Source organism: Pteropus medius, unplaced genomic scaffold, assembly GCF_902729225.1.
Source record: "Pteropus medius unplaced genomic scaffold, Ma_sr-lr_union100, whole genome shotgun sequence".
In the NCBI taxonomy this organism is placed as follows: domain Eukaryota; kingdom Metazoa; phylum Chordata; class Mammalia; order Chiroptera; family Pteropodidae; genus Pteropus; species Pteropus medius.
This window is the reverse complement of record NW_024345601.1, coordinates 11,123,304-11,267,482: the sequence shown is the minus strand read 5'-3', so window position 1 is coordinate 11,267,482 and position 144,179 is coordinate 11,123,304. Positions and strand designations below refer to the sequence as shown.

Sequence of the window (144,179 nt, the reverse complement as noted above, 5' to 3'; positions counted from 1 at the left end):
GGTGAAGAGATTCTCCATCAATCAAGAAACAGAGGTGTCAAAATATTGTCTAAAGTGAAGTGGTAACGAACAGAAAAAATGGTGCTGGAAGGGGGGTAGCTTTTGTTTTATTCCCTTCTGTACCATTTGATATTTTAAATATGTGCATGTATTACTCTTATATTTAAAAAACTATTTAGTAAAAATTAAAGAAAAAGTAGAAGTTTCAATCCATGCCTTAAATACAGGCTAAATACAAAGCCACTGTGGTAGTACACTAAAAAGATTTCAACTTGGAAAATCGCTACTAACCCCGGGACGCTATTGTTTGAAGAACACCAAAGCTTCCTGAACCATTTAGAAAAATGGTGAAGGACAAAGACCAAAAAATTCAAGTGCCGTAGCTCAGAACATTGTCACTGTTCTGAAAGCAAACACTGCACAAGAAAGGCTCATTTTAAAAATGTGGGTTTACTAGAAATTGACATCCAGAATTAACAGCTGCAGTTGCCTGAAACTACAAAATCCCTTTACCAGGAAATCAATAACCACTTACTACACCAAGCCCAAATAGCATGGAATGGTATGCAAGGCCACAGCCAAACACACATTTGAGGACTATAAAGTGTAAGCCTTACCAAAGTACTTAAGTAACAGCAGTTTTCCTGAGAGAGGAAAGGGATAAATGTTCCTTACATGAAAATGGAGATATTCCATGCCCAAATAATCTGGATGATTTACTAAAGCAACCCGGAAGAGAAGGGAAGGGAGTGGAGGGGAGGAGAGGAGAAGGAAAGGGAGAAAAGAGAAGAGAGGAGGAGAGGGAAGAGATAAGACAAGAAAAATAGGAAGATTCTAAGAATAACACAGCAGCCTTCATATTTCTGAAATAAAGGTAGATAAGGTAGATAATGGAAAAGCTGATGTAAGCTAGCACCTGTGATTTATCTAAACCAATGTTTAGGTGAAACGTGATACAATTCTGTATCTGCATTAAAGTACCACCTGTAAGAGAAAAATAACCTGCCAATAGACATCTTCTGGGGAAAAGTAGCATTAAAATAAATGGGAACATTTGAGTTAGTAAGTTGTTCAGAAACCAATAAATCCCTTTCTCAATTAAGTGTTCCTAACTCCATTTGTCTTTTTCTACACAACCCAGAAATAAAATCTGAAGCCTTTTCAAAAACTATCCCCCAAATCTGACATGCAAGCTGAATGAGTTCATTATCTTGGTAGTATTAAATAAAGACAAAGAATTTTGGAAATTTTAATATGGAAAAGAATTTATATAGCCAATTAGCCTAACAGTGCCTCCAGAAGCCCACCTGGAAGGCATGGGTCATGGCTATTGCGAGAGACCTCCTAGCCCTTGCCACTAACAGTGTGGTCTGGGGACCAGCAGCAGCATCACCACCTGAGATCTTGTTAGAAATGCACAATCTCAGACTCCAACCAACCCCAACTTGCTGAATCAGAATTTGCATTTAACAAGAGCCCTAGTGAGTCATATGTTCCTTAAAGTTTGAGAAGCACTATTACTGACTCACAATCATGGAGTCAATCTTGACTCCAGAGTCACCTGGTGGTGCTTATATAAAATACAGATTTCCAAACACCATCTCAGACTTGCTGAATCTCCAGGGATCAACTATGTAGATACATTAAGCAAGCACTTTAGGTAATCTTCCAAATCAGGCATGGATGCTAGACTTATACATCAAGGAAAAAGAAATGAGAGCCCAGGGAAAAAAAACAGACCTTTAGGGTTGATTCATTTTTTGTCTTAAAATTTGTATCCTTTGACATATCTTTAAATTTTTTTTATTAAGGCATGACTGACATACAAAAACAAAAAAGCTGTATGTAGTTAATGTATACATCTTGATGATTTTGAAGTATTCACCCCTGAAACCATCACCATATACACTGCTATAACCATTACCTCTAAGTTTCCTGTCTCTTGTTTCTGAAAATAACATTTGACATAATATCTACCCTCTTAAATTCTTATGTATATAATACAGTATTATTAACTCTATGTCTTATGCTGTACAGATCCCTAGAACTTACTCCTCTTGCATACATGAAACTATGTACCCTTTGACCGACACTTCCCCGAATCCCCCTCCCCCTTAGCCTCTGATAACCAATATTCTAATCTCTGCTTCTATGAGCTTCACTATTTAGATTTATGATACAAGCGGGATCATGTAGTATTTGTTATTCTGTCTGGCTTATTTCACTTAGCATAATATCCTCCAAATTCATCTATGTTGTAGCAAATGGCAGGATTTCCATCTTTTTTAAGGTGGAATAATATTCCATTGTATGTATGTACCATTTTTTCTTTATTCATCATCTGTTGATGGACATTTAGGTTGTTTCCATGTCTTTGCTACTGTGAATAATGCTGCAATTAACACAGGGGTATAGACCTCTCTTTGAGATCCTGTTTTCAATTTTTTTGAGTACATACCCAAAAAGGTGCTGAGGCAGTTCAATGGGAGAAAGAAGAGCATTTTCAACAAATGGAGCTAGACAACTAGATATCCACATGCAAAAGAATGAACTATTTTACTCCTTACCGCCTTTTGCCATATACAAAATTTAACTAGAAATAGATCAAAGACCTGAATTTAAGAGCTAAAAATTATACTCTTAGAAGAATATGTACAGAGTAAATCTGCATAACCTCAGATTATTTGGCAATAGTTTCTTAGGTATGACATCTAAAGCACAAGCAACTGAAGAAACACATAGATAGAAATGTGAGTTCATAAAAATTAAAAAATTCTGTGCAAAGGACACTGTAAGAGAATAAAAAGACAATGCATAGAATGAGAGAAAATATTTGCAAATCATATATCTGATAATGGTCTAGCATCTACAATATAAAAAGAACTCATCACTCAGTAATTTTAATTTTGCTTTTTATTATTGAGTTGTAAGAGTTCCCAAGTAGCCTAATTTAAGAGTAGATATTTTTCCAAAGAAAATATACAAATGGTCAGTAAGCACATGAAAAGATGCTCATTAGTCATCAGTGAGATGGAAATAAAAAACATGAGACACCATGTCACACCCACTAGGACGGCTAGAATCAAGCAGATCATAAGAAGAAGTGACAAGGATGTGAAGAAATTGGAGCTGTGGTGGGAATGTAAAATGGTACAGTGACTTTGGAAAACAGTCGGGGAATTCTTCAAAAAGTTAAACATGGACTGACCAAATGACCTAACAATTCCGCTTGTAGGTATGTACCCAACAGAATTGAAAACCTATGTTCACATAAAAATTTGTACTCGGGTGTTCACAGAAGAAGCATTACTCACTATAGCTCAAAAGTAGAAGCAATCTAAATGTCCATCAACTAATACATGAATAAACAAAATGTAGTATTAGCCATACAATAGAATATTATTTGGTCACAAAAAGAAATGAAATACTAATAGATGCTATAACATGGATGAGCCTTAAAAGCATTTTGCTAAGTAAAAAGGCTAGTCACAAAGGACCACAGATTGTATGATCCTATTTAGATGAAATTTCCAAAACAGGTAAATCCATAGAGACAGAAAATAAACTGGTGGTTGCCTAAGAGTTTGGTGGGGTGGGGAAAAAGGGAATGACTGCTGATGATTAGTAGGTTTCTTTTTAGGGTGATGAGAATGCTCTAAAACTGTGGTGATGGTTGCACAACTCTAAATACCATTGTATGAAATATTAATTATATCTCAATAAAGCTGTTAATTTAAAAATGAGAGGAGTGATTATCTCTAGGAGAGAGAAGGCAATGCGACTTGGGGATAAGTACATAGAAGGACTTCAACTAAATTAATAATATATTATTTTTTATGCTGAGTGGTGGGTATTTGGGCATTCATTCTATTATTCTTTCTACCTTGTGACTAAATTATTTATAATAATTTTGCTTAAAAGATGCTCCCAGAAGGGAGATGTATGCCCTCTCTGCTGTAGGAAACCTCATCACCACCAGTTCCTGATTCTCAACCTATGTGCTAAACCTTACGTACGCACCATACCAGATCTATCAAATCAGAGACTCTGAGAAGGTAAACTGACTATGAAAACTGACCAAGTAATTTTGCTTAACATTCCAATTAGAGAACAACTGATACTACTGCAAAAACATACGATTTTGGATTACCTCAACAAAAAGTTGCAAACTTCATAACGATGACTCAGATTCTAGATTTAGGGGATAACCCTGTATTTAACAAAATAAAAAGTGACAATAAGAACATGAGGTCACAAATATCTGCTTATAGAAAGGAAAGTAATAGCTGAGACAACTAAATGACTTGCAGGCAAATAACTGTTTTCTTCCCAACAGGAATTTAATTGGGTGTGTAGTTAGATTGTATCTTTGTCTAACCCACATTGGACTCATTCTAGTTCGCAGAAAAATCAGACTTGAATAGTTTTGACTTGAGTAGTTTTTATTTTTCCGTCATCTGTACCTTCTACCATTTGCCTCTTTAGAAGTAGGTTAATCCTTTCCTGGTTTTTCTTTCCACTGAGAACATCATTTCTTTAAGCTCTTTATTTGTTGTCTATTTTTGAAACCTAGTCTACTCCCAGTCTTTAGACCAACTTAAATTGTTCCTAAAGGTCCATGGCATGACTTTGACACTGTTTTATGGTCCCTCCACATTTGAAAACCTGAGCTTGGGAGCTCTTCATGCTGTCATTTTATTTTTTTAACATGCATGGTTTACTGGACCAATGTTTCTCATACATCTCAAAATGTATTGACATCCCACATTCGTTATTTCTGCCATATGCCACCTGTATAATTATTAATTTATCATTTTAGTTAAACCAATTTTAAATTGACTTTTTTTAAGTTATTCTCACCTATTGAAAATAAATTCGTGAAATCACAGGTTTAATGTGCTTCTTATATGTTTAGTACATATTAAATAATTGCATAGTTGCTAACAATTTTTAGAAGTTTACCTGTCAACTACCTAACATCATAATGTATACCACACGTGGCACATGAACCACATTTTGGAGAACACCGCTTGAAAGGTCGCAAGGTCAGAATTTTATTGAGGAAGCCTCTTCGTCCTGTTGAGTTGGCAAACTTTGGGAAGCCTCTGGCCATAGAATCCTATTTACCTTTCTTCTAACTTTCCATACTGTAAGCATTTTCTTAACACCAAAGCTCTATCTGCCAATGCTAAAATGACAGACACTTCCTCCCAAGACTCATTGGTTTCATTTTACGACCTTACCCTTCTTGGGCAGAGTCCATGGTCAGAGATGACCCTTCATTGCTTCCTCTACCTTTTGGTCAGTGGTCCTCAACTTCCTCTGTACTTGGGGGGCTTTCAAAAATCCTGATATCCTAGCCCTAAACCAGAATCACTTGGAATGGGGTCCAGACATCTAGAACATTTAAAGTTCCCCAAATGACTCCAGCATTTGTCAAAGTTGATAGCTGCTCCTTTAAAAAAGCACAAATATCAGCAAGGCAAACTAAGGATCTATCAAAGGCAGTATTTAACTAGACTTAATTTAGCAGATATTTACTTTTTTGACATCTCCAGACACTACGATTTATAATTCCAACTCTGATAACAAATTTGAACTAATACTTTGACCAGTGGCTGTTAAAATTATCTTCTTACAAAATCTATTCTACCTGCTACTACCCCAAGAGAGAATCCGTTTCTTAACACAGACTAATAAAAATTTGTAAAGTCAGCTTTACAAATTTCTTGACATAGATGAATAAAAGATTTGTAAAGTTTCGCTATATACACACATACATTTACATATACATACATATACACACAGTTGGAGACATTCAGGAAGTAAATCTTCAAATAACTCTAGTGATATGGAAAACACTATGGAAGTCAGCTCACAAAAGAGACATCTGGTAGCTACATCAGCAGCGGTCTAACAGTTTATATAGATTGCATGATTTGCTGCAGATTTTCATATACTCTGTGCTACCTAAGCACTACTTGAATATCTTTTTAATGACTGTGGAATATTTAATGACTGTGGAATATATATCGAATGAGCACTAGATTATTTACAAAGTGCTGACCAATGATCCCCTCTTTATAAATTAAACTATATTTCTATGTCTACCTAAATATACCTATATATCTCTATCCACTTAGATATACATATTTACACAAATGCTCTTTCTCTCCTCTCTTTCTTTCTACATCCCCCTCCCCCCCAAAAAGAAATGTGTTGCTAGAATTCAGCGGGTAAAATGAAAGGAAGAAAGGAAGGAAGGATAGAAGGAAAGAAAGAAGAAAAGCTTTATTTGGTTCATTATACCAATAAAAAATGGTCCAGGACGAACATTAACAGGCAGGAAAGTCAAATGCTGGCACAGTGAAAACCATTTGTCACATCTGAGTATCAGGTCTAACAACATGAAGTGACAGAGAAGGAAGTGGTGGCACTAGGACAAGTGGCTGACCACTTTCACTCTGGTACAGGCTGCATAACTGTGTGAGGCTGGATGACCCACAAAACGTAACAATCGTGGCTACCAGTCATGCAAGCTGATCTCTACAACTAGAAACTCAGCCAGTCTTGCAGCTATATGTCTATATCTTTAAATTATCCAGCCCAACATCTAATTACAGGTAATTCTTTTAAAATATCATCTTTAAGAATTTTTCAAAAGGATAAAAGTTAACATGTTCACGCAGCCTGTGAAGCACTGCAAAATTGGGTAATGGAAAAAGTTACTAGGCTCTCTTCATCCATGTGCACATCGCATCCTCCGTGGTCAATAGCATCGGAAAGCTTTGTTCAAACACTGGCTTCACCAGTTTCCCTCTTTGGTGACTTTGAACAAGGTGATTTCATCTCCATCAGCCTCAGTTTCCTTATTTTCATAATACTGATTAATTATAGCAATTATAGCACCTATCTCACTTTTTTTTTTTTTTAAAGTTTATGAATGGGAAATGCTTAGACCAGGGCCTGGCACATAGTAACCAATCAGAACATGTTAACTATTAGTATTGTTCTTTTATATCGGTAATTCCTTCAAGGAAATATATTACATTATATAATATACTTCATTATATTATACATGCCTATATGTGTAATGTATATTGATTAAGATTAGTGGATCTAGGGTTGGTAAAACCTTGTTTAAATTTCAGGGGACCACCTTTCACTAAATCTGCTTTTCAAGAAACAATTTTTGAGCATCACCATGTACTAATAACCACTGTTCTAGTTCCTGATGAGACCGCATTAAAACAAAATACACTGTTTTAAGAATGAAATGTCAAGCCACAGTCTGGAAGAAAATATTTGTAAAATATATATCTAACAAAAGCTTTGTTTCTAGAATATATTTGTAAAAACATCTTAATTTCAACAAGAAAACAAGCCAATTTTAAAAATGAACCAAAAATTTGAACAGCCACTTTACCAAAGATATACAAATGTCAAACAATACATAAAAAGATGCTCAGCATCACTAGTCATTATGGAAATGTAAATTAAATGAGATATCTACCATTCCCACTAGATTAACAAAAATAAACAAAACAAAACTGATCAATGTATTGGGAAGGATATGGAGCAACTGGAACTAACACAGAAAACAGACTGATAGCTTCAAACGGTGTTAGACATACCATAAGACACAGCTCTTCCGCTCCTAGAAACATACCCAAGGGAAGTAAAAGCACATGCATGAAAGCTCATACATTAATATTCATAGCATTGTCTGTAATAAAAACTAGACTCAATTCGTATGTCCATCGAAAGATGAATGGATAAACAAATTGTAGTAAGCAGTCCCTCGCCTTATTCGCAGTTTTGCTTTGTGCAGTTTGTTTCCCACAGTCAACCGCAGTCTAAAAATACTAAAAGGAAGATTCCAGAAATGATTCATAAATTTAAAATTGTGCCCCATTGTGAGCATCGTGATTAAATCTCAAGCTGTCCTACGCTATCCCTCCCAGGATGTGAAACATCCCTTCGTCCTGTGTCTCCACACTGTATATGCTCACCGCCCATTAGTTACTTAGCAGCCATCCAGGTTATCTACCTGATGAACTGTTGTAGTTCTGCACCCCTCATTTAATAACGGCCCCAAAGGCATTCACATAACTTTTATTACAGTATATTGTTATAACTGTTCTCATTTATTTTTGGTTATTTTTGTCAATCTCTTACTATGCCTAATTTACAAATTACACTTTATCATAAGTATGTATGTATAGAAAAAAACATAGTGTATATAGAGTTTAGTACCATCCATGGTTTTGGGCATTCACCAGGGTCTTGCAATGTACCCCCACAGATAAGGGGGGACTATTGTAATAAAGTGACATAATGCATATAAAAGGCCTAATACAGTACTTAGCATACCTTCAAAAATTGCTTGTGGTAACATTACCATATTTCACTGAATTTAAGACACCAGAAATTGCAAGGTACACCATTATTTTATAAATCATTGAAGAAAAAAAATTGCCAACAAAATCATGACACTATTCTTTTTTTCAAAATTTTAATTTACCTTGTAAAGGATTCTTTTGGATTTATATTGTTATTAGGCATATTAAAAAAATAAAAATATGAGTTCTTACTAAATGTCTTCCATTCAGAATCTTGCTCTTCTGAGTCATTTTTGGACTTAGAATCTCCCCAAACTCCATATTTTGAGCATTTGTGTAGGCATCAGCAATGGTGTGAGAGTGGCCACTTGGAATCATATGATATTTTGCTATCTATACTGTTAGCCATATAAATCTGGTTTAATATCTGCATTGAAAACAAGAAGATGAATACCTGCCACCGCTCCCCAGGAATACAAGGAGTGACAACTAAAATGCATTTGTGGAGTATTTGGGAGTTTCCTGGGAAGAAAGGCACTGTTAGGGTCCAGATGAGGTTACTGGGCCATCCCAGTAACTGGAGCAGCTCTTCAAATTTATGTACTCAGGTTTAGACAATACTCAATGCCCTGTCCCCAAAACCAGACCCTTCCCAGCTCCTACATGGAACAGGAGTTACTATCACAGATCAAATTGCTGTTCAGGTATAATTTTTGTAATGGTCCTGTTACAATTTTTTTGTGTTCTGAATTATGTTCTTACTGCGGCCCCTAATGATTCAAAAATAAATCCTTATTACAATTAAAAGTCTACTGTACCAATGCTTTTTGTTTCCACTATTTTAAAAATTTCCTTTCTTCTATTAACTGAAATAGTAATTAAAGATGAAGAGAGTAAAGGGGGTCAAATTTATGATGACAAAGGAAGACTAGACTTTGGGTGGTGAGCACACAATGCAATATACAGATGATGTACTCTTGAAACTTATGCAATGTTATTAACCAATGTCACCCCAATAAACTTAATAAAAGAAAATTTACTACCACCAAACTATTCAGGAGAAAATAAAAGCCGATATGCTTCTATTTCACATGCCAGACGACAGCCTCTGCCTGACCCTCAAACTAACAAGCTGCTTCTCTGGTTTTCCCTTCCTTGAGGCTACACGGCTTCTTGAAGCACACTGTGAAGATTGCTCTTACAAGGTAGAAAGTACATGCACCATTCAAAGAGCTCAAAAATCACACTCCAGTGGCACTCCCAGGTTCTGACTAATTGGACTGTGAAGGTCAGTCTGATTTAATGAAAGTTCTGAATTACAGGAAGTGGGAAGTCTGGGGTCAGTACTGCTTAGTGGTTATGAGGGCAGGCTCCAGAGAGAGACTGCTGAGCTCAGAAGTGACAGTGGGATCTTGGGTAATAACTTTCCTAAAGCTTCAGTTTCATCCTCAGAAATATGGGGATTACCACGGTACTAACCTCATGGGGTTATTGTGAGCATGGTATTGCCCATATTAAGAGTGAAATAAAAGTGAACCACCATTACTATTATTAGTTTTTTTTATTCTGTTATAATGGACATGCAGTATAGGGAGAATGACAGAAGACAGGACACCTGCACTCTTATTTTGTATCTGCTACTAACTGCTTGTGACTGAACACATCTCTTGATTTCACCCGTATTTCTTTTACTGAAGCAAAATCATGGCTTAATATGAGTTTAAGAATATACAAATAAGGGCATTCAACATAATCACAGTTTGTAGAAGTGGGATCTCAAAACCACTACAAGTTCAAACTAAGTTTCCATGATTTTATATCTGTACAGTAAAAAATCATATCTAGATGAAAGATGACTTTCTAGACATAGAAGAGCCTCTAGACATAATGTGTGTTTACTGAGTGCCTATGAAGTGCTATGTTCTGTGCTAAGCATGGTTTATTCATTCATTCCTTCATTCGATACACATTTACTGATCCTGTAATATGCACCAGGCCTTCCTCCAGGCTGGGGAGATAGAGGGCTGAACAAAATAGACAAGGACCTTGTTCTTATGGGGAAGATGTTTTATTGATGAAGGAGACAGATAATAAAAAATAAACGGATAAATGAACAAGATAATTTCAGATGGTGAAAAAAATGTGTAGAAAGTAAACCAGAGTCACATTTTGAATCAGGGATAGTGGTAACCCACAGCATACCTAATGAGGAACATAATAGTATTATTTTAACACTTAAAAAAAAAAAAATCAATGCTCTGGGTAACTAATAAACTTGATCTATTTGCACAGCTAGTAATGTTCTGGACAGGGATCAGAACTCATGTGTCCCGAGTTCAGAATCCAACATCTTACCAACTCTGCAAATTGGCCTTTGTAATACTGAAATCTTGAGTAGTTAATTCATGGCTAGTACACAGTTATACACCAAGTTAGCCTCAATGACTTATATTAAATTCCAAAGCTGTCAATTCTGAATTAATGAGGCCAAATCAGGATCAGGTGAGGGCCAGGCACAACCAGACTCCAGTAGCAGCGAAACCTTTCCCACTGGGTCACACAGCAGCTGGGGTCATCAGGTACCTTTGTCACATAAAATTCAACCACCATTTCCAAAACAAATATTTAACTGCTTCTGTTGTAAAAATTAAGGCTGAGTTTCTTTTAAAAAAGATGAAGAAGAAGAAATGCAAATTTAGAATGAACACTGTCTTCAAATACATTTCACTGTTCTTTCTGCCTTTTAGTTTGAAGGAAAATTCTTCCAAGGGAAACATTTTTTTTTTCTGCAAGGAGAGGAAAACTTAAAACTTCTCTTTTGTGTAGAAGGAAGTAGAGGAATATAAAGATTTTTCAAGAAAGAAACCCCAACTAAGTTAAAGAAAGGGAGAGAGATCTGTGACTGTCAGTCCATCAACATGGGAACAGCACCTCACGGCACCAAGTTTGTAGAGAAGGCTGAGTATCTGCAAGAACCAATAACCCAAACCATGTTGGGCAAGCAAACAAACCTGAACATAGACCCTGCTGTTTCTAAGGCCATTAATATTTAATTTCTTAATAAACAGATAAAATTATCATAAAGTGTATATCTGATAATATTCCATGAAAAGCTGAAAACATGATGGTTTCAGAGGAGCTGAAGGCAATCATTAGATAGGATTCTAAGTTTGCCACTTTCTCAAGAATGCATGAACATCCAAAACCAAACAAAACGGTAGGTGTACACTTTTCAAACAGAACACAGACCAGAAGATGGGACTGTAGAAATAACACAAACAAGGGTACTGGACATCATTTCAACCAAATAATAGGACATGATACCAGATCACTTAATCACTGAGAAAAAATATACTTTTCAGTATAAAGGCAAAGAAAGGAAGTACCAGGAGAAGTTGAGGGACTGGGTACATACATTTCATGTTAGTTTAGTATGATAATATGTCCTCACTAACCCACAGAAGTTCATTCCCTGAGAACATTTAGGTTGCAATTATCACTGATTTTCCTCCCATTAAGTGAGGTTCTTAATATGCAAATGACTTTTCATTTTAATTTCATACTAAATCAGTATATCCACACAAATCTATTTCTTACCAAGTTTCCAAAATAGAAGCTGCTGTACAATGGCAAAATTAGGACACAAAGAGGAAAAGCAAAGATCACAAGAGGATGAGGAAAAAGAATCTATGAGTAGTGTCTTTGGAAGCTAATAATTCATTTCCAGGAAAAATAGATATTTTCAAATATAATAAGTCCAATGAGTTAGGGCTGCCAAAACTATGAGACCAAAACAATTTCACTGGACCAGAAAACTTTGTAGAGAATATAATTATATTGGGTAATTTTACTTCTATCTAGTCTAAGGAAAAAAAATTTTTTCACGACCACATCCACTGGTCCTGCTTCTGATAATGGCATCCTGATAATTCTTACGAATCCTCTCTACCCTCACTGTTAGTCAAGGTGGTTTGGGAGAAAGTCACTCCACTCTGACTTCTGACTCCAAGGCAGGGTTTGGACTTAGTGGGGACAAAAAAGCTACAAACACATTCCCCACGCTACACTGAGACCAGGAATGGGCACTGTCATGCAACCCCCAAAGTAATACCCAAACCACCGAAATTCATTCCTAAGACTTTTGTGGGAATTCTTGGGTCCTTGAGCATTTTCTGCTGGACTTTGAAATTAGTAGGGTCTAAATCTAAAGGGGTGCAAGGGTTGGGGGTGAGGAAGAATCTTGCCAGGAAAATGGGAGAACCTGCCTATGAATAAAGTCCATGCAGAATATGCAGAGCTGAGAGATGGGAAAGAAATGGCACCAAGATAATATTTTTGAGCTCCTGATCCAGCTGTATTTCTGGACGTTTTAGCTCTACAGGTCAATAATTTCCTAGTTTGCTTGGTACACTTCAAGTTGGATCTCTCTGAGTTTAGTCTCTTTCAAGTAAAGGAACCCTGTTGAAGATACCCACTCTCCATCTGCCATAGCATCTGGCTGCAAATACACTTTAGTCTATAGTGGGGATACACTTAGTATTCCCTTCTGCTAATAGCAACTTTCATGGTAGAAATCCAAAGAAGCTTAATTTCTTTAAATGCATTTGATAAAATTCAAATTTCCCCCATGTGCAGGCCTCTCTTATCTTAGATTCTAGTTAAATTGGGCCAAACTTCTTTTTACTAGTAGATACAAAGAAAATGTGTACTTAAGAGTTTTAATTTGCAGCCATGGTTTCATTAACACAAACTGATGGAAGTACATGGAAATGCTAGGGTCTCTGATTGACTAATGCAGTCTCTCTGAATTTCTGCTGAGACTATTTCATACCTTCTTCACTGTCCTTAAAACTGCCATCACCATTGCCATGACAACCACAATGTTCCTCCTCATACTGAATAACTTTGCCTCCTTCTTCAAAGGCAAAAAGAAAAGGCTACAGGTGGGAATTTCCAGCTTCCCACCACCAAGTCTCCCTGAATCTGTCTCATCCTCCCCTTTACCCCTGTTCTGGGAGGACAGATCTCCTGTCTATTCCTCCATGTGTTCGTCCTGTGGGTTCGTCTCTGAAAGATGTAAATTATCAGTTCTCTCAACTACACCTTCAATCCTCCAACTTACGACTAAATCCTTCCCATCAACATTTAAACATGCTGAAGTCCATCCATCTTTATATAAAATACTCTCCCTCAACCCAACGTCCTATTTCAGTTATATCTATTCTTAACTCTTTCAGTCCTTCACATCAAAATTTTTGAAAGAATTGTCTTCACTCACTGTTCCCTCTATTTACCTGCTGCTCACCATCTCAACATCCTCAAAGGAGAACGAAGGCAAAGTATTCCCCCTAGGGTCACTGTTTGGATAAAGAACATAAACAGGTAAAATATTTCATACAGAGTCTAACACAGTCAAGTCTCAACAAATCCCAGCACTATCATTCACTCATGTATTTATAAAGATTTATTGAGGAACTCTATGTGAATGAAGGGTGTCATATGAGATGTTTTATTAAAAATACATAAAATCTAGCTTCTTCCCTCAAGCCTCTTACAGTCCAGAGGAGAGGGAGGAGAACAGAAAACACATATAATTACACGGCAAGGCATTCCATTTCACAAAATTTAGGCCAAATCAATGACAATACAAGCAGAATTACAGCAGGAGGCCATTCAGGCTGTGGACTACAACACGCCGGCATGTACCATTCATATGGACCAGATGTGAACAGTGCTCCCTGAAGTTTTACAACACTGAGTCCGCAATACAGAGGAACTGAATGGTGAGCCATGAAGTTCTGACTAGGAAGAGCAAAACTGTAACACTCCGGTTTAACAAGTAGAGCAACCAAAGAGGTAAAGAAGGGCTCTGTGTTGATGGTTCAAAGCCACTCAAGACTACTCTTCTGGCTGATAGCTTTCCCCAGATTTCTTCTCTTCATTTCTTTAGGAACACCAGAAATTATGAATATCCTACAGGCAATACTGCTATGACCTCGTCAACTTTGGATCCCCTTCTTGCTTCACAATTCTTGGAAGCAGATGGCCAATTTTAAAACACTTTCCCTACTATCCTAAACAACCTCAATTCATACATTCTCATCAAGGGAACCATCTGGGTTATTTTTGAAATCCCACTACAGCTTGCCCAACATCCATTCCTCATATCCTGCTGATCAAGTATATTTCAACACCCAGGTAAAATTCACTAACAGTTACTGTATACACATATATGAATTTGACTAAGACTAGTCTCTCTGCCCTCAGCATACACTCTCTTCTTTATCCATTTGAAAACTATTTTAGTTTGGGTTTTCTAGCAAGACTTAGACTCATTAAAATCGTTTTTATTGTCCATGCCAATAGATATAATTTTTATTATATTTTCTACAACTTTCCCTACTTTCATAGTATCTGTCCCTTAAAATGATCATGGCATGAACCACATTACAGTAAGTCCTCACTTAACATCATCGATAGGTTCTTGGAAACTGCGACTTTAAGTATGATAGGAAATTAAACCAATTTTATAATAGGCTAATTGATATAAACAAAAATTAAGTTCCTATGGCATATTTTCTGGTCACAAAAACCTCACCATACTTCTAAATAAATACCCCCAAACACTTCCAATTTAAACACTGAAATAAATATGAACTATACAAACATTTAAGAAAGATTAATAAAAACAAGTGAGGATTATTTTCCAACCTGCTGATTCCAGTTCAGGGTAGCAGGGTGGCCAGTGGCTGGAGCATATCACGGCAGCTCAGGGCATGAGGAAGGACCCAGACCTGAGCAGGACATCCTTCCCATCACAGGGCACACTCACACGCCCCCCAACACACACACTCAGAGACATGAACTTGTACCCCAATTACCTCACCTGCACATCTTTGGGATGTGAGAGGAAACCAGGGTATCCAGAGAAAACCCAAACAGACATTGACCCCAGACAGAAATCTATTTTTTTTTTCCCTCATCAACGTTATAACAAAACAATGATATTATTCAAAGACCTGCTGTATTTGAAACAGAGTTCCATTAATGCCTTGGAGGAGATATGGCTTACCAACTGGTCTACCAGTGCTCTAAAAGAATGCAATTGCATTACATGGGTAAATGATTTACTCCTGGGGAATATTTTATCCTTTGCTTCATCACAAGGTCAATTATAGCCTTACTTCTGTCCCATTTTTCAACATGGGATGCATTTAACAGCTGCATGCTTAATTATCTAAGACTCCAATTCGGCACCTATGATTATGTTATCTCATTCATTTGGAAATGACTTTGAGTGCTACTTACTCAGGCTCCATGCCCTTTTACCCATTGTACATAAGGTGTCCTTGTCTGCACTAATAGATGGTCCAATTAATACACTCACAGTTGGCTAGGAAAAAAAGGTTTTTTACAACTTCTGAAGATAAGGGGAAAACAAGTATGGATAGAGCAAGCCCTATTAATGTCCACCCAGATGCCTACTGACTTCCAACTGGCATTACACAGATACTCAACAACTCCACTGGAAGTAGACCTCCAGTGGGATATCTAATGTCCAAAACTAAACTTCTGATTTTTCCTCTATAAACTAACTCCTTCCTGTCTTCCTTTTCTTAGCTGAAAGCAATTCCATTCTTCTAGTTGATCAGGCAAAAACCTTGGAGTCATCCTTGACCCCTCTCTTTCTCTCCTTACCCATACCTAATTCTGAGGAAACACTACTTTTGAAATATATGAAAATTGGGTCACTACTCACCACTTTCACCGCTACAAGCCTGGTCAAAACATCATCATCTCTCATCTGAATTATTGTATTATCCTCCTGGTCAGTCTCCCTGCTTTCACACCTTCCCTCTCTCAACGGACAAGCCAAAGTGACTCTTATAAACTATGTCAAATCTTGTCCTCTGCTCAAATCTCTCCAACAGTTCCCCATCTTGGTCAAAGGCCACAGGGTTTATCCCTCACCTCCCTGACCTTGTCTCTTTTTGATGTCCCCCTCATTCACTTTGTTCCAACCAAGTTGGCTTCCTTGCACTTCCTCAAACAAGCCAGGTATTCTACCTTGAAGCCTTTCCACGGGGTTCTCTCTGCCTGTGATGCTCTCTCATATCTATTCCAGGGTAGTTCTACACAGGTAGTTCCCTCCACTCCTTCAAATGTCACGTTCTCAAGGAGGCATGTTCTAACCTCATTTAAAACTTCACCCTTTCCTGGCACCATTTCGGCACTTCTGATCCCCCTTATCAATCGCTCTATTTTTTCAAAGCACAGATTATCTTCTGACATTCTATACATGTATTTATGTTTACTGTTTACTGTCTGTCCCCGCTTAAGAGGGATTTTTAGCTATGTTCACTGATGTGCCTCCATGTACTGAAGTACCACCCCAAATAAACATAGTGCACAATGAATGCCTGTTGAATGAATGAATGACTAGTTGCGAATGGTCACTGTAAAATCTGTTTCCTATTTTTTATCTAGTCTGTCAAAGGACAAAGCAGAAGCAAGCAGATACCATACTAACAGACAGCAGATCCAGTTATCTCTGTTTACTTTAATCTTACTAGTTAAGCGAATAACTTAGAATCAAGAGTTCTTCTGTTTTACAGTGACATCTACAGTCATTGCATACCTGGTTGATACAGAAAAGAACACTGCATTCAATGGGTAGGCAGTGCTCTGTGTTTAAAATAAAATTGAGGTCTGAAAAAAGGGAGGGGAGTGAATCACTCCTAAAATATCTCACTCTTCCAGCTCAATCAAATAAAAATGCCAGGGACAACTCTGGAATTTTCTATCTCATTTGTTCTTTACTACCTTTTAGTAAGGTACAGGGATAGCATTATTCTCAGTTACCCTGGGTGATTCTAATATTGATTTTCAGCTTTTCCTAGCCATTCTATAAAATGCTTATCATTTATAAGGTTCTTCTTCACTTCTGTGGGCATATGTGCATTCTGAATATTTTATACTTTCCAGATAATATCATATGAAATATGATAACATTCTTTTGAGTTCTCACCTGTGGTTTCTTTTTCTTTTTTGGTTTAATTCAAATGAAACACAAGAGGAAATTCTTCATAATCATCTATTGTTCAAAAAAATATTTAAAAAGTTATTTGCTGAAGCCTAACTACGCAAATATTCCCACCAAATATCCCTAAACTCTCATTTTAAACAAACTTCATACCAGCATAGGAAGTTTAATGTTAGCTTTTTTTTTTTCGAGGATGTAAGTTTAAAAATGCATCTTTCTAAAATAACATTTGCCTTATATTAAATTATTAAGTAAACTGGCTCATATTTTCAGGAAATGAGAAAAACGAACAACACATAAGGATAAAATGATCCAAAACTGTAGAGCAATCCTGTCCTCTAATCCAAAGATTACAAATTCAAAGGCTTCAAGGACCAAGAGAGTAATATAAACATGTAAAATGGTCTGATGAGCGGCGGGGTGTGGTGAGGACTGTGGCAAAGTGAAGACTCCATTATCTGCCTATGGTGGAGGCAGCTGCTACTCAGCCAAAGTGGAAACACGGTCAGTGTTGCTAAATTTTGTATTTGTGTATATACAATTTTTAAAGAGAAGCCATAAATCTGGATTTTTAGAGGGATATTTCACACTACGTATGCCAAACAGAACACAATTAGGCCGTAAGTCGTAAGTCTGGAAACTCGGCATTGTCAAATGTTAGTACCTGCTAGAATTCAGTGTTCTATAGCTTCCAGTTTTGAAAGGACAGCTCAACTAGATTTCACAGACAGTAAAAGTCTCCAGTTGTGGTTCTCCGATTCCTAGTTGTTAGTGCGCTCTAAGTGGCAAGTGTTTCTTTCAACCAGTGTAGGCTGCTAATATGCCAACACAGGCACCACCACAGGAATCCAGGCTAAAGTAAACACAGTGACTCCTTTTGTAGAGTATCTATACATTACCTTTAAAATCCCTTCTGATTATCACCCTAAATGCTTGTCTGAGAATCCTGCCACAAATACATGTGACCAAAAGCTTGAAGAGACCCTGGGTCCCACACTGAGGAACGCCTTGCTTGGACCACTTAGTCATTTCCCTCCCGAGCCTTCCAGTTTTTCTCATTTTTAGGGCATCTGTTACTATGGAAACAAGTGGTGCCAAAGATCTGGGCAGAACTGAATAAAACCCCAGCTTTCAGTATAAAAATCAACTGATGTTCAAGCACGGGTCACATCACTAACCGAGTATATTCATACCAGGTCTGGGACAACAAAGTAGTAGTTGTAAGTTGCATCGAGTAATCAAATAATTATTCTTAATGTTTTCCAAGAAGCTCAGTTTATTTACTTTATTGCTGGAAAACTTGCTTTTGGCTTATCGTTTGCTCCATTACTTTCTCTCTTTTGAGAATATTGTTTACGTTCCTATCCAATACTAAAATTTTTGTCTCTAACCAGAAAGAGTATTAATCTTTCTTACACTAGAATTCAGTGTCTTTCATTTGTAGAAAGTTCAAAATGAACATTAGGGTGAAATTTTTTTTGTTTTTAAGAAAATGGATTAGATCATTGCTAGGTTCCATTCCAGAATTTTAAATCATGGCATTACCCTTTTGCATCTGGACTCGGTTTTTAGCTTCGGTAACATCCAGTCACCCACAAACATTAAAGACCTGACATACGTATGCAGAAATCCAGGTGCTACAGAGGGATACAGAGACGAAGAGACCAGATACCTACTTTAGAAGAGTTCTCAGTCTATGTACAAGGGAGTCAAGTGAAAAAAACATCTAAAGAACTGTGATGAATGTGTTAAGAGGGATAACCCAGACCATATGGGAGAATTTTTTTGGTGGGGCGGGGATAGGGAAGGAATGGTAGCTGCGTAGAAGTTTTCAATGAGAAGGTGATTATCAGATGTTCACCCGAAGGTGAGAATGAAGACAAAGAACAAATAAAAGGTTGACACACGGTCTAATTGAGAAATGTCAAGAGGAGTGGCAGTGGGGACAAGGAAGGGCAAAAACAAGAAAGTTTTAAGTTGATGAGATTTAGGGACTCCTTGCTATGAAGAGAAGGGAGAGTGGAGTTACTTGGAGTAGTAAGAAGATGGGACACAACTTGGAGGCACTGGTAATATTAAAAACTCTTGTAAAGGGTAAATAAATTACTCTTCAACTCGAGTCATGAATAGCTGTTATTGAAATATTATTGGAAAATTTCTTTTGTTTGTTTCCATCTCTCTAAAACCTAGAGAAGAGAAAACACTGTCCTAAAAACCACACAGATGAGGAAAGCTCTCCACTCAGATTCTGTAAAATTCTGTTTTCCTTTAATCCCTCCTCCTTCCTCGGTATTTATATTTTTAGAGGTTAAATCATATCCACGTAGTAACTGTTCTTACTATGGAGGAAGAATCTTTTAAACAAATGAAGTAAAAGTTTTCTACTCTTCCATTCCAGGAAGTTCTCTTCCTAGGTCAGTAAATTGCACTAGAGCTAAATTAGGCAAGAGAGCAACTCAAGATGACAGTTAAAAACAATTAGCTAGAAAATCAGTGTTTTACACATACATTCATTTACATAACTCAAATGATCACGCTTAGAAGCAGAGATCAATTTCCATCCAGAAAACAGCTAAAGGGTTTCTTAAATTGTAACGTCAACCTTAAATCTGAATCTTAATTGAAAAGAGAAGCTAACAATTGTTGACTCTATCATAGATCTTATACTTAGGACTGAAAGTGTGAGTGAGTGAGCCCTAGCCCATATCCCTGTACTTTGTTATTAAAAGTGATGGAACCAAAAATGTTTGGATAAAATCATCTCGACTCAGTTGGACAGTGGGGTAATGGAGGTTTGGGGGTGAACCAGCGCTTTAAGGAAAAACAAATTCACTCTTCATTGCCAATTTACCTTCATCACCAATGACATAGATGGTAATTCCCTTGAAAATTGGCAGAGGGAATCCTATAACTGATATCTGTTTTAAAATTTAAGTTAAATTTGTTTCTTATACAAAAAAATGAATATTGATCTTTGGCTTTGATCATTTAAGTAATCATAATACTGAACACAGCCAGACAGTCAATGCATTTACTTTCCCTTTTCAGGAAGAAATTTGCGTGAACAGAAATGCTGAATCAAAGGATTTGAGAGTCAAAGTGGGTTGATTAACCCAGAGATTTTCAAATTAGTGAAGGTTCTAGGACTCTGAACAAAACTTCTTACATACTGAGTTGCCATATGCCACAGTATTGATGGACAATTGGTTTCAGATAAGCCGGGGTTTGACTGCTTTTCGCTACCCTATGTACCTACATAACACTTTGCTTTGAATTACCTATTTTATAGAGCTCTATGATGATCAATTAAGATACACAGGTAAAATACTTGGATGAGGGCTTAATACATCTTGTGCAATCTACTTTTCTTATAATCTATATTGCTGTTGCACAAGCAGCTAATGTGTATGTATATGCATGTGTGTCTGTCTGGGTGAACAATTGTTACCTTTCTTTCTAAAACAGCTACTCGAGCAGGCCTGATCCTAACATTTGAGGGGGCAAAAGCACAAATGAAGCACAAATGGAGTCTTGATTATTATATATCTAAACATTTAAATATGATAAATCAAGCTAAAATTATCAAATATGTTCTATGTGACTAGCTTGGCAAACATGCCTTCCTAACAATCTAGAAGTCGGGTTTAAATTTAAAATACTTGAATACTTGAAAACACAGGTCAGAACAGGAAGAACCAGCCCCCTGACCCTCCTCCCTGCTCTTTTCACCTTGGCCTCCATCACTATGTATAGACTACAACATCGCCGAGTCCAAACTCCATTCACATCTCCATTAAAGTCTTTCCAGACTGTCTTGGGCTCGGGAGCCTTATGAGAAGGAAGTCCAAGGTGTCAGGCATACAGAGCAGGACCCCAAGGCAGCGAAGGTGGCACATGAACCCTTTGATTGGTGCAGAAGGACTGTACAGGTGCACAGAGGTTTGAGGACATAGCAGCCAAGTTCTTTATGATGAAGTATCCAGGGCACGGGCCTCTCTTGGTTTTCAAGATTCTCTCTGTCCCATTTTTAGTGCAATTGAAGAATAATTACTTTTTTCCCTTCCATTTTTAAGTCTTCTCTCCTCAGGGAAAAGTTTATAAACAGTTATCAAAGTGACATGAACCTGAGCATTAAAATACCTGGTTAGCCACAGACATTTCCTATTTATGATGAGAACTGTAGGAAATATACAAAATGATCTATGGATGATTTTTAGTATTTTGTGCCAAAAGTTATTAGAACCAAGAGCCCAGCATTCACGGTGGACTAAACTCACACATCACTATAGGACTTGCTAAATGTAAAGTAATTCAGAACAAAAAGAAGCCTAGATTTGTGTTGGTACCTCATCTATTTCCAAACTATACTTCTTGCTTATGCTAAACAATTTCTTTCAGGTAATCCTTTCACCAGCTCTTGTCTCACCTGAGAATTGGCTCTCCCCTTCAGAAACCCTGCCCGTATATGAAGATCGAGTCTGAAAAGCTCCACTCTTCAGGACATATTACTGCTGACTCCAGAAGAAAAGAGCATCTCCTGTGTTCTGCACAATGGATCAGCCCTGAGCAGGCTGTTCTTGGCTGTTTCTCTAGTACCTTATGTCTAAATCCTGGAGCTATGTACCAGTTTGCTTCCAAGCCTGTTTTTTGGTGGTGGTTGCTGTCACTGTTTTTTTGTGCGCACACACGCCCTCATCTCTGGCAATTCTTTTAGCTATGTGATAATGGCCTAGCAAATTCTCTTTGCTCAAGTGAGAGTTTCTTTCATTTGCATGCAAACTAACAGTCACTGCTGATACACTTGGCAGAGCCCGACATGAGATAATCAATGAATATTTGTTACATAAATGAATAATTATAACCTAAATGTGTATCACTGCCATATTTATAAAATACGTTTTTTTTCTCTGTTGATGAAACAATACATTATCATTCACTAAATTTTGAAAAATCTGGGCAGCCATAAAAAATAAAATAAATGCCCTCCATATTTCTACCACTTAAGCGTTGCCTAACTTTTTGTTTTCGTTCTAGTTTTTACATATCCATATTTCCATTCCACAAAACATACATCATTGTAATGCAGTAGTGCTTTTGGTTATTTCCACTTAAAATTGTGGTGAAGGTTGTTCCATGTCATTACATAATCTTTGAAATAATCAATTTTAACATCTTTGTAATAGTCTATATTCTGGGGACCTTAAAATACCTTTAACCAGCCCCCCGTTTTTAGTTATATAGATTGCTTAATTTTTTTCTATTACAGAATATATAATAATCTTCTATATAAAATTTTGCCTGTATCTACTTTTTCAGCAAAGATTAAAATAAAAAGCCAGAGAAATAGTTCTCTCAAATAATTTGAACTTTTAAAGGCTTTTCACAAATATTTTCAAACTGTTCTCTAGGAAGATTGTATCACATTTCTTTCTTCCACCAGTAGTAATAATAATGCCTCACTGCATCCTTGTCATATATATACTGACTTTAATATATGTACATTTTGTTTGTTTGTTCACTACACGAAACATGACATCTCATTGTTTTAATTTGCATTTTAGTGATTAATAGTAAGAATATTTATTAAATATGTGTATTAACCTTCTTATTTCTTCCTTTTACTTATTCAGATATTTAGAAAATTATATCAGGGTGTTATTTTCTTCTTACTGATATGCAAGCACTCGGTGTCAATATTTTTCTCCATAATTATTTTCTGCTTTAAACTGTATTTTTTGCATATAAAAGTTTAAAAACATATTCAAATATATCTTTTGCTTTGTGAGTCTTTCCATCAATTTTATACTAGAAAGTCCTTGTCCTAAAATTGTTAAATATTTCCTTCTAGCTTGGTTTCTCACCAGGAAGATAAACTTTCTAACTTATTTGGAATTTAGTCTAGTGAGTCATGTAAACAGAAGTTCTAAGTTCCACGTTTTCTGCATCCTTAGCCAATTTCCTTGTCAAATGCTCCTCATTATTTCAAAATCCTTTATTACGTTTCTTTTTCCAAAACTACCCAAGCCTATTTCCAGGCTATTCTAGTCCATCGAGCTGTTTGACTCTTAGACCAGTATGACACTGCTATGATGATTGCAGTTTGATCATAAGATTTATTTTTTATTTCTGGAAGGAAAACCCACCCCCACATATATTCTTTTGAAAAATTTTCTTGACTATTGTTAAATATTTATTCTTCCAGATGGATGTCAGAATCATTTTGTCAAGTTTTCCCAATGCGATAAAACGAATTAATCATGGAAAAATAACCATTTCATAATATCCATCTTTCTACTCAAGAATAAGGTATGTTTTCATCTGTTCATTTTTTGCTTTATTTGTGTGAGTTAAATTTTATACCTTCCTAAGTTCTTAGATATATCTTATTATTCCCAAGTATTTTCTGTACCGTTACTATTTTTCCTAGGTAATTTATATTTTTGTGGATTCATGAACAGAATCGATTTCTACTGTTTTAGTCAGTAAATACTGACATTTTGGGTAGCCATTGATTTTTGAACATGTATCATTTAACCAACCACCTTACTGAAATCTCTTATTAGTTCTTTTAGGTTTTAGCTGACTTAATTTTGTATCTGTCACTTACAAACAAACTCAAGACACAATGTCTGATTTTTCATTACTTAGGTGAAAAGTTATACTTTTAACCATATGCATTAAATCAGCGGTCCCCGACCTTTTTGGCACCAGAGACCAGTGTTCCTGTGAGAATCTAATGCCTGATGATCTGAGGTGGAGCTGAGGGGGTGATTGTAGTGCTGGGGAGAGGCTGCAAATATAGATGAAGCTTCACTCACTGGCCCGCCTCCCATCTCCTGCTGTGTGGCACCCTTCCTAACAGGTCACAAACAGGTACTGGTCTACAGCCCGGAGGTTGGGGACCTCTGCATTAAATGATACTTTTATTTTAAAAAAATAATCTTTTATGCAAATAATAAAATGACATGACATTGAGGCCACCCCTGGAATCCAAAATGCAACCTGTGTTCCTCTGCTGAACTACATTCATTTCCCCAAGTTACTGGGTCTTGCTATTCAAAACTACCAAAAGGAGCTCTGAATGAGAGACTTTAAGTCACTTCTCACTTGGATTAAACAAGACAAATAAAACAATTCAGTTGGTGATTAACAATTCTGACAACTGTGGAAGAAACACACCAGGAACCTGTTCTCAAATAAAGAACAATTTGTCTCTTATTTTAACCCCAGAGACAATAGGCAGGATGATTTTTTAAATGGAACAAGGCCCACCTAGATACATTTAGAGAGCAATTGCATAGTCTTCTATATATGAGCAGATTCCCATTTCCCCAAATAAACACATTTTATACTTTAAAAGATCAGGATAATAGTATCTACTAATTATTTATTTATCAAATATTTGTTGTGCATCTATCTGATTTGGATTCTGTGTTGAGAAAAATTAAAGGACTATTTATAATAATAAGTAAAGATAGAAACTGATGAGAATCTGGCATATAAAGAAGCTCAATAATGTTATTAATTATTATTACACAAAATATGATTATTATTTCTTAATCTCTAGAAGTCTAAAAGTCTAGTTCACCATTGTCTTCCTAGGGCTTAGCATGGCAAATATAAATATCCAACAAATACTTCTGAAATATTTGTTGACTGACTCACATATTTTTACAAAATCCTCAGTTGTCAGAAAATATTTTGACTCTATTCTTAATGGCTTGCGTAAAACCAATTGTTAGAAAATACATTTGTTAAAGCCAAGAATACCCCTCTTTTGAAGTCAGAATCGGGTTCTAAATCGCTTTTTATACAAGTTAGTAAAAAAAAGTTTCTAAAAAATCAGATCCTCAAATTGGCATGGAAAAATTCTATAAGGGTATTCAATCCTTCACTCATTCACCAAACATTTATTGAGCATCTTTTCATTGCAAAACAAAATAAATGGCCACCACAGAGCTTATAGACATTAAATAAATAACCAAACAAATAAATAGGAAATACGTGCTATGGAAGAAGAGAAGGGTGATGAAAGATTTGGGTTTTGAGGAAGGAAGATCAAAGAGGCCCAAAGGATGAGTAAAGCTTGGACTGGCAAAGTATAGGGTGAAGTGCTTGGGATATTCAAGAAACAGATCAGTGTGATAGCAGCAAGAGGAAGAGATGCCCAAGATGAGGCAGGCCAAGTACCAAGGACTCCGAGAGTCTGTGGAATCTCTCCCAGGAATATATTTGCATTTTACGCAGGATACTGACATGATCTTATCTGTTGTGGATGAAGGATTAGAGAGGCCAAGCAAGGAACCAGGGGTCTTGTTAGAAAGTTATACTAATAATCAAGGTGAGAAATTTGAACTTGAAGTTTGATGTTGGTCATGGCAGGGGTGGAAAGTAGAATCTATCAAGATATATTTAGAGGTATGAGTAGAGGACAAATCTATAAGACTTTGTAATGATTCTGGATATGAAAGGCAAAGAGAATCTCTGGAGGTATCTAAGATGATTCTTGAGTTTCTGGCTAAAGCAACTCCATGGACACTGGTGCCATTTACCAGGATGAGAAAGATTAGAAATTAGAAAGGTGTTAAGATTGGGGTATTTTTGTTGCTGTTGTCATTTTTGTTTAGGTTTGGTTTTTTTTTTTCAGTTTTTTTAATTTTGCTTAGTGTGGTTTTCTGCTGTTTGTTTGGCATATTGGGCTGAACAGTGTTCCCCCAAAATTCATATCTAACTGGAACCTATCAATGTTGAGTTTATTTGGAAATAGGGTCTTTACAGATGTAATCAAGTTAAAATAAAGTCATACAGAATTGGGGTGGGCCCTAAATCCAATGAATGGTGTCCTCATAGAGAGAACTTTGCCATGTGAAGATGAAGGCAGAGATCCCGATTATGCTGTCACAAGTCAAGGAACACCTTATCTTCCCCTAGAGGCTTCAGAGGGAGCATGGCCTTGTCTATACCTTGATTATGGACTTCTAGCCTCCAGATCCGTGAAAGAATAATCTGTTGTTTTAAATTACCTAGTTTTTGGTAATTTGTTATAGCAGCCCTAGCAAACTAATACAGTTGGGAAGATTAAATGAGATCACATGTTTGAACCTGACTAGCATAAAACAGGGCACACAGTATACATTAAATAAACATCCATTTCCCTTCTTCTTATAATGGTCATCACCATTTTTTTGGTGGCTTACATTATGAGTAATCCAAACACCTTCCTATTTAGGTAAGTCTTACCTAAAGTTTTTCTAGGCTTGTTTTACAGATGAGGAAATTGAGGCTTGGGAAAGTTAAATAGCTTGCCCAAGAACACAAAGCTAAAATCAGAAGTCAGAGCTCAAAGTCAGCTGTCTTATTATCAAGATGATGCCATACCCTAGAACACCTGCCTTTCACACCTGCAGCGTTTTAGCAAACTCTGACAAAGATGCATTGCCAAACTATTTACAATGCCTGAAATTAAAACACATTTATTTACAAAGTAACAAATTGCAGGAGCCAATCTCTACACACTCACAGAAGAACAGAAAAATTTTATTCTAAGACCAATGCTCTCAATGAACTTGTCATCAACTTCTATTACTTCCATTAGCAGTGCTTCTGCTTTGCACATATGTATTCAAAGTCACGGCACTATTCAGATTGGACATTTATGACTTTAATTTACTTAAATGTATTTTCCTCAAGCATTCCCCATTTCATTTTGATGATACTGACTCATTTTTGCTACCTAAATAGACTATAAAATAAGTACTGTGTGTAGGGATGGTGGCATCTCTAAACTTTGCAGTCGCAGATGTCCACTCTTTAAATTATAAAGCAAAAAATAAAAGCATATCCTAAATTTACCTTTCCTCCCTAACTCAATAGAACAGATACACAAATATACAGTGACAGAACTGTTATTATGCGGTGTCAATTTCATAGAATTCTAGTGTAGGAAGGGCTTCTAAAGAGCATCTAGTCCATCTAGACTCATGTAAGAGAGAATGTCTACATGTCACCAGACCCCAGCAGAGAAAAAGATGAGCTGAGTTCTGTGAGTTAACTAAGACCCTATGACTATTTCTTGACATAACCCTGTGGAATGCCAGCTTTCCTGATTTCCCCAAAGTGTATTCAGCATTCTAAGCTGTCATCAACTATTAAAGATGACACTTTCCTCTGTGGCTTTGTGCCAATTTCTCTTTTTTCTTTATTAATTTGGCCTTAAAAACCCCACCACAGACAGCCCCACTGTTTCAAATTATCTTAATATCTAATGTTGAATTAACTTGCATCCCATGTTTAAAGCTCCAGATAGACACACATGAGTTCAAGAAGGGCTAACACGCTTCTCCAAACTGGGCACTCATCTCTGGACTTCTCAAGTTTACCCTCCAGGAGGCTGACATAGCATTCAATTTTGACAAGAGTTTGGAACTGAGATCCTCTTCCACACTCTACCCACACCCGTGCCCATGAGCAGAAGTTCTCTCTCTTCATTGCAACCCACCATGCACATACACACCAAGGCAAGTAACAAAGGAAAACACAGCCCTAAAAAGGTTCAGCTACTGCATCTTCCAGTGCACACCTGCCAATAGACAAAAACCATACGGGAATCCTGCCCCGGCAATATGTCCAACACTCCTCAGGAGATGTAGACACCGTGACACCCTCGGGCGTGCGCGGCTGTTATACACAAAGAACTGATGCTGGGATTGCTACTGGTCCGGGGGACCAGCGCACTCCCAAGACTGGTATTCGGGGTTCTCCCCCACGCCCTCCTGCCCGGAGGAAACGAACTATCCTTTATTTGACCCGTGGCGAGCCCAGGATGGATGGTAGCGCATGGGTGTGTGTGAGGGGGACGGGGGGGCGGTCCCCGGAGCCCTTCCCTCCAGCCAGCCGGTCCCCAGCCTTTGACATCTCCTAGGAGATGCACAATTGCGCGCTGTCACAGATGCCCGCTTTGCAGCCTCTCTCAGCAAAGCAAGATGCCCCGGGTCCCAGCCGTGCGCATCCCCGCAAGTGCCCCTCCCCGCGCCCATCTACCCAGGCAGCCCCGCCAAGCGCGCCTGCCTACCTGGTGGCTGGCTATCAGCGAAGCGGCGGCGCCTCATCCCCTTCGCCTCGGCTGCTACATCGCTAGAAGCGCCATGTTCCCAGTCTTGCCCAGCGCACGCGGGGCAACTACTATGGGCTCGGTAGGGGCAAAGAGGGCGGGGGCCGGCAGTAAAGGAGGTGGGGGAGGCAAAGCCAAAGCTTTCTACTCTCCACCCAAGCCTTCCCCAGCTACTGAGCATGCCCAGCTGCCCGGCGTCGCCCCTAGGACTTTCCGTGAGCGCACGCAGCTGTTCCGGGTTTTCGTGGCAACCGGCGGGAGGCTGGCGGTAGCAGCTGCGGGGGGTGGGGGTGGAGAGGTGTTGGGGGAGGGTCGGGGGAGTGTCTACACTCCGCAGAGCCCGAGCTGGAAGAAGCCTTCTTTCGCCCATCCAATCATACTTATCCTCTACCCTCCCCAGTGGGGGCAGCTCCTGCACGCTCCCTCCCCACATGCTCCAGCTTTGCAGAAATTTTGTGCGGGACTTGTGCAGGGCTGAGCTTTGCTTAAGAGAGCCAAGAGTAAGAGGGGGCGGGGCTGAGAGATAGATCCTTCGGCTAGCCTCATTGCCACCACCTGCACCCCGTGCTTCTCAAACTTCAAAGTGCCTGTGAATTAACATGCAGATTCGAATTCAGTTGGTCTGGCCTGAGGCCTGAGATTCTACTAGCCAAGTAAGCTCTCAGGCGATGTGATGCTGCTTGGTTCTGCCACCATACCTAGTGGCAAGGATCTAGAGAAACCCACTCTGTGATCTCCCAGCCCAGAAATGATTTCTGGTGTCCAGAGAGGGCTAACAAGTGAAGGTGTCCCTTGGGGGGGGAGGTCATCACACGCCCTAGGAGGAATCTCAAATTGGCTACTTTCTGACAGAATTCGAGGCTAGTGGGGAGATGGATTTCTTTATTTCTCCATGTTCGCCCTGCTAGTTTGCTAGCAAACTACTTGCTAGTTGAGCCTCTACTCAAATCTGAACCAGTCTGCCTTGGCTGTTCCCTGTTTTTCCTGAACCGGGACAAAAACTCAGACTGAGCATCAAAGTGTCAATTTGTTGTACGTGTAATGGTAAGACTGAGCGTGCCCATTTTAGAAGACTGATAAGAGTAGAGTGTTTATGTACCAACAGTTGACAAGGCTTTCTGATGAGTGATGCTTGAGCTGAAGCTTACCTTGAGATTTATCTTAAATATCTTGAGATTCATCTTAAATCCCCGTTGTCCACTCCCTTCCCAACCCCCAAAGGCTCCAGCATTGTCAAGAGTATTCGCTGTTTACAGTGAGAGACATTCACAAAACCAGTCATGAGTTTTCAACCTTGGAAATGAAAATGCACACCTTTGTCTGTCCTCAGATGCCTTAACAGTGCCCTTACCAGCCAGTGATATTATTGCAGAAATGTTGTAAAAATCAGACCCTGGAGAACCCAAGCAGCACTCCCCAGAGTTGGAGAACTCAGGTTTATTATGCCACAGGTGCCAAAGGAGCTCACGTGCCACTTTGCTTATATAGAGCTTATTTGGCATGAGCCGATTGGTTAATTTGTCCTCAGACTTTACAAAGTGTGAGAGTTGCTAGGGGGTACAGGCAGTTACATTCGTTGCTTAGACAGAACAAGCAAGAGGGAAGACGAGTCTTTAGTTAATTCTGAGTATGGTCAATGCAGCAAGCAATCTACAGAAGCAGAACAAAGAGCTGATTAGCCTTTTGAATGCAAATTCTTCTTCAATATGGTATCTGATCCCATGACTGGATAGCAGATTAAAAATAAGAGTTTGTATATACTGATACTCTATTATGCTCAATACTCTAAACAGTTTTCTAGTTAATGATACAATCTATATCACTTCCCTCTTGCTTGTTTTCCATTCACTCAGTACCCTCAACGTAGTAGATGCTGTATGAAAACAGAAACGGTATGATATATGGATGATTACTTTTCTCCCTCAATATTCCTATGTATAAAGGATAAATATGTCCTAGTACATCAAACCCTGTTTTGTTGTTTAAAGGAATAGGAATGTCTAAATCCATCTCTTAATTCTCTAAGCCACTCACACAGCCCTAATTACCAACCTACCACCCCCACCTTTATTTGCATAAGTATTTTCTATTTTCGAGTTTCTTTTGCACAGATGCAAAAACCAGAAAATATTGTATAGAGGTATTGTTTATTTGTGATTGATTGATATCAATTAAAATTTTGCTTTGAAATACTGAGCTTTAATCACTTAAAATAGCTTTGCTGTTATAGATAAAGCTCATGTTTGGGTGATTGTCTCTACTGGTTAAATACTATGATTATTGTTAGTTGCCTCAAATTCATTTAGGAGTTATGCAACATAAACATTATAAATGAGTAAACTACTATTTCTGTAAATATTACATTGCATTAAGTCCTAGGGGTTTTCTTTCTACATAACATAATTTCTTGAGAGTATAGCAGGCAGGATGTTGATTAAGAACCAACACCTGTGGGTAGGAGATACAGGAAGCAAGAGTGGGCAGCGGTAGAAGTTAAGCTATGATGTAGGCCAATGACAGTTTTGGCTACCAGCCCTCCAGGGAGCTCTGGAGCTAGGGTGACCCTTCAGAGTTGTCCTGAGTTGATTTGAGTTGTCCAGTCCTCTGTATATTCACAGTAATCATTGAGTGTGAGATGCCTTAAAAGGGGCATGAACTTGAGGCAGCTCTCTGAAGCTGAGGTAATACCTGAGGGAGAGAACAGCTAAAGGCCTTCCCTCAGCAGTAGTCCTTGCAAGCTGAGGTAACAGGTCCTTCACTTAAGAGGTTTCTAAGTAATATGTTACTTTGTCCACCATGCAAATACATTTATCGAGTACATCATTTTTGAATACACAAAGTAAAGCTGATTTGTCAGAGAGATTAAAAATTTTTATTTTTTTAAATAAATAATAGGCTTTCTCCATGGCCCTGAGATTTAAAAGTTGGAAAATTAACTGTAATCAGCAATTGGGAGGAGGTCACTGAGAGGACGTGACCCCCAGTTGATCCCTGAGCTGGACCAAGGCAATCGGAGGCACCTCATCTCTCCCATGTCCTTGAAATGTAAGCTCTGCGCACTGTTCCCACAGTAGGACCTGGTTTCAAGGACATAACTTTGATAGAGTAATGTGTTGTTGAAACCATCTGAACAGTATACATGACCAAACCCAGTTAAGGCCTTTATATAAACTTTTAAGATTCTGGAGGGTGACTGCAAAGATCTACTCATCTTGCGGCCCAGGACCAGGATAAGCCTCCTAAGTTCCCTTACTTATTAAAACTTCCATCTACCAATCTGGAGTGGTCTGCTTTTTTTTTAGGTCTCTCTTGGCCCTCCCTGTATTGGGGACCAGTTTCAGATTTCACCTGGAAGCTCCTGAGTTTGCTTCTCTTACTCAATCTCTCCTAGAAAATAGAAGAGGAGAGAGTACTGGCTAACTTATTTTATGAGGCCAGCATTACCCTGCTACTAAGAACAAACACAATAAGGGGAAAAATATATAGACAAATATGTCTTTTAAATTTCAAAAAATATTAACCAAACCAAATCTTAATGTACGAAAAGAACTATATATGATGATCAAGTGAAGTTTACCCCAGAAATGTAAGGCTGCTTTAGCATTTAAAAAATTAGTTGATGTAATCCACCATATTAATGAACTCAAAAATAAAAAATGTGATTATATCAATTGATGCAGAAAAAATATGATAAATTTAACACATATTCATGATTAAAACTCTCAGCAAATTGGGAATAGGGAGAAATTACCTCGACTTGATTTAAAAGGTCTAAAAAAACCCTCCAACTTACAACAAACTTAATGGTGAAAGACTGAATTCTTTTCCTCTAAGAAGTGGACCAAGGCTGATAAGTCTGTTTCCACCATCTTACTCAACATAGTACTAGAAATTCTAGCCACTGAAATGAGAAAAGAAAAATAAATAAAAGACATTAGGTTGGGAAGGAATAAATAAAATGATCTCTATTTTATAGATGACATGATTGTCCACATAGCAAATACCAAAAAGTCTACAGAAATAATTCCTAGAACTATAAAGTGAATTCAGCAAGGGTGCAGAATACAAGCCCTACATACAAAAGTCAATTACATTTTGGATTACATGGAGATAATGAAATTTAAAATACAATATCACTTACATTTGCTCCAAATGAAATAAAATACTTAGGTATACATTTACAACATGTACAGGGTCTGTATACTGAAAATTATAAGATACTAATTAAACAAATCAAAGAAGACCTGAATAAATAGAGAGACATAGAAAAAAATATATCCTAAAATTTAAGAATTAGAAGATTTAGTATAGTAAAGATATTAATTTCCCCCAAAATTTATCTAAAAGTTTACTTAAGTTCCTGTAAAAATTCCAGTATGATTTTGTAGATGTGGTCAAATTTATACTAGCATTTATATGGAAAGCCATGGGCTCTAGAATAGCAAAATAATTTGACAAAGAAGAATAAGGTGGCGAAAATCACTCTCTCCAATATTATGACTTTTTCTACAGCAAAAGTAGAAAAAGAACTATACATGATGGTCAAATGAAGTTTACCCCAGGAATGTAGGGCTACTTTAGCATTTAAAAAATTAGTTAATGTAATCCACCATATTAACGAACACAAAAAGAAAAATCTAGGTAGCATATTTGCAGAGAACCTAGAAATAGACTCACAAATATGACCAACTGATTTTTGACAAAAGTGAAAAAGCAATTCAATGGGCAAAGAATAGCTTTTTCAACCAATGGTACTGGAACAACTGAATATTCATAGGAAAAAAGTGAACCTCCCTACAACTAACATTATACCCAATGGTGAAAGACTGAAATCTTTTCTCCCAAGATCAGGAACAAGGCAAGGATGCCCACTTTTGCCACTCCTATTCTACATAGTATTGGAAGATCTACTCAGAACAAACAGACAAGAAAAAGAAATAAAAGAAATAAAATTGGAAAGGCAGAAGTAAAATTACCTCTTTGCAGAAAATGTGAACTTGTATGTAGAAAACCCTAAAGATTTCACACCCCTGAAAAAGTTAGAATAGATGAATTCAACAAAGTTTCAAGTACAAAATTAACACACAAAAATCCGTTTCATTTCTATATACTAACAATGAAAAATCTAAAAAGGAAATTCAGAAAACAATTTTATTTTCAATAGTATAAAAAATAATAACATACTTAGGAATTAATCTAACCAAGGAAGTGAAAGACTTGTACACTGAAAACTACAAAACACTGTTGAAAAGAAATTAAAGAAGACAAATATAAATGAAAAGACATCACATGTTCATGGATTGGAAGATTTAGTATTGTTAAGAAGTCAGTGCTAACGAATGCATTCCCTAGAAAAATCTCAATGATTTTTTTTTTGCAGAAATAGAAAAAAATATATCCTAAAATTTATATGAAATCATTAAGACCCAAATAGCCAAAACAATCTTGAAAAGGAAGAACAAAGCTGGAGGGCTCAAACTTTCTGATTTCAAAACTTACTACAGAGCTACAGTAATCAAAACCATATGGTACTGGATACAGATAGACTTAAAGACCAATGGAATAAAATAGAGAGCACAAAAATAAATCCTCACATATATGGTCAAAAGATTTTTGACAAGGGTTCCAAGACCATGTAATGGGGAAATAATAGTTTTTTCAACAAATGGTGTTGAGAAAACGAGTTATTTACTTACAAAGGAATTAAGTTGGCCTTTTACCTTAAACCATACATAAAAATTATTTTCAAATAGGTAAAATATCTGAACATAAGAACTAAAATTATGAAACTCTTGGAAGAAAACATAGGACAAAATCATCACGAGGTCGGATATGGCAATGGTTTCCTCTTTATGACACCAACAGCACCGAAAACAAAAGAAAAATTAGATAAATTAGACTACATCAAAATTAAAATCTTCCATACAAAGGACATAATCAACACAGTGAAAAGGCAACCCACAGAATGGGGTGAAATATTTGCAAATTATATATCTGATAAGGGATTAATATTCAGAACATATAAAGAACTAAAACTCAACAAACAACCCAATTTAAAAATGACCAAATCACTTGAATAAACATTTGTCCAAAGAAGATATACAGATGGGCAATAAGCACATGAAAAGATGGTCAATATCACTAGTTGAGGAAATGCAAATCAAATCCACAATGTGAGGATGCCACCTCACACCCATTGGGATGGAGATATACACATGGAAAAAAAAAAAAAACTCACAAAAATAAGTGTTGGCAAGGATGTGGAGGAATTGGAACCTCTGTGCACTGAGAATGTAAAATGGTACAGCCACCATGGTAAATAGTATGGTATAGGATCCAGAAATTCCACTTCTGGGTATATAACCAAAAGAATTGAAAGCAGGGAATTAAACTGATGTTTTGACATCAATAATCACAATAGTTTTGTTTACAATAGTAAAAAGGTAGAAACAACTCAAACGTTTACTGACGAATGAATAAACAAAATATGGTGTGTGTGTATAATAGAATATTACTTAACCTTAAAAAAGAATGTAATTCTGATACATGCTATAAAATGGATGAACTTTTAAAATATTTTGCTAAGTGAAGTAAGCCAAACACAAAAACACAAATATTGTTTGGTTGCACGTATATGAGGTATACAGAATAGGCAAATTCACATAGACAGTAAGTAGAATAGTGTTTACCAGGACCAGAGGGAAATGGGGAAGAGAAAGAGTTATTGTTTAATGGGGACAGAGTTTCAGTTTGGGATAAGAAAAAAGGTCTGGAGATGGATAGTGGTTATGGTTGCAAAAATAAGATGAGTGTTACAAAAATTAATTCAAAATGGATCATGGACCTGAATATAAAAGTATAAAACTCTTAGAAAAAAACAGGAAAAAATCTTCAAAATCTAGGTCTGGCAAAGAGTTCTTAGACTTGGCAGCAAAACCATAATCTATAAAAGGAAAAGTTGATAAGTTAAACCCCATGAAAATTAAAAACATATTATCCGCTAATGCCCACATGAAGAAGATGGACAGACAAGCTATAGACTGGGGAAAAATACTTGCAAACCACATATCTGATATCTAGGATATATAAAGAACTCTCAAAGCTCGACAGTTAAAAAATAAACAATTAGGAAAAAAAATCCAGTTAGAAAATGGTCAAGAAACAAAAATAGACATTTCACTGAGAAAGATATACCAATGGTAAATAAGCACATGAAAAAATGTTCAACATTATTAGATATTAGGAAAATTCAAACTGAAACCACAATAAAATGTTGCTCTATTGCTACATGAATATCAGACTGGCTAAAATACAAAATATAGACAACACAAAATGCTGGTGAAGATGAGGAGAAACTGGATAATTCACACATTGCTGGTGGGACTATACAATAGTACAGTCTCTCTGGAAAACAGTTTGGTAGTTTCTTATAAAACTAAGTATGCAATTACCGTATGCCCTGGCAATGGCACTCTTGCGCATTTATCAAAGAGAAATGAAGACTCATATTCACAGAGAAACGTGTACAAGAATAGTCATAGCAGATTAATTCGTAATAGCCAAAAGCTGGAAACAGCCTAGATATTCTTCAAGAGGTGTAAAGTTAAACAAACTCTGGCATATACATACCATGGAATACTACTCAGCAATAAAAAGAAACAAATTATTCAAACAAGTTAATTATGCATTAACTTGTATGAATATACAAGGAATTATATTGAATTGGGGGTGGGGAAGAATCCCAGAACGTTACATATTATATAATTCCATTTATATAACATTTTTGAAATGACAACATTTTAGAAATGCAGAATACTTTAGTGGTTCCAGTGGTTAGGGAGGGGGTGAGAGATATAAGAGGTAGTAGGTGTGGTTTTGAAAGGGGAACGAGAGGGATTCTTCTGGAGATGAAAGTATCTTGATTGAATTATCTTGACTATGGTGGTGAATGCATGAATATAAACATATGATTTAATTGGGAGGGTGTAGGAGAGAGAGAGAGAAAGAGAAAGAGAGAGAAAGAGAGAGAAATGAGTACCAGTAAAATTGGGGATATCCGATTAAGATCAGTGAATTGTACAAATGTCAATATTCTGGTCGTGATATTATATTATAGTTTTGCAAGATGTTGGGAAAAACTGGATAAAAATGTGGACTCATCAGTATTGTTTCTTATGACTACATGTGAATCTACAACTGCCTCAGTTAAAATTTCAATTAAGAAATAATTAATATATTTTTAACCTACCAACATTTACTGAGTGCTTTCTATTTTAGTGCTGTCCAACAGAACTTTCTGTGATGATGGAAATGTCCTGTACCTGCATTATTCAATAGAGTAGGCAGTAGCCACATAGGGCTACTAAGCACTTGAAATGTGGCTAGTGTGACTAAAGAACTGAATTTTTAATTTTATATAATTTAAATCTAATTTTCTACGTGAAGCCAATGGCTCCCATGTTGGGCAGCACAGTCCTATTTGTCAAGTACTGAGCTAGGCACTGGAGACCCTAAAATGAACCCTTGTCTTTCTGAAGCTCAAAGTCTATTTGAAGGAGACTAATAAAAATATTAATATTATAAACTGTATGCACAATATGCCAGATTGGTTTGCTCATAGGCATTTTGAAAGCAAGAACAAGGGCAACCTCATTTAACTATGATTAGAGAAGTCATGAGGAAAAGCTAGCAAAATGAAATAACCCTTAATTACCTCTTCGGGGTAATTAAGGTAGGCCAGAGTGGTTGAAGCAGAATTTGATGAGAAGTAATACTGTATCAAGTAGAAGGAACAGGATTTATAAAGGTTCACTGACATGAGAAGACATTCAGGAAAGGCAACTGTTTGATAAACTAGGGCAGAGTCCATATGCCTGGAGAGATAGGAAGGAGCTGGATGGCACAGGGCCTCAGACATCATGCCTTGGCACTTGAATTTTATCGTGGAGATCATGGAGAAACATTGAAGTAGTTTAAGGGTGACTAGTTAGGTTTGCATCCTTAAAATACCATTCTCCCAGTAATGCACTGGAATAGAGCAATACTCTAGCGGGGAGATATTGGTGTAGCCTCTGAGAAAAATAATCAAAGACTCAAATATGGCAGTGGAAATAAGGGTGGGAAGAAGAACATAGATTCAATAGGCATGAAAGAAGAATCGGGAGGATGTTGCATCCAAATGGATGTAGGTAATAAAGGAAAATAAATCATTGAGACAGTTTATGGGCAGTCAACTAGGATACCTTCATGGATGGTGGTGTTATTGGCAGAGACAGTTAATGAAAGAGAAAGAATGGGTTTGGAGTAGAAGATGTATGGCTTAACTTTTTTAATGTGTTGAGATTGAAGGGCCTGAGAAACACCCCAGGACTCAGAGATGTCAAGTAGTCAGTAAGAAGAATAAATCTAAAGCTCAACAAAGAAGGGTGGATTCATACCAGGTTGGGTTTCAACTGAAAATATTCTTTAGAAAACCATATCGCATGAGAATGGTCAAAGAATGGAATTCAGGCAAACACCAACATGAAAGTGGTGGATGGAGAGTAGATGACGTGACTACAAAGAAATAAAAGGTGGCTAGAGAGAAGAAAACCAGGAGCGGAGTTAGCAAAGGCGATAGGGCAATAGCCATGAAGAGGAGAGAGTTCACATTGACAAATGCTCACAGAGAACTTTTTTTTTCCAGCCTAAAGGAAACTGAAATTAAAACATTTTGGTATCAGCACATGAAATAAACAGACATCAACAGAACAGAGGAGTCCCAAATCTATATGGGAATATCATTTAGAATAATGGTGGCATTATGAGTCAGTGGCGAAGAAATGGATTTCTATTGGTGAAAAAGTACAGCTGAAGTTCTGTAGAATTGGGCTATAAGTGCCAGTAGCCTTAAGCAATAGTAAATTACTTTATCCAATTTAATGAGCTCTATCTTTTTTTCTGAAAGAGAAACCCATGTACATTTAAGGTCATGGATTTCAGTGAAGTTTGTATGAAATCCCCTTGAATGATTTAGGTTGAACTTCACTCCAGAACAAACTTAAGATTCTAAATGAGATGCCAGATTCTGGAAAATTAAAATACTAACTGCATACATATATATATTCAGCAAGTACAAGGCATGCCAGCCAAGCAAAGCAATTAAGGCCTTTGGCTTATATAAGTTGCTCATATACAAGTGTGTATAATTGCTCCTATCTTGCTGAAATCCCAGCATGCTGATGAATATCAGTGTCAGATTTTTTCTGTAAGAAGAAAAACATTATCAACAACGCTATGTAAAGACTATCCCTTAATGCATTTCCAATCCATTGTTTAATATTGAGATCTAAGAATGGAAAATAAAATACAACCTCATCCACCAGTACAGCAACTGAGTCATGGTCTCTGGGCCCTGCCCAAATGATGAAAAGTTATGACTCACTTATCACTTAGTAAAGCTGTCAGCATGGAGAGCAGCCTGGATGCTTTGGGAGAGATTATGGGCTACCTCTCTTTGCTTTGCGCAGACCTAGTGATTTAGACATGATCATAGAGTTGATTGAAGATTTGAAGAAGGTACCACATGCTCACACCAAAAACAAACAAACAAACAAACAAACAACAACAACAACAAAAGATTCTTTGCCCATTAAAACCACGCCATCTGCATTTTAACTTGCTTTTTTGTTTAAAACACATCCTCACTGACGCCACCTAAAGCCTCAGTTGCCTCTTCCAAGGGAATTTAATAGGATCTCCTTTTTCTTGAAAACTCAGCTCTGTCTTGTAAAGCTCTAGAGAGGATTTATTCAGAGAAAACAGTTGAGACAGTATTGCAGTTTCTTTTCAATATCTGGTATTGTGAGTTAAAGCAAAAGCTTCTGCCAGGATCAAAGCCAGTACCATGTGATCATGTATGCTAGATAGAATATGGTGGGAAGTCTATTATTACCACAACAGAGACACACTTTTATTTTTATAAAAAGAGCCACTAATAGAACATCTGAAAAGTTTCTAAGGATGATGGAGGCATTTATTTCACTTTAAGAATAGTATGACATATACAGTAGTAAATTTTAAATAAACGAGAGGGAGGGAGGAAGAGGCAGAGGGTGAAGGAGAAAAAGTGGGAGAAGGAGCAAGAATGGGCAAGTTTGAGCCTGAGTAATAATATTTAGCAGCTATATGACGTTGGGTATGTCATATATGCTTTCTAAGTTGATTTCCTTATCTGCAAAATACAGATGTCAGTTATGCTTTATTTTCATAGAGTTGTTGTGAGTATCAGAGGAAGGAATTTTGAGGCAGGAGGGCTGTCCTACCAGCAAAGGACATAGGCCTGGCCCAGAGACTTTACACAAGTGTTTTGAATGAATATCTAAAAGAATAGTTATCATCTAGGAAATTTATTTACAATAAAAGGGTCTGGCTTTATTTCATGTCTACCAATTCACAGTGAAATCTGAAGGCCCCTGAGTGATTACTAAAGCACAACTCTGATGTAGCGAATGCTGTGATGCATCACCGAGCTCCTGCTTCAAGGAAGAACTTGTTGCCCAGTTCCCGGGAGTGTAGTCAGCAGATGGCCTTCAGTTCTCATGCCACAGAGAGCTGCTCGGTACTAGGTCACAGCCCTTCCCAGGGTAGCTCACATACCATGACTGATTAATGTGGGGTATCAAGGTCGAGACATTTCAGCTCAATTTTGTACAATGCTGAAGGGCCACTCTAGATCTAGAACTCCTTGTGGAGCTAACCAAGACTGTTGTTGGGGCAGCATTACTCTCATTACTCTCATTTTCTCCCTCTGCCCGCTGCTGCTTTCATCCTTAGATGTCGTATCCCAAGGGCACACTTTAATACACATCCCAAACACTAAACTCTGTCTCCAAGTCTGCTTCTTGGGGAATCCAGTCTGTGACATTTAGGAAGCATGAATGTGAAACCAGAGCTAATTATGTTCTTTCTCTTGCTAAAGGCCTTCTTAGGTCCTCATTGCCCACAAATTCCACTTCATGGAAATCAAGACCCTTCATGATTTGGTACCAGTCTTTCCTTCCTGCCTCGTTTCTCCATATGCATTTCTTAATCCACAGGCCAGCAAGACCACACTGTTTTCTGTCAAATGGAGCATTTTCATGATGAAATCATTGCTTAGGTGTTCTCTTGACATTAACTTACTCTTAATTTTCCTATTGGAATCCTATTGGGTCATGGATTTTCCTTCTTGGGTGCTAACTAAACCTTGGGTTCTTCCTTGATTTCCTGTCTCACTCTGATCTCATTCCCTTGCTAAGAGCTGTGTTGCTTCTGTGCCTTGCTCACCAAACTGAGTACCTTGAAGACAGCTATCCTGTGTTTTTCAGTATTTTATTTCCCCACATCCCTAGCCTAGTGCCTTGGTCATAGTTGATACACAAGGTATTTGTTGGATTAGTCAGAGGTACTGAAGCTATAACTTACTGAACATAAACTTGCACTGCTGGAAGAACCCCATAGACTATATTATTGTAGCTATGGCTCCCCTTTTATTACACTGATGAGAAAATTGAAGGTTAAAGGACTTGCCTGAAGTCACATAATTAATAAATATTAAGTGGAACCATAATTCAGATCTATAGACTTTTTATTACACATATATTTTAATGCTCAATTTTAAAACAAAAAAAAATTTTAAAACTCGTTTTCAGTAACTTTTAACTTAGATTGTACAATCAATTAAATTCCCATAAAAAATTGTATCTGAATTACAAATTTCTTTGGAATTTAGTTATTCCGATCACTTCAAACACATTAAAGAATAGCCAAGACAGCCAAATAATTTTTTACAAAAATAATGCTACATGCCTACTTAAACATATTCTGAAACTCAACATCATGAATTTAATTCACTTTCTCATTCTCTTAAATTTAGAGTTACCACTGTTTTTGATACTTTCTAATGGTTTCCTAATGTTATTTTGATAACTTCCCAAGGTTGCAATAATCTTAAAAGAACGTGAGGGAAAGTATTTATTTTTTCAAAAGAGTCCTAATTAATGGCTCTGGATTGCTACCTGACTAATTTTTTTAAAAAAATTTGAAGCATAATATGCATATATAAACACAAAATAAACATACCCATGAAATCAGTACCCAGAGCAAGAATGGTAACATTACTAGTGAGCACCAGTGTCAAAGAAGCAGGTCTCTTTTACTCAGTTCTCATTTATCTCTGTAGCCATGATAATGACCCTTGTTCAACTTGGAGAACTAAACTACTGAAATGTTCACAGAGTGACTGGGTAAAGATATTAGTCTTTACCCAGTGCTAAAGCAGTGGGTCAAGATAAACCAGGTTGCCAGAATGTTAAAGTAAACATTAAGGTTCATGATGTATACCCAGGACTGGTTTGGAGTTCACACCATGGCTGGTCATGTGCTAGGATGTGACCAGCTCCACTGAGGAACATTAGAGCCCGAGATTCAAGCCACCTTTCCTGGGCATGACCATCTTGCACATGTCCCTGCACTTCACAGCTGGAGAAAAAGATGCATCCATGCATTCTTGCAGAGGAAGGACAAGAAAGCCTGCATTTGAACTCCCCAGTCTTTGCCTATTATTATCTTTTTTTCTGTTATTCCTGCACTCTATTCTTTGCTGTAATAAATCTTAACCATGAATAAAACTTCATGTTGAATTTGGTTAGTCCTTCCAGCAAATCCTCAAACTGGTGGGTGGTTATAGTACCACTGAAAACTAGCACCTCTGAAGTTCTCTTGCTCCCTTAAAATCAGTATGTCTCCCAGAAATCCTGACTTCTAACAGAATAATTTCGCCTATTTTTGAACTGTTTGTATTTGGAATCCTATGGTCTGTACTCTTTTGTGTCTGGCTTCTTCCACTCAAATATTATGCTTGTGAGAGTCATGCATGTTGTTTGGGCAGTTGTAGTTCATTTTCATTACTGTAGAATAATCCATTGACTACACTACAATTTATGTTTTCACACATCTGTAGATGGACTTTTGGGTTGTTCCAAGTTTGGGATTATTATCAATATTGTTGTCATCTGTATTTCGATCCAGGACTTTTGGTGAACATGTGTGAGTAGTTCAGTTGGTTATACACCCAGGAGTGGAATTGTTGCATCAAAGGAAATGTAAATGTTACCTTTAGTAATTATTACCAAAGAATTTTCCAAACTTGTTGCACCAATTTGTCCTTCCCCCAGAGGTATATGAGAGTCTCAGCTGCTCAATTCCTTTGCCAATACTCGGCATTCTCTCTCTTTTTATTTTAAACCAATGCAGTTAAAAAGAATGGTGTTGTATTATGGTTTTACTTTTCAATGCTCTGATGACTAATGAAGTTGAGCAGATTGCCAGATGTCTATTGGCCATTTAGATATAACATGTGAAGTTCTTTTGGACTGGTTTTTTTTTCCCTATGGGCTTGTGCTTTTATAATTGGTTTACAATTTTTTTTGCATATTCTGAATTAGTCATTTAGCAGATATGTATTGCTAATATCTTCTCCAATTCTATGGTTTGCCTTTCATCCCTCATAGTGTGTTTGATCAACCAATCCATTAACTTATCCAATTTCCTCTCTACAATACTTTTACTCAACAAACATTTATTAATTAACTGCTTATATCTGAGTACTTTTTAGATATTGGGGGAAAATAATAAGCACAATGATATCTGTTTGTACTCTTTCTGAGGAGATTAATGTACCTTGCTTTCACCCTGAGCCAATTCATCTTAATTACTTAAAGGATGTGGGAACATAGTCTTCCCAGTATCTTAGGATTGTATTTTCCCAGTACATTTACTAACCAATATTTTTGGGAGGATGTATTAAAGCCTTGCTCTGTTCTATCATTGAGGATGGAAAGAGAAAGAGAAAGTAAAGACATTCTTGACCCACTTTTCAATTACGTCATGTCATTGTTTATATCATTCCCTGGGCCATAATTTTTTACTGCCACTCATACAATATAATATGTAAATGTTACATCTTAGTTTCAGTGCCCCGGAAGCAAACACTGAGATAAGATTCACGGGCCATAGTTTATTTAGGAAGTAAACCTGGAAAACAATGATAGAAGAATGAGGAAGTAAGGCAAAGAAAAGCAGACAGCCAATAAAGGGTGTGTTATCAAGCTGGTTACCATTCTGGATAACTGGATCTTAATTCTAGCGGGGAACTCTGGGAACCAGTGTAGAACAAATGCCTTTGAGTTAACTCACTAGATAGGGCAAAGAAGCTAGCATATTTATAAATGATCTCTTTTCAGTCATTGGTTCAGGGGTGCGCTTGAGTTAGGGGTTGCATGCTAACTCCTCAACACCTCCAGCCTGCCCCATCCTCAGGAAGAACAGTTTCTATTGCTAGATCAAGTGCTCAGCGAAAAAATCACAGGCGCTGGCAGCTGGAAGTCAGATTTTTTTGGTGCTGAGTTATATATAAGTTCAGTTTCATTAAATGGAATACTTAAGAGGAACTTGAAAAAAATAAATTTTAAAAGATAAAATAATTATGCACAAAACTTCATTCGCTTCTGGTCTTTTTTTTCATGTAAAAAGATCTTGACTAATTATTTTTCTTAAAAATTTCCATTGCAATTATATGTATCGGTATTTAGATCTTAGTTGGAAATGGCATCTGCTAAAATCTTTTATTAGTAGGACACTATTCAATTAAATATATATATATATATATATATATATATATATATACACATATATATATATATAATAGGCTATGAGTTATAGAAAGTCTTCAAATAATAAGACTACAAAAATAGAAATTTATTTTGCTCTCACATTCAAGTAGTCTGATTCAAAAAATCAGTTAATCCAGGATTAAAATGGTGCTCTGTGGTGTAAGAGACCCAATCTATTGCTATCTTGCTGCTTTCATGGCTTCTATTCCCAAAGTTATATTATTGTCTACTCCATGCTCTCATTGCACCTAAAGGAATGAGGAAGTTTTGAAGAAGAGATGCTGCACACTTTTCAGAAGTTGCACATCCTACATCTACTTATATCCATTGCTCAGAACTTGCTCACATGACCAGACCTAGTGGCAAGGGAGGCTGGATAAAGGATCTTTATTCCAAGCGGCTCCATTCCCAACCAAACTGGAAGCTTTACTACTGAAGAAAAAGTGGAGAAAGAGATATTTGGCACAACTCTCATTCTTTTCATCACAAGTTCAAAACTATGCAATGTAAATTTTTAAGAGTTGAAACACAACCTCTAGCAGAGAGTTTTAGCGTATAACCAGTGATTATTTGAATTTAAGAGAAAACCAGTGTTTTCCTTAGACCCTTCCTGAATTCAGACTTTGGTCAGAAGCTTATCAACTTAAAAAAATTAAATCAAAATACAATATGGAAACAGCATGGACCTAGTCCAAGGATAGAGAGAGAGAGAGAGAGAGAGGGAGAGAGAGGCTGTGAATATGTAAAAATTAGGATATTACAGGGATTTCTTTCTATTTGATACCAACAACGTTATAGAGATGGTCATACAACTTTAAACGATATGAAAAAGAGGTGACATAAGTACTATGAGCATTTAGGGAAAATCCTCAAACATGAATTTTTTAATAGGTCTCATTTCTCATCAGAGTGGTTTTCCAATTCAAGCCATTTTATTTGACTCTTGAATCAGAGGTACTCTTAAAGCCATAATAATATAATGAGTATTTTAAAGTCTCATAATTACTGCAAGCATAAATAATTCTTCAGAAAACTGGGTAAAAGATATTGAGAAAGAATAGGAGAGACATTTTCAAGCTAGACTTTTCACCATAAGAAACAAATCCAAGAAAAAACCAGACCATTGTCATTGTTATTGCTCATAAATTCAGAAGCAGATTTCATGGTTAAAAATAAAATTATGAGTCTCTTGACAAGAACGATGGATAGAAACCAAAAAAATTATGATTCTCCTTAGGCGATGGTGATGGATAATCAAAGAAAGCTTTTTCATATTGATTGGTCTTGTCTTTCTAGAGACCAGAAATGGAATGCATCTGGACATTTGCTAAAGGACAGCAGATGATGTTATACCATGTGACAATGAGCTATTCCATCATAATCCACCAATGGTGTTCTTTGTAAGAATAACAGTACTAGAAACTTGAAAGATCGGTTTTTTTCTTATTGTTTAGCTGCAGATTTGTTATGGCCGCGATTCTCCATATCAGAAGGAAAAGTTTTTTAAATAGTTTCCATATTAGAAGGAAAAGTTTTTTAAATAGTCTCACTCAGTACTTTCTTTTTTTAAATTTGGAAAATAAGGAGAGATCAGCCAGCACAACTTTATATTTGGAAAGATTCCTGAGCAATTCATTAAGGGCTCATCTGTAAGCACCTTGAAAATAAATATATGCTAATGAGCTACAACAATAATTTTTCTTAGGTAAATTATGCCAAATAAAATAAATAAACTTTTTCAATTGCATAATACATTAGTTATCATATATTAAACTGAAGATACTTGGTTTCACTTACTTGCGATTATCTCCATCTCCAAATCTTCATCATCATAGATCCCAGATCTATATTTATAGCAGTCTTCAGAATCTAGTTAATATTTTTTATTCTTTCACTTTATTTCTTGTTATCATCTGCTTTTGTCTTCATCACCATTAATATTAGTTTCATTGTTCCTATTTCCTTGACTTCCATCTTCACCTTACATTATATACTTACCAAATAGGTCAGTATGCTATCATTTTCCAAGGTCTCCAAATTAGTTCCCCAAGTCATTCTCGCAAGAAGCTTATTTCAAAGCCCGCATTTACTCCACCATGACTGTTAACCTTTCTTTTGAAATTTCCTTTCCATGCTGACCAAAAAGGCCACATTTAGTTTTACTCATTCATTCAATAAGATTATAAAGATTCATGCAACCCTTTGGTTTTGTTCCGAATATCAAGAACAGAAAGGCATGGGATAATAACATTAAAAACAGCCACTATTCAATGATCATGAATATACATAGAGTCTGGTGTTTAGTGAAAAAAGAGAATTACTTTTCTTATTAAATAGCTCAGTAGTTTCATTCACGGCCCATCTTAGTGAGCAGTAAGTGGTATTCCTTATTCCTACTTTTTTCCTGGTTCCTTTCATGGTTTTATCTCTCTAGACCACCTATCACCAGGGTCTCACTTTTCTATCACCAGGCTTTCTCTGATCCTCTAGTCACCCTCTAGAGATGAAGAATCTCTATCAGGTCATTCAGAAACTGCGAAGCCTCTGGAGATGGCTTTAATTTCTCCAGTTCCCTCTCAGAAAAATAGATTCAAGTTCAACAAAATGTTTTCCTTTAATATATACGAATGCTTATAGCATAGATTAGGCACAATTTTATGCTAAGGAAAGATCTCTTCCTAGGAAGAGGGAAAGAGGAAGCAAAACATCTTGAGGATGCTTTAGAGATCCATACAAGAATGATTGCCTCTTAACATCCTATACGCCCTCGGGCTTCTAATTTGCTATATTTACCATCCTCAGCTCTAGATAATCTGCTTTATTTTTACTCTGTCACCACGTTTTTGGAGAAAGTTAAAGAGGCAAGCAAATTTGACTTACCACAAGTTTCTTTTCTGTAATCTTAGACATTAGAGCAGAAAGATACTTTCTTACATGGAAGCTTATGCACAATTCCTTATGCGCCCTTTTCTGCTTCCCTCAAAGCTATGTTCCTTGTTTCCACAAAAATATATCTACTTCCAGATACAAAGTTATCACACATGCATTCATTGACTTATCTCCTCTTTCATTCATTCAGCAAATTAAGCAGCTATGGGCTAGAAATTATTGTGATAGGAACTAGGAGTAAAAGAGTGATCCAAAAAAAGTGGCATTATGAAGAATACAATGTCGACAATAAGACCCACTGCAATAAAATAATCAGCGATATAAATGCAAAAACTATAATATTGAAAAGTGAACATAAAGTTGCCTGTACTAGAGAGATTTAACCTAATAAGGCATGTTGGGGTCTTTTCAGAGAAAGTGACTCCAGACCTGAGATCTGATGAAGACTAAGGCATTAACTAGGCAAGGAGTGAAGGCAGATTGTAGAGAAAGATTTTTTAAAGAAAACAAAAGGGTAATTACAAATATCCTGTGGTGTAATGGATCAAGAAATTTAAGAGAATTTCAGATGGCTGAAAAATTGAAATGGCGGTGTGGTTTAAGGTGAGACCGGAAACGTGGAGATAGGGTTGAGGGGAGTTCAGATCACGCAAAATCTTGCAGGCTGTGGTAAAATGTGTTGGCTATAATGCAAGAGAGATAGAAAGCCATTTTCTTAGCTCAGGCTGCTATAACAAAATACCGTAAATTGTGTGGCTTATAAACAGAAATTTATTTCTCATAGTACTAAAAACTGGAAAGTCCAAGATCAAGGCACTAGCAGATTCTGTATCTGATGAGAGTCCACTTCCTGGTCCACAGACAGCCTCCCATGGTGGAAGGGGTGAGGAAGTTCTCTGAAGTCTCTTTTATAAGAACACTAATCCCATTCATAAGCGTTTCACCCTCATGACCTACGGACCTCCAAAATGCCCCACCTTCACGTATAATTACATTGGGCAATATAATTTAACATATGAATTTGTGGGGGAACACTGAATAGTTTTAAGCAGTGTGTGGGATATAAAAAATCAGACTTGGTTTGAGAAGTTCACTTGGGGATGCCAAGTGGAGAATGGATCGAAGGAAGACCAGAATGGATGCAGAAGACTAGTTAGGAAGCTTGCACCAAAGTCTAATTGGGAGATGAGGTATCCTATCCTAGGGTTGAACAAACAGAGCTATAGAAAAGTAGATCTGAGAGATATTTAGGAGGTAAACCTACAGAACTTGCTGATGATTTGAATACAAGATATGAAGAAGAGGGAATGTCAAACATCATTTTTAGGTTTCTATTTTGAGGAACTGGGTAGATGGTTTAACTGATGTAGACTAGGATTACAGGGAAGATAGTCTATGTTGATGGATTTTCTTTTTTTCTCTTTTGCAGAGGAATTCGTTTGCACTTTCTATGTTACGCTCAATTCCACTGGAAGCTGACCTTTGGCAAGGATTTGACTGCAATTCATTATTTTGGGGAAGCAAATGTGGAATATGAGTAAGGAAGAGAAAAGTAAGAAAGAGAAAGTAAAGGAATACATTCCTGTTAATGAACAGGTTATCACTATGGTCAGGTCAGCTAAGGCTCATCCTGCTGGGGACCTCTGAGAGATGTGGTAGAACATGACTCTAAATTGTCCCATCTGGAGATGAGGAGTCTGGAATACTTATATGCCAAATTCTATCCATTATTGATTAAAGGGCCCTCCCAGTGACATTCATTCATGGCACTTCTGGCCTGTCCTGTGGTCTAGGAAATAATGCTCTGGAAGACAGAGAAAGCCTCAGGCCTTCTCAATAGGACATCAGAGTGAATTGCAAAGGTGAATGCTGAAGGGATATTAATGGAACATAGGTCTGTTGCCCTAGAATTTCTTCTTTAATAGCTCAAATTTTACCGTTCTCTAAATGTATTTGCTCTATTTTGATGTTTTTGTCTTTTTCAATTCCTGGCCCATTTCTCAATTTTCTTTCATTGCCATATTTTGAGTAAATCATTGATCCACTCACTGTTTGAACTTGAAGTTAAAATAGTACCCTCTGTAACACTCCACATCCATAACTTTATACCTTTTTTATGATACAATAATTTCTTTATCAAGTATAAAGCCATGCATGATTCTATGAAAGTTGCGATGAAAAGCTAAGAAAATGGACTCATAGTCAAGTATACAAAATATAGGTTACAATAAAATAGTGCTATAAATAATGTTGACTTAAAAATACTCCAACATAGATGTCAATGGTTTGGTCTTAAACTGAAAAGAGAGAGTAAGTTGAGTCCCCAAAGGACATAAATCCAAAATTATTCCTTATTTTTATTAGTGACTTCTATGATGAAGTACAGAATGCATTTTACAACATTTGTTGATATTGCCAAGCTGGCAGCAACTGCCAGCACTTTGGAAAGTTAAAATATAATATTTAATATACCATTGGGCATAGACTAGATGCTTCATAAATACTTGGTGATTGACAGATTAAAATCTAGTACAATTTTTGTAGACTTTCCTCACAGATCCTGTGCCAAAACTTTCCACTCGCAAGCCCCTATCCTCACCACCTCCTTCTTTGAAGATGACTCGACACTCAACTTTATTAATTTTAAAGTCATCTGATTTTGGCTCTCTCCTTTTCACTTTCTCCAGCAAAGGAATTTCTAAATTAACCCACTTTTTTTTCTCTCCAAGTTTCACTCTCTTACTATCATCCTTTCTCTCCCTGTGTCGATTTTTTCTCTTACCTTCTTCCTCCATGTTAAGCTTTTTTTTTTTTTTCATCATGGCTTTATTCTCCTCACTGGAAACCTGCTCAGATGTACCCTAGACTAAATACCCATCTGCTCTCCATTATATTACTTCTCTGAGCCTCTGAGTGCTTCTCTGGAGAGTAATAACCTCCACTCACACCTCCACTTCCTCCTTCTCATTTATTTGTTAATTCCTCTTGCTTTAGAAGAAGCTGAATGTAAGAACTCCAGCTTATAATCTTTTACATCTAGCTTGTGGCACAGCTCCAGTCACTTCACAGGCAATGATTGAACACTTATTGTGGGAGTGCCAGTCAGTGCTTTGCAACTTCTCTTCTCACTCCAATATTTCTTGAAAACCTACACTGCCTTCTTCATTCTGCTGGTTGGGAGCCTTTCATCTTTAGTGCTTTTTTTTTTCCTCTAATACTTTTAAAATTTCTTCAAAAGTTTTCTGTCCCTGGCCCTTTTCTTTCTTTCCCTAAATTTTCTCAACTGAGTTCTGCTCTAATAGGCTCCACGATCACTCCAGATTAGCTAGCCTTGAAGTCTCAATCACCTGTGAACTCTTCCTTTCCCTTGCTTATCTCTCACCTTTATCTCCTGTAGTACCATTTGTGCAACTTACACTCTCCTGAAAATATGATAACTTTCCATTTCTCCAGCACACCTGGAAATTTCTTACCTCCATGCCTTTGCTCATGCAGGATCCATTGCCTATGGTGCCTTTTTGCTCTTTCTCCGATGTCCACATTCCTATTCCTGTGCATTCAGGGAAGCCCAATACAATAGAGTTACCTCCTTCATAAAATCTTTCCAGCTGTCCTTCAGTCAGAGGCATCTATTTCTCATACTACATTATCTGAACTCCTCTATAGTATTTATTACTCTACTTTTTCATATGTATAAGTTATGTGATTATGTGACATTTACCATACTTCAGTCTGTTCCAGCCCCTTCAAGTGAGCACAGATTTATCATACAGATATACACCAGGAGATAGTAAAAATGCACTGCACATGTAGGAATTCATTTCTGGAATTATGCCAGACTACCTACCTCTTCTGCCATATATTTGTTCTTTCATCTCTTGCTTTCTGATCCTCAGTTATTTTATCCTATATGCTCCTGACATTCTGCTCACTGGTGACTCTCCACTTTTGCAGTCTTATTAAACATGTTTCTCTACTACCTTTGGATATTATTTATATTACTCATCAGAATAATGGGCCAAAGATACTTCCAACCCCACTTCAGAACTTTCTAACTTTCTGGATTCCACGTCAGGGATGGCCAAATGATAAAGAGACTGAAATCCCCTTGAAATCAGATACCAAATCCTATATCTTTTTACTGAGTCTACTATAGTTAATACTAATCTTTTTACATAGTAAGTGCTCAATAATAAGATCTTAATTAGTATGTTAATTTCTTTGTATAGCAAAGTCTAAAGAAATGGAATTTAGGATAGAGTGTTTTAAAGGGCATAAAAGGAAGAAAAGTTATGTGCTTGGTGAGAAATCTGAGAAAATAACTTCCATAGAGAGTTCTGCATAGCTAAGGAAATCAGAAATCTAGAACATATTGGGAATTTGTATAGCATAGTGAGGAAGTGTGAATGTTCTGAGTTCAAATCTTGGCTCTTTTGTCTACTAGCAATCTGTAAATTCTCTGTGCTTCATTTTCCTCAATGTGAAATGAGATTAATACAAGATTATATTGTATAAGGTTGACATGGAAGTTAAATGAGATAATATCTATAATTGGTATAGAAATTAGCATAATATCTAAAATATATATAGTACTCATTAAGTGTTAATTATTATATCAAAGGGAATAAGGTATTAAAGGACGCATAGAGAACCAGAGGAAAAAAGTTGCCTTCATAATTTTATTTGGTAGTGGACTTGTGTAGGTTTTCTTTGATAGCCATAATAAAGTGATGGGAATTATTTAAAATAAATTAGACACCTAATCTGTTACTTAAAGGATCTAGGCTCTTTCCATTTATGTTTCCTGTCTAGGTCCTTAAAGTCTACTTATTCACTCAGTAGATGAGAAAAATAGGATGACTACCAGTTTGGTGTTTTGTTTGTTTGTTCGTTTGTTTTTATAGGTTAAGACTACAAGTGGTACTCATAGCCTCTACATGCAATTGGCCAGTACTCATTACGTGACTGCAGCTAGCCTAAAGGGAGACTGGGAGATGTAACATAGCTTTGAGTCTAGTTGAAAAAAGGGGAACATGGACACAAGTGAACACTTGTGGTTTTGGCCACAAGTACATTTTATTTATATTTACTTGCCCTCAGGAATTAGAAGACCATTTCCAGAGCATGATCATCACAGGAAGTAGCAAGTTCATGCATATGTATATGACTTGCCACAGCCTCCAACAGGGTGTCTCCAGCTCTCACCTACTCATTCAGGGCCACACTGGGTTTAAGAGTACTGGGATCAAGGAACATAAAAACATGATAAGGGAACTAGTTTTTCTTTTCCACTTCAGCTGTTCAATAGAGGATTATAAAAAGTTAAGTAATACAAGAAAAAATAGCTAGATCCACCTAAAACAAAAGGTCAAATAAGCTGAGTTTACTTGAGTAACAAGTGTTCAGAAGAACAAGGGAAACAAGAACAAGTCAACGTTCTTGGGCAGAGCTCCCTGTAAATATTCTTAAGGTATTTTCAACCTTCATTGCCTAAAATTTTAGAGCTATCATTTTGTCCCAAAGTGGTGAAAAAATATTCAGCAGTAATGTAAACTGTATAATCGTATTTGAATGTCCATATATTTAATGATAAATTTTGAATTGAAATCTATGACCCACCTGGCTTGCTTTTTTGGTCCATGACATCAAGAAAAACATTCATTTCAAGTGGTATTATTTTCACATGCAGAATAATAATTCACATAAATAGCACTTATCATGGTCCAGAATACTGTTATAAGTATTGTACATATATTCTCATACTTCATTTTCACCATTACCCTATGAGGTATGTATTATTATTATCTGTATTTTAAAGATGATGAAATCATCCTCTTTTGGTTCAGTGAAGATACTTTACACATTCCTTTCACTTTTTAAAAAAATTCTATAAAGTTATAATATTCGAGCATACATAAAATATATTAGGTAACATTTTCAGACAAATATAACCAAACTTGTTTTGGACTAATTAACATGTTTGTGTCAACCATATGGGATACTCTATGAAAAATATACTTAGATTTTTTACTTTATTCTTGGTAAACAGATTAACACCTGTTATCTCAACTAGGCAAGTATAGATGTTTCTCAACAAATATGTTCTGGAAGGTTTTTAAAAATATACTTATTTTGAGGATTTGGAGAACTAGAGTAAGCAGCTGGTAGCACCTAACAAGTCTCTTCTTTCCCCCTATCTATTCCCATAAAAAAAAAATTCTCTTTCAAAGAATCATATGGCTGAACACAAAAATATTAAAATATGGAAAAGTCAAGAGAGACAAAGGATCGCAGTTCTGAAAGTTATAAGGTCACATACATGAGATTTGATTTTCCTAGAACTGATTCTAACAGTTCCATTATTTATTTTACTTAGTACAAGGCAAGAACATTAAGAGATATAACCTAAATCCTTAAGAAATGTCAGTCCTTCTCTCAGTCCATTGGACTAAGGATAAAACAACTACATCATGAGACATGGAAGGGCCTGGTATATGTCTGAATTTTTTCTTGAGATGGGACTGGTTAGATATATGCTGTGTCATGGTTAATAAATACTAGAACATAAGCTGCATGAGGGCAGGGGTTATGGTTCATTTTGGGAAGAAACACAAGGAAACAGATGGAGCATCAAGAAATTTGGGGGTGATGGCTATGTTAACTGCCTTGATTGTGGTGATTATTTCCTGGTATTTATAGATATCAAGACTTATCAAATTATACACTTTAAGTATGGGCCTTTTGTTGTATGTCACTTGTACCTCAATAAAGTTGTTATTTTTATTTTTATTTTTTTGTAATGAGGTCTATCCTGGTGATATCGAAGCAATTTCCAGCAGGAATGATATATAATTTTGACAACTCCTAGACCTTCCCAGGACCTGGCCTGAGGAGAAAAAGTAAACTTTCTTCCACAGATATTAAATGATTGCTAAATATGGCCCCAGGCATTAAAAGTAAAAAGAAAAGTTTTACAATAAAAGATCTTATGTTGGAATCAAGAAACAAAATTCAACTATCAGTAGAATATACAAGACAGATCTGAAACAATGACAAAAAAGTGGGGCAAAAGAATAAGATAGCTAATGCTAATCTAAACTGGAAAACAGAGATCACAGTCTCAGTATCAGACGAAGTTGAATTTATAGACAAAAGCACTAGATAAGAAGGAGGTTATTTTCTGGCATGACAGCAGAAGCTGCTGAGGAGCTCTGTGGACCTGCTCTCCAGGGAAAATGATAAAAATATGAACACTTAAAGTCTCTAAAGTCTCTTAAAGGACAGGGCAAGTTTCCCCAAGTGACAGGGAGAGCAAGCCCTGTATCGAGAGAAGAGGATCCTTTGGCAAAGAGTAAAGAAAGAATTCAATACACATGCCAAAGTTAGAGTCAAAAGGAAAGTTTATTAGAAAAAAGGTAATACTCCACAGACAGTGTGGTCTCCTCTCAGAGGCAGAGAGTGAGAGGGACCCTGAGTGTTCAGGGAATTCAGTTTATATATCATTCTTTAGTTCCTGTGAGTTACTGTTTAAAAGACTTTGTTAACCCATTTCCTTTGATATGGACATACAGTGAGGAAGGGGAAGAGTATGTAGCAGGAAAAAAGTAAGAATATGTAGAGTAAAAGGCCTGCTGGCAGTTTCTAGCCTTTAATCTATAGGTTCCTCATGGTTTTAGCCATAGGGAATGACTCTTGGTTCCTGTTTCCCCTTCACTGGTGTGGAGGATGGGTTGGGTTTTGGTAATCCAGCAGAAATCTTTCTTTGTTCTTGCCTGGCTGCAGGGCTGATCAACACATTGCAGTCTCTGATTGTGGCTTGATTAACATTTTAATTCTCTTGCCTTCTCTTTACATTAGTTCCATGCCAAGAGAGGCAAGCTGAGAAGATTTGACATTATCACCTCTCCCTTCTAGGCTCAGAGTTGTTGCCTGGGGGACAAAGTAGGCCTTAAAACAGCTCCTAATTATTTCACAAAGGAATTGACTTCATTTGCAATATAGTACAGACAAGTTCAAGCCCTTGGGCACTCTAAAAAGACATATGGTTACGGGAAAAGTAATTGGGAAATTGGTGGATTCATTGGAGATATAGATTAAACTGTGGGAAAAGTAGATTGCCAGAGAGAACTGGGCAAGAGACAGCAGAGAGGATCCCTCCTGGAGTCAGAACAAATCTGAAACACTGACTTTAGTAACTATCTTTTCAAAGGAGCCTAGATTTGATGGTATTAGTTTATAGAGCTATTGTGCCCTAGGACAATGTTGAAAACAATAGAGCAATCAGCCAGCATCAGTGGCTCCTAACAGCTGGGTGTGGTCAGGGAAAGACACAGGGAACTGTGTTAAAATCACTGTCCTCTTAGGGTGACTAGGTTTATCTAGGGCTCCCTGCCCCCTTCCTTCAGCATCATCAGAGGCTTCACACAATGTGGGGCGGGGGGAGGAATAGACTCCACTAAAATAATCCACCCAGTCACTAAACAAATATACATGCAGACAACACTATCAAGCCTTAGAAGAGGGTGAGGGGGTGGGATGGGGGAGAAGTACCCACAGTGTGACTACAATATAGGGTCTATGTTGACTATAAACAAAACAACAGCCAGATAGTTCTCCAGCAAAATGGGCTAATTTGGGATAAAAAAGGAATTGCAATCAGGAACACGCAACTATGGTGGGCCACTGGCAGAACCACTAAAACAAATACGAGCAAGCTCTTTTATAGAGTTGAAGAGGAAGCTGGGAAGCACTGTCACAAAGTTTTCTCCGCTGTGCTTTGCTATGACAGGGCGTGAGAGCTCCCCCTTCTGGCCTCCCTACATGACTGTAAATGAAGTTTCTGTTTATTAATTTTTTACATCTAACATATCCATTTTCCTACAAAATATTTCAAGATATGCAAAGAAACAGGAATGCACAAACCATACATTGGAAAAAGAGCAAGCAACTGAAAGTACCTGTGAGACCAACCAGATGTTGGATTTGACGAAGACTTCAAAATATCCATTGTAAATCTGTTCAAAGAACTAAAGGAAATTGTGATTAAAGAGTAAAAGAAGGTACATTGACAATGTTGCATCAGATAGAAAATATCGATAGAGAGACAGAAATGATAAAAAAGAACCAAACGGAAATTCCGGAGTTAAAAAGTACGGTAATTGAATCCTGGAGAGCAGATGGCGTGTCGTTCCTGTCTTTGTCCACTGTGTGAAGGACTTTTCCAGCATTTTCTTGTCCTCCTCTTAAACAAATGACTTAACTACTTTTTTAGTTACTGTTTCTATTATGTGTTCTTACACCTAAATAATCATTTTAAAAAAACATTTTCAGGTAATGTGTTAAATTGATTTAACAGGAAAAAAAGACTTTCTTTAAAGTGGTAGGCTTCATGAATCTGACAGAACAATTCTGATGAAAGATGTTCTTAAAATAAATGTATCGATAACAAAGGAAAGAAACTAATCTTTAGTGAATGCCTCCATCATCTCAGGTACCTCCTCTGTGTTGTATCAGTTTATCCTCATTAAATAGAGAATTCCCCCTAAGTCACCAAAATCAATGAATAGTAGATGAATGACCACAAGTATGAATCAAAAGCTCATTTCCTCTAAAGTGTTTCCTTGTATTCATGAATATTTACACCACTTCCTGTATGTCTGAAGAATTCCTGACTCATCCTTCTAGAACCTGCTGAAAGTTCACCTGCCCAGTGACATTCCGAATTCTCTGAGGATATTGCCATCTTGGACCTAGAAAAGATCCCACCATTACCTATTCACATCTCAGTCTTTAACCTAGATTGTGAGCTCTTGAAAGGAGAAATGGTAACTTATTTGTCTTTTTATTCCCAGGACTTCAGCAGTTTGGTTCATAGTAAGAACTCAATAAATGATTGTTGGATGAATAATCAATATGTGGATTCCTCCTTTGGGAGATTTCAAGTAGGATCTGATTTGAAAATAAAAATTGACTCAAGGTAAATATGTAGATGGATATTTCATTAATTATATGCTTCTTGTCTAGCTGACATCAGCTGCTCTGGAGAAATAGCTGTTTTACACAGGGCTTGCGGATACAGTAATGACAGTGCTTTGACAGAAGGCAGGACTGTGTGGGCTGCCTCAAGGGAGGCTTGGGGTGGCAGACCATAGATTTTGTGGTAGAAGCCAACAAAAACAACTGGCTGAAAACACCAGAAACAACTTCGGCTAACTTAAATTAAAAAACAAAAAACGAACAAAAACAACAACCCATGTTTTGGAAATATATTAATTAGCCTTTGGAATCAAAAAAAGTTCTGGAGAGCCAATACTAGGAAATAAACAGAAATCAAGGGGGGCTGGTGACTGAGAACACAGCCAAGCCTATATCCTGGCTTCTCTTAGGGTACCATCATTGACTACTGTATATAAAAGTTTAAAGCTAAGTATGAAATGTGAGTAGTAAAAATGTCAGATGAGGCAGAGGTGTCAGCTAGAAAGCTACGGAAGACACCAATACATTTTCTAAGGACTGGGCTTTACTCTTTGCAGGTCCAGAAACTCAGGTCAGCTGTTACAGCAAGAAGTGATAAATCTCTGACTCAAAATCAACATTCATTATTTTAGTGCCAGATTAGAAATGCGATAATAATAGATAATAATAATAATCTACAGCTTTGGCTATGTTGTTAGAGTTGTAGTTTCCTCAACATCAGACTGGAATGATCTCTCTACATGTCTCAAAAGTCCTTATGTTTTGAGAGCAAGTTTTTAGCACTCTATGTACTCAATAAAAAAGTCTTATCTTTAGACTCTTAGAATAGAACTATAGTCATTGATGTCTTCTAACTAAAAGATTTAGGAAAGGAACCTAAAGCATGTCATACTTCACTGATGAATGGGAGAAAGTTGACACACTTGGTAAGAGAATTCCCCTGGGGAGAAGATGGAATTGAAAGAGTATTTGGAGGGACAGTGAGGTAAATAGAAGAAAAACATTAAAACGAGAACTATAGTATCCTCAGAGAAAGGTGAAAATATACAGTCATGATAGAGAAACCAAATAATATGACAAAGAAACACTCAGAGAAAAAAAGGAGATCTTGAGAATTTGAAAAATTATGAAAGCCAAAATGTAAAAGTATACTAGAAAATTTGAAAATCTCCAAGAAAGGTGAGAGAAGAGAGAGAGAGAGAGAGAGAGAGAAAAGAAAAAATATAGAAAGATAGGAAAGTTAGCCAGTTCCAAGTTGTTTTGTTTGGTTTTTGAAAAGAACGTATTTCGAATTAATATAGTGGTATAGATGATGACAGGATCTCATGTATTACTCCAGAAAAAAAACAAAAACAAAAACAAAAACAAAAAAAAAACAACCCAAAAAACTAGCCTGTTTCTCTAATGTAGTCAGAGCTCTAAGTTATTACTAAGAACTCACCTATAACCTCCAAGACCAGAGGGCCTCCAAAGCCTTCAACTCGACCCAGCTTCACTAAAGCCTGAGGACCTTCATAACCATGATCTTTTCCATTTTCACATGGGCCTCATTTAGACAATACTCAGGCCACCCTCCACCTGGGCAAACTATTGCCAAGGTAGACAACAAATGATCTCCAATGTTGTTGAAACTCTTAACAAAGCCTGCTGGTGAAAGGTGAGATCATTCACACTTGTTCACCACATGATTGCTATGAATGTGAAGGCATGTGCACACCATACACCAGAATTCCAGGTGAAAATGTGGGTTGGTAATTCTACTAAATCTCATATTCCTATTGTCCTTGACTTATATAAAAAGCTTTTCCTGCTATGTCATACTCTCATTTTAATGTTGGCCATATTTTCTCCTCCAATCCATCTTCCTGCCTCAGACCTGCCCCTATCTTATAAATGACACCATTATCAATCTAATTACCCAAACCAGAAACCCGAGTGTCATCCTAGAGCTGTATACTTCTCTACCCTTAATACTTTGAAAATGCGGATTCTGATTCAGGAGGTGAGGGCCGGCCCGAGAGTCTATATCTCTACCACGCTAACACCAGGTAAGATCTATGATGCTAATCCAATGACCACAGTTTGAGTAGCAGGGCCTAGACATCTGCATTCCCTCATCCTCTCCATCTATCAGTTATTAAGTCTTGTAGTTTCTGTCTATATCATACCTCCCAAAGAAACTTTCTTACTGCCATTGATGGAAGCCAGGCTAGAATCTCTCCTTTCATGGACCAAAACCATACCTACAAAAACAATCTCCCTGCCTCTAGTCTGGCTTCTCCAAGAGGTCAGATTTTTGCAGAGAGATTGATTCTTTCTTCTCTTTTGCTTCTCTCCCTCCTTCCTTCTCTTCTTCCTTCCTTTTTTCCTTCCTTCCTTCATCCCTCCTTCCTCCCTACTTTTCCCTTCTTTTTCCTCTCTTCCTCCTTTCTTCTTCTCTTCTATCCATTATTTTTTTATTGCAAAGTATTACTAATGCATTGCAGAAAAAATTTACAGCCTTCCTCCAAATCAAATCACCTATTATCTTACTGTCCATAGGTAACCACTGTTAACATGTTGGTTTCTGTTAAAAAAATACACACATACACACGCACATTGTCTCTTGCATGCACTATTCCAGCTCCTGTCTTTTTCACTTTTATATTAACTTCCCATTATCTTTTTCCCTGAATGCAAGTCTGATAGTTTTCCTCCCTTACCACATATGCTTCAATTTCTCTCTTTAGTTTTGGCATTATTGCTAGCTTGTAAGAGCATTCATAGCAATCACATGGTGAATCAGTATGGTTGATCCCACCCTTTGTTGACCTGTGCAGCAATCAGCAACCTTTATGAAGAGTTTTATGGAGAACATTTGTTTTCTAATTTGGCAACAGTTCACCCTGGTAGAGGCTGGCCTGAGTATTGTCTAAATGAGGCCCTCATGAGAATAGAAAAGATCATGTTATTTAAAGTTATTAAATATCAGGTTTTGGCCTATGTCTCTATTTCAAGACTTGCCACTCTTTCATTATTTTACTCTCTTCCATGACCTACTTACATTTGTAGCCTCTTTTCCAGACCCTCTGACCTGTCTCTCTGCCCTTCACATGTGACTCTCCACCAAAGCATCAGTTTCCCCTTTCCATGGTGTGGAGTTGTGGCTGCCATCAGAGACCACGTTTCTCATCCCCACTTGCACCTGAGCATGATCATGTGATTAGATACCCTAATGGAAAGTGAGCTGGATGTCATGTTTTAAGAAGTAAATGGGGTTTCTTCACTCTCTTTCTTCTACTGTCTGGAAGCCAAGACCTCTGAAGCCAAAGAAATGATGGGTCCATGAGATGAAAGGTGCCTGAGTCCCTGAGCCCCCACTTGCCTATTTCAGACACGTAGACACAAATTTCTATTGCGTTAGGCCACATCTCCAGGGATATGCATTTTTAATTTCCTTGTGTTAACTTCTTAATTTGAAACCATAATTTAAATTTTATTTATCCTTGAATATAATGTTTATTTCAGCCTAGAAATGACCAAGGTTGCAGTTTGGATTGAGCTATGAGAAAAAGTAAAATGGGTGAAGATTTAAATTTAGATATAACTTTTATTAAGTACATACTACATAGCAGAAACATTTTATATGTTCACATGTTATCTTATTTTACTCTTTGGCTTCCTTGGTTCTCCCCTTTCACACTACACTTTCAGTCCTCTGGTACTGATTTCATGGATTTAAGTCTTTATTCTCTATTAAACTAATATGCAAGAGAATTAACACATAAATTTGTCATTTTAGATGAGGTCGGAGGTTCCCTACACCTTTGAAATTAAAGACATTTTTCTATACTGATGGTTCTTAAATTTATACTGATGGTTCTTAAATTTTTTACATTAAAATTTAAAAATAAAAATCACCCAGGGTCTTGTTAAAACACAAATTGCTGAGCTCCACCCCCAGAGATTCTGGTTAAGAAGATCTGGGGTGAAGCTGGAGAGTTTGTATTTCTAACAAGTTCCCAGCTGATGCTTATGCTGCTGGCTCAGGGACCACACTTTCAGAACCTCTGCTTTACATGAATAGAACAAGAATAAACCCCACTGCAGCCTGAACAGCACACAATCCAAATCCTCAGGGTTCTGGTAGGTGGCAGTGTGCTTTAGTCAAAAGATTTAGTTAAAGCTAAAGATTCTTACTCTTTTCTTAAACCTTCATTGTGGAACTGAAAATTGTATGGAGACTTTTTGAGAAGCAGTTACCAGACACCCTCCCAAATATATATGTGTATCTGTTTCAATCTTACTGACGTGCTATGATTTTCCCTTTTAAAATGACTTTCGAAAATTTTGTTTGAATATATATATTTTCTATATGTATCCTATTTAGAAGATTCATCATTTTCGCTTCCTTTGAGTAATCCCAGATATCGTTGCACATACCTTCCTCTTTCAGTCATCCCAACATGGGGAAAAGAAAGGAGGAATACAGGGCAGGGCCGGCTGTTGTTTCCTCACCAAGGAAAATACATCAATCAATCTGAAAATGGTTTAACTCCTAAAGGTTTGATTTGGGAAGCCAAGGAACATTTCCTCCTTCTAACTATCATCGTGTTCCAGAGTAACAAGAGGTACAAGGCCTTACCAGAATGCTTTTTGGTTGGGACCTGATATTCTCTAAAGCCTGAAGCTCTTTACTATGGATTTCATAAAGCACAGGGGTTAGGGTAAGGCTACAAAATTGGATTTGACTGAAAAGGGAAATTTGGCAAAGCTGAATTAAGTTGATGAAGGATGGTGATTTGTTGAGGAACTACATTGCAAATTCAAATGGGACTCAAACAAAATGGAATGACACACCAATGAAAGGACCTCAAATGACAGTGAGACTTTCCTAGGAAGAGTGTAAGATAAACATAACTGTTGTTACAGTACAGCCAGGAGAATCATGTTCCCAGACCTTCTAAAACTAACAACTTGGCCTTGGGAAAGTCATTTCCTCTCAAGCTGTTTCCTCCTTTGTCCCACACTGAGAGTGCTTTGGATAACATGTCCAATTTCACCCAGGAATGAATTCTGCATTTTTCTCAGAATAATGCCGAAGAAAGACAGTGGGTCTGGGATTCCTGGGAATGCTTCCTGTCTCTGCCTCCAACAGCTATGCGCACACAGGCACATCATGTGACCCTGTGGGGCCTCCTGTTTCTTACCTACGAAATGAGAAAGTTGGACTATAGGGTCCTGGGACCCCACTTCAGCTCAAAGACACTGTGGCTATAACTATTTTATTCATAAAAGATGTTTATTTATCCTTTGAAACATTTCAAATATCAACAATGCCTGATCGTCAGCCTGAGGAGATAGGAGATGCAGAGAGCGAACAACAGTGATGAACCCAATGCTACTTGTTAAGTTTCAGAATAAAATCCACCTCCCAACAGAAACATAAGTCACTATTAATTTCTCTGTCTGGCTGAGGGGAAAAAACATATTAAACAAAACAGTGTAAGGCTGGTCTGTCTATCTATCTATCCATCTATCTATCCTCTATCTATCTATCTATCTCTGTCTATCTATCTATCTATCATCTATCTATCTATTTACAACAGCAATTCATTAAAAGACCACAATGTTATAAAAAAAAAATACTAGGTGTCTATGATGATCTGATCAATATTTAGTAAAAGGGTATGTAATATTGTATTTTGCATAATTTTCTATGCGTCCAAAATAGCTTTGTACCAGAGTCTAAAAATGTTGGAGAATGTGATTAGTTCTCATAAATTTACCAGCACAGATAGCAAATGTGAAAATAGATATCTAATTATAATTCAGTATTTAGTTGTGATAAAAGCTTGTTATTACTTATGAATGTATTTGTGTCATTACATATTTCTATTAGTCCAGCTTATTGGGTGCATATCATGTGCCTGTCACTGTTTTACATGTATTTCACACAAATACATGTAGAGGATACTTCAACCCTTTTCCTAGATAGGGATATTGAGGTGCTGAGAGGCACAAAGGATTTAAACTCCATGCCCAAGTGTCACAGTAAGTGATGATAAAATAGTACACATGTTGGAGTCATAGATTTAAGAGATGGTTAGATTTAAAAGATCATACCTGAAGTCAAACATTTAGCTTGCCCTTGATATTTACCTTCTTCAGCACAGATGACCTCAACAAAAACTTCTCTCCTGTCATTACCCCTCATAGCAAAACTGATGTGTATTTATGCCAGAGACCTCTACTCTACTAGGGGTGCAGGTGAGGAGAGAAAATGCAGACAGAGGAGGGATGTGCATTTTGGGGGAATGAGAGTCCAAAAAATTTTCTTGTTGCCTCATTTAATAGTGATGTTTAAATGCAATCAACTCTTGAACTAAGAGTGCAGAAACCATTCTACAAATTTAGAGATCGTGCGTTGTGTCTAAATAATATCTTCAGCTTCCTTTCAGCATAGGCAATCATAATATCCCTCAACACACAGAGAATAAGACTTGGTCAATGACTTTCTAATTCTATCTGTAATTACTGAACATTTTTTTCCCTGATTAAGCTGATTAAATAGTTATTTTATGTTTAATAAATTAGAAGCCTAACTCAACTTTTAATGAACTAACTTGCCACTTGTTCTTAAATGATCTACTTCCACAATAACATAGATTGTATTAGCTAGCTTTGCTTCACCACAGAACCTCTCTCCTACCTCCTGACTACCTCCAGAATTAGCCCCAGGGCAGGGACTAGTTGAGGTATGTGAGATGCCTAAGGTGTAAAATTTAAAATTTAAAATGTTCACTTATAGGGTCTGAGATTTTATTTTTATGATTACAATCCCTGAATGTCTTAACTTTTAAAAGAATAAAGTTCTGAAAACGCATGTGATTTCTGATAGCTCTCAGTTTCTTTTATCATTTCCAAATCTCGAGAATTCTCAGTCAAGCATTTTATCTCATGAACTCTATGTTTTAAAACATAGCACATACTATTTCCTGTCTCTGAAGTTTGCTGGTGGCTTAACTTGCTCAAAATGATTAAAACCTGTATACATGCAATAAATGAAAAGGTAGAAGGCCACACATGGTTTTTCCCGTTGTTTCTAAAAAACTTTTAGAGCCTTTCTTTTACTTAAGTTAATGCAATGCTTAGGATTAGTCTATTAGGGATGTTTAAATCAAGGGTGAGGAAAGAGGCATTTGCTGACGAATTTCAGTAAATATGTCTAGTGTGTTACTAACAATAAACTTAGGTATGTTTTCCCTCTCTCTCTGCTCATTGGCTTTTTATTTTAGTTTGACCTCAGATGCTCAGGATGGGATTTAGCATCATCCCTGTTTCTTGGCATGCTGTCACCAATCCATACACAATCCTCTTATTCATTCGTCTATTCATTATTCCCTTACTTTCAAATGATGTAATGAAGTCTTGAATCATGCACTCAAGAACTAAAAGTTAACAAACACTGTCAGCTACTTGTGTGCTTCTTCCCTCTCCCATCTCCATCCTCTCCAAAAGTGACTCCCATCCTGAATTGTGCTGATAATTTATATAAATTTCAAACATTTATATATATTAATAAAAAATGAATATATGTTTAAGCAACATATTACTGAGCTTCATTGTTCTTAGACTTTTTCAGAAGGATACCATGTTCTGTGTGGTCTTCTGAGACTTTTTTCACTCAATATTGGGTCCCTGAAAATCTTCCATGAAATTGCTGTATAATATTTGTTTGGGTAATTTATCTCTATTTATACCTCCTCTGTTTTGGGGCATTTGTGGTTCCCCCACCCCGCCTATATTTTTGTATTACCAATAATGTAACTGTGAACTTTTGTGTATGAGATGTGTCTATTCAAGTCATTCCTTGTCATAAAGTTATTATTTTTTTCCTTTTTAACTAGTAACTATCTTGGAGGAGGTACTTTGAGACTACCCTCAAATTCTGTTTCTCCTCAAACATTTACCCATTAATTTTAGCTTCTAACAGTGGATTCTTCCTGTAACAATTCTTACTGTGGTGTTTGCCTAATGGTGAGTTTGCATTTCTCACATTTCTTCTACATTTATTAATTAGAATGTTATTATACAGTATTAATAATATTAATACCATATTTTTAGTCATGGTTATATTATATGGAAGAACTGTCTCTGTTCTCCCATAATATATTTGATTATTTATATTAGTATGGACTCATGGATATTTATTTTGTTTTATGAGTTATCATGCAATATTATCATATCAGCAAGTTCTGGCTTGGGTCATTGGTTGCTCATTCAGGTGATTCCTGTGCCTTTAACATAACCCATTCTTTTCTAAGCACTTCCTTATTTTATTGCACTAGAAGGTATTCCAAGGACTGGGGCTTGCTCTCCATGAATCATATATTTTTCCTTTTTTGGCCCTGAAATTAACCACTTTTATAACAAAACTAATTTTTTTTTTTTTTTTTAAATTAGAGAGTGGTGGTCAGAAACCAAGATCTGGGTATTATGTGTGCTCATTGCTACTAGGTTGTCACTACTTCTAAGTCTTTTCAATGGATAGAAATATGTACATATATATGTGCATGGATTTATATGCATACATATATTCCCTTAGTTTTGCATGAAGTGTTTGCTTCATGTCCAAATCTAACTGATTCTTCAAGTCTCAGTTTAATTTTTCTTTGTTCTATGAAAATCCGATATCCCAAGCTAGAAGAAATATTTCACTTTTCTGAAAGTGTATACATCTTCATCTGTATCACATATTCCTTTTTCCCATTGATCATGTTAATTCCTACCTCTGCATTATAGTTGACGTTAGGCTGTAAGTGCTCTAAAAGAAGGAGCCAATTTTAATTCTTTTTATTTAGGACTTTTAATAGCCTTTGCATGTAGAATCAACAGTAAAGTACCTTTTCTGGGGTGTTACACATTTTGAAACAGGGAATTAGTTTATTTGTGATAGTGAGTAATTAATCCCCAAAAGCAGTTTGGATCTTATTACAATAAGGCTGTTTAAAAGAGAACAAAATTAATAAAGCATGTAGAACTGTGTTTACAACATTATAGGTTTAAAATACTTGTCAATTCTTTCCCTTGTTCCTTATAAAACTGCTTTTCCACAGGAAAGATTTAATGATATAATAATCTAAATTAATTAATCTATTCTAAGGAAGCAACTAGCTTCTTATTCTCTTATTATGGCTGAGGAAAAAAAATCCATTAGAAATGCATTAAAAAAAATAAACTTAGGACAGAATGCATTAAATATTGTAACATTCATTTTATAAATAATACTGTAATATTTGTTTTGTTTTAATCATAAGAAGTGATCAACATTGGCACTTCCCTCTTTTATTGAGACTACATTTTTATATATTTAGAATACTTAATGCTAGACTATTTAAAAGGTGTTTGATAAGCCCTTTAATTTCTTTTTTCTTTTTGCACATACTATTCAGGAAGCTCAGCTGGCCATATTACCATATGTCATCTCATCAAAATTCTTTTGAGATGTGTTTGTGTCTATGTGTGAGTGTAGAAAAAAATCTTTTATCATAGGTTTTATTTTTCTCTTTTCCCTATCACTGAATTGGCAAACTATGTCATGTAGATCATATTTCACCCCTAAAGCCAACCAGAGATTCGTTCAGCATTCACTCTAACATCTTCATGACTTTGTGATTCTGTTCTTATTTCTTGACACTAGACCATATGTTATTGTTGATGACAAGGTTAATGAATATCATGGCCCTAAGAATTGCCAGAAAATGATCAGTTTGTTGTCTCCATTTCCTTCTTCTTCTCAGAGATGGGGTCATTTGACTCTACCATTAGCCCTTTAGAACCAATTATGACCTCAGAAAAGAGAGATTTAAAGTGTTCACAACTATCTAGTACTTAGAATTAAATCCTTTCTGTACTGAGCCTCTGCAATTTTTTCCTGGGACCAGGTTCCCAATTTCCACCCCAGTCGTGCTATTGAACCTCATATTGTTCCCTGTTATACAAACTGCCTGATATCCAAGTCTCTCTAGTACCTGGGAATCTGCCTTCCCCTTATACGTCAGTATGCCAGGGACTGGGGATTGCTCCCAAGGAATCTCCTTAACTCTTCAGACACCTGGTTGAATTTCTCAGAACTACTAGAAACATTGTGTACAACACAAAATGTATTCAGACTCTAGGAGGTATACTTTCAATTCTACTCAATTCAACTCAACTGAACAAAGATTTCTTAAGCAACTTCAAGGCCATGACCAGTGCTAGAACCTTGGGATATAAAGATGAATGAGACATAAGAACGTGCTCAAAGCATTCTCAGTCTTATTTAGGAGACCAAGTGTAAATACACTACAACAGTGTGTGTTAAGAACTAGACATATATAACTGGTCAGAGACAGAAGCAGCTGTGAGGATGGAATAGTCAGCTACCTGGGAGGAAAACATGGAGATGACAAACCTCCCATGTACAGTGGCTACATAAGCATCATATCTGGATTTTCTCATCTGGGAATTAGGAGATAGAGTAGATTGCACAATTGGCCCCAATTTTATCTTTCTCTGTATACTTTTTTGACAAGACCTCATGGGGCAGTCACCTGTCATATCCCTTAACTATGGAAAATTACGGGACATAATGTAAACAAGGGTGTGGGATGGATTTACACATTGGAGCTTGCGCTTTTGTGCTGCTACCACTACTGTAAAGAGATGCTCAGGTCAGTCTGCTGGTCCTCTCAGGAGGAAATTGAGAAACACGTGGAATGAAGTTGCTCCGGCTAAGCTACCTCAGCCAAGCTAGCCTAGAGCAGCACTCCAACTGACACACAGATGAATTAAAAAGCCGAGCTGAGATTAGCACATTCCCAGCCTTGTGATCTATAAAAATTAATTACTGTTGTGTTCAGCCCCTTAGTTTTTGGTGGTTTATTATATAGCAATAGTGAGCCATAAAGAAATCATTGAAGCTGTTGAACAATTTATCAGAAGTATATTTTAGAAAGATCACTCCGAAAGCCATTTTGACAGGAAATTGGAGGGGGAGAAGATTAGAGGTGGACAGATAAACCAAGAGATCACAATAGTTAGCTGAGAGGTTATAAAGGCTTGAACTACAGTGACAATGAAAAAAAATGGGTTCAAGAGTGATAAGATATAAGGTCATAGTGATTTATTAGATATGGATAGAAAAGGAGAGAATAGTGTTGAGAATGGCTTATAGTTTTCTGGGTTAGATTACTGACAAAACTGATTGTGATAAATAGAAAACAGGAGTTCAAGCAGGTAAGTTTGTTAGTAAATAGAAAACAACAGCGTGCCAATAACCCATTCCCTTCTTAACAGAGATATTTAGAAATAATGAATTCAGTCAAATTCTCTGTGTAAATGTGGTAATGACCTAAAGACATGACTACCTGGTAAACATACTAATGGTGTTTATTGGTAGAATGATACCAGGTAGCCCTTACTTATAAATTTCTTTCATGGGAAATGCCTAGTCTCTCTTGATTACTTACTGTACACTAAACTGGAATTTATGGATTTATAGGTCATGGATAACTGAAGAATAAAAAGTTGTAATCACAGGCTGTAATTAACAGTATAAAATGGGCTTTTCTAAAATTGAAATAGATGTATGTGTGAGTAGTGTCTTTTTAAAAAAATTATTAAAATATAGCTAAAATACAATATTAGCTTCAGGTGTACACCATAGTTATTCGACATTTATTTACCTAAGGAAGCGATCATCATGATAAGTCCAGCAACCATCTGACACTGTACAATACTATCACAATATTATTGATTATATTTCGTATGTTGTATATTACATCCCTATGACTTGTTTTATAGCTGGAAATTTGAAACTCTTATTGCCCTTCACCTTTTTCACCCCCTTTAAAAATTTTTTCAATTATAGTTGATATTCACAATTATTTTATATTAGTTTTGGGTGTACAGCATAGTGGTTAGACATTTGTATAATTTATGAAGATTCCCCTGATGAATCTAGTGCCCACCTGGTACTATACATAGTTATTACCATATTATTGACTATATCCCCAGTGCTTTATATCCCCATATGACTATTTTGTAACTATCAATTTGTACTTCTTAATCCCTTCACCTTTTCTACCTCATCCCCACCCCCTATCCCTCCTCCCATCTGGCACCTATCAACTTGTTCCCTGTATTTATGAGTCTGTTCCTGTTTTGTTTGTTCATTTATTTTGTCCTTTAGATTCCACATATAAATGAGATAATATGGAATTTGTCCTTCTCTGTCTGACTTATTTCACTTAGCATAATACCTTCCAGGTCCATCCATGTTGTTGTGAATGGTAAAATTTCATTCTTTTTTATGGCCAAGTGATATTCCATTTATCTGTCTGTCTGTCTGTCTGTCTGTCTATCTATCTATCTATCTATCTATCTATCTATCTATCTATCTATCTATCTATCTCATCTCTTCTTTATCTAATTATCTATTGATGGGCACTTAGGTTGCTTCCTTATCTTGGCTATTGTAAATAATACTGCAATGAACATAGGGGTGCATATATCTTTTTGAATTAGTGTTTTGGATTTCTTCAGATAAATACCCAGAAGTGAAACTGCTGGGTCATAAGATTGTTCTATTTTTAAATTTTTGAGAAACCTCCATACTGTTTTCCATAGTGGCTGCACAAATTGCAGTCCCACCAGCAGTGCATGAGGGTTCTCCTTTCTCCACATCCTTGTCAACGCTTATTTGTTGATTTATTGTTGATATATATTATGACAGGTGTGAGGTGATATCTCATTGTGGTTTTAGTGTGCATTTTTTCTGATGGTTAGTGATGCTGAACATTTTTTCACATGTCTATTTGCCATCTTCAAGTCCTCTTTGGAGAAATGTCTATTCAGGTCCTCTGCCCATTTTTTAATTGGATTGTTAGTGTTTTGGTGTTAAGTTACATGAGTTCCATATAATTTTTGGATATTAACCCCTTATCAGATATATTATTGGCAAATATCTTCTCCCATTTAGTAGGCTGTCTTTCTATCTCATTGATGATGTGAGTAGTGTCTTCATACACTGCTCAGAAAGGAATTGTCTCTGTTAAACATAAAACCAAATTCATTTAAATGAGGGAGAAAAAAGGTCTTTTGGGGGGTCTCACTGTCTCACTGTCTCAGATTTACCAAGAAATTAATATTTTACCTGTGACCAGATATTTTATCTGTTTTCCTGCTTCTTTGGAATTATTCATATGCTTTGGTTTTAGATATGATCTATAACTGCGTGAGTTTCCTTTGCCAATTCAACATTTTCTATTCTTGAAATGTGGATGTGGGTGCTGGAGCAGAAACAAGGAGTGGTGAGAAACTTGAAGGCAATGCTAATAAAGCAAGCAGAAGCCACCAACAAGGACCTGACACTTCTCCTATTCATAATTAATTACTATTTTTCAAAAGACAGGCTCCCCCCAGGGAGTGTAAGCAACCTATCTGTGCTCATGAACAGGGCTGGGGGGCTAACTTACTTAGGACAAAAGACTTTCTTTGATTAGAATATGAGGACAATGTGGATGGAGCAAACACCAGAAGTTGCCAGAAAGAGATGGTGCAGTTCTCAGAAAAAGTAGGGATATTACATTAAAAAAATAGCTGTTCTTTATGAAATTCTCTCAGGTTGGCATGCAGTTTTAATGTTCAGATAGGTTAACCATCAAGTCCTGTGTTATTCTGGAATTACTTGCAATGTTCCATGGATTCACTGTTTTGTTCATTTTAATGGGTTTATGCTTTATTTCTCTCAAAAAATGAGCTTCTTGAGAGCAGGAGTGTGTTGTATACCAGTGATTCTCAAGCTGAGATCATATGAACCACCAGGGGATCCTGATAAAATGCAGATTCTGATTTGGCAGGCCTGGAGTAGAGCCTGAGAATCTGCATTTCTGAGAACCTATCAGGTGATGCTGATGCTGCTGGTCCATGAACCACATGAGTAACACTGGTCTAGCCCTAGATAGATCAAGATCATTTATCAGAGTAAGACTCTCACAGCTGTTTATTATGGGTTCTTAATTAGAGGAATTATTCCCATGGCTCCCTTCCATAAAGAAATTCCTCATTTGGGTGAATCTCCTTCACTGTCTCTTTTCTTCCTTCTAGAGAGTGGAATAAATCAGAGAAAAATCCATGTAGCAAAACAACACTTTCCTCTCTGCCCACAACAAAATGGCTGGTAGCTGGCTTAAAATGAGATATGAGTCCCAATAAAGGCAGTATGTTAATTAATTGTCTTTGGCAAACTGAATTACAGTAGGCCTCTTTATCCGCAGTTTCATTTTCCACAGTTTCAATTTCCAGCAGTCAATGAGTCTGAAAATGTTAAATGGAAATTCCAGAAATAAACAATTCGTAAGTTTTAAGTTGTGCAGTGTTCTAAGTAGGAGATAAAATATCAGGCTGTCCTGCTTCATCCTGCCCAGGATGTGAATCATCCCCTTTTCTAGTATATCCATGCTGTATATGCTCCTTCCCATTAGTCACTTAGTCGCCACCTCAGTTATCAGATCGACTGTTGTGATATCACACTGCTTGGTTCAAGTAACACTTATTTTAGTTAATAATGGCCCCAAAGCACAAAACTAGTGATGCTAGCAATTTGGATACACTAAAGAGAAGCGATAAATGTATGTATGTATAAACAGTATATATAGGATTCAGTACTATCTATGGTTTTAGGCATCCACTGGTTCTTGGAACCTATTCCCTGCAGATAAAAGAAGACTACTATACAAGTACTAAAAAGCATTTTGGAAGAATGCTTTTGAAGAAATTTCAAGGCATCTAATTTTTCTTTCTTTTATGACCCTCCTACTTCACAGGGCACAGCCTAAGTCCTACCCAACCCTGTGCTCCCTGCTCATATCTGTAATATTCATCTGCCCTATTTATTTAAATATATAATTCTCTACTGAATTTCATTATCATTTACATATTTCCCAAGACTGACTCATTTTCCCAAGAAAATGTTACACTCTTGGAGGTCAAGGACAGTAATACTAGCAATAACAACTACCTCAATTAATAATCAAACATTTACTAATTGTCAGGTATTGTACTATAGGCTTTATATATATTATTTCATGCAGCATTCTTGACAACTCCATTATGCTATTTCATAGATGAGAAAACTGAGTCTCGAAGAGGATAAAGAATTTACCTGAGGCATATCAAAGGCTGCAAGTTGCCACCCAATATCTATTCTCCATTTCTCGTCTTGCAGTACAACCCAAATTCTATTCTGGGAAGCAGTGCAGTTACTAAACAATTGCTTTTTTCATCTCTTTTAAAGCTAGGTATGCATGTGACTAGGGCATAGCCTGTGAGATGTAAGCGTAAGTGTGGTATAGAACTTGAAGATGCATAAAGGTTGCTAAACCTATGAGGGGAGAAGCATTTTTTTTGAGATAAGCACTTGTCACACTTCTGACTTTCTTCCTAACGTAGGCCTTGACAATCCTTCAATGGTAGCCATCTTGGACCACAAGGTGATCTTGGAGACAAAAGCTACGTGCTAGCATGGTAGAGCCAAAAAATAGTAAGAACCTGGGTCCTTGATGACCTTGAAGTGGTACTTCTAGCATAGAACTACTAGTTGCAGACTTTAGTCACATGAAAAATTAACATACTAGTCTAGCCATTTTGTGTTTTCTCTCATTCTCATTCTGGCTTTATACTAAGAAGCACATCTCACAGTTGATAAAAGACATTACTGAGATTCAGTCCCAAGCAATTTAGTATTTTCTTCATACCCTCAGTGTCTAATCATGTTATATGCACATCATATATTGTGCTTACTTTGGTTGCAAAAACGAATTCTTTAATAACGAGGGGAAAATATCTATATATTTTCTGTATTAAGATAACCCTTTCCAGGATTTCCTTGCAGATCTAGCAGATAGAATGCAGAATATATTGGTAGCTCCCCTAAATAATTAGAAAATGTGGTAAAGATATTTCTTGAGTATTAAAAATATTTTTAAAGTCCTTATTTTATTTATTGATGTTTCTGCACTCTACATTTTTCTCATTTGCAATTCATACATGTGAAGTTGCCATTATCGTTTGTGCATTAATTTGGCAAATATTTATTAAACACCTATTGTAAACTAGGAACCAGTTAGTTGCTAGGAACAGAAAAGTAAACCAAATAGACAATATTCTTGATATTATGGTGTTTATATTCTTTGTGTGTCGGGGGTGGGCATGGAGAGAAGACAAATAATAAACCATTAAGTCGGGTAGTGATATATTTGGTGGAGAAAATTAAAATGGAGTTAGGGAGTCAGCGTTGCCAGGATTGGGGGAGTTACCTGAAACAGGTAAGAGCGGAAATCAAGGAACTTTTGTTTTCTAGCTAGGGCTGTCAACATATGTTTTTAGTTTGGAAAAGAATATATATCCTGGTGACAAAGATTGCTGAATTTCTGAAAAGCTTCTACATTTTTCTTGATAACTTGAAAAACCTTCTGTGGATTTGCCTGAGCATTTCATGTCCAGCAATCCCAACTGGATAATAACTGCTTTGCTTTTTCTATTTTTTTTTTGCTTCTGCTGTGAATGTGGTGTGTTCCATGAGGAGTTCAATGACTTCTTTCCTTAAATGGTATTTTACCTTTTTAAATCAACTTGGAGAAGAGAATGGGAATACATGACGAGCAAGTTGAGAGTGCATGGGAGTGTGGGCGTTTACCCCAAATGTGCAAGTTATCTAAAGTGGGAGCCGGAATAAGAAAGATAATCCTAATATTTATTTGGTCAAAAGATTGATATTCTTAAATGTCCAACCCTAATTCTTCTCAGTCTTCTTAAAATGCAAGCTGCTCCCAATGTTATGTGATCTGAAAATTAAGTAAAGGTAGAAAGGGAAACAAAATTTGGAAGCAGTAAAGATCATGAGGCTACTGCTAAAGTTTTTACACAAGGGCAGGGAGACTTCTCAATGTTTAAAGGCATGATCATGCAGCCTTTTCTGTTTGATTTCATTTTCCCTATTTATTGGATAAATGAAAATCCAGATGATATGCAGACCAATCATTTTCTAGAAATGAGAAGTCTAGAGTTATGAGTCTTTGGCTTTGCCCTAGGGCTGAAATCTATCTCTCTAGCACAGACCAACAGAAATCAACCTCCCTGTCAATTATCATTCACATGAACCCCTCAGAAACCTATAGTGAGTGGTAATATTTACTACTGGAATTAAAGTTAATAGCTTCTCTCTAATGTGGAAATGTACATACATCTAGGACAGTATACTATTATCTCTAAAGAGAACTACAAGTCAAATTTTGAATTTAATTGTGGTATATAAACCATGAAATGCTATTACTATATCATTTTATTTTGATCTGGTTTTGCAAAATCTGATTGCACCCCAGGAGGCTGTTACATTGCTATTCTCTGTTAATGAGAAATTAGTAATACATGTTTTATTGGTCTTTGTGTTTTACATTGGTCTGAATTCCCTGGAAGCAGAGCCTGAGACAGGGATTCAGAAGTAGGTGACTGAGGAAAAGTTCTCAGGAGTTAAGAGTGGGGAACCAGTTTAGAACACTGGAAAAAAGTAAGCAAGGACATGGTCTCACCTGGAGTCTGACCTCGGTATGATCCCACAGGGAGTTCTGGAGCATGAGTTGTACCATTCTCATCTGGTCTTTTGTACCACTCTATGTGTCAATTGCTGGCTGTAGGATGTTTTTCTACCCCAGAAGGGAGATTTGTAATCTACTGTAGAAGGCAGCTCCCATTGCCTGATGGTAATTCTATGCAGCTGTGAGCTATTATGGTGGATTAGCCAATGGGTATACCAGTGACGCAAAAGTATCTGCCACATTCCCCTTGCTCTTTTGCATCCAAGAAAAGTCCTGCTTGCCTTCTTTTGTAGTATTCTCTCACAATTCTCTCTTCATTTTCCTTTAGTACTCAAGCTCTTCTTTCAGCCCTGAAAGATATGAATGATTGCATTATCCCTTGAATATTTTAACCAACCTGTGAATGAGTAATAGCTTATCAGGAGAGAATTGATCTCTGAAGTTTGTGATCAAAGCACAATAATTCAAAGACAGTGCCTTGGGACCCTCTTGGAGTTGTATAACTGACAACCAGAATTCTTCTACTTCTTCTTTTTTTTTTGGGGGGGTGGGGCTTCTGTTGGCTATGCTATAAATAGCTTGGAGTAAGAACAGTCATGTTTGGCTTTCTGTTTTAAGCATGTCTTTCTGTTCCTAGCAAAGAGCAGGTAGTCAATAAATGCTAATGAAAAACTGGATGACTAAATGAACAGTGAAGGTGAGTATTGAGATATAACTTTTCACTGTTAGAATCCTAAGATTCAAAAGATTAAAAAGTTTATAGGAGCCAGGCCAATAATGTAAATGAGTAAAAGAGTTGTGGCCAATTGGAGAGCCCATACAATATCCTACAGGTACAACTACTAAAGAGTAGAAACTGGTTGAGAATGCTGACCTAGATGTTTTGAATATTTTTTTCTCAAGAAAATATAGAAATTTCCTTATTTTTTAATGTTAAAAACTAACTTAAGGAATACTAAGCAACTAACTCTGTTAGAACCAAGTGATACATTTATTAACTGTATTTCACCTGGGAGCCTTCATCCTTTGCCATGGAGTATTTTCTGATTGATGATAACCACTTTCTCCTTTTTGAGTGAATGACAACAAAAAATAACTAGAGAGTGGTACTCTCTGTCAACTACTAATCAAAAGTAGATGAACAAGAGCATCTTCCCTCCCCCCACCAGAACTCTGTTTTGAGTCTTTCTGTTGCAGTGACAGCTTCTTATTCTACCTTCTTTATTCCCATCTATACTTAAATGTTATTGTTACCAAGGTTTAATTCAGTTCCTTAACTGTCTTCTCATTCAATGCTTGGAGTTCCTAACCACTTTTCTAGAAACCTTGAAGATATCCATGGCTGTGCTTGAAAGGGGGTCAGTGAACACCTGCAAACTCTTTTATAAAATTGCATGTATGTGCTAATGTGAATTTTTATATGGTGGAGTTTGTAATTTTTACCAGATTTTAAAAGTGGTATCCCCTTGGCATGGGTTATTTCATTCACTCTTAAACCGCATCTACACTTACCCGTATCTTACAGCTAGGTCATAACTAATTCCCTTTCTCTCCTTTTAAAAATATTTTAGTGGATCCCCACTGCCTTCAAAATAAAATGCAGTTTTTTGTTTGTTTGTTTGTTTGTTTGTTTTTTAGATTAGCTCACAGGATCCCTTATCACTTCCAGCCCTTGTACTCTATGTTCTATCAATTGTTAACTATTCACAGTCTCAAGTTCCCTCATGCTTCCATGTTTGGGCACATGTCGCCAACACTTTTCCTTACCTCTCACCCATGTGAACGTGGATGGCCCATGTTTATCCTGGGGTTGAGTTCAGCCAGAAGCAGACATTGAGACAAGGACTTACTTGAGTGTGAGTGTTTTACGTGAGAGTTGATGCCAGGAACCACCAACAGGGAAAAGGAAAGTGAGACAGACGATGGGAAGAATCCAGTAAAAGTTGTGTTATCAAGCCAGTTAGCACTGTGGGCAATTAGAGAAACTATATTCCACTGAAGAAATCTAAGAGACAGTGTAGAACAACTTCAGAGTTATCTCATCTGTACGTAAAGTAAAAAAGCTGGGGCATTTGTTCGCCAACTCTTGGAAGTCATGGATCGAAGGCTGCTCGTGGGGGAAGCTCTGGCAGCAGTTGGGTGTGTTCCAAGGCCAGAAAAAAATCCTCAGGTGGTGATCTTTAGGTTCTCTCAGTAAATTGCCTGTAGCATAGAAGTGAGTGGTGAGGGAAGTTGGGCAAGATCATGTCAGTTTCAGTGTAAAATCCCAAATGTACAGATTACTCTGTAAATGTACTCAACCAAAGAAAGTTCTCCAAAGGTCTTTCTCCCTCATTTAAGTTATGTAACTGTCCACTGTGCTCTCTTAGTGACCTGAGATAACTTGTGTCAGCATATTAGCTACATAATAGAGAAAATATTAAGTAGATGTTGGGCATTGTGCTGGGCAACGAGGGTGTGGCAGTGAAAACAATAGCCATCTAACCATCAATTACAGATGTGATGAGTATCACTATAGCAAGTCGACCACTTATCTGTCTCCAAGTCTAAATTATATCTTTTGTGTCTTAATTTTCAGGCCTTATTCATTATCTGGCACAGAGTAGGCATTGAATAAATGTTTACCAGTGATCAGTGAATAAATAAAGTTTATTCTCCAGGCTTTAGAGACCTTTATTTGGAAATTTTGAGATTGTGGGACAATTCCAAGCTGAATTGGGCATTTAAACTTTATCTGGGAAATCATTGCCTGCTTTGGAACATGTCACCTTGGCTGGGGGCATTTGAGTGAGGTAGTAATGCCTGCCTAGCTGTCATCCAGAAAGAACATTCTGTATGACTCCAAATAGTTCTTTTTCAATAAACTCAAAGTAAGCCAACTTTACAGCCAGAATCACTGCAATTGATTAGCTGTAATTAAACTCAGGCCTAAGAGGCAGGCTCTTACTCTTTGAAGTAATCCCCTCTGTGAACCTTTAAGGCTATCTACCCTAGTGAGCCCAAACCACAGCAGAATGAATCACTTCCTGACCTTTTGGTGAAGTCAGTACTATAGAATGTATGGAGCATTTTACTTGACAGAACTGAATTTTTCTTAAGAAGGCATACAGCCTAACATAAAGTCGAAAGAACAATTTTTTACATTCAAGAATGGAAGTTTCTACATATTTGTCTAAAAGACTCATTAGGAGTCACACATTCAAAGACAATAAGGAGAAAAGAACATTTGCATTATTCTTCAGATATAACTGTAGTCTTTATTTCTATGTACTACTTATTTCTGTGGAAAATGCCTTGATATGCAGATAAATTCCTGTTTTGCTAAACAGTGTCATGATCAAGTGAGCCATCTGTTGGTCATTGCTGACAACTGCACTGTAATTAAGTCGTTTTATTTCATGCTAGGATATGCTATAGAGCAGTGGTTATTAAATTTTGGTGTGTCTCAGAGTCACCTGGAAAACTAATAAAGAGCAAACATGACCAACTTTTTTGAAACAGGAAAGGGTGCCTGGGCCCTTGTATTTTTACTAAGTTCTCATATCAATTGAAGTTTGAGAATCACTGCTATAGATACCATTTTTTCTCCAATATTTTGAGCAATTATTTAACACAAGACACCTATGAAAAAAAGTTTTTAAATTTATATCACTACAAAAAGTTAATAAAAACACAATAATAGAATAAAATCAAAACATATATTGCAAAAACAAATGGAAGCAATTTAAGTATTAGTCTAATGAAGAAGTTACATTTCATTTTGTTTTAATAGCCCATCTTTTTTTCTAGTAATTAAATTAGTTGACCAATCGATTAATTAATTCAATTTAAATTATTTTTATTTAAAAGGCATTTCTTTATTTCCATAATATTGTAAATAATTTAAAGTTACATGATCCAAATAATTAAAAATAAAATTAGTCAGGCCACATTATAAAAGGAGACCATAGTTCAAAAGATGATTTCCATTGGTGGTAAACTTTAAAAAAATTAAATACAAACCTCAGTATTAAATGATGGCTCAAATATGGACAATTTCAGGTCAGCATCCATTGAAAATATTCTGCAAAAATAGTAAACATTACTACTATGAACCCACCAGAATGGTTAAAATGAAAAAGACTGTCGGAACCAAATTTTGTTGAGGATGTAGAGCTACAAAACTCTCATACATTGCTGTTTGGAGTGTAAAATGGTACAATCAACTCTGGAAAATGTCTTTTATAAAGTTAAACATTTATAGTTATGATACAGTAATTGCCCTTCTGGGAGAAAATGCACCCCAGAGAAATGAAAATGTATGTCTACAAAAAGACTTGTTCAAGAATCTTTGTAGAACTTTATTGAGAATGGCCAAAACCTGAAAATAACCTAAATATCCATCAACATGAAAATGGATTAAAGTAATTTCGTTTTGTATTCAAATAATGCAATGTTACTCAGGAACACAAAAGAATAAACTGCGAGGTATTTAAGGAACAAAAAGAACAAGCTAATCAAAAACAGATTCACAAATATAGTGGACAATTTGATGACAGACAGAGGGGAGGGGGTTTGGGAGGCAGGGAGAATGGGGTGAAGGGTTAAAGAAGTACAAGTTAGTAGTTGATAATTTGGCACGGGGAGCATGGAAGAGGGAATGCAGTTAGCATTAATACGTTGGCTAAGTGGAGGGTCAGGGGAGGCGGGGAGCAATTGGGGGGATTGTTTTATGAACATTATAGATGTCTAACCAATGTACTGTATACTTGAAACTAATTTAAATAAATACATTTATTTAAAAAAAAGAATAAACTGTGAGACATAACAGTGTGGATGAATCTCACAGTCATGCTGAGCAAAAATAGATAGACGCAACTGAGGACAAAGTGTGTGATTTCATTTATATGAAGTTCAAGAATGGGCAAGGCTAGGAGGTGATAGAGATCAGAACAGTGGTTGCCTTTAGGACTGACTGTGAGAAGACATAAGAGAACTTTCTAAGATGATGCAAATGTTCTATTTGGTTCTATTTTGTCAAAACTCATCAATTTTTATACTTAAGAGTTGTGATTACTCTTGTCCATAATTTTACCTCAATAAAAGTGAAAAATATAGGATTTTGAATCGAGTTAAATGTTTAAATAGTACATTCATTGTCTTACACTGAAAACCTGAGAGAAGCCTATGGCTTTCTTTTCCTTGCTGTGAGCAGATGGGTATGCATATACACACACACCTAGGTACATGCTTGTGCATATGGGGTGAGGTGCTAACACCTTGAAGATGAAAAAAATCTTGCAAAACTAGAAGAACACTTGGATTTGGTTTGGGGATAAAGGTAGAGGTGTTGATCTGAGACCAGATACGATGCTCTTTCTTGAACCAAGTGAAACAAATGTGAAACTTTGGTGTTCACATTTATCTTCACAGAGTCAGAAGTCAAGTTCTTTATTCTGGGTAAAAGCTAAAGTAATTTATTTATGTCTAGAAAGTAATGTACAGCAAAAACCAGAGGTGGAAGGAAGAGTGGAAAGAGTTGAGTTCCCCAGGCTTCAAGTAGGTAGAGTGCCAAATTGACCAGAGGGTGGTGGGCATCCTCCTGTTGGTGAGATCATGCTGTAAAGGTAGGAGGATAGAAGGGGAGGTGGCAGCTTCTAGCACTAGAACTAAACCCAGGATTTATCATCAAAGTAACTCCTTGAGTTTCTCAATGAAGCTTCATCAGAATCCAGACAGGGGCAGTTACTACTCACTGATAAATCAGAGGACTCCCTGAGACTGGGTATTGGCCCATGCATTGGACTTGTTCATTTCTGGACAAATCTCTCCTGTTAAGAGAAAAGAAAACATCAAATGTGAAAAGCCGTCAGTAGGGATGAGAGGTAATATGTTGCCAATTTCAGTGAAATGGTTGAAAGAACCACCTTGACTAACTGCAGTGGTTCTTGATTGTTGGAATCATCTGAGATGCTTCAAAAAATATCAGTGCCTGAGCCCCATACCTAGAGATTCTGATTGAATAGGTTTACAAGGACTGAAGGCAATTCTAATATGCAGCCAGGATTGGTTAATAGCAGTGGCTCTCAAACTTTGATCCTCAGACCAGTGGCATTATCATAACCAGAGAACTGTTAAAATGCAAATTTTCAGGTGTCATTCTAGATCTATGAACCAGAAACTCAGAGATTGGGCCCAGCCATCTTCGTTTCAATAAGCCTTCTAGGTGATTCTACTGCATGATGTAGTTTGCCTGGTGATCGAGAAAATTTCTGTTGGACTGTTTCAGGATCAAGTCTTCTTGGATTTGGTTTTAGAGTCTTTGGTTTTGAAAGCATTGTACATTTTATATAGTGGTATACATTTTGACCTTCAGTAGTGATGGGCCTTATCATGAATTGCATATGGATATTTCTATTTTCAAGAATTCTCCTCCCATTTCTTGAATTCTCAGACTGTAAATTTTCACCTCTGCTGTTGATTGCTTTTTTTTTTGATAGAAAGTAGGATTTATTGGTTGTGTAGGGAGGGGACAGCACCAAGGCTTTCACAAGTGCAGGGCTTGTCATTTATCCTGGGAGCCTTGATTAGGGACAAATTTGACTACACAGCTATCTGCCATGAGCCACTTTTCAGCTACCGTGTCTTCAAACTCATCTTCATTAAACTTAGTAAAGCCCTGCTTCTTGGAGATGTGGATCCTCTGGTGGCCAGGGAACTTGAACTTGGCCCTGCATAGAGCCTCAATCACATGCTCTTTATTCTGTAGCATGGTGTAGGTGGACATGATTACTTGGCCAATGTGGACCCTGATTACTGTGCCCTGGGGCTTTCCAAAGGCATCCCGCATACTTGTCCGGAGGCTGTCAGCACCAGCAAAGGACAAAACCTTGTTGATGTGGATAAAGTGGAAGCCATCTTCACCACAGCTTTTCACCTACTTGTTGGAACAAATAGGGACAACCTCCAGGGCTTCAGGAAGAGAAATGTTCATGTTCATCTGATACCGCGTGGCCACAGAGTGTGAACTCATCCACTTTTGCCTTCTTCCGCCCCAGGTCAAAGATGCGTATGTTGGCATCAGGGACACCTCAGCAGAAGCGAGACTTTGGGTACGGCTTTTTCTTAAAATACGGGTAACATCAGATGGGGTGATGGCCATGGCAACACCAGGATCTTCAGTGGCATGCCAACACCAAAGGGGAAGAGCTGCTGCTGATTGCTTTTGCTCTTTCTTTCTCCGCTTATTCTCTTCCTGAGTCAGGTTTTTTTTTTTTTTAAAAAAAAAACAGAGCCCTATCTTTATGTGCTTTCAGAATCCCTACATTGTGCTGCAAGGTTTTGCATTCATTTTCCAGTAGAGCTTTGCTGAATGCAGAGAACAAATCTCATGTTCTTTATTTGTTCTTGTAGCTCATGCCTGGTTGACACCTCATCACTCAGTTTGGATGGGAAATGGCCTCAATCTTTTCCAGCTATTGTTAACAAAGATTATATCCAGGAGCTATATATCATCTGTCATTCCTGATTTATTTTATCTTCTCACTCTGGTGATTTGCCAGTTATTTCAGCTGCCCAATGCAATTATTCAAAACTTCATTTTTTTTCTTTTTTTTGTAAACAGTTTCCTTGAGATCTTTCTGAATTTTATATTAAACTGTGACTTTATTAGTTCTCAAGTTAAATGTTCCCCTCATTTTACTTTTCTGCTTCCTGAAACTGCTCTATGTTCATCTCAGCTCTTGATTATTTTTTTCTCTTGAACCTGCTAGAAATCAGATTTCATTTGTTTGATGAGTTTAGCTTCATTAAGATTTTTTTAAATTGAAAATTTTATAGAACTCCTTGAAAATATTTGTAATATTTCCATAGACATCTTGCCTGCTAGTACCTTATTCTCTGTTTGGTTAATTTTGTTTCCCTTATTCATTTGCTTTTGTGTTTTATGCTTCCTAAGTTTCCCCAAACAAGTACATGTTCTACCAGCATTTCATTTATCATTTGGTTCAATTTTTAAAGGTTCGGATTGGAACATTTATGTACTCTCTTCTTTAGAGAGATATTTATTTTGTATCTTGATTTCCACCCCCCCCCACACACAAAATATCTTTGCCACTTTAATTTTCTGTTCATATTTAACAACTTTTATTTAAAGGTATTTTCAAAATTCTATAAATTTGTTGTACTATCATTTGTTATTGTTATCTCTTCACAGAAAGGAACATTCTTCTAAAGAAAATGGCCAATGAATAATTTCTCAATACTATTAATTATTGACTCATGAGACCCTTCATGAAAATCAGGTCTGGACCACAGTCTCCAGGGAACATAGCTTGTAGCATCTCAGAAGTTGTTTCAGTCCTACCTTGACTGAAAAAACTACATTTTCTACACCTGAAACATACTGGCTCTTCTGAATTTGATTTTGTATTTGTCGTCTCTTAGTTCACATAGCCTCTTCCAATAGGTCAAGTGACCTTTCAAGTACTTCTTAGCCTGATATCTGCATTTTCTAGAGGTCTTGTATTTTTTCTCTTGGGTAATTATCTTTAAGCATTTAATTCACTGTAGTCTTCAATTTCAGGGGTCTCCTGAGTTCTGTTTCTTATTCTTCCATGACTGTAAAATAACTTTCTTCTAGATTAGGGGTTGGCAAACTACAGCCTGTGGGCCCATCACCTATTTTTGTAAGTAAAGTTTTATTGAACTTCATCTATGCCCCTTTATTTATGTATTGCTATGGCTGCTTTCATGCTACAAGGATAGAGTTGAGCAGTTGTAACAGAGACCGTATGTCCTGCAAAACTGAAAATATTTACTATTTGGTCCTGTACAGTTTGCAGACTCCTGCTGCAGAGCTTTACCAATAGTAAGTGCAACTTTTTGCTCTAGTGAAGAGGGTTAGTGCTAGGCCATTCTCTGATTTCCTGTATGCACTCTTGGGCTTTGTCTCATGGACCTCATCTTCAGGTCCTAACAGGTTTTTCCTTTCCTTCCTAGTTTGAATCTGTGGGCTTTTTCAATAGATGTCCATTGAAGGATGATTCATTCTGCCCTCCTTCCCAGCTAAATCCTCTTTTTCTCTCCCCAAAGTATCAAAGTCTCATTTCCTCTTTGAATTCAAGTGTAGTCTTTACTGGTTGACAATGCTGGCATGAAATTTCACACTGTCTCTTCTTCCCTTCCTTCTCCTTATCTCTCGTACTTCATATTTACTTGGGTCAAATCATTTAGCAATTACTCATCACCAAATAACCCGGAAAGCTCCCACTAGCTTGTAACACTTATGCAGCTTTCTCATTAAAAAAATTTTAAACTATAATTAAGGTTTGTGAAACCCTGCAGTACTTTACCCTTGCACATTAATATTCTAAATTTCTCAATGGAACAGAGTTTCAGCCCAGAAATGCTCAATCCCACTCTGCTCAATATAGCAACTGCCCTACCAATTATAATTGCAACTCTGAGCAGCAGCTAAATTAGAGGGCTTGGAATCAAGGATGGGATGAAGGATGCAGATGGAGAAGACTTGGGATGAGGTTGGGGGATCCTAATAGAATAGTTGCTGGAGCAGGGATCCAGGGTCAGAAGTTGGATCCTCTCTAGTCCTAGCAAAGGGATATTTACAAAGTCTACAGAACTGTCTAGCTTATCCCCTTCATTTGCATGAGAGTGGAAGCCATCTGGGCTTGAAAGGAAAATGAGATCAATCCTAAGGGGTTCCAGCCACAGATGTTTCCCTTTGAGCTCCTTTGCCTTTAAACCCATCCCACCTACCCTCCACTCAGGCCTTGCTTTTAGAACTAGAGTCAGGGGTCACTCCCTCTTTCATCTGTTGTGAGATCATTGGAAAGCTAGATGAAACTTTATAAAACTATAGGTTTATAAATGGACAATAAGGCTCAAAGAATTTATTCTCCTGAATAAATTTTGAAGTGTTCACAGCTAGTATGTAATGATTATTATATATTTCTGGAAGTACTCTTTATCAAATTAGGGCAAATTGTTCTACTTGTGGCTGACTAATAGTTGTGTGTGTGTATGTGTGTGTGTGTGTGTGAGAGAGAGAGAGAGAGGGAGAGAGAGAGAGAAGGAATGGGTATTATATTTTATCAAAATTTGTATCTATTGAGGTGATTTTTCCCTTTTAATCTAAAAATTAAGATATTTACTATGAATGATAATTTTGAAGCACCCTTGTATTAATGGATGCAAATAAGTGGATAAATATATATTGACAAAAGCCAACAAAAACAATGGAATTTTAATATCTGGAATGTAGAATTAATGGTTAGATTATAGAATAAAAGTGTCATTTTATATCAAAACTATAACAGTCATGAATTGTATATGTGGCCTGTCAGTCTTAAGACAAATAAATAAGCAATATAAGGAAAAATTCAGAAGACCACATGTGCAACAAGACATTCAACTAAATTTTCATAGTCTAGGATGCATTGAGATGTCAAAATTAAATAATGAAATATAATAATTGAATAATAAGTAGTGTTGATTAAGTAGATAAATAATTATTTCCAATGTCTATGAAATTTAATGGAGAGGTATATTCAACTAGAAGTGGATTTCAACACAATAACAATAATCACACACACACACACACACACACACACACACACACTTTATGCTTATTATGTATCTATTCATTTTACTGAGTTTTCTCAATAAGCATTAGTATTTTTAGCTGAGTTTTTTATTTGTTTGCAGGGGTGAAATCATATAATTTAAAAATAGTTATATGAATTTTGAAATTTTCTGATTTTGAATATTTGTACCTTTTATTTTGTAACTGCTGATTGCTTTGTGTAACACCTTGTGATCATTAAGTAACAAAAGGTGCAAAATCTCAGAGAAGATGTGAGTGTGCTATTTAAAGGGAAGAGTTAGATATAGTGTCCTGAAAAAGAATGGAAGAAGGAGAGACAATGATGGGAGACAATAGTAAAATGTACAGCATTTAGGATAAAGTAATGCACGAATACTGACATATTCCCTGTAGAGAGGGTATATTGGAGATCTGGATGGTCAATTTGTAAATATTATAAGAGCCCTGAGAAGAGAAATTGCCTCCTGTGATTTTTTTATACCTAAAATATTGTTTACATTAAGTGAACATCGAAGAAAATGAGAATTCAACCCATGTAATTGTTTATTTTCCACATTTTACATCTTTTGATGCACAGTTTGCTCTGAGGATATGTAAAGATATCTTGAGAAGCCATCGATGTAAAAGTAAAATGCGAAAGTTCCAGAAACATCAAAATATAATATACACTAAGCTTATAATTTAACATATTACAAAAATTGTTCAAATTCTCTGCCTCTTCCTAAATCTACTTCCTTTCCAAGTTGACTTCGTCAGTCCTCCTACCAAGAGATTTCCCCACCCAGTGACTCTGGGATGGCCTTGGATTTGGCTTTGGCCAGTAGAATGAGTGATTTTGTGCCACTTCTGAGTATAGGCCTCAAGAGGTTTTCTCTCTTCCATTCTCACTCTTAAATTCTGGCTACCACCAGAACAAGCCTGAACTAGCTTGTGAAAGGATGAGACACTGTAAGAAAGAGCTATATTTTCTAGTTGAAAGCCATCCTAGATCAGTCAGCCTCAAGCTGACTGATTAGTGGACCAGGTTCTCATAAAGGAGCCCAACCCAGATCACCAGAACCACCTAGCCAACCTGTAGACATGTTAGTTTTAAGCTACTCAATTTTGGATAGTTGTTACTTAGCCATAGCTAAATGATATAATAATCTTTCAGAGAAATGCATTGGTTGTTAAGTTGATATGCTGGGCCAGCCCAGATTTGTCACAAGTGTATATTTGGTGCTCACATGCCTTCTCTCTTTCTTTGACCCTTCCCTTAACCAAATGGTAGTTCCTCACTAACTATTTAAGATACCAAAGTCCTAAGTCCAGTCTCCCCACTTTTTCACTTTAATGTTTGGCTTTCATTCATGTTAAAGTGTTAATGACTAACAGAAGATTAAAGTATTTTTCTTCTTAAGGCACCTCTGCATTTTAACTAAGATCATAGATGTTTAAATTTTAAGTGTTTGTATTAGCTTGCTAGGACAGTTGTACTAAAGTACCATAGACTGGGTGACTTAAACAACAGAAATTTGTCTTCTCACAGTTCTGGAAGCTGAGAATTTTATTTTATTTTATTTTTTTACAAACATATAATTAATTTTATTGCATTTCTATGATTAGATTTCATGGTTTCTTCTTTCTTCTTTCTTAAAAAAAATTTTAATTTCAATTTTAATTTTTTTAACATTCTATTTTTCCTCCTCCCTAATCCCCTCTGGTAACCACTAGTCCATTGTCGATGTCCATGAGTCTCTGTTTGTTTGTCCTGTTCATCTGTTGCTTTTAGGTTTATATCCCACATATAAGTGATATCATGTGATTTTCAACCTTTTCCGTCTGGCTTATTTTGCTTAGTATGATTATTTCAAGGTCCATCCATGTTGTTGCAAATGGCAGTATTTCATGTCTTCTTATGGCTGAGTAATATTCCATTGTATATATGTACCACAGCTTCTTTAGCCAATCATCTATCGTAGGACATTTCGGTTGCTGGAAGCTGGGAATTTTAGATCAAGGTGTCAGCAGGATTGGTTTCTTCTGAGGCCCTTCTTCTTGGCTTGTAGATGGTCATCTTCTCCCTGTGTCCTCACATGATCTTCCTCTGTACCTCTTCTTATGTCCAAATATCCTCTTCTTATGACACCACTCTTATTTTAATTTAATTACCCTTTTAAAGTCTCTATCTCCAAATACAGTCACATTCTGAAGTACCAAGGTGGGGGGAGTAAGACTTTAACATATGAATTTAGGGGGCCACAATTCAACCCATAACAGTGGTTTCAGTAACGTTATACAATATAGGGTGGGGGCAGAAGAAAGCTTCCAGAGTGGAAGAGCTCTGCAAGGCTAAAGGTCAATAAATATGGAGAAAGGAGATAGGGCTAGAAGTTTCAAACAGGTGAAGCCACTAGTTTTTACCAAACACTGACTACTGCTCAGTATAATGCTGCGCTTATTATTATAATGTTCCATTTGTTCCTAACGGCGACCTTACTGGGTAGTTTCTAGTATTTTTATAACTTTTTTTTAGGTCACACAATGTTATAAGTGGTAGAGCTAGGATCTTAATCCACTGTATCTAACTCTAAAATCCATATTCTTTCCTCTCTCAAATACAAACAGGAATTGGGTTCCAAACAGAGCTAAGTGATTAAAAGATACTTCCGGTTCATATCCAGGAGCAAAATCTGAGGACTAGAAGAACTTAGTAAACAGTAAATGAAGTCAGATGGAAAGCAACATCAGAGTACAATTTTCAAAAACTTCAAAAGCATACATTTTTACAAATATATATGGGACATGAGCCGATTCATAGCAGAAATCTGTTAATGGCAGAAATAGGATGGTAAGGCTGGTTAAAAGGAGATTTCAACAGACTGGACTAAAGGACATATCACCAGTGAAAAAAATATTGAAATAAGATTGTTAGTTAAATACAAAACTGGTTAATATACTACAAGGCAATAAAACTACAGGGCAGAAATCATTTGCAACCTATCAGTCTTTTAGAAGTTAACATTTAACTTTGGAGAGTCTGAGCCCTAATCAATAGTAAATAGTAAATCAAACAAAGGTACCTTATGCTAGAGCTTTTTTTATCAGTATGTTAGCTAAGTTGCATGTGGCTATTTAAATCTAAAATTAAATTAATTAAGCTTATATAAATCAAAAATTTATATGTTGCTTAGTTGCTCTAGCAAATGTTCAGTAGACGCTAGTGGCTAGCAAATCGAACAGCTCAGGTACAGAACATTGCCATCTTCACAGAAAGTTCTTTTGGACCGCACTGCCCTAGAACATCAGGTGAACCTCAAGCAGGCTTGTTAAAGAATTCCCAGCATCACACAAAAGGACAAAGTTTTGCATAATTTTCCTTAATATCAGGAGCCTGAATTGCAGGAACTTGGAGTTTCATTGGAAGAGCCATGAAAATTAGGATGTTAGCTGTGCTGGCAGCTAGTATGACAAAGGTTTTTTCTGAGATGTTTGAACTTCTACCATGGCCCATCACAGTTTCAAAGCATCTTTACTACATTGTGGCGAGGACACCGTGTGGCCCCAATGCTGCCCATATATGAACCTATTTCCCTAGAAGGGGAATCCTAAGATAATGGTCTTAGAACATTTTGCTGCTAAATCTCAAAAGTAATTTTGAAAAACTATTGATCCCCTCACATATTTTAAGTTGAATCCAATGATGTAATAACACATAGTATTTTAAGTATATCCAAAGGAATCTAATAACAAATGACATTTTCAAATTTAGCATCATTCATTGGGAAAAAAAGAAATTCTCCAATGAGAGTCAGTAATTTTTCATTATTTTTTTACTGTTTGAAATCAAACTTTTATTATGGTTTTCCTACAGAATTTTATCCTAAAGTAATTTGTTTTATATTTCAAAGTTTTTATTACTCATTTGACATTCTTTTAAGGTCCAAAAATATAGATAATAAATTAAATTATTTTTCTATTGCCTATGACCATAAAGGTCGATATGTTTAAAAATGTACTGAAATAACATTGCAATTATTGGTAATTCATAATTGATAAAAACATTATAAGTCTATTATGAATTTTGATAAACAAGTACTAAATATGAAAGTACATTTTTTTTTGTAAATACATCTCTAAACGAGATAAATAAGACTTGTTCCTGATTCATATATCTGTGGATATTTATGAAATACATAAATATTTCTTTAATTGTTATAAGGACATGGGTCTAATAGTAGATTCCATTCTGTTATTTTTTTGTTTGTATAATAACTGTGAAAGTTTTTCTCATAAGTAAGTACACAAGATTGGAAGAAGTTTAGTTATAGCAATGGTATTCAATTATTCGAAATTTCCAAATATATGCCAAAACACGTGGTGATTAAAATTTTTTAATGATTTTATCAGTTATGAACTTGACAAGCCCTCCTTCAATTTTGCTAAAAGTTCATGACTGGAAATCCTAGACTTGTAAAAGTATTTCTATTCTGGGAGGAAAATCAAAAAGGATTTACCAAAAATAATAACAACCGGCACGAAGAAGGTGCTCAGTGGTGACTTGGTTAACAAATAAAGCAAGCATTCTAAGAATTAAAACTAAATTTATTGAAAGATAAATTTTAAGGGGTGACTTAAAGAAATAAATATGCAAACATTCATCATTAAAGCTACAGAGATCATGTAAAAAAGGAATAATCGAACACTATTAAATAGAGCTTATTACTCTTTCAACTACAGATATACTCTGAAAAGTTTTGGAAATTCAAAATATTGTTAATTTCTATATGCCTTTGCAAATAAAATATTTTTATAAAAATATCTTAAGATATTACATGCCTTAAGACATTTTTCTTTATCAAAAATCAGACCTACGGATCAATTCATGGAAAAGTCTGCTGAGTGACCTAACTGGCAAAGCCAGTCCTCATTATTAAACTCATTAGCCACATCCATCGTATCCGCCAGAAAAAAGTGGGAGATGATTTCTCCATTCAAATAGATACGTTATATTGCATATCGAAATATCCATCTTACAGAATGCATCTTTACAAGGGGTATTACTCAAAACATGACAAAAATTTATCAATTTTATGGTAAGTTATAAAAAAGATAAGAAATCAATATTCTGCTTCTCATTATTTAATTCGAACTACTTAAATATCTAAAATGTAAATTGTTTGTGAAGCAAGGAGTATGACAGAAAGCATGGTATTTCTTTGAAATATATGTCTGTATGTGTGTGCATGGGTGTGTATGTATATGTGTGTGTGTGACATTCTGGTGTTCTGTTTTTGAGAATAATGAAATGAGACTCATGCATGAAAACGTAGAAAGAATTTCTTAAATTTTATTAGTTATCATGATCAAATCATATCTATGTTCTTAATTTAATAGAATAGCATAAACTGCTAAAAACAAATTGGTCTGACAACCAGCACTTAATATTTAATTTTTTTAATTGCAAGAAAAACAGTGTGACATTTATAAGATGAAACCACATAAGGTTTTTGTAATTAAGATAAATAGCTTATGATATTATTTGATAAAATAGTTTTAAATTCTTTTATTTAATAACAAATGTAAAAGAAATCTCATAAAATTCTATGCCTGATTGGTATCTAGAACAAGATGATACTCCCAGAAAATAGTTTAAATGAATTAGACTCACTAACCTGTCATCTTTCATTCATTCATTTTCTTTTCTTTCACTTTCAAGGGATGAGGGTTGATAATGGACTTTAGCTACATTTAAACACATGAAAGAAACTGATATTTTAGCTTTCAGTATTTCTTAGATCCTTTGCTTTGTTCTCATGGAATCTACCTCAAGAGGGATTCCTTCTTTGACATTATTCAGGGATTTAAGGGGTTAGGTCATGCACTCCCATTTTCCTATTTTATAATACGTCTAATACGTCTGAATTAAGAAACATTTAAAAATGAATGGTAATGAAACACATGTGACATAATAAATACATATTTGGTCTCTGATCCCATTTTCTGGCACAGAGCTCCTAAAACCCTTGGAATCTCTGAAACAATGTGTCATTTTGTAAGCTAATGAATAGCTAGCTGTCAGCCTGGGGCTTTTAGGTAGGTATTGGGTTGGGGCTGGTTGCCAAGGGAACCAATAGATGATTAGAACTTTCGGCCCCACTTGGGACTGGAGGTTGACTTAATCACCAGTGGTCAATAATTTAATCAATCATGCCTATGTAATAGAGTCTGCATGAAAAGCCTAAATGAAAGGGTTTGGAGAGCTTCTGGGTGCTGGGAGAGTAGCATGCCTGGAGACAGTGTAGAAGCTCTGTGTCCCTGTCCCCTATACCTTGCCCAATGCATCTCTTCCATTGGCTGTTCCTGAGTTGTACCTTTTTATAAAGAATAGGTAATAGTATGTAAACTGCTTTCTTGAGTTTTGTAAGCTATTGTGGGACTGAGCCCTTAACTTGTGGGATTGGATACTAATTCCAGGTAGATAGTATCAGGATTGAATTGAGAATTGGTCAGTGTGGAAGGAAAAAAACTACACATTTAGTGTCAGAAGCGTGTGTAGTAGAGAGAAGTGGAGTTTTCTCTTTTACACATGTCAAATTCTGAGAGACATAAAAGCAGTACCTAGAAGAAAATATTTAGCTTTACTACATACATCAAGAAATCAAAAAGGGCAAAATAGAAGTAAGCTAAGCATGCACATAAAGAATACAAAAAATAGCAGAAGAGCAAATGTAATAAAGCAAAGACAAAGAAAATATTATAATAATGGCAGAAATCTATGAAATTGTGAATAATAGAAATAACAGCAAATAGCAATAATTAAGAAAAATCAAAAGCTAGTTCTTTGAAAGCTTAATAAGAAAGATAGATTTCTGGCAAGACTAAATGGAGGAAGTGAAATTTGAAAATAAATAAATCCATAAAATAAAGAAAAAAGACTATACATGCAACAAAAATTTAAAATAAAAACACGTATTATAAACCATATCTATTAATTTGAATACCTAGATGGAATGAACAAATTTTTAGAGAAGTAATCAAAATAGAGAGAATTTAAATGGACCAGTAACTATAAAAGGAATTAAATTGGTTGTCAAAGACCTCTTTTTCCAAAACACCCACGTCTAATTGTTTTTATAAGCATTATTTCTCAAATATTTAAGAAACGGTTAATCTCTATTGTTTACCCCTTTCTCCAGAAACTAGCAAAAGAAGAGTCTGCCTCTGTAACTGACAAAATAAAACAATTATAAAATGACCGCAACAATCAAGTATCATTAAAAGAATTTAAACAAGGGAGTGATGTGACCAGATTTTAATTGAAGATCAGTCTTCCTGCTGCCTAGGGCGTGAACTAGATGAAGTTTTAACTGAGTGACGAGGAGTGCAAGGAGACTATTGCAGTAGTCAAGGTGAGAGATAATAAGAAACTGAACAAAGAAAATTACAGTGGTGGTGGAAGAGATGTACTAGAGGGCTTTTTAGGAATTAGAATTGACAGATCTTCAAAACTGATTAGCCTTGAGAAGTGATGGTGAGAGAGGGCTCCAAGACACCTGCCAGATTTCTTGCCCAGTAGACCAAGAGTCACAGCTGCATTAAGCAAGGTAGTGGTGGGAGGGTAACCAGAGAGGGGGCACACACTCAGCCACAGGTAGGACTAGAGGAGGAAGAACAAATCTGGTGATTTTTAGATACCATAAGCTCCCCCAGAAGTTGCTGTCCAGTAAGCAGATGAATATAAGGATCCAGATTACAGGAAGAAAATCTGGGCCAAATATTTAGAAGTTTTCAGCATGTAGAAGGTAATGGGAGGCATGGCATTGATGAGATACATCAGCTGAGACCATGTGTAGAATGAGAAGGGCAAGGAAGGAAAGAGGACATTGGCAGATATTTCCGGTGACTCTTACATCTCCTCTGCTAGCACTTGCACCCTCAACCTGAGTACATTCTGTCCATGGAAGATGGTGGCCCATGCAGTGCTCGGGCTGGAAACCCATAGAGTTAATGTCTCTAGGAAGAGCCCTTAGCCAGTGAGGACTGAGCATTGTTGTAGATAGATGCCCATCCTCCTTCCATTTAGTGGGGACAACTCTAAGCTGTGTGCTACATTGTCTCAGAGCCCCCACTGAGACTGAACTCTAGTTGCCCATAACGGTAATGCATTTTTATTGATAATGCACTTTTTATCAGCTTTTTTCTTCCCTTCCCCACTGCCATACCCTTGTTTCCTAGAATCACTTCTGAAATTACTTGCACGCAAATTTTTGTTTTAGGTTCTGTTGGGGAAACTCAAGGTGTCACAGGAAGGGAAGTGCCAGGGAAGGAAGGGAAACTTTGGAAAGAGGGTAGAGGCAAACAGAGATCCAAATCATGGAAAGCAAAGGAGAAAATAATTGCAAAAGGAGAGAATGCAAATACTGTATGATTCCACTAATATGAGGTATCTAGAATAGTCAAATTTACAGAAACAAGAGTGGTTACTGCCAGGGGCTATGGGGAAGGGGGAAGGGGGAAGGGGGAGTTGCTTAATGGGTATAGAGTTTGAGTTTTGCGAGACAAAAACATTCTGGAGATTGGTTAAACAGCAGTGTGCATATACTTAACATTATTGAATATTATATTTAAAAAATAGTTAAAATGATAAATTTTATGTTAGTGTATTTTACCACAATTAAAATTATAAAAACAAAAGATTTAAAAAAGGAAGAGGATAACAAATGGTACCAAAAGCTGCAGCAAGGTCTAAAAAGATAATAAATGACTAAAGATGTATGGATTTGGCAAAATTGGGGTGCTGATGAACTCAGAAGAGAGATTTTATTGTATCAAGGTGGTACAAGGTAGAAATTAGTGGCTTGGGTTGTGATTGGGTGAGATAAGTATATACCGAATATTTATACAAAAGGCAGGAAGCCAGTGGAGCAGGAGAAATTCAGAGAAACAAACCTACTTCTTGAATAGTCCTGTAGCACTATTTATGAAAATACATAAAATGAAATCTTTCACCACTTATAGAGCACTTATACTCGAGAACCCAGCTATGTTGATCTTTGTGACATTTTGTCATTTATTCATCCATTCTATATTATGAAGTGGAGCGGGGGAGGGAGGGAGAGGGAGAGCAAGAGGAGCAAGAGAGAGGGGAAATGGAGAGTAATCAAATACTCATACAAATTAATAATGCAAACACTCATATGAATGGCACCTGTCGTTAATGCTTTAGAAACAGGGATATATGGTGCTATGAGAACATTAGAATTGCAATTAGACCTAACCAGGAAGGTGAAGTCAATAATAAATGTTCTGAGATGGTTAGGTAGCAATAGCTAACAAACACAAATGGCCTCTTCTATATCCAGCCATCTATCTCTATCATCTATCTATCTATCTATCTATCTATCTATCTATCTATCTATCTAATCTATCGACCGATCAAAATTATAGAGATTAAGAATTTGTGGGGAGAAGAGTATTTTTATACAGATTTCAATTATGTAGAAACCCTCAAACATTTAGAAATCTTGTGAAATGATGCTTTTTAAATTTATAGTTAAGAATTCAGTGAAATATCTGTTCTCAGGGTAAGATGAAAATGAGAGGTGGACTATGCACAGATGTGTCTTTCAGTCACAGTTAGCTTTAGAAACTGTACCTGATGGACTTATTTTCTGGGTGTTGAAATTAGACATATGTGTCTTTACTGGTTTCTCCATTTTGTAAGAGGAAGACAAAGCTTTAGAAAATAATTTACTCTCATTCAAATTGTAAAATCTGTGCTGTCTCTGGCGATATTTGGTTTTCCCATTTTCTTCCCCAAGAATCTCTCTTCATGCTCTGTTAGGCTCAAGGAAAGACTACTATGTGCTTCCTTTGTACACACACACACACACACACACGCGCGCGCACGCACGCACGCGCGCACGAAATTTGTTAACTTACATGGATTGCTTGGGATTTTAAAAGAAAGGAGGCATATATTAAATTTCTCCTAGACCTCTGCTTTCTATTTAGTTTAATTACTCCAGCAAGTTCTCGGTAGCTGGGCAGAAGGAAAAAAAGTGAATAAAAAATAACATCTAATAAATTTATAGGTATGTATCACTAATCATAACTTACTGATTTTTGTTGACTTGTAGTGAGCTTTGAGTCTGAAATGTAGCAGGGAACCGAGAAATGTGTTGAGCAACTTACTTAAAATATCTAGAGACCGACTTAAGTAAGTGAGCATTGCCAACATTAATGTTTGTTTAAGTACTTACCCCCAAAATAACATTCAGAATGTTTCTATAAACCTGTGGTTTCATCACATTTTATCACTAAGAAATTTATAGCAGTCCCAAGTGATGTATCAAAATAATTTTCACCCCCAAAGTTCAAGGAGGTAGAATTTTTCTCATCAGGCACATCTATTGATTAAGCTCATATCATTCTTGTTCTGTAAAAGCGAAATGCTTTTGAAGACCAATTGTTGTGAATTTAGTTCTTTCCCCTATATGTAGATTATTTTTACACAGCCTAATTTTCTTAAAAGCTGATGATTATGTTAGCAAGACAGGGGTAAATTGCTTAAATGTTTACCATTGAGCCACAAGCACAGGTTCTGTGTCTGTATTTTTCAAAATTATGATTTTTAAATGCTTTTGGAAAGCAAAAGCAAATTAAAAAGCAAAGACCCACTCTCAGTTCTAGATTAACTACAAATGGGTGTTTATCACATGACTACTATCTCTGAATAAAAATTTCTCAAAAAAACTACTTTGGTAGAGATTTTATCTTCTTAAAATGTGTCCTGTATATACACAAATCAGTATATAAGAGAATCTTTTAAGGATGCATGGAACCTTTCCATGCATTGGAAAGGTTCCTTTTTATTACTATTTGGTTCCTTTTTATTACTAATTGGTTCCTTTTTATTACTAAATAGTAATATATGAAATGACATGGATAAATTTTACAGACATTGCAACAAGGGAAAAATTGGACCCCAAAGAAAATGTACTGTATGGTCCCACTTATATGAAGTCTGGAGCATTCAAAACTAATCCGTGGTGATCAAATTAAGAAAGTGTTGCTTCTGGGGGAGCATTTGATTGTAAAGGGCCACGAAGGAAATTTCTGAGGTGATGACAATGTTCTGTGTCTTGTTTTGGGTGATGGTTACACAGCCATATTCAGTTTTCAAAGCTCATTAAACCGAACACTTAAGATATGTGTGTATTGCTCAGTCATTAGAAAAGATGAAATGGACGTGGCTCCATCGTGTAGCAGATCTGCTTTACACGCAGAAGGTCCTGTTAGCACATCTCCTTTACATGCAGAAGATCTGCGCCCCAGTGGAGCCATAGTCCATGGTCTATGGCCATGCCACCCTGAACAAGCTCGATGTCTGATCTCGGAAGCTAAGCAGGGTCGGGCCTGTTTAGTAACTTGGATGGGAGACCACCTAGGAAGACTAGGTGCTGTAGGCACAAATAATAATAAATAATAAAAAAAAAGAAAAGATAAAAATACTGCCATTTGCAACCATATGGATAGATCTTGGAATTATCATGCTAAGTGAAATAAGTCAGAAAAAGTTGAGGACCATATGATTTCACTTATATGTGGAATATAAAACTGAAAGCAATAAATGAATGAGACAAACAAAAACTCATAGACACAGACAACAGTTTAGTGCAGGAGTCCCCAACCCCTAGGCAGCAGACCAGTACCAGTCTGTGGTCTGTTAGGAACCAGCACAGCAGGAGGTGAGCGGCAGGCAAGCTGGCAAAGGAAACTTCATCTGTGTTTGCAGCCACTCCCTAGCACTAGCATCACTGCCTCAGCTCCACCTGAGATTATCAGACATTAGATTCTCATAGGAGCACCCGTCCCTGGTGCAAAAAATGTTGGGTACTACTGGTAGTGGTTACCAGAGGAAAAGGGGGAAGGGAGGAGGTAGAGAAAGGGTAAAGAGGGTCAAATACACGATGACAGAAAGAGATTTGGCTTTCAATGGTGAACACACAATGCAATATACATGTGACATATTATTGAATTGTACACTTGAAACCTATATTATTTTATTAACCAATGTCAATCCAATAAATTTAATAAATAAAATAAAACTGTAAACCTTACTGTATCAGTGAAAAGTAATCTTTATATTTTAGAAAAAAATATAAATTGTAACCAGAAAGAATATTGCCAACTTGGGATCCGATATTATCTAAATACACACAGCACTAAATAAATGGTGCTTGACTAATTGTGTGTGCTCTACTGGGAATACTGCTCAATTTTGTGATCTGTAATGAAATAGAAAAATTTACAAAAAAGTAAGTGTGAAACTTTATACAAAATCAAATAAGTAGATAGTGAGTATGGGTGTGCAATTGTAGCAGAGTGGCCTGGTCCATTCATTCCACATGTAACACCTTGTAATGATCATAGCCATCATAGAGATGTATAAATGTTCATATAAGTCATTCGTTTCTATATTTCTGTGAATCCCTAATCTTCTAATATAGTACTTAGGTTAAGTGCCTGACTGAGCCTCTGGGACCATAACTTTCCGCTTTGCTCTGCAAAGCTCTTTTATCTGTTTTATTTATTAAGATTCTGCATGAAATTTCATTTGAAAAAGAGGTTTTATGGCTAAAATAAGATTAAATTTCATTGTAGAAACTAGTATTTTAATTCTTCTGAGTTATACAAGAGAATATATTTCAGGTTTTTTTTCTAGTATTGTATAGTAGGGAGCAGTTGTAGTGGGTTTTGCTCATCCTCCATGTTCTCTTGATTAGCCTGTTTTGTAATTAGTGGATCCCTGTTTGGAATGGGAATTGCAACTCAAATTCTTAAGAGGCTGTTATATTTCTTCCTAGAGATGCTGACTATAAATGATGTTGCTGCCATAAACTTGGGTTATGACTGCATGAGCCAATAGTTTTTAATAAGGTGGATAACAAACAGCATTAGAATATAATACATGCTTTGTAGACACTATTTCTAGAAAAGTACTTTTAAGTTACTAATACCTGAATCTTTGCACTAATATTCTCCTAGATTTAGAGGAATTAAAAAAAAACCCCTTTGATTTAGCATCAGTTTAAGACAAATTTTATAGTAAAACCTGACTTCCCAAGCAAACACACAAAACTAAAGCTTCTCTGGGTGAAGTACAATTAAGGAACCTGAAGTCTCACTTATTTTGTTTCCTCGTCAGTTTCTGCAGCAGCCCTCAAAGAACTGCAACACAATCCTGGAAGAACAAAGATATTGATTTGGAGCAGTTACTCTCAACCAGGGGCACTTTTGTGACCTAGAGGACATCTGATAATGTCTGGAGACATTTCTGGTTGTCACAACTGTGCAGAGGAGGGACTATTGGCATCTAGTGGGTAGAGGCCAGAGATGCTGTTAAGCATCCTACAATGCACAGAAAAGCCCGCAACAAAGAATTACTTGGCCCCAAGTGTCAATATGGCCAAAACTGGGAAACCCTGATTTGGAGCAAGATTTAAAGAGACACAAACACTTAGGTGTAACTTGTTCCACTTTGAGGCTGAGTTCATCAAAATCTACTTTAGTATTTTGTTATAGTATTATGAGGTAAAAATATAGAGCTTGTCTCTGATACTTACATGATTACCAGCTGCTTACAGCATTGCTCTTTTGCCTTTAGCTACTTACCTAGAACTAATTAGAAAAACACTTTTAGGTGTCTTGTTAGTGATCTCAATTAGGTCTTGACACACTTGGTCTTCATTTCGCTACCCCAGCCAGGGGTCAGAAGCATCAATCTCACTACACAGTTGTAAAGTGAAAGAAAAACTTTCAACCATTTTCTAAAAATAATAGATCAATTATGATTTAAATTCCTAATTATGCTACCATTAAACCAATATTATAGGCAATAAAACTAAGAAGTCATAATTCTTCATTTAAGAGTGTTTTTCTTGGAGATGGAGAATAATATCTCCTTGCCTGTTATACAAGTAACACACGTCCATTGTTTGAATGACAAGTCTAAGTAAACATTTCCATCACGTTATTGTTATTAAAAACAATCCACCCACTTGCACAGGAAATTAAGCAATAATTAATGAAAAACAAGGGAACAGGTTATTAACACTTTTCAGTACAAAAAGCAATCAGGCTGCTTGCCAGTATCATATATTACTTTTAAAAGATTAAAAAATCTCATTATATTGAACTTGACTAATTAGAAAACTAATTTGCAACAACGCCTTTCACTTCAAGGATACAATGGCATAGGCAAGTTTTCATGTGTAGAGTGCTCTGGATTTTTAAAATTATGAACTTTTTCAAGTTTAGATTCTGTGTTATTCACTCCCTCAGTTGCAAGCTCACTCTAACAGTTATTGCTACATAAAATAGTTATTTACTGCATAAAAGCGACTCCACAGCTGAGTAGCTTAAAACAACAATTATGTATTTAGCTCTTGATTCAATGGGTCAGCAGTTTAGGCAAGGCTTAGTTGGATGGTTATTCTAGTTTTGGCGTGGGAAACTTATGCATATGCAGTCAGCGGCAGATCAGCTAGGTAACTCTGCTTCTTGCAGTTGGCTAGCTGTTGGCTGGTAAAAAGTGGGGATGACTGGGTCAACTGCTACCAGGCTAGCCCCGATTTGTTCACATAGAGAGTCAAGGGTCTGTCTGAAGAGAAAGAGAGATAGAGAAGAAAAATGTAAGGCCTCTTGCAGTCTCAGCTCAGAACTGGCACGCAATTGCTTTTGTCACATTCTATAGGCTAAAACAAGTTAAAAGGCCAGCTCAGATTCAAGACATGAAGAAATAGGTTCTACCATTTAATAGAAGGAACCGCGAAGTCACATTGCAAAGTGTATGGGTATAAGGCCAAGTAGAGAATTTGGGACATTTTTGTAATCAGTGTGCCATACTTACCCAGCATGCTGCTATCTTTACTCTCATGAGCTTGAGCTTCCCTGGGGTAACTACCAGAAGGACAGTGTAACACAATCCAGAAACACATGGGTATTAATACCCAATGGAGCAAATTTGGACCAATGAGAGTCAGGAGATAAAAATGACTGGTAGACAAATTCTTTTATCTCCCTTCCCTTTAATAGCCTGTTCCAAGATGCTGTGCCTCTATAAAGTCCCTCCGTAAGACATCTGCTGTGACCCAGCCACCACAGTTTTTTTGAAACTGGCTAGCTCTGAAATCTACCTCTTTATATTTTATTACCTTCCTTACCTCTCTTTTTTCTTCCCTCACTCTTTATTGTATATGCGCTTTTCCAAAAAGCATGGAAGGGTTAGCTTTTATTATATAACAAAATACTCCCAAATTTAGTGGCTTAAAAACATTTATTTATTTAAGTCACAATTCTGGAGGTTGGCTATTTGGGCTAAGCTCAGCTGGGCAATTCTTCTGGCCTCCGCTTTAGTACGTTGCTATGTTGGCTAGGAGTTGGCAAATCTAGGGTAGCTTATTGCTGTCTCGGCATGTACCTTATCCTCCAGCAGGCTGGCCCTACTCTGTTCTCATTGTAGCTGAGCAAGGTCCCAAGAAAGCAAATAAAAGCAGAAGCATGCAAGGCCTCCTAAGACTGAAGCTTAGATCTGCCGCAATATCTCTCACCATATTCCATTTAATGAAACCCATTACAAAGCCAGTCCAGATTTAAGGAGTGGGGCACATAGATTCTGCCCCTTGATAAGGAGAGTTATGGAGACACATTGCAAATATATCAATATGGAGAGGAACAGAGGATTAGGGAGATTTTTGCCATCAGCCACAAAGCATTAACACCTAAGTTTTGCCTCAGGCTTTATTTTCCGTGGGTCATTGACTATCACTCACAGTTTTTTTTAACCAACACCTTTGATTAGATTTAACAAATTTTCTTTTTGTAAAGGTACTATTAAACTAGTATTAATAAAAATAAAAATAAACCAAAATATTACGCATAATCCTTTCAGCTCCGCAATAAAAACAGTCCATTATTTTCCAATTTTCTTTTCTACTACTTTTCCAGATGCATACAAAATTTTTCAGAATACTTTCTTATACTCTTTTTTAAACAAGGATGGACATAGGAAAAAATATTACTTATAGTATATTCTGCATTTTTTTTTGCCTACCCCCATATCATAGTCATTTTCATTACTAAACTGTCATCAAAATTTTTGCTAACAGCACAATACTCCAAATTTTGAGAGATCTAACAGTTTATCTATTTTCATTTCCCTTGACAGATACTTAGTCTCTTTTGTTCTATTATTGGTTCTTTTGGAGTTTTACTATTAAAAATACTCATGAAAATTTATACATAAAGCTTTTCTAACCTCTGCTTTTTAACACAAGGGGTGGTTGAATTGAACATCATATTAACTTGATATAATTTGAATAATCGATATGGCATAAAACATGATGCAAAAAAATAATCAATAAAAAAGATTGTTAGTTTTATAATTTTTGTGTAATTTATGTGGTATGTCATATATTTTTTAAAATTAGAAGAGCATTCTTCTTCTCTCTCATCTAAACAAAGTGCTCTGTAAATGCATCTGATTGGTGCCTCCTAAATTATGTTCAGTCCCCAAGTTTCAGAAAAATCACGGAAACCTAGTTTTTACCTTCTAACTTCCACACGCGGGAAGTGCGTTGAAGTGAAAGCTAAGTGAGTTTCAACACACAGTTTTCACCACAATCCCTAATATACAAAGAATTCCTATAAATCAATAAGGAAAGAATGATGAACTGATTACCACAAGTAACTCATAGAAAAGAAATAAAAAACATATTATGAAAATATTCCTCTTTACTAGCAAATCATGTTTTAAAAAATCAGATTGGCTGAAATAAAAAATAGTATCGAATATCTGCAGGAAGAAAGAATTCTCATTGATCGATTGACGTATGGTAAGAGAATACATTTATACGGGTCTCTTTTTTGGAGAGTAAGTTTTTATTATCAATCAATATTTAAAATTCTTTGATACTTTACCTAGTAATCTGTCTCTCAAAACATACTTAAATTTTCACAAAGAGACATGTATAAATTTTATTGTATCATGGTTTCATATCAAATTAGAAATAATCTAAATGTTCATCAGAAAGGCAATATTTAAATTATACAATCAAGTTAGGGAATTTTTACACAGATACTATATTTATAAGGACTGACATGGAAAAGGCCTATGACAATTAGTAAATGTAAAAAGCAAGTTGCAGAACTATAGAAAGAGATACCATTTTTGAAAAAAAAAAATGTAGTCTATCCATCCCCAATACTTTACAAAAACACATCAGTAGTATCTACATTGGACTTGGGGTGTGTGTGTGTGTGTGTGTGTGTGTGTGTGTGTGTGTGTGTGTGTGTGTGTGTGTGTGTGTATGATTCTAGAAGAATATATAGTATATTGTTAACAACAATTACTCCAAGATAATGGGATTAGGGAGAGAAATAATTTGGTTTTTCCCCCTGAATATTTTTACATTGCTTACATATTTGGCAAGTCACAATGTTCTTGTAACTTTAAAAAAAATGCATGACGCACTAAGGAAAATACTGTCATCAGTTATTCAAAAGGTTACACCATTCCTTAAAACCCTCCTTCTAAATGCTGTCAACACTAATTTTCAGGATTATCATCATAGAATATCCTTGAGGCGTAAAAATTTGCCTATGAAATCTTCTGAGATTTGTCTGTCCGATAATCATCAAAACTTCCAAGTTAAAATAATTAACCTTGATGGTATTCCTGGGGCCTGCCTATATCACACACAATCTTTGCCCATTACAGCATTCTGTTTCCAGTTGGCAATAGATGTTATGTGCTAATGAATGCGGCGGCTAAATTCCAATCTAATAAAAATCTTGCTCAGAATCTTACCCAAAAGAGCTAAAATACAAATCCAATGAATCGTGGAATTTTTTTTTTTTTTTTTTGGCTACTCCTTGACCTAAAAAAAGTAAACATGACCTGAAACTGCTAGACATTTACAATTTATACTCAAAATAGCAAATGAGGCTGTACTTACTTTTACTTTATAGAAGCTGCCTGATTTCCCTGCAGCTCACCCTGGTTTATTTTTGGCCCCAAGTATTTAATGAGAATGAAAATCACATAATGCAACTTTGGGGTCATTTGCTCGTTTAAGTTACTAAACCCAGATGTCACTGGAAATGACATTGCCTATTATCATTATAGGCAAATGTCTTGCTCTTTTCAAAGCCCATGGGATCAATCAAAATCTGAGAATATATTTTCAAAGAGTAAAATCCAGTTTTGTTTTGCACAAATCTTTACTCTGAAACTGATTAGAAGAGCTGTCCAGGTAAGATATATTGGCTAATTCCCAGCCCATAAGTATAAGACTAGGGAAAAATCTTCCTCATAAACTAATCTCTAAATTAGGTGGAAATTCAAAAATATGTCAGTTAGAGACAGATAATTATCATAACAAATGAAGGAGAGTTTAAAGTTAAAACATCTTGTTCTTCCTGAATAGGATTTCATTCTATCCCTGGAATTCTTCAATATAAATAAACATATTCTCTAGAAACAAATGTTAACTGAAATACATATTTTTCCTTCTTTGCAACCAATAGTCACCTCAGGCAAAGAAAGCTTGATTTATCTTGATTTGATAATGATGATTTCATTTTTTAGTTCCCTCTCCCTCATTTTTATACTTTTATTATTTTGAAGGAAATCTCAATGTAAAGACAAGTCTTAATTCCCAAAGTCTCAGGTTTTGTGTCTTCGAATCCTGATTTTGAAGCAAGTTTCCAATGTAATCTCAGCAAATTGAGGTCTCCAAATGAAGTTAGTCTTGAATCACATAGACATGGAAAGAAGCATTTAGATTAAGCACTTAGCTTCAGTGCCATGAGGACTGTTCTGGGGAATTGTTTCAGGCAGTGGAGGTTGGGCAAGGGAGAATGCCAAGTTCCTAGTGGCACTGGTTTCTATCAGCGGTAATAACCACCACAATCACACATGTCCTATTCCACTGGCTTTCTTCCTGTTTCCAGAATAAAATATTGAATTTCTGCTCACTTTTCTTCTTTTTCCCATGTACCTACCTCCCACCCTTCATTTAAAGTCAGCTGAGATCCAACTAATACTTTAAAAATCACTCAAACCTTTCTGGTATGAAAATCTCATTTTATTTTATCAACTCATATCCACAGCCTTCTGGGAATTTTTAGCTCAATTATGCTTATGTCATTAATAATTTTATATCAATAGTGTCTGTTCTCCGAAATTCGATTGCAAACCCTTTCTGGCTAAGTTCCTAATTCTAATACTTTTTTTTTTAATTAAAATATAATTCTCCCTTTTTTGAGGGTGTAGTTGTACAAGTTTTGATAAATGTATGTTAGTCATATATGCCACCATCATGAACAAGCTGTAGGGTACTTTCATCTTAAAAATTGCCCTTATGCTCCTTTGCAGTCAAATTCTACTATACATCCCTAGATCCTGGCAACCATGGATCTATTTTCTGTCTCATAGTTTTGTCTTCGCAAAAATGGCATATAAATGGAATCATACAGTAGACATCTGTGTCTGGCTTCTTTTACTTAACAGAATGCATTTATCTATGTAGTTGCATGTTTCAGCAATCCATTCCTTTTTCATTGTTGACTAGTAGTCCATTTTATGTATATACCACAGTTTGTTTACCAACAGTTGAAGGACATTCGAGTTGTTTCGAGTTTGGGGTGACTATAAATACGATAACATAAATATGCAAGTACCAGCTTTTGTGTGAATACAGGTTTTTATTTCAATTGGGTAAATACCCAGGAGTGGGTATGTTGGGTACTATATTACAGGTATGTTTAACTTTTATATTTTCTAATGTACCCCACAACCTGGTAGGCTGCCTTATGTAATTGAGCTATTAGTTGGGCTCCCTTCCCTTAGCAGTGTGGGTGAAATTGGTTCAGACCACCACAAAGCACATAGCTTCAACAAGTTGAAAGTTGTCTTCTAATGCGAGCTTATTTGGGAAATTTAACTTTGATGGACACCACTGCATCTGATTTCTGGGTTCTTTCATGATATCTTCTCCCACTACTCCACCAGCCCACCACTAATAACCTAGATTCAAAGTTTGCAACATCTTCCAATTACTTATATACTGTCCGACCACATGAAAGCATGAGTAAGCATTATAGATTTTTCTGAAAGTTTATAGGAACCATAAGCTGTGTGGGTGAAAGTGTTACATTTTACAGCCCACAGAAAACAACTAAAAATTACATCTTAAGCATGCCTGCTCTTTCATGGAATCCCATCTTGGACAATCACTGTTCTGACTTCTTTATACTCTGGTCCATTTAGGAGCTAATCTTTTAACTTTTCTCCAACTCTAAAGCAAATTTTCTCTCTATATATAGAAGGCAACAAACTTTTCTCTGGCTGCTACTCCTGATGGTGCATACATATACCCAGGAAAGCAGAACAAATGTTTTCCTGTTAAGATTATTTTTCCTGCTTCGAGAGCTTATGACAGTTTCTTCTTAAGGATGCTTAAAAAATTAAGTTAGAGTCTTTGAAAGTTAAATATTAATTTATGGTACAAGTTGATAACTCTTAGTATTTGCTAGTAACAAAGCATCCCAAAATTTAGTGGCTTAAAGAAACAAAGATTTTTTTCTTGCTCATAAGGTCCAGCTGAGCTAGGCAGTTCTGGTCTCAGATGGTTTCACTTCTGCCTCTAAAGTCAACAGTTGGTTGGGTTGACAGTTCTGCTGACCTAAGCCAGGCTCCCTCACATGCTTGGCTCCAGGATGTTTTAACATGGCCTTGGCTAAGGCTACTGAGTTCTCATCCATGTTGTCTCCCATTTTCAATCAAACATCTGGCTTGTTTCGATGGCAGTGATAAGAGTCCAAGAGAAAGTGTGAAACTATACATGCTCCCTTGGAACTAGTGCACCATCATTTCCATAGTGTTCCATTGCCAAACAAATCACAAGGCGAACTCAGATTCCAGGTGGAGAAATAGACTCCACCTATCAGTGGGAGTTGCTACAAAGTCACGTTATATATAGAATGCATATAGGAAAGGTGAAGAACTAGGGATATTTTTGCAACCAATTCACCACACTTACAAATTCAGACTATTCTATTAATTAGAAGATGTAATTTTCCTCTAATTCTAAATAAGTAAAATTTTCACTTTATTTTCTAATGAAGTGAGTTTACTTTAATTAGCTTTTTAGTTCACAAAGCTAATTAAACTCGCTTCATTAAAAAATATTGAACTTTCCCTAATAGAAAGCCAAAACCACATTATTTGATTATTTTCAATTTAATAAACTACACATAACCTAAAGCTAAAACAGGACCACTTTGTTCCTTTGTCAGTTATTTTAATTAATAACATTGAATCCATTTAACTAAAAAATATTTAAATGGTATATAAAAATTTTTTAAGTAGAAAGAAAACATGAAATAAAAAGAAAGCTAGTTTATAACTCAGAATTCCCTAATATGTCTTTATTTTTTTTGAGGGAGGTTGTTCATGCAGTTATACACATACATGTTTTAAAGAGTAAAATGTTTTTCTAACATTTGTTATGAAAAATACTGGTCCTCCATATCACTGCAGCTATTGTCCTCCTCCAAAAGGCAAGTATTTTCAAACTTTTACAGTTATTTAATTTATTTATTTATTTATTTAGGTTTAGACAGCCATGTTGCTTCAAATTGTGTGCTTATATTTCTTTCTCTTAATTTTCAGTCTTGGGCATTATCTGTTGTCTCCCTCTTATGGAAAATGAGGAACCCCCCCCGCCCGTAATCTCTCTTAATCCTTTCCTTCTTATCCCCCATCAAATATACCTTTGCCCCCTCTCCATCCTTTTAGGATAATTACATCCCAATTTGGATTAGAACAATATGCAATTACTATACAAATGTTATCCGTAGCTGACCCATACAACATACTATAATTACTTCTCATTTCTTGTAAACTTTTTGTTTTGTTCATAATTACTAATCATTTGTTTTGTTTTCTTAATTCTCCATGTATTTTTCTCACAACTTAACTCCAAATTCTCTGCCAGTTACTTATATTTCCTCTTTAAATATTCAGATATACCATTATCAAATGATATATCGCAAGTAAATTTTCTCAAGTAAATGTCTCCCAAAGCCTTCTGGCTTTCATCGGGAGACTTGTCCTGTGTCTGGTGAATTAACAGCCTCCTTGTGATTCTCTTTATCTCTTTACCATAATGGGTTTGCTGTTTCTTAAACCCTGTATCTTTTTTACTCCTCGGTTTATTTATTTGCTTTGGTAGTATATATCCTCCAATATCTTCCTAAAGAGATCATTTGTTCTTTTAATTGTCTTATTTAAAAAATTTTAAAAACTTTGTTTTTCAATTACAGTTAACATACAATATTTAATAGTTTCAAGTGTACAACTTCCTGAAGAAATATTTTAGAGATCTTATAAGCCTGAAAATATTCTGTCCTCACATTAAGTGACACATTGCCAAAGTATAAAATTCTGGGTTGAAATAAATTTCCTTTGGAATTTTATTTTTCTATTGTCTACAGCTTTGAGTGTTAGTTATAGCTTCTAGTGTTGGTCATGAGAAGCTCAAGACCATTCTCAACCTTTATTTTTTAATTGTGACTTTTTCTCATGTAGTATCCTCTATTTGTCCCATAACTTTGACATTTCTCCATTGTTTTGGGATAGGAATATTTTCATTCATTGTGCTTGGCACTTGCTGGATTTTTTCAATCCGAAAATTTATGTCTCCTCATTCTAAGGAATTTCTTGAATTACAATTTCTTCCTCTTCGCTTCCCTGATATCTGTATGAAATTCATATTGTTTTTGACCTTCTGATCTTTTAGACTGGTTCTCTAGTTTTGTCTTTTTCTCTCTTTTTTATCTATGTCTTTATATTCTTCCTTTTGTGGAGATATTCTCAACTTTTTTCCCCAATACTTCCATGGAGTTATTTTAATCTGTTCTCACAATTTAGTTTTAAGAGCTCATTTTATTATTTGACATTTCTTTTTATAATGCCCTGTTCTTTTGTTCATGAATGCAATATCTCCTATGATTCTAAAGTTATTAATATATATTTTTAAAAATTTCTTCTCCTGGCATAATATGTTACCTTATAAAAAGTTTTTTTTCTATTTCTTTTGGTCTCGATCAGTCATGATAAGGATTTCCTCAATGTCTCATGATCCTTGGCTATCCGCTTATAGTTAAGCCGGGACTCCTGAAAAGCTGATTGGATGCTCTGAGCAAGTTAGGATGTGTTTTGTTGATTATGGGCTTTATTGTAGAGTCATCAAAAGGAGTTCTCTGGGGAAATCATTAATGTCAGTATCTTTAGCTCTTTCTTCTTGGGCAGGTCAGATTTCTCAGAGGACGACTTCTAATTTTTTGCCTAGAAGACATAGGCCTTGTTGCCAGTACTATGAGAACTAAACTATAAAAGAAGGGTCTGGGGGGATGGGGATCTCAGAATTATGTATGCAAATACAGTACCACTCTTCAGCCTGGTAAAATGACCAGCTCAGGACTGAGGAGTTTCCTAGGATGCAGAACTTTCAGTGCTAAACTCATTATGGGACAGTTTACTTTACAGGATGTTGATTCAGATCCCTTTAACCTGGGCAACATTCTTTAAAGGGCCCTACTCATGCCCTTCCTTGAAGTGTCTTTCCCAAAGGTCAAAGAGACCGACCTCTCATTTCTAGATCATGCTTCAGAATTCTTGCCTAAATGACCTCAAGCCTGTTGCCAGGGAGTATGTAGGCCCCTTTTCTCAACCTATCTTCCTCAGGGTTACTAATTCCACCTACCAGTGAAGTCCCCCCTGAAACCAAGGGATGAGCAAGAAGTGGCAGTTTGGGGGGATTTAATAGAGAATTTGAACAGGAGGCTAGATCTCCACAAGTGCTCATTTGAGATCCCTCACAGTGAACCAAGGGTGAAAATAGAAGGGAGAGTAGGTCAGGAGCCATGGCCCATGTGTGCACTCTCACTTCGGGCTCTGTAAATACCAGGAGAAGGCCTGAACTTTGCTAATTTCACTGTGATATCTCCCCTGCTCCCAATTGTTTCTAGAGCCCTACAATCCAGAGACCTCTTAATTACTCTCTCTCATGACTAATGTTCTTGTATTTTATTGAGATGCAAAAAAGCAATTGCCCAGCTACACAGAGTGGACAATAGAATCTTAGAATCGAATCTCTTTAAGAGATTTCCAATCAGCTCCCTGTCTTGGCCCCATCATCACTCATACTTTCAGGAGTACCCAACACTGCTAGTTCTGAGCTTATTTGAGGTCAGTGGGGTGTTAATTGGATTGCTTCTCATTTTTCTCTACTTCAGGTTTATAATTTAGCTTTCTTTGGTTTGCTAAGGAGGTTCCTCTCATTTGTCATGTTTCAGCTTCCAACATCTTGTGGTGTAGTCACTTCTCCTGTCCTTTGAACTTACTAGTAGGTCTTATTCTTTTTTAAAAATTGCTTTACTGTTTTGTTAGTAGGGCTTTGGAGGGAGAGAAAGCAGATGTGTTATGTTCAATCACCCATCTTTGCTAGGAAGATGAAATGTCAAAACATTTCCAGCAAAGGGATAAACAGGAAGAAAAAGAATAAATTTGGGGTAAGGGTGTGGGAAAGAAATTGGGAGAGAAACAGTCAATTACCCATTTGATCCACTAATGAAACGATGTCCTGAAATTATATGACATAAAATATATCAGTTTATTTGCCATAAAATGCATTTTATCAGGCAAACATGGAGCTGCTTTGGAATGGGCTGAGAAACCAAGGGAATTGGATTTCTTTCCAAGTCATTATTTCCAACCTCTGCTGGTGATAAGCTACAGTGACTGTGCTACTTTAGATGAAGCACAAATGGTAAGTTCTCAAATGGTAAGACACATACATTTAAAAAATGCCTTTAAGAAATTAAATGCTATGGTCAAAAAAACTGACCAGAGCCTCCCTTCAGCCTCAGTTCCTAGTCATGCTGCATTGACAGGGTAGTGAAGCCTGTTGGCAGCATATGCAAAGCTAAATCCTCAGGAGTGTGAAGGAACAGGGTGCTCTGCTGGGGAGAACCCATGCATTTACTACAGCCCATTCCCTTCGGCGTGAAGGTAGGGCCTGGCCCAACACAGCAGTAGGTGTTGCCGTCAAGATCCAAGCCAAAGCAGAGTTAGCTCAGGGAAAAGGCACTAACCTTGACTGTGTGCCTAATAGGGACTCATGGGTTCATTGAAACCTTCCAATAACTCCACTCTACATATAATAAAATGAAAGACCAAAGAGGTTAAGTAATTTACTCACAGCCCACACCGTCTAGTCAATGCTGGAACTGGGAATTCAATCCAATTCTGTTTAGTCCTTTAAACCATATAAAATTATCATAAATCTTGGCAGAGGCAAGGACTCCTGCATATGTTTGCTACTATGGTTTCCCAGGCAGCAAGGTGAGAAGCCTTTGGACATAGCTTTTCTCCACCTGGGTAAGGTTCGCTGGGCCTTCTCTTGGCAACATGATCTAGGCACCAGTGTGTGTCTCTGGCATATGCAGCCTTCTTTACTGTGCAGTACACTTGGCTTCCCTCACATGCAGGGCTCAGCACACTTTCAGTTTTAGGTCTTCTGTCCATGGATGATCAGAGGTCACTCTCCCATTTTAGTGGGAATGGATTCACACCATTAAGTGTGAGGGCATCTCCTGGTTCTCGACATGCTACATTTTTTTTTGTCATTATAATTGTGGAATGGGTGTGTTTGTTTCATATTAAGGAACTCATTAAGGAAGCCAATTGAGATCATGGTAAGAGTGAGAAATCTTTTCTTCTTGGGCGTAGGCTTTATTTTCAATTGTTTTGGACTACTTTTAATCTAATTCTGAGCCATCCCCCTCCCCATCCCCAACTCGACAGGCTAGCTTTTTTTCAGGAAAAGGTCATTGACGTTATAGATCAAGTGCTAGAAAACAATAAAGTATTTGAGATAAAAATGCCCATGGTGATATCAACAGCATTCACTGAGGGCCTTGAAAAGAGCATAACAAGTGAGTGAGGCCAGGCATCAGGGCTTCTGCAGCACAAGTCAGGGACTGCAGGATAAGGTAATTCTCCAGAGGAGAGGACAACAGTGAGCTGTTTGCAGCTGACAATTGCAGTAGAAGGTGATGCTCCAGCACTGCTCCAGCTAGCAAAGGGAGTTGGGGCATAGACCTTAATAACATCCCTTCCCTGCTCACTTCAGTGCACAGTCAACAGCCAAATTCAGCTCCTCTCTCAACCTCTGCTTCCTTCTGGTCTTTCTCAGTTGCTCCCACTTCTAAATAATTGACTTCATTTTTATTATTAGATTTTCTTTTAAAAATTAAGTTATTGAATATGATTTTAGGAAACAGAGAAAAACACTTAAATGGTTATCATCCAGAATTAGCAATTGTTACTATTTGGTTATATTTACTTTTAGAAACAAATAAAACATTACAAACATAGTCTCTTTCTGTCAGAAATCATCTGAGTCCCATTCCATTAACCCCTCTCCAAAGATAACAATAATCAATAGTGGTTTTTTTTCACTCCATGTTTTACACCCTGAACAATAACTAGAATAGAAGATATGTGTTTTATTTACATAAATGATGTCAAAGCGCATCTTTAAAAAAAATTTTTAAATTATATTTTGGAGATATAGCCATTTGATTTTTATAATTTATACATTTATGCACATACACATAATAGTCATCCCTTTTGGCTGCTGTATAGTATTTTGTCATATGAATATATCACATTTTATTTACTCCTCTATTAGTAGACATTAAGATTGCTTTAATTTTCCTGTTAATACAAAAATGTCACAATAAACACTCTCATAACATCTGCTTATGCAAATATAAAGCTAATATAAAGATTCTTAGAAGTGGAATTCTTGACTCAAATGTTAAGCACGTTTTGAATTTTATGCTGCTAAATTGTTCTCTAAAATGAGTATACCATTTAACATTCTCAGGGTAATGCTTGAAAGTTCTAGTTTTAAAATACTTTGTCTAGACTTGGTTTTGGCAATCTTATTTATTTTTTTCTGATCATGTGAATGCAAATAACATTTCTTTGCTTTTTTCCAACTGTTAATTTGCCACTTGAGTTTCCTTTTTTTTCCCTTAATTTATAAGATGTTTGCTCAGTCACTCATTCAACTAATAATTATAGATCACTTTTTACGTCTGGGCCCTCTTCTAGGCACTGCCAGTGCAGTGGAGAATAAGACAGATGAAGACCTCAGTTCCCTTAGAGTTTGTATTCCAGGGGAACTAGGGAGGCAAGAAATAAACTAATAAAAGAACAAAGAAACTTCAGAAAGCATCCATGAGAACTTCCAATAGTAAAGAAAATATACACATGATGTGACAATAAAGAGAAGGAGCAGTAATTTATAGTGAGTGATCAAAGAGAGACTCTCTGAGGAGGGGACATTTAAGTGGAGATTTGAATGACAAGAAGGAACCATGTACAGACTGTGGATGGAGATGTTGGGAGAGAAAGCAAGTGTGAACAAATGCCCTGAGCACACAAGTGTGGTGTGTTCTGAGGATGGAATGAAAGCCTGGGTGTTATACCCCAGTAAGAAAAAGGTAAGGAAGTAAGAGATGTTATCTGGGAGGCCAGATGATGCAGGAACTTTTAGATCATGCTAAGACTTCGACATTAATCTAAGAGCAACATAAGGCTTTGGAGAATGCAGGGAAGTGATGCAGTCTGATTTACTTGTTAAATATGTCACTCTGGCTGCTGGATAGTAAATGAGTTGGAAGGAGGAAGTAGAGAGAACAGTTTAAGAGGCCACAGAAATGATCTAGGTTAGAGGCAATGGAGGCATGGGTTAAGTTGTGAGCAGTGGAGATAAGTAGAAATGGGCAGATTCAGGATATACTTTTTGGAAAAAGAGGTGATAAGACTTTGTGATAGATTGAATAGGGGGTGAAAGTTGAGAGAACTAGAATAATCAAAAAGGGTTCCTTTGTGTTTGAACAACTGGGTGAGTGGTGAAACCATTCACTGATATAGCCAAGATCAAAGGAAGTAGGGGTGAATGGGAATAACCGGTGCTGAATGCAAAACTTTGTGGACAGCTGAATGTCCTGGCACTAAGGCTTTGAGAATATCCACCCTACTTATGTTTATGAGACTCAGTGGGATGTTACTCACTACTTTCTCCATTCCAGTAAATAAGCTAAGAATGATTTCATTCAAAATGTAGAATCCATATGATTCTTCTTCATGTCTAACTTCCTGCCTAGATCCAACATAGTCATATCTTTGACCTTAAGAGTGTTTCATGGCGTCACACTGTTTAATGAAGAAACCCCTGTTTTTTGCCTTGCATTCAAGGTCACCACCCACGATCTGGCTTTAGTTATCATTCCTAGATATTTCTCCTACTATTTCTCACTAAGAACCTTAGATTGTGGTCTGTCTGAAATATGGTCTTGTACCTTCTCCATCTTTGTGCCTTTATTTTTGCTCATGTTCACTTGTAAAATTGTTTCTTTGTTTTCAAAGGTCAAATAAAATGTTACTTGTTCTGATAGGCCTACTATAGTCAGTTTCACTAGGCAAGAGACTTTCTTCTCGCTGCCTCCCATTTTATACATGTGGCATAAAAAGTGTCACTTGTAGATCAGACTCACAGGGGTTGGGGAAAAGATTAAGAATAATTCACAGAGAGTGCTTAGAAGCTCACATGTATTATCTCATTTACTCCTAGTCAAAAATCCAGTGGAATCAGAGTTATCCTAATGTGGAAACTGAGGCTTACAAGGGCACGTCATTCATTATACATTGATTACATGTCCTCTCACACTAGATTGCTATGATCTCCCATTTTTTAGATGAGGAACTGAAATTCTCAGAGTTTAAGTAACTTGCTCAAGAGCTCATAGCTAATAGGGAAGAGGTTGGATTCAAATTCAGCTATGTCCTCAGGCTCTGTACCATGTTCTCTCACAACCAATGAGAAAAATAAAATTACCGATTGCCCTTTCTGGCCCAAGAACAGGGTTGGGAGCTTTTACATAACACTGTCTCACTTCATCCTAACTCGAGGACTGAAAAGAAAGGTATGTTCAGTGAGAAGAACAAGCAGAGCATACAGAAAGCATCCAGACTCCATCAGAGTGGCTGGTGGATTCAGGTTAAGACCTTTCTCTTCATTAGCCCTCAATTCACTTGATCTGTTGATTGAATCTCTCTATAAAAGATGAAGCTAAAGAGTTATAAAGAAAAATTTGCCTGCTTTATAGTTCTTTTAAATGATGGTTGTGATAGGCTTGGTAGTGGCAGCTCCCAGGAGAGAGAGAAAAGCAGATACATTCTGGCTGGTAAAAAATACACAAACTCCTTCTTCATGGCCACCATCTTGCTAGTTAATTCTTATTGAGTATTTACCACTGAATCCCTGTCACGAGTTACATAATTCATATGTTTTCTTATTCTGACATCTACCTTAAAATATAGTAATTTATACAAACATATTTATGGGAAACCAATATCCAGATTTTTTTTTCCCTTTACCTAATCCGATTTACACACACACACACACACACACACACATGCCACACACACCCTGGCCACACAAACCAAGTTGTGGGGCGACCGGGAATATTTATTCCCACCAATTTTTCGCCGCCAAAATACCTAAACGTGGGCCTTCTACTCACATTTCACCTTTATGTGGGTCAAGCAAAAATTCTGAGATCTACCTTCATTTTCTAAATAGACAACCGAGTTATAGAATCTTTAAAATAACATCCAACCTCATTGCTATTTTCTTTCACTTACATAATTTATTGCAAATTCCTATTTAATTATAACATAATAGTTTCTACTGTTTTAGTCAGAGATCTAGCAGGAAACAGCACTTTGTTCAGATGATCAATGAAGAGACTTTTTACAGAGGTATGGGCAGCATTAAAGGAACCAATGAGAAAGGATGAGGCATGCAGAGACTAGCATCAGTGGGAAGCTTTTATCACCCATAGTTTGAAAGGATGTGGGGCAGTGATGATGTTACCAATGGAGCTATGGAAGATGGGTTTTCTGGTGGATGCTATAATTATTGGTGAACTCGGCCATTTCCAAAATTGAAAAACCAAAGCTGCCAGGAAGTAGGGAAGAAATATTCTGAGTTCATTTCTCACTGCAATCTCTGGCAGAATTTCCCTTTGGCCAAATCTAAAAGGGCACCAAATGACAAGAGAAGCAGCTAAAGCAATCCAATTTGATCATCCTCCTGGGGCACAAAGCAGAGGGAAGAAGGCTGAGAATGCATGGGGAAAAAGAAAAGAGCCACTACTTCCACATTCCTAGTCCATAGATCTCTACCATTAACAATGGCCCCATTCTAGCAAAATTCTACCTCCAGCAAAATTCACTCATTTATTCCTTAATCTGGATTCAGCGACTGCATTATTAAATTATGAAAAATATAGGGAAATTTAAATATAAGAACACACTTTACTCATAAAAAACACATATGATCTAGATATATGAGAAGACATACCTTGTTAGATACACCTTGGAATCTTTTCCTTGACTCTTGTATTCTGCAGTGAGCCTCTATCATGAAATTCATTTTCATAAAAATATGTCTGTATTATTGAAGAGGAATTTTCCACTCAAATGGCTAACCTTGTAATCAGCTCTTTGTTTTGCTTCTGTAGACATGCTTGCCGCATAGTCCGAAGGGCAGGGTGACCTCGAGATCAACTGAAGATTCACTCTCCCCTTGCTTGTTCTGTCTAGATAACAGATGTATCCCCTTTGCTTGTTCACAGATAAGCCATATAAAAGTAAGGTTGCTCCTGAGCTTGGAGCCCAGATCTTCAGAATGCTAACTCTTCTGGGACCACTGGTGTAATAAACCTGAGTTCTCCAACTCTCTGAGTGGTGCTTGGTTTCTCACCAGTCTGATTTTTCTGCAACATTATCTCCTAGTAATCTGTATTGGAACTTTATTGTGGATCACATTTTAGTCAGCGATAAAACCTATATTTCTGGCACATTTGAAAGAGTTTAGTATTGAATCTGCTGATCTTGGAAACCTTCTAATAACAAGTAAATTTGCAGACACTTGAGGGCAAAATTTTTAGGAACCTGACAATTCCTTGTTAGCTTACATCCTTGAAACTCTATCAGTATTTTGAGTCGGTATACCAGAAACAAGCCCTGTTAGATTACTTTAGCTTAGTTCTCCACAGAAAAGTTTTCATTTAGTTAGAGTTTACTAGTTTGGGTTTAATTGAAGGTCAGTATGAGAAATGGCCATGTGAAACATGTTTCTGCTTATTCTATAAAACCGTGTTTATAGATGACATCTATTATATTCTGTGATGTTCCTTATAAAAAAAGCTATGAAGACTCCTCCTAGAAGAGTTTCTCTGGAAATGAGATTTTTGTTTCTCTATTTACCATAATTGCTAAAGCAACGATAATAAATCAGTTTCTAGAACATTACTATCATAAACTGGTTCCTCCATTATTTTCAGTATTTACTCATAAAGACTTAGTTTGTATCTTTGAAAAATATGTCACCTCAAATTCTTTTTAGAAGAAAATGAAACATAGAGTAAGAATTAGAGCTTTTTAAAAAGAGTACTATTTATTATTGGGTAGTTAAATCAAACAGCAATGAAATAATTAAACATATAAGACTTAAAAATATGTGTGTATATGTATGTATTCATGTATATAGATACCCAAAGATATATGTTTGTATATGTATATTGCACAACATATCACAAAGGGAAAATTATGAAGTGATAGAGATAATTTATAAAAGGAATCGCAGGGGAAAAACAACAATGTGCTGAATAAGGCAATTAGGGCTTTCTTCATTAGTTTGATAGTTCTACAAACACTTATCAAACTGCTTCTGTGTGCTAGGCACTGGGCTAGATGACAAATTTATGTTAGCTCTATCCTCAAAGAGCTTTCAGTCCAGTGGGGCAGGGTACAGTGGAGAGACAAGTAAATTTATTATAGGAATGTGTTATAAAGACAACACTATGGAAGCTAATGAGATCCAAAGGTGGTGCTCAAACCATGAGAGGAATTTAGAAAGACAGAAAGGCCATGACATAGAAGAGTCGCCTTTAAAACAATGGTGAAGACTAGGAGAAGGAGGGTTAGATTTGAGGACAGCATACATGCATACAGGTCTATCTAGAAGAAAGCATTCATAGAAAACCCTGAATAGGTATGTGACTCTAATAATAAATCTATACCCATTGTTAATTTTATCTTTATCTGAACTATTTCCTCTCTGTCACTTTCCTGTCAACTTTCATATAATTGTTGCAAGATAACTGTTAGTACCAGCACTGGGGTGGATTGATTAAAAAATGGCTCCAGTTTTTTTTTTTTTAACCTGTCCCTGTATCCATGCCCTGTGCAATGTGAGCTTGCAGCTCCTCCTATCTGGAGGTGGAATCTATTTCTCCCCCTAGCTCCTTTGAATCAAGGCCTGACCTTGTGTCTTGTTTGGAACAGTATAGCATAAGAATGATGACATGCTGAGTCTGAGCATCAAGAGAATTTATGTCCTTTTTCTTTTGGAATCCTGCCTTAGCCATGAGGCTAGTCTGCTGAAAGATGAGAGGCCATGAGAAGCTGCAGTGAATAATCCCAGCCAAGATCCCAGATGTGTCAAAGATCACAGCAATAGTCAATCAGTTATTTAGCAAACCAGTAACTGACTAAGATGAGTAAGAAAGCCCACTAAGCCCAGCTCAGGTCAGCAGAACCCCTTAGTTGATATGATGACTTATGAAAAATAATAAATTGTTGATATTTTATAACACTAAGTACTGAAGTATTTTATTATGCAGCAATAGCCAATTGAAGGATTTAGGGGAAAAATGAATCAAGGTATTATGGAAGCATAAGAGAAAATGAGAATAAAGTGCTCTCATGAAGTCGAAGAAACTTCTATTCTCAGCTCTATTGGTAACTGGCCAGAGCCCCTGAGCAATTTATGTAAGCTCTTTGGACTTTGGTTTTTATATCTGTGATTTAGATAAGATAAGGGCATTTCTGATTAATGATGGAAGAGTAAAAGAATTTTTATTTCACTTCCCTCTTGAAACACCCAGAAAAAGAATGATAAACAGAGGGGAAAATGTTCCACTTATAAAGAGAAAAAGAGAACCCAAAGGAATTGAAAACAAGTCCACACAAAAGTATGCACATGAATGCTCATAGCATCATTATTCGTATTAGCGCCAAAGTGGAAACAACCCAAAAGTTCATCATCTCAATGGATGAATAATATGTGGCATATCCACACAATGAAGTATTATTTGGCAATAAAGTACCAATACATGCTACAATATGGACGGTAGTTGAAAACATTATGCTAAGAGAAAGAAGTCAGACATAAAATATCACATAATGTATGATTCCATTCATATGAAATCTCCAGATTAAGCAAAACCATAGAGACAATAGATTGGTAATTATCAAGGACTTGGAGAGGAGAAGGACTGATGGGGAGTGACCGCTAACAGGTATAAAGTTTCTTTTTGAGGTGATAAAATGAGTTCAGTAGATAGTGGTGATGGTTCTCTATCATCATGAATATACAAAAAAACATTAAATTGTACAGTTTAAAAGGGTGCATTTTATGATATGTGAATTTTATATCTATTTTTTAAAATGTAAAAAAAAAAAAACAAGGAGCTACAACCTCAAATCATAGACAATGAAATATAATGCCCCAAACTATGAAATCCGAACTAAAGTGACAATGTGTTATTAGAATCATGAATCGAGATATAAGAACTCTGGTTGCAAAGCTAAAGGAGAGAGATTGTCGATTTCTAATAAGAACTTAGATTTCAGGAATTTAGTTGTGAAACACAACAACTTCTTGAAGGCTAAAAATAGAGATAGACTTGTAAAGCCCACAGACAAACATATTTATTAAGAGTATGCTGGAAATAATACATCTTATGAGAACCACGGACTGTCCTAGATCATTCCTTCTTTACTCCCCTACAATATAGTTTACTCCATCATACAGTTGTACCTATTCAAAATCAATTAGAGACCAGCCTGAGACCTGTTCCCAAGAGTTTAGCTAAGCTACTCCATAGTACTGCTGCCTCGATATCTCTTTGGTTTGGTAAAGTAGCCTGCGGGGTCTTATACTACTGACATTACTCCTCTCATGCAAGCTCATGTCCTAAATAATCGTCTGTGGAATTGCAAGCAGCCATATGTTCCTGATATGACTTCTCCAATAGCACTTGTGATCAACAGTCTGCCTTGCCTACCAACGCCTGTATGCCTTATGCACCCCTTAGGTAAGACTCTCATGGGGCTTACCCAAACTCACTCTTTTGGTTTAAATCGACTGATCCAGGCTTAGACCAAGAGCTCCAAAGCACTTCACTCTTGGATTCTAATAAAGGCATGTGTCCCCCAGGTCCTACCTCACTCTCTGTCTACACCCTGTCTTGATTTCCCCATGTGACTCCTTGCTCGAGGTGGTCTGTGCACTTCCTATAGGACCTGTGAGTAACAAACTTCTTTGATTCAATTTCTCTTTTGGTCTGTTGTTAAATAGCTTATTATTGTTAATTTATTAAATGTTAATAAATTAACATTTAATAAATTAAATGTTAATAAATTAACAATAACTTGTTAATTTATTATTAACAATAATAATAACATTTGCTCCACTTAGCAAATGTTAATTTAATAAAGCCATCACACCTGTTGATAGATAAAAATTAGGGAAGGAAATAACATAAGCAAAAGTTGGTGAAACATATACCACAAGAGGAATCCCAGAGAAACATATAGTTCCCAGTATTTTCAAAGTAATGACATGCACAATGATGACTCAAAAGAGAAAAAAAGAAAAAAGAAAAAGAAAAACATTTTTTCCCTCCTTGTGGAGGGTATGGAATCAATATATACAAGATGTAAAGTACGGTATAGGGAATATAGTCAATAATGTTGATATAACTGTATGGTGTCAGATGGGTACTAGAATTATTGGGGTGATTACCTTATAAGTTATATAAATGTATAACCAATATATAGTACATGTGAAACTAATATAATATGTCAAATGTAATTGAAAAATAAAAATATTTTTTAAAAGACCCCCTAAATAAATAAAATATATAAGAGTTAAAACATAGAGATGAAGAATCAACTGGCTGAGCTTAAGGAGAAGATGGAATAGAAATATAAATGCATTACTGAAATGAATGCACATTAGTAGAAACGAACATTGTCACATTACTACTAAAATGTGATCAGGATCGTGATTAGCCAGCTTGAGAAAAATCACACAAAATGAAATAGAAAAGAACAATGGAAATGATTGCAGAGGTGTTGATGCATATGGAAGACATACAGAGGAGATGAAATAATGGCAGACACTATTTTTTTTCCTGTGGCTACTGTAACAAATCATTACAAATTTAGCAGCTTAAAACAACACAAAATTATTATCTTACAGTTCTGGAGGTCAGATGTCCAAAATGGGTTTTCTTGATCTAAAATCAAGGTGTCAGTAGGGTGGCATATCTTCTGTAGGCTCTAGGGGAGAATCATTTTGTTTTTTCCAGCTTTTACAGGATGCCTGAATTGCTTGGCTCATGGTCTCTTCCTTCCTTCATCTTCAAAGCCAGCAGTATAGCACCTTCAAATTTCTCTCTGACTCAGTTTCTATCCTCACAGTTCCTTTGCTGATTTTTTAAAAGAAATCTTGTGATTAAATTGGACTCACTTTGGATTACCCTAGGGTAATCTCATCATCTCAAGATTCTTAATTACATTTACTAAGTTTCTTTTCCATGTAAAATAACAGGTTCCAGGGATTAGAATGAGAACATCTTTTGGGTGGGTGGGAAGTATTACTTTGCCTACCACAGACACCAACATATATCCTCGTGAAATGTCAGAGATTTGAGGGGGGAAAAGTCACATGGGGATCACAAGTAGGAAAAGTAAGTGACGCACAAGGGAAAAAAGTTTATCTCTACTTATCTCCAGAAATAATTAATACCAGAAAACTAGAGTAGAGAAGAAAAAGTGGAACTCAAGAATTTTATACCTTCTGGACTGTCCTTCAAGTGTAATGACAAAACAAACATTTCAGATATACAAGTTGTCATGCCCATGAATTCTTTTGAAAAAGGAAATTCTTCAGGATGAAGTCCAATCGATTCAGAGTAAATAAAAATATGCAGGAAAAGTTAAATAAAATGGTTAATGGTGAACATTTAATGTATTTAAACATGAAACTAAGACCAAAATGACACACTGAGGAAGCATATACTTTTAGCGTCCCACCCAGATGTCTCAGATGGACCGGAACGCCCATCTCCTTGCTGCTATGCATGTTAGGGGCTAATGACGAGCAGCTGCTCCTTCTCCAGAGTATCGCCCTCAGTGTGTAAAAGATGATTTGCCAGGGAAATTATGTCTTCCCTTGTGCAACCAGGAACAAACTTACAGCCAATGACTGACAGGAGAATAAAAATTTGTGACGTGGCTTATGCTCCAAAGCTCCCCATGGGATCAGACTGAGACTAGACCTTACCTAAGTCCATGTCCTTGCTCTCCCTGCTTCATCGCTTTCATTGTGCGTTTTTCCTGAAGAGTTCTCCCTCAGTAAATTATACACACATGGGTCCTTATCTCAGGCTCTGCTCTGAGCCTGACCTATATGCACTATGGTTTGATGGTCTTTCCTTCTTCACTTCCCTTGTTTTCAAATATTTTTCAGTCCCTTGTTGTGTGTGCCATTTGCTTTTATGCAGCCAAACATCAGGAAGCTGTGGTGAGGCTATTAGCACTCTATTTAATTATTTCTTTGGAAGTCAGTCATTGTCTGGAGATCTTTACACCCAGCTCCAAAAGAATCTTACATTTTGTCTGGTCAATGAATTTCACAATTCAGCAAAAATAGAAATAAAACAGAATTTCCATGCTTTCTGAAAATAAATGACAAATGATTTTTAACCAAATGACATATTCATAATATTTTCCCAAAATCCTATTGCATACATGTACCAACTACATGCTCTAGTTCCATTTAAATAAGAAATTAATATGAACTCATAACTCTAGGTTTATTATATGTATTCCTGCAAGCTGAAAACATTACTTGTAGTTTAGAAAATAAAACAGAATTAGGTTAATTAGCCCTGTTACTTAACAGTTAGCAGCATGCGTCTCCTAAGATGACTCATTTATTCACACTATAATGTAACAGAAAAGCTAACAAAAATTTGTTATTTATGGTACTTACAAAACTAATTATTTTGAAGAAGAGTTTAGGAGCAGCTGAGAAATGGCTTATCTTAAAATTTATTTTTAACACTGTTGAGCTTTTGGACTAACCTTAGAACTGCTTTACATCAAAGCTGCTCAGTAGAAAAACAAGAGGAGCTGGTAAAAGTGAAGCCATAAACTGCATTCTCCACACTTTTCAGAATAGTTACTAAATCTTCATGACAGCAAATAAAACAGATAAAATAGGCCAATAGGTGGTGCTGTTGTTATGTGTAATGCTGTGAAAAACAAAAGAAAGAATTTTTGAGGAAAATGTTTGCCAGAAAGAACATGAAACAAAAATATACCCCTAGTTTCTGAATTCTTTAAGGAGATGGCAGTGTCATTTCTTTGTCTCTCCTGTTTGAGTTTGAGCGATCACTCATCATTCATTATCTTGCTGTGTTGAAGTGTTCAATTTTTGTGTCTCATACCAAAGCTATGGCCAACATAAACTTTTTATATGGATATTGCAAGGAAAGGATATCCATTCACTAGATCTCTGATATTTTTCAACTGACTTGAAAAGACATCTTAACCCACGTGCATAACAAGTAAATACCCACTGGAACACAGGTCTTTAAAAATAGAGGAAGGTGGAAAGTTCCTAAAAGTACATCTGATTTCCACAACATTTAGTAGAATGATCCACATTAATCTTTTAGACAACAATTAGAATGAATTAATTCTCTAACTTTCTAATCTAAAACAGGAGACACTTTCAATAAGGTTTTGTAAAATTCAAAATTCTCTCAAAAGGAACATTAGCCATGCTAAAGGAAAGAGGAGCAATATAGATAGTTAATAAATAGAAAAAGATCTTTAAAACATTATTTTATGCATGGAAAATGGATTATTTTTTTTATTCTCTGTGATGAATTCATTATCTTAGTGTTAGTTTTGTAAAATCAGTCTTCATGGTTTGAAAAGAGGTCCAGGTGTGGAAAGAAATTCTCCTTGGGATTAAAAATTTGACACAAATAATTGACCAAATAGGGGAGATTTTAACACATTTGACATGCATTTTAAGACTGATTTTGTAGAGATAAATAGTTTTGGACTCCAATGATCTCATAAGAAGATACTGGTCTCATCTAACGAATTCATTTAAGCATCCTAAATTACTGCTATCCCTCAAAGAATCGCAATCAAATAAAAAATAAGTCATGTTGTACAGCAAAGTGAGAAATAAAAGACAAGAAAAATAATGCTTCATAAAGCTTATAAAGTTTTTAGGTACTTTATAGTCTTGAAAACTTTTTGAGATAAGCAATTTAGCTAATAATGTTGGCTTACATTAATTGAGTACTTAAGCAATTATAGCATTTTACCTCTAGTAACTCATTTAATCATTACAACAACCATATGAGGTAGGCAATATTACTGTTCTCCTTTTTCAACAGAAGCATCAAAGTATAGAAAAGTTAACTAGATTCTCCAGGGAATATACCTAATAAGCACCCTAGCTGGAATTACAACTCAGGCAGGCTGAACAACTCGAGCAGTCATTGAATATTCATTTTTAGAGATAAAAATTGTCATTAAAATTTATATAATAAACTATTAAAAGTGGTATTGAATTTAAAACTCAGGTCTCAATAATTCGTTCTTCCTGAATTACATTCAATTTAGATTTGGACAATTCCAGACTTGTCAAAAGTGACATTTCTCTTGAATGTAAGTGTCATCTAGATTGCGCCTGTATAGCGGGTCTACCAAAGATGCTTCTCTGCACTTGATCAGTATGCTATTTGGAATTTCATGCCTTCAAGTAATTTCATTACTTGTCTCTGCAGTCTTCCCATATAAATCAAGGCAGCCCATTGTTCCAAGAATCCTCCCAAATGTAAGTTCTCAACTGAGAAGTGTATTGCAGCTGGCTTAATGCTGGCATCAATGGAGAAGTGGGAAGAGAGAGGTTGTCAGACTTTAAGACTCAAAACCTATCTCCATTCTGGCAAGAAAAGGAGATATTATGGGACCCCTTGAGTACAAGCATCTAGCATTCTGGAAAGCAGTATACTCAGTTTCCAACATTTTCCAAAAGACAAATAAAGAGGATTGGTCAGGAGTGCAGAAGTCTAAATCTGAAAAAATAAGATATCACTTTTATTGGCCAAAGCCTTGCTGAACTTTTTGGTTCATTTATGCTTGGACAGATCTTATCGTTTCTATAAAGGATGCTGATTGTATCAGTCAGCTTAGACTAAATTATACTACAATAAAAAATGACATCCTCTACCCCCAAATCTTAGTATCTTACAAAAAGAGAGTTTTCTTTCTTGTTCATTTTATATGTTAATCATAGATTGACTTTGGCTCTTCCATCTGGAGCCCACTCAGGTTGAATGAGAAGCCTCTATCTGGGACCTGCCAGTGCAGTGGCTGTGGAAAAAGGAATGCTAGTGGAATCACACGATAATCCTAGGGCTTTTGCTCAGAACTGGCATCTAGCATTTCTGACCACATTTCATTGGCCAAAGCAAGTCATATAGCCAAGCCTGATGTCAATAGGCCTGGAAGGTTTAATCGTCTTAGAGGAAGGGTCACTTAATATTAGGAACAATAATGCAATCTTCGGACTTACTGAATTATATTGTATAAGGCTTAAAGAAGCTCCTGTTTGAATAAATTAATAGGGTAAAAATGCAAGTAAGCTCTAGAAGCTTCAACTTGACATCATAAAAGAAATACTAAAGAAGTTTAAACATTGACGTGTCTCTCGACCTTTCTCAGCAGTAATCATTTCAGGTTGTAGAAGCTGACTTGAGAGGGCAAGCAACAAAGCTCAGGGGGCTGCTGAGCCCAAAGTGCAACCACTCCTCCATCACCAGCTACACAGCATGGGCCAAGTCACACAGCTTCTTATCTTGTAACACTGGCAAAAATCCAGGCTTCATTTTTAACTCCCTGCATTGCTGTTCTTTTCAAGTATGTTACCAGGACTTTATAAAGATTGATATAGATTGCTGGGAAGCCGTTGGGTTGAAAGTCCAGATGTACATAAATCAAGTCATAGCATCATTTTATTCAGAATGTTTCGGCCCAAGTCATTATGGGATAGAAGAGGAGAGATTGATAGTGAGTCTTATGGGATTTGATGATCTCAAAGGTAAGAGATATTAAATGTATGATTTAGTTTTATGAGTCACCGCAGTAATTTTATATAGACTGAAACTTTGGCTGCTGCTGGTTTAAAATGTATTTTAAGTAATTGGGAATATATTTTGGGGGCACATTAGGATGAAGAGTTGAATGTGATTTTTGTTCGTCAAAACTAAGATCTGATCTGCATAAAGAAAAAACCTATCCATCAATAAAAATGCATATCAGTATAAATATCTAATCACTATGTCGTATACCTAAAACTAACTTATATTGTACATTAACTATAATTGAAAAACAAATTTTAAAAAATATGTCAGCAAATCTCTTTATATATTAAAGCACTAATCTTTACTACAATTAGTTCTATATCTAATGATTTTTACATATAGTTACTTTAAGACAAGAACTCAAGATCCTCATGTTTGATAAAAGAATTTCCCTGATCCTTTTAGTCTTGAGCCTAAAATGGATCTACATTTAAAATCGTCTCAGTTTTTACACTGAGGGACATGAAAAGTACAATATAAATTAGTTTTGAGTATACAACATAGTGTATAATATGTTGGAGAAATTTTGAATATACACTATTTTATTCAATGCTGTATGTAAATTTAGTTTTATTAAATTTTCTTTAATTGCAATTGTAATAGAAAATTTGAATTCTTTCTCTGATGATGTTACTTCTCCAGCAGCCTCGTAAAATCAGGTGGTTGAATTTACAAGATAATATTTAAGAATGTCCGATTCTGAAGTTCTTTGTTGGCTCTTTTAGTTAAGGACAAGCTTCTTTAACAAAGGATGCAATCACAACCAAGTCTATCATAAAGTTAAATATACCTGTATTAACCATCACAATGCCATCATCTACTAGTTACTTTCTTTTTATTATTTTATCGCATCTGTAGAAAACTACCCAATAATTGCTCAAATTGAGTTTTAAGCTGAAAAATTAACTACTAATCAATATAATACATTTTATAACTTTAATCGTCTTTCCCATTTATAACTACATACCATTCCTCTCATTCTTTTCTTATATGTTGAAAGGTATGTTGCTTTCACATTTTATCTAAATTATTCTCTTCACTTTTTAAAAAATTTGCTTTCAGTCCACCCACCCAATCTATCCTTTAAAAATGTATTATCATCTTTATTTATTACACATTATTTTTTAGTAGTATTTTATTAAATGTTTATTTAAAAATAATAAAAGTAATGGAGTTGGAATTAGAAATTGAGACCATACAAAAGGGGGCAAAGTGAAAATATAAAATCTTTTCATCCTCCACACCTGTCCTATTCTCCAGAGAGAACTATTTTTAACATTTTTTGATCCTGGTGATTAACTCTAAAAATTCTAGACCAGCCCTGGAGCAATAGAAATATAATGTGAGCCAAATTTCATTAGTCTAGTAGCCACATTTTAAAAAGTAAAAAGAAACAGGTAAAAATAATTTTAATAATATATTTTATTCAATCTCATATCCAAATGTTATCATTTCACGTCAATATAAAAATATGAAAGAGATAAATAATTATTTTTTTCATGTTTAGTGCATTTCATACTTAGAACACATATCAGTTCAGACTAGATACATTTAAATATTCAATAGCCTCATGTGGCTAATGGCTGCCATATTGGATAACACAGGTCTAGGTAATATATATCTGGTTTAGCAATATTAAAGAGTGTCTGTCGATTTCCTGCCATGAGAATAAAGAATTTAATACCTTCTACTACCCATTCATCTTAAAAATCTTGTTAAATTTGTATGTTAGCTCTCCCATTGGTCCTCTTTATTATTTGTAAAACTATACCTAATCTTTACTTCTTATACAAATGTTAGGCAGTATCCCTTGAATTTCAGCTATGCAAGAAATCAATATTCTCTCACTATGCTTCCAAACTTTTGACAGCTATATCATTAGTTTTAAATTGTCAAGATTTGTAACCTATTCTTTTCTATCACTATAGTAAGTGAACATTTTTTTTGTAGTATTTTAGGTTCTTATAAATGTAAAACTAGTCTATGGCATATAGAATATTTATGAGTTTGGAAAGATTCACTGTGAGATCAAGCAGTATAATTAAATCCTCTGGAAATATAATCTCACACTCTTAATCTGTCACTTGAAGCAGAAGCTTCTGAATAGATTCTCATTTCTCATATTCCATCACTCATTCAGAATCATGCTTCAGTTTAGTTTGCTTAATTTGAGGACCATGGTTTCATTATTCAACTTGGTTCTTCTTAGATTCTCTTATTGCCTTCCATTTCCATTTACCTATTAACTAAGAAATTCCTGGCCATTTTGTTTTTAGATCATCAACTTTTTAATCATACCATTCAATACAGGAAGGTGATTGTCTTCTTAAAGACTATCTCTGGAAGCCCACTAACTAACTTCTTTTTCTTATTTGAATTTCTTACCTGTATGTCTGCTGCTGAGCTGTGATTCTGGAATTTAATTTCATTGCTCTGTTGGTTAAATTCTATAGTTTTTGAAATACCAAGTATTCCTCTTTCAGTGAAGAAGATATTTTATTGGATTATAGCTTCTAGTAATTTTTTTTTTCAAACACATGCCAAAGCAGTAAACTTTCTGAGTCTTTGTATGTTTGTAAATAGTTATATTTTCCTTTCACACTGGACTAGTATATTTTAATTTTTAAAAGAACATTGGATTTCTATAGTAACCTCGCATGTTATAAATATATTACGTCAGTGTATTCCTACTCCTTGCAAATTACAATCCAAGTGAATCAGTTACGGTTAAGAGATAAAATAAATCCCTAGACTCTCTCCTTAGAGGATTCATGGTGAAGCAACATCCTATGCTTGACCTTTAGTTACTGTTCTGTATCAGTTGGGAAATCAAAATTTTCATTATACAGCCCTCCTGGGGGAATTACATCATACTTTAGCATGTTTAGAAACGTCCTTTTTCCTGCCCACATCTCACAAAGACTTACAATTGCATGGTAGGTGCCTCTGGGAATTCTTAAATATCTTCTGTGAACGAGGAGAAATGCAGACATGTTGGCAAAGCTGATCATTTTTGTTGTAGATCTTACACTTGCTTTGGCCATTTTTATTATCCTATATGCTGTTTACTTAACAGTAGCCACGGGTATTTTTATCTGTCTTTTTCTATATTTTCAAAGGAGAGTTGGAAAAGAATGATGACTTCAGTGAGGGCAGAACTTGAATACTGAATTCTAGCAATGCTGCCAGGAAGCCATTTGCAGGCAATATAGAGAGAGTCAGCTCCAGGACGGTGCCTGTTCATTTGCTGGCCTCAAGAGAAAGGGCTACCTTGCCTGAGGAGAACGGTTCTCTCTTCTGAAGAGTGGGGTGTTATCCGCTGTGGAGGAGACACGTGGGAAGACTTGCCGGAAAGTTACACCCATCCAATGGAGAGGTACTTTTTAAAAATACATCCTGCCCGCCAAATCCTATAAACTTCTGGTCCCATTCACTCTGGGTTCACCAGTCCTTAGTGATATCTTTTATTAAATAAAGGAAACTTGTGTACAATATTATATCTTATTCATCAGTGAATTTAGACCGACCAGTATCTTTTCTTCTGTATGAGAAGTATTTTTTAAGGTGAGCATGTGAAGTGTTTAGTTTAATTCTCCATTTTGTGAATGAGATAATACAAGTAACAGGTCAAAAAGGCTGAAACTTCTATTTCACTCTTTTCTTAGCAGTTTAGTTAAAAAGCTTGGTGGAAGAGAAAGTTTGAGAAAATGGATGTTCTTTCTATCCATGTGTTTTTTTCCCCCTGGATGCCAAGTGGCAAAAGTAATCAGTGGTTTTCCTTGAATGGACATTGTATTTTCAAAATGGTCTTTGGAGCAAAAACAGTGTGTAAGCATGTGAAGTGGCAGAAAAGAGATTTATTCTCTTTTAGGTCTAGCGTCCTATAAACATTGGAGATTGTAAGGAAAACAATTCAAGGTGATCTAATAATAACACTTCAAACCCTAAAATTGGACTAATTCGGAATTACCTAGTTCTTTGTTCTATTTTACTGCTTTGGTTCGGTAGAAGCAAATGGATCAGCTTTGTTTTGGCTTTTGTCAGATAAATGACCACTGTAGATGTTCTGTTTTTGTTGTTGTTGTTGTTTTGTTTTTTTATAATGTAATTTCATACTTTTATAGTACATAGGTACATTTTCTCAGAAACAATATCTGGTTAGTTTTCAGAAGACTCTGGAAAATTATTTCATTTTAGCCATTGTGATTACAACTTCTTAAAACCAAGCCTTTGTTCTCATATTTCATCTTCATTGCCTTGTGGATTTTTGACATCTTAATTTTTTTAAGCGTTTCCACCAAACCGAAAAATTATTTCAGACTATATGTAAGGTAGCACCTAAATGAACTTCTTATAATAAAAGTAGCAAAATTATACTCAATAAGAAAATAATAAGCTTAACTACAGGGACAATAAATACTTGAACTTTTAGTAGATTTAAGTGGTCTTACCACAAAAAAGAATACAGAAAAATAAAGAAAGAAAATGGTAACTGAGGTGATAGCTATGCTGTGATGATTACTTCACAATGTATTTGTACATCAAAACATCAAGTTGTGCACCTTAAATACATATAAAGTCAGATTATACACCTTAAATAAATATAATTTCTAATCAATAAAGCTGAAAAAGTAAGTAGAAAAAATGTGTCAAAAATAAATAAAGGCACAAAAAAATGTACTTTTAGAAAATGATGAATTAACTTTAGTATAATAACGTTATCCATATTTCGGTTGTGGTGTTTGTTAGAGTGCAATAACTGCTCCACAGAAGAAATTGATAAATTGTGTTGCATGAGTACAGATTGTAGTAAGGGATTTTAAAATTCTCCATTACATAGTTTCCAAATTTATATAAGGGGATGACCTAACTGGTGGGATGTGCGGTGCATAGCCAGACTAGGCCTTAAACAATTGGTCCTGACTGCATGGAATTTGCAGTTACAGAGGCATTATTTTGTGAAATGTTTTTTCAGTTCTAAGAAAACTCAACTATTATTCATACATCGTGGAAGAGATACACAGATGACATTTCTTTTTGTCTTTAAATTTTAATCAACTCAGCAACTTATCTAGAAGACCCAGAGGGATGAGGACACGGCTTTAGTCAATTTTGATTCAGAAGTAACAGAACAGGTCCTGAATGTGAGGCACTTCCTGAAATCAGGGGTCCTAGGGAAGATATAATGGTAGGAGTAAGAGAGAGAAGTATGGACAAAGAGAGAAGAGGCATGAGAGGTGAGCCTCGGATATGATCAAACGTAGAGTTTTGCCTTGCATGAGCATTTGGATATTTAAGAAATGTCTGCACTCGATTGTGCTACCATTCAGGGGTAAGGGACCACAGTCACATCCCAGCAGATTTCTTGCACGGTCTTTGCCTTGTGTCCCTAAGCTTTCTTATCTCCTGTGTGTTCCTAATGTAAATGATTTGATAAGAAAAAAAACTAAAAGTGTATAACATTTTGAATATCTTTGAGGCTTGCCTTCAACCTCCACCACATGCCTGTCTTATAGTTGCCTCCGGAGCACCTGCTGGCCCCACAGGACATTGGGTTGGCATGTCTTGCCAGGCTCCTGCAGCTCCCTGAGATTCTTTTCAAATCCAAAGTCGTGACTGTCCTTAACCTCTAGGTCAGTTCTAGAAACTAAGATTTAGTTCTGGTGAGTTCTAAATGCTGTTAGGTGAGAATACATTTCTAAGACATATTATTTACCAGCGATTCAACTAGGGCTGCTTTTAGCTTTATTTTACAAATTGTAGCAATACAGTCTTAAATTTCAAAAGGAGCTTGAAAGTCATTTAGTGCACTTCTCATCTAATTAAGAAATATCTTCTACAATATCCCTCAAAGATGGTTGTCCTATTTCTGCTTAAACATTTTTCATGAGACACATGAGGCAGCCTATTGTTAAGTTCTTTATAATATCCAATAGAAATTTAAGTCCTCACAACTCCCATCTCTTTGTCCTATTTTTGCCCTATTAAGCAATCTAGAAAACAGTTGACTAAGAACAATGACTTCACTGGAATCATAAATTCTAAGAAGAAAGGAGAGCATCTTCCTTTATGAATTTTCTGCTTTCTACTCACACCATTGAACAACGTTGCCTTTTTGGGGCAAATAGGCCCCATTTAAGATCGTAACTTGTAAGATAAATCTAGGCTTTATTGTGTACTTTAATAGAGGGTTCTTAATTTGTCTTTTCTGACTTCTTGTACATATTTGTTAATCAAGAATTTTGAAATTCATGTCTTCTAAGCTTCCTGAAAGCTGGGAGTGTTGCCAATTTGCACTGACAAACAGCATTTTATTAGCACATTTGTAACTATTAAAATGAATTTTCTAATGCACTCACTCAATTTCACAGCACATCAAAAATTTAATTCAACCCCAGATGACTCTCACAGATGTCCAATAATTTTGCAGTGGATGTTGTTATTAGGAAGATCAGATGAATTCGAATATTTTGGAAAATTGGGATTCTTGTCAACACAATTTTATGTGAATACAGAAACAGCAACACTTTGAGTATGCTAATCTTTACAGAATAAAGACCCTTTTATCAAAGTTAGCTGAATGTAGAGAAAATTGGGAAAGAGTCCAGTCGTCCCATTTCTGGTGGTAGTGGAACCAGCTCAAGTGGACCTAGGGCTGTGAGGGGAAGTTAATATGACCAGGATCCTCCTGGCTTTGTTACTAGGCTTGGGGAAGTTAGACTGCTAGAAGACAAAGATTTTCTGGTTTTGGATGGCTGAGGAGGAGCAAACTTTCAGAAGCTGCAAGACAAGGAGAAAACTCAAGTCCTGGAATGCATACCTATTGTCCCTTTTTTGTTTCTGCTTCTGGTGACATTTCTAATAAGATATATGCTTTTGGATTTGGGAGTTCAATTAGGATCCTGACCATACCCCCTTATTGGCAGTTTATTTGAAACAATCATTGCTCCTTAAGCCTCCATCTGAAAAGATGGGGATGTGCACCTGATGACTTAGAAGCCTCCTTCATGTCTAAAATACTGTAAACTTTATAGACTAAAATGAGTTAAAAGTACAAAACATGGTCAGCCAAGATGGCAATTTGTACAGAGGGTTTCTTTGCATCTCTCAAAATGATTTGCTAGTAATTGGGAGATGCATGAGATGTGAGAGCCCCAAGGAACTAGGTGACAGTTTTCAGGAGCATTTATAAAATTGAGAGAAAAACTCTTGGAATAAATTTTCTTAGTGACCCCAGATTTATTCCCATGTTCCTATTGCACCATCTATTCACAATTAAAGGGTGACATCATATGCACGCCTACATCCCACAGGCATCAATTATCCCAATAGTTCAAACACCTTGTACAAAATTCTAAACCCATTCATTTTCATTGTATCTGAATGCAGAGCATCTCTTTTGTATTCAGTATTGATCACTTAGATTACTTTTCCTTCAGAATCTTAATTCATTCATAAAATGAATAAATGGTATAAATGATACCAGTAGCCACTCTTGGGCTAATATTTTACAATTTTAAGGGTTAATTGAGTGGATGCTTTTTGTTACCCACTGTACTAGGCAGTTTGGCAAAACAAAGACATATAACACAGACTTAGACTTCAAAAGTGTTCCCATAATGTTTCAATTTAAAAAGATCCATAAACTACACATAAAGTAGAAACCTCAGGCAAGGTAATGAACTAGTTTAACAAATAAAATTTAATACTTTTCAAAAGTTAAAGTTTCAATAAAACCTCAGAGTTTGCCAATTTTCAATTTATTCATTTTAAATATTCTGTGTTTTGAATGAGCAAATTAATCCAGGTTATCTAATTGATTTGCATTATAAATCATCTTTATGCCCTAGAATACAAACTGAGTAAAATTAAATGGATCGTTTAGCAATAATTTCTTAAATATGGCACCAAAAGCACAGGTAAAAGTAGTAAAAATAGATAAAAATCGTTTAGCAAAAATTTCTTAAATATGGCACCAAAAGCACAGGTAAAAGTAGTAAAAATAGATAAACTGGATTACGTCAAAATTTATAACTTCTGTGCATCACAGAACACAACTGAAAAAGCAGCTAATGAGATGAGAGAATAGATTTGTGAATCATGTATCTGATAAGAGGTTAATATCCAAAATATATAAAGAACTCCTACAACTTAAAAACAACAACAAAAAAGCAAACCAATTACAAAATGGGCGAAGGACTTTAATACACATTTCTCTAAAGAAGATACAGAAATGGTCAGTAAGCACATGAAAAGATGTGCAAATCAAGAAAAGATGCTCAGCATCACTAATTATTAGGGAAATGCAAATCGAAACCACAATATATCACCTCACACTCATTAGGTTGATTACTACTAAAACCCAGAAGATAATAAGTGTTAGTGACGACATGGAAAAACTGAAACCCTTATACCTTGTTGGTGTGAATGTAGTGTAGCTACACTATAGAAAACAGTATGGTAGTTCCTCAAAAAAGTAAAAACAAAACTACCATATGATCCAGCAATTCCATTTCTGGGTATATACCCAAAAGAATTTAAAGCAGGAATATCTCAAATATTTGTTTACACATGTTCATAGGAATACTACTTGTAATAGGCAAGGCGTAGAAGTGTCCATAAGCCAGTCGTGAAAGGAGAAAAACTATATGATTCTGCTTATATGAGATACCTAGAATTGTCAAGTTCATAAAGATGGAGGGAAGAGGAAATGGAGAGTTATTTATATAATGGGTACAGAGTTTCAGTATTGCATGATGAAAAGGATTCTATGGATGGATGGTGGTGACGGTAACACAACAATGTGAATATATGTAATGACACTGAACTATACACTTAAAAATGGTTAGGATACTAAATTTTATATTATGTGTATTTTACCACAATTAAATGCAACAAAAAAGAAAAAAGTAAATTAATTGTAATCTTGGCAATACTTGATATATTTAATTTCTGAATCAGTATGTAAAATAATGTACAAATTAAAGTGGGTTTTTTTTTGGCTTAGGTATAAAAAATAGGCTATAAGGAATGATGTGGTTTATGGCATATTTTGTATAGGTAAACTATGCAGATTACTTGGCTTTAAAAAAATTGCATAAAACATATATGCCCTATCTCAACCCTGGCTATGCAGTAAAATCACCCAGAGAGCTTTTAAAAAATAATCATTCTTTGGTCTTGGGTGAAGCCCTGTTATTTATTTATTTTTTAAAAAAATATCCCCTGGTACTTGTAATGTGTGGCCAAAATTGAAAACAACCATTCTAGGCTCCCTATTATTGAATTTCCTTTGTCAGTCAGTGATCATTTGGTGTATTCTTGGTACTAATGACTAGGAGATCTCCCAATTAACTAGCTAGCTTTTCATAATGAAGAATTCACTATTGGTGAGCCCCAGCATGGAAATCCAACTAATAAGTACTATCGATTTTTAAATAAATTGAAAACAATTCATAACAGGTTCAATAGCATGTTTATTAGATTTGCCCTCAGTCTTGCACGAGATGTGTCAATAATTCAATCAATGTTTCGATGCAGTTAATTCTTAGTAAGGTCATTTGAATACTTTTAATAAAACACAATTAACTAAAGGCTTTATCTGAAGGCTCCTATCGAGAGAGACCAAAGTGAGGACAATAGAAAATAATTGCAGGATATTCACTATGTGATTGTTCTTATGCAAAAATCTCCAACCATGTGACAGCCATATTTCCACAGGTTCAGGTTCAGGTTCATTATTTCCTTTGGGTGTTAAGCCATCATGCTGTAAATTTCCAACCCTGAGTTCTTCATACAGCTCTAGCTATTCCTCATATTGCCTTATTACATATAAAAGTCCTAGTACCAAATCGAAATCATGTTTTTTCTTTTCTGTGGGAGCTATAGAAATAGACCCCATTTGAAGTCTCTGCCCTACACATTGCTGCCAGAATAATCTTGGTAAGACATAAAGTAGGTACTTGTTTTTATGCTCAAAGACTTGCTGTAGCTCCCAGTCACCCGAAGGAATAATGTGAATACCTTAATTTGGTAATCTTAGCCTTCTAACAACTTACCACCAATGATTCCACTGTGAGCTGGCTAAGAGTAGGTAATCTAGGCTGCACATGGCTGGACTGGACTCCAAGCTGCGGGTTGTGTCCATGTCTGGTTCAGGTCTCTCATCCTCCTTAAATTGGCAGATACTTGAGGCATGATCTTCTCATGGCAATGTCAGGAGCACAAGCAAGACAGAGGGACACTTGTGTTGACTCTTAAGATGTAGATTTATAGTTGGCGCACTTTGTCATTGAGTCACATTCTTTGTCCAAAAAAAGTGACATGATGCTAGTAGGGCAAAGAAGTACACATGGAAGCATGGAGGTCATGAGGAGGGTGGATATATGCTGAACAATATTTTAAATACCCACAAGACATAATAAAATTTAAAAATTTATAATCAATAACAATATCAATATCATTATTGTTCCTTATTTGCCATGAAATAAAATGCAAGTTTAACATTGCTAGAGTGAAGTTTAACATAGGAGTGTAAATCCACATACTTTACTTTTTTGAGATTTTCCATAATTCCATTTGTTGGAAAGGAGTGTTTAGAAGCTGAGTCCTCTCTTTCTGTGGCCATTTTTCACAGCTTGAAATTGTTCCATCATGTATCCTTTGAATTTTTTCCTCTATCTCATCACCACTGTTGGTGGCTCAGCTTCCTAGAAGTGTACACAGATGGGGCCAAATATCAGTGTTGTCTTGGTAGAGAGAACGGGGACTTTGGGTCAGGCAACATCCTGGGTCCACAATAGACTGCTTCTGAACTTGAGGCAAATCATGTAAACACACGAGTCCACAGTTTATTTAGTAAAACATACCCAAACCGACAAAGAGGTTGCTATATTGACTGAATGAGATAATATGGAAATACAATTCGAAATATTAACCAGAAAATAGATATCCTTATTTATAATATGTCTAGACTACAGTCTCTGTCCATTTTAGTTTTCTTTCAGTGTTTACTTAATTTACTTTGTCTTTGTCTTTAGTTAGTAACCAGGTGTCTTTAACAGCAAAGCAAAAATTTTCATTTGTGGATAGCAACCTTATTTTAATTAATTGTTCTTAGAGACCACTGATAGAAATAGATTATAAAAAGATGATCAATTAGCTAATTATTTAAATTTGGTTTTAATTATATGGAATACCGTAATTGTTTCAAAAATTTCTGTGTCATAATATCACCAAATAGATATTGACCACAAAGGAAATAACTTATTGAAACAAATTTCTCTTGTTTTTATTATATATGATAATCATCCCAATATATATATGTCAAGGCTGACTAATATTCAATCAAGTATTTAAGAATTGCCAGAATTCGCCATTTCACTTTACATGTGAATGATTTGCTGAATAAGGAAAAAATGACTGATACATACATTCTGGATATATTTTTCTTCATCTCAAGTTTTGATCTCTAAATAACATCTCTGAATGTTATGGTTTCATGTCATTGTTAGTCATGACAACTTCAAAAGGACCAAATCACAGATTTATTTTAAAACAAGATTCATATTTCTGAAGTAGGCTTGCCAAATTCAGACAAATATATTTGGAAAGACCTTTTATTTCTAAGGGCTATGCTCTTTACAGCTAAGTTTATTTAACTGGAGGGTGTTTATAGTATGATTGAGAAAAAAATATAAACATAACTTTTGTAGAATCATGGGACTGAATTTATATGCTCACAAATCTCAGATATGTAAGTTAATCATACAGAGAAAGAAAGCAATACTTGAAAATAGACATGACTATACTAAGACCTATCAGTAGCTGTATAAAATCCATTTTTTCTTAAGTTGTACTAGTGTCTTATAAAGAACAATATCTGAATAAATATTAATTTTCTCCAATATTTTTATTCTGATAAGTATGGACTCTGAAAAGTTCATAGGTTTCTATGTAAACATTTTTAATACTCCCAGAGTCGAGACAAACTCAAAACTTCAAAGTGGAAATTCTGACCTTGGGGTGCAGGATAACACATTATGAGAACCCCCAAATGAATTGCTGCTGCACAGTAGACTTCATTCCATTTTTTAAAAGTGATGAAATAGTCTTCTCTTTAATGAAGAATGCTCAAGGTTCTAACAAAGCCTGGGGTGCATGAGGTAGAAAATATGAAAACAAAAGGACTTTAACTCCAAGTAGGAACATATAGAACATTGATTGCCAAAGTGTTTCAGTTCTTCAACTCTTTATGCTCTTTGTGCTGTGACTTTACCATTCCTCCCATCAGAATGTGGCTGGGTCTGTTTTCTCACCACTTTTTTTTTTTAATTTCTATTTTTCAATTAGAGTTGACAGTCCGTATTATTTTATGTTAGCTTTAGGTACATAGCATAGTAGTTAGACATTTATATAATTTGTTTTTCTACTCCTTATATCCAGCCTGGCCTTTAGACTTGGTTAGGCCAATAGAACATGTCAGAAATGAGAGTAAGCCAGTACCCAACCTGAGACTCAAGGAATCTCAAACTTTGCTCTCTCTTTTGGGGTTCTGCCAGCACTTTGGGGACAAGCTCTGCCCAGACTGCTAGAGGATGAGATCACACATATAAGGGGGCCCAATTGTCCTAGCTGAGGCCACGGTATACCAGCCTATAGCCAGCTGACCCTCAAATACGTGAGAGAGCCCACCTGAGCTCAGCAGAGCTGCCTACCTGGGTCAGCATGAGGGAGCCCACTGAGACCAGAAGACCCAACCAGCTGACCCATAAACTTTTGAGCAGCAATACCTGCTTAGTACTCTTGGTAATACCTATTTTGTATTCTTAGCCACTGCTTCCATGCTGCTTTAACTCATGTTAATAATGCAATTTTTAAAGACCTAAATGGTTTTTGCTTTTGTTTTATTTTTGTTTTTGTTTTTGTTTTTGACTATTTTCATGCTAGATTTGCTTAAACTCACATTGGTTTTGTAGTTTTGAGGAGAATTCATTGGCTTAAGCACATTCACGCAGAAATTACTGTGTAATGAATGTCTTTTTTTCTTATACCTTAGGCTAATTTAAGTCTGAATCTGCCACTGGCAAAGAAGTATCTAAGTAATTTTCCCAAGTAGCACAGACTGTACCAAAAATTTAAGTCAGAATCCAAAAAACCTAGTAAAATGAATATTAGTTTGAAGATTCAAAGGCTAGTTGAATTGAATTCATGGTATTGAAATCAGAAAAGATGTCAAGATGACAGAATTAAGTCTAAATATAACTTTTCTCCCAAAATTTCAATACATAAATTAAAATGAATAAAATATTATCGTAGATTAGGTAGACAGCAACAAATACCTATGGTATAAAACACAGATAATATTAAAAAATACTAAAAGGGTAAATTTTTAAATAATGAATAAATTCAGACCAGAAAAGTGTTAATATAAAGTTGAGGGCATGCTATTACTATCAGAGAAGAGATGCTTAAAAGAAACAAAACATACAAAGATGAAGAGTCTAATGCACAGCAATAATTACCTAAATAATAAGATTGCAAAAAATGTTAACCAGTAAATATTATAACAAAAAAGAACTATAAACTATAAAAATACTAGGAAACAAAATTATATAGATATGTAAGAATTTGAAATTTTGAACAAAAATTAAACTTAAAATAATAAAACTATATTAAATGCTGTATCTCTATAACAAAATATATTTTATTTTAATTACACATATGTATAAAATTTTCCATGTATTAGAATGAAAAATAGAAACAGTACAGACTACACGCTAGATGTACGCACACGTACACAAAATAAAACTAAAAACTAATAACCAAAATCAGGAAGAAAAACTGCATCTACCTAGAAATTTATAATTTCCTGCCTATAAAATATGTGAGATCAAAGGAGTAATCAAAATTATAATTACAGAGTATCTAGAACATTATTATAATTAAAACAATAAACATTAAAACCTCAAAGCAGAGAAAAATACATAGTCTTACATATCTATATAACGAGAAAAAGTGAAAACAATAAACTACTCAAGACCAAACATTAGAAAATAATTACAAAATAAGCCCAAGGAAAAGGAAGAAAATAAAGATAAAAGCAAAATTATAAAGATCTAGAAAGAAAAAAGTGGATGGATAAATTGGAAAGCAAGTAACTAGAGGCGAAATAGTATAACAGATAACTTATTGATGAACCTAATCAAGAGGAGAAAACACAATATTAAGAGAAACTTAAAACTACCCAAAGAAAGTATTCTGCAAACTGCAAATAAATTTGAAAATTTTGATGACATCGAGGATTGTTTTTGAAGATAGAATTAACAAGATTGACCCCAGTCAGAGAATTAAGCATACTTAACACATTAGTTTTCCAGGATGGAATCATAAGAAATTAATAACTACACTTACTCATTGGGGAAAGAGATCTGTAGGGAATGGAGAAAATTTCACTTTTCATTTCATCTCTTTCTGAACTATCTGAATTTTCTAGTCATCCTCATATTTTACTTTTTTCAATTTTCTCGGTTTACTGTGAAACAAGATAATGCATTTTTTGTATTAATGCAAATTAAAACAAACAAACAAAAAGATTAAAAGGATAACTGTAGATAGGGTACCCAGGTTGGAGATCACGAGTCAGGGGCTGTCGGTGGTGGACAGAGAGTAAAGGAAAAGTATCCAGAGATCTGATTTGGGGCAAGGTTCTTCTAGAAGCAAGGGATGGAGTATGACGTCTTTGTCTAATGGAAGATGCAGCTAGCAAGGGGTCAAAAGCCAAGCCAAGGCCAACAAGGGGAGAGCCCATAACAGGGCACATGCATGAAAGCAGACGCAGGGTTGGCGGGGAGCCCCTCAGAGCATTCAAGCTGGTCTGCACCAGGCTTATCTTTGCGGCCTCATCTTTCAGTGCACTTCCCCAGGTACCCCATTGGCCATCACTCAGAATCTCTCGTAGTTCTAAAATTCACTAGGTTTGTTTATCTGTTTGCTTTTCAATATTTACTTAAATTTATTTTGGAAAAAATGTCCAAATAGGAGCATTGATCTGGTACTCACCATTTTTGGACAGGATAGTTATTGATGCAAACCTGTTCATTCCTGCTATAATAGATTAGAAAAATCAGGTTCCTTGTTTAGAAAGAAGTTAGTTGAAATACAATTTATTGTTTCTTCTATTTGAAAGTATATTTAAAACCAGCTAAATAGATACCATATGGCCTGTCAGTAACTGGCACTGATCAACAATACATGACTTGTGTTCTATTTTCAGTTTTCACACAATGAGTGTTCACTCCTCTATGCCTTTGCCCTTGCTGTCTTTCACTCACAAGCAGGACTTTTATTTATTTGTTTTTTTCATTTCCTCTCTTCTTTATTCAGTAAACTCTAAACCAGGTTCAAACTAAAATATCTCCATTTCAGTGAAGGTTTTCTTAGTAATCTCAGGCAAAATAAATCTCTACCACCGCTATGAATTCATATTGTTTCGTTCATACAATATGAAAAAGCATAGCACTAATTTTATAGTGTGACTGTCTTTATACTTCTGTCTCATCCCATTCAACCACAGGCTCTTCAAGGGTCAGGCCTGGGAATCTGCAGGCCGTAGAATGTTATAGATTTTTTAGAAAATATTGAGACGAATGCATTGGAAATTAAATATTTAAATATTTTTAGATCAAACTGGAATTTATTCACATTATAAGTTAAGTTAAAGTTCATAAGTTAAATTTTGAATTGCAGTAATGGTAATGGTACCTGGCTTTGCTTGACCAACCCTAAATTTTAGTCAATTAAAATACTTAATGCATCCTTCTCAAGGGAATAATTATTCTTTCTTATGAATATTAATTAGGTTTTCTCATTAAGTTTGATTGAAGAGAGCCACAGTTTTAAATATACCAGCTTGCCCTTCATTTTATCTAGCACATGGATATATAGGACCAAATAAGTAACAAGAGAAACAGAAGTGTTTAATGTTGGAAAAGAATGAATTGTATCACCCCAGGGTAATCTGTTTGTCTGCCATGATAACTAATGTAGCTTCCTTGCTATGCAATAGGATATTGAATAAGAATAAGAATTACCCTACAAGTATACTATATTTAAAATAAGGTTTTAATAATTTACTCCAACATGGATTTCTTTTTCCTTTGAATAGCTAATCAAGCATTTTCCCCACAAAATTCCATCATATATTTGTTCATTTATCTCTTCAATCCATAGTTAGATACCTGTCAATTTAGCAGGCACTATGCTACAGATACATAAACAGCACAGGCAAGTGTTCTAAAAAATGAACTATTTTATGCATTCATTACCGACTAGACCCCCAAGAAAGCTTGTAGTTTATCTATGAAAGAAAAATCTGCAATTATATTATACACCTGAAACTAATATCATATGTTAATTATCTCTCAATTTAAAAAAAAAAGAGAAAAATCTGCAGTTTCTCAATATAGAATGTTACTCAGAAAATGAATGTTTTATTAATTTCATCTGATTTATTCTTTTATTCATTACTTTGGGACAGTAAGATACAACTTGTCTCATAATCATAGCAAACATGGAAACCAGTACTAACAAACATGTCCTAAGTGTGAGCAAGCACAGTTTGCTGAACTCACTGCTTCCACTCAGGTGTAACGATTTCTTGATGGTAGAAGTACTAGTGAGGCTCTTCCATCAGGGCCTGGGTCACAGAAAGCATGGGGACAGGTCTCAGTCTCACATTTATAGTAAGTCTCATATTTAGATTTCTGATGTGCTCTCCAAGTTTAGATATACAGATACAGAGGGAAGTTGAGAGGTTGAAAGATAATACCACTTGAATTCTTGAAAGTAAACATTGAACATATACTGAAATGTTTAACCTAATTTGGTCATTTATTTATTCACTTAAAAAAATATGCTAGGTGCCTTAAAATGAAACTGAACCACCTTCTTACACCATCCATAAGAATAAACTCAAAATGGATCAAAGACTTAAATATAAGATTTGAAACCATAAAATTTCTAGAAGAAAACATAGGCAGTAAACTCTCTGATATTGCTGTTAGTAATTTTTTTTCTAATATATCTCCTAGGACAAGAGAAACAAAAGAAAACAATAAACAAATGAGACTACATCAAATTAAAAAGCTTTTGCACAGCAAAGGAAATCATCAATAAACAAAAAGACAACCTACTGAACGGAAGAAGATATTTGCCTATGATATATCTGACAAGGGGTTAATATCCAAAATTTATAAAGAACTCATACAACTCAACAACTCAACAACAACAACAAATCCAATTAAAAAATAGGCAGAGGACCTGAATAGACATTTCCCCAAAGAATACATACAGATGGCCAATAGACATATGAAAAGATGTTTAAGATCACTAATCATCAGAGAAATGCAAATTAAAACCACTATGAGATATCGCCTCACATATGTCAGATTGGCTATCATCAATAAATCAAATATAAGTATTGGTAAGGATGTGTAGAAAAGGGAATCCTTGTGCATTGTTGGTGGGACTGCAAAAATAGAAAACAGTATGGAGGGGTTCCTCAAAAAATTAAAAATAGAAATAATTTTTGACCCACCAATTGCTCCTCTGTATATTTTTATCCAAAGAAAACCAAAACATTAGTTCATAAAGATCTGTACACTCCTATGTTTATGGCAGCTCTATTCACAATAGCCAAAATATGGAAGCAACCTCAGTGTCCACTAATATATAATTGAAAAAAGAAGAAGTTATGGTACATATATACAATAGAATATTACTCAACTATTAAAAAAATTAAATTTTACCATTGGCAACAACATGGGTGGACCTAGAGGGTATTATGCTGAATGAAATAAGTCAGAAGAGAAAGATAAATAACACATGATTTCTTTTATATGCAGAATCTAAGGAACAAAAGAAATGAACAAACTAAACAAAAACAGACTCACAGAAACAGAGAACAAACTGGTGATTGCCAGATGGGAGGGAGTTGGGAGTTGGGTGAAAAGGTGAAGGAATGAAGTACAAATTAATAGTTACAAAGCAGCCATGGGGATGTAGAGTACCACATAGGGAACATAGTCAATAGCGTTGTAATGGCTGTACGTAGTGCCAGACAGGTGCTAGCGTAATTGGGGGATTGCTTCATAAGTTATATAAATGTCTAACCATTGCACTGTATACCTGAAACTAATATAAAGTAAATAAAATAAAATAAAATTTAAAAAGTTTTAAAATAGTAAAAAGTAAAACAAAAGAATCTTCTGTATAGTGATGGCTCTCAAAAGTGTAATCTAGTGACCCTGGGACTCCTTGAAACCTTTAAGGGTGTCCATGAGGTTAAAACAATTTTCAAAATATTACTAAGACATTGGTTGCCCTGTTCATTTTCGTTCTCTCACAAA

General features: G+C 36.0%; 1 protein-coding gene and 2 pseudogenes across 15 annotated transcripts in view; 1 reads left to right on the top strand and 2 right to left on the bottom strand.

Annotated features, from left to right (window-relative positions):
• PAK5 (p21 (RAC1) activated kinase 5) overlaps positions 1-28,769 on the bottom strand; it is a 250,498-nt gene extending 221,729 nt beyond the window's left edge. For 7 of the 15 annotated variants that reach the window (XM_039874496.1, XM_039874494.1, XM_039874499.1 and 4 more), the window contains exon 1: positions 28,457-28,750. The gene's annotated coding sequence lies outside the window, so the exon portion shown is untranslated. Of the gene's footprint in view, positions 1-4,150; positions 4,172-13,636; positions 13,700-15,053; positions 15,153-15,228; positions 16,939-28,456 lie in introns of those variants that run through there. The other 8 variants (XM_039874506.1, XM_039874505.1, XM_039874503.1 and 5 more) reach the window with 8 other exon arrangements.
• Positions 28,770-81,195: 52,426 nt separating this feature from the next.
• On the bottom strand, positions 81,196-135,919 carry LOC120611971 (60S ribosomal protein L10-like; annotated as a pseudogene).
• On the top strand, positions 96,609-96,725 carry LOC120612072 (uncharacterized; annotated as a pseudogene).
• Positions 135,920-144,179: the final 8,260 nt, after the last annotated feature.